At 46.2% G+C, this 112,522-nt stretch overlaps 15 protein-coding genes, 1 non-coding gene and 1 pseudogene across 25 annotated transcripts in view; 11 read left to right on the forward strand and 6 right to left on the reverse strand.

Moving 5' to 3' along the window:
* The first annotated feature begins 7,397 nt into the window (after positions 1-7,397).
* Positions 7,398-9,097, forward strand: LOC117850426 (uncharacterized). Its single transcript, XR_011897679.1, has 4 exons — positions 7,398-7,504; positions 8,014-8,148; positions 8,339-8,753; positions 8,912-9,097. It is a non-coding gene; the product is annotated as an uncharacterized protein (transcript).
* Positions 9,098-11,797: 2,700 nt separating this feature from the next.
* Positions 11,798-12,250, forward strand: LOC117848124 (extradiol ring-cleavage dioxygenase). The gene is made up of 2 exons (XM_034729453.2): positions 11,798-11,997; positions 12,085-12,250. Exons 1-2 carry the CDS (start codon positions 11,798-11,800, stop codon positions 12,248-12,250), a joined length of 366 nt encoding a protein of 121 aa, XP_034585344.2.
* A 1,642-nt stretch (positions 12,251-13,892) lies between these two features.
* LOC117848126 (putative B3 domain-containing protein Os03g0621600) lies at positions 13,893-19,413 on the forward strand. The gene is made up of 7 exons (XM_072292463.1): positions 13,893-13,949; positions 14,681-14,818; positions 16,242-16,473; positions 17,520-17,710; positions 17,850-18,096; positions 19,009-19,256; positions 19,384-19,413. Exons 1-7 carry the CDS (start codon positions 13,893-13,895, stop codon positions 19,411-19,413), a joined length of 1,143 nt encoding a protein of 380 aa, XP_072148564.1.
* A 2,448-nt stretch (positions 19,414-21,861) lies between these two features.
* Positions 21,862-24,272, forward strand: LOC117847330 (B3 domain-containing protein Os12g0592300). The gene is made up of 5 exons (XM_034728521.2): positions 21,862-21,991; positions 22,113-22,232; positions 22,760-23,186; positions 23,274-23,509; positions 23,679-24,272. Exons 1-5 carry the CDS (start codon positions 21,989-21,991, stop codon positions 23,952-23,954), a joined length of 1,062 nt encoding a protein of 353 aa, XP_034584412.1. The 5' UTR covers positions 21,862-21,988; the 3' UTR covers positions 23,955-24,272.
* A 6,670-nt stretch (positions 24,273-30,942) lies between these two features.
* On the reverse strand, positions 30,943-32,902 carry LOC117847163 (UDP-glycosyltransferase 88A1). Its single transcript, XM_034728328.2, has one exon. The coding sequence runs from the start codon at positions 32,533-32,535 to the stop codon at positions 31,093-31,095; it is 1,443 nt and encodes a 480-aa protein (XP_034584219.1). The 5' UTR covers positions 32,536-32,902; the 3' UTR covers positions 30,943-31,092.
* A 2,749-nt stretch (positions 32,903-35,651) lies between these two features.
* LOC117850798 (B3 domain-containing protein Os12g0592300) lies at positions 35,652-37,986 on the forward strand. Its single transcript, XM_072292327.1, has 4 exons — positions 35,652-35,774; positions 36,212-36,648; positions 36,854-37,079; positions 37,486-37,986. The coding sequence occupies exons 1-4, from the start codon at positions 35,652-35,654 to the stop codon at positions 37,759-37,761; spliced, it is 1,062 nt and encodes a 353-aa protein (XP_072148428.1). The 3' UTR covers positions 37,762-37,986.
* A 1,060-nt stretch (positions 37,987-39,046) lies between these two features.
* Positions 39,047-42,139, forward strand: LOC117850801 (B3 domain-containing protein LOC_Os12g40090). The gene is made up of 5 exons (XM_034732670.2): positions 39,047-39,310; positions 39,404-39,526; positions 40,262-40,694; positions 40,856-41,088; positions 41,544-42,139. The coding sequence occupies exons 1-5, from the start codon at positions 39,284-39,286 to the stop codon at positions 41,817-41,819; spliced, it is 1,092 nt and encodes a 363-aa protein (XP_034588561.1). The 5' UTR covers positions 39,047-39,283; the 3' UTR covers positions 41,820-42,139.
* A 146-nt stretch (positions 42,140-42,285) lies between these two features.
* Positions 42,286-45,281, forward strand: LOC117850800 (B3 domain-containing protein Os12g0592300). Its single transcript, XM_034732667.2, has 5 exons — positions 42,286-43,002; positions 43,133-43,252; positions 43,615-44,044; positions 44,199-44,437; positions 44,813-45,281. The coding sequence occupies exons 1-5, from the start codon at positions 42,973-42,975 to the stop codon at positions 45,086-45,088; spliced, it is 1,095 nt and encodes a 364-aa protein (XP_034588558.1). The 5' UTR covers positions 42,286-42,972; the 3' UTR covers positions 45,089-45,281.
* Positions 45,282-45,453: 172 nt separating this feature from the next.
* LOC117850802 (uncharacterized) lies at positions 45,454-48,149 on the reverse strand. 4 transcript variants are annotated; one of them, XR_011897916.1, is made up of 5 exons: positions 47,912-48,149; positions 47,664-47,770; positions 47,098-47,164; positions 46,632-46,711; positions 45,454-45,770 (listed from the first exon to the last, which is right to left on the reverse strand). XR_011897916.1 is itself a non-coding variant. In XM_034732671.2 (4 exons), the coding sequence occupies exons 1-3, from the start codon at positions 48,079-48,081 to the stop codon at positions 47,145-47,147; spliced, it is 297 nt and encodes a 98-aa protein (XP_034588562.1). In that variant the 5' UTR covers positions 48,082-48,149; the 3' UTR covers positions 45,454-45,770; positions 47,098-47,144. The 4 variants fall into 4 exon arrangements, 2 of the variants coding, with proteins under 2 accessions (XP_034588562.1, XP_034588564.1); XR_004639361.2 differs by lacking the exon at positions 47,098-47,164; XM_034732671.2 differs by lacking the exon at positions 46,632-46,711.
* Positions 48,150-52,517: 4,368 nt separating this feature from the next.
* LOC117848504 (uncharacterized) lies at positions 52,518-58,264 on the forward strand. The gene is made up of 6 exons (XM_034729935.2): positions 52,518-53,306; positions 53,850-53,926; positions 54,395-54,437; positions 54,717-54,846; positions 56,987-57,074; positions 57,666-58,264. The coding sequence occupies exons 1-6, from the start codon at positions 52,934-52,936 to the stop codon at positions 58,065-58,067; spliced, it is 1,113 nt and encodes a 370-aa protein (XP_034585826.1). The 5' UTR covers positions 52,518-52,933; the 3' UTR covers positions 58,068-58,264.
* A 983-nt stretch (positions 58,265-59,247) lies between these two features.
* On the reverse strand, positions 59,248-59,423 carry LOC117851076 (U2 spliceosomal RNA; annotated as a pseudogene).
* Positions 59,424-60,952: 1,529 nt separating this feature from the next.
* Positions 60,953-65,697, reverse strand: LOC117848503 (extra-large guanine nucleotide-binding protein 1). Its single transcript, XM_034729934.2, has 8 exons — positions 64,522-65,697; positions 63,588-63,725; positions 63,408-63,512; positions 63,153-63,329; positions 62,800-62,977; positions 62,373-62,620; positions 62,090-62,256; positions 60,953-61,798 (listed from the first exon to the last, which is right to left on the reverse strand). Exons 1-8 carry the CDS (start codon positions 65,677-65,679, stop codon positions 61,198-61,200), a joined length of 2,772 nt encoding a protein of 923 aa, XP_034585825.1. The 5' UTR covers positions 65,680-65,697; the 3' UTR covers positions 60,953-61,197.
* Positions 65,698-70,950: 5,253 nt separating this feature from the next.
* Positions 70,951-74,523, forward strand: LOC117850843 (uncharacterized). 3 transcript variants are annotated; one of them, XM_034732721.2, is made up of 8 exons: positions 70,951-71,055; positions 71,186-71,237; positions 73,050-73,187; positions 73,288-73,350; positions 73,454-73,501; positions 73,587-73,646; positions 73,961-74,018; positions 74,104-74,523. In XM_034732721.2, exons 3-8 carry the CDS (start codon positions 73,062-73,064, stop codon positions 74,172-74,174), a joined length of 426 nt encoding a protein of 141 aa, XP_034588612.1. In that variant the 5' UTR covers positions 70,951-71,055; positions 71,186-71,237; positions 73,050-73,061; the 3' UTR covers positions 74,175-74,523. The 3 variants fall into 3 exon arrangements, with proteins under 3 accessions (XP_034588612.1, XP_034588610.1, XP_034588613.1); XM_034732722.2 differs by having other exon boundaries at positions 71,004-71,086; XM_034732719.2 differs by having other exon boundaries at positions 70,995-71,237.
* Positions 74,524-87,144: 12,621 nt separating this feature from the next.
* LOC117849359 (protein ALP1-like) lies at positions 87,145-88,662 on the reverse strand. Its single transcript, XM_034730904.2, has one exon. It carries the CDS (start codon positions 88,504-88,506, stop codon positions 87,145-87,147), a length of 1,362 nt encoding a protein of 453 aa, XP_034586795.2. The 5' UTR covers positions 88,507-88,662.
* Positions 88,663-88,987: 325 nt separating this feature from the next.
* On the reverse strand, positions 88,988-90,074 carry LOC140222302 (uncharacterized). Its single transcript, XM_072292464.1, has 2 exons — positions 89,831-90,074; positions 88,988-89,731 (listed from the first exon to the last, which is right to left on the reverse strand). The coding sequence occupies exons 1-2, from the start codon at positions 90,041-90,043 to the stop codon at positions 88,988-88,990; spliced, it is 957 nt and encodes a 318-aa protein (XP_072148565.1). The 5' UTR covers positions 90,044-90,074.
* A 3,647-nt stretch (positions 90,075-93,721) lies between these two features.
* LOC117847803 (protein JINGUBANG) lies at positions 93,722-95,847 on the forward strand. The gene has a single exon (XM_034729089.2). It carries the CDS (start codon positions 93,894-93,896, stop codon positions 95,382-95,384), a length of 1,491 nt encoding a protein of 496 aa, XP_034584980.1. The 5' UTR covers positions 93,722-93,893; the 3' UTR covers positions 95,385-95,847.
* A 4,116-nt stretch (positions 95,848-99,963) lies between these two features.
* LOC117848660 (uncharacterized) overlaps positions 99,964-112,522 on the forward strand; it is a 17,585-nt gene continuing 5,026 nt past the window's right edge. For 2 of the 5 annotated variants that reach the window (XR_004638906.2, XM_034730151.2), the window contains exons 1-22: positions 99,964-100,426; positions 100,608-100,695; positions 100,824-103,048; positions 103,333-103,447; positions 103,718-104,509; positions 104,720-105,020; positions 105,096-105,574; positions 106,158-106,284; positions 106,366-106,490; positions 106,804-107,450; positions 107,563-107,680; positions 107,795-107,911; positions 108,171-108,265; positions 108,452-108,603; positions 108,782-108,837; positions 108,922-109,135; positions 109,933-110,352; positions 110,462-110,739; positions 110,873-110,958; positions 111,025-111,111; positions 111,722-111,983; positions 112,070-112,492. Coding sequence is in view for 4 of the 5 variants with exons in the window: in XM_034730151.2 (XP_034586042.1) it covers positions 100,146-100,426; positions 100,608-100,695; positions 100,824-103,048; positions 103,333-103,447; positions 103,718-104,509; positions 104,720-105,020; positions 105,096-105,574; positions 106,158-106,284; positions 106,366-106,490; positions 106,804-107,450; positions 107,563-107,680; positions 107,795-107,911; positions 108,171-108,265; positions 108,452-108,603; positions 108,782-108,837; positions 108,922-109,135; positions 109,933-110,352; positions 110,462-110,739; positions 110,873-110,958; positions 111,025-111,111; positions 111,722-111,983; positions 112,070-112,492 (7,488 nt within the window). In the remaining variant the exon portion in view is untranslated. Of the gene's footprint in view, positions 100,427-100,607; positions 100,696-100,823; positions 103,049-103,332; positions 103,448-103,717; positions 104,510-104,719; positions 105,021-105,095; positions 105,575-106,157; positions 106,285-106,365; positions 106,491-106,803; positions 107,451-107,562; positions 107,681-107,794; positions 107,912-108,170; positions 108,266-108,451; positions 108,604-108,781; positions 108,838-108,921; positions 109,136-109,932; positions 110,353-110,461; positions 110,740-110,872; positions 110,959-111,024; positions 111,112-111,721; positions 111,984-112,069; positions 112,493-112,522 lie in introns of those variants that run through there. The other 3 variants (XM_034730149.2, XM_034730150.2, XM_072292902.1) reach the window with 3 other exon arrangements.

Consider the following 112,522-nt stretch of genomic DNA (forward strand, 5'->3'; position numbering starts at 1 on the left):
GGCTGATTCTTATCTGATGAGGCATGGCCGATTCTCATGATCTCATCTGATTAGAGTTGTCATGCCTTCTCACTCAATTGGCAGCCAGAGATGCTGGAGAATCTCGTTCTCCCCAATGAGACCTTTAAAATTTACACGACAATTCTAGAATTATTTCAGTTGAGAAACCTACCTGATTAGGCCTGGCTGATTTGACCTGTGAGTGACTGCTCATACCTTGTTCCGTTCAGTCAATTTCACTGTCAGAGATGCTGTTAAAATCTCCCGGAGGATACTGAAGCAGCGCAATGCCATCGTCTTTACTTCGGCTATAAAAGGAGCTCAGTTTCAGTTCAGGTCTATTCCTCTCCTCTTCCCTGTCATTAATTCATCTTTTGTTCCAAGTGGGTTTTAATTCACATAAATGATTTTTTAATGTTAAATGCGTTTACTTAACTTTTGGCCTTTTGGGCATCCCCTTATTTCCGAGACCTTTGCCCTCTGCCATTGGTGAAACCAATGCTTTGGAGTTTCGAGTTGTGAGCTTGTGGCAACTGATATCTTTTGGAAACAAATCATGTTAGTTCCCCTTCTTCTTTCTGGGTCTCTTTCATTGTTTCTAGCGACCTCGTTTAATGTACACAATATTATGTTATACTAGTATTAAAAAAGGCCTAGTATACGAACATCCGACGGTCAAGATTAATTGTATACTACTAAAATTTTCTCACCTGTGGTATAGGTAGTATATATGAGTAGTATAGTTAGTATAAGGGTATCATGGTAAAAGAACACAAATGACATATTTTATTTTTAACACTAGCATAAAGTTTAAAAGATCATTCAGTTTAAAATATCACTTTTCACATGTAATAATTACTAAATCATCCATAATCATGAACATTTAAATCTTATATATACTATATGTAATAGTATTGTATATAGTAAAAGAGCTACAATTCATGTGTTATTTTCTTCTGGTGAGCAACTTTTGTTAGGATCTGAACTGTAACTCTCATAGAGAGGATGGCACTAGGAAGAGTTGGGGCAATTTTCTGGGTTTTCTTTCCACAATACCATGTCCAACCAAGGGTTGGGGATACATATTTATAGCTGGCCAAGCAGCCAACCAGCCAAGCATCAAGGCATATGCTAGTCTAAGATGCCTTTTGATGCTGTCCTATCTAGTCTAAGATGCCTAGGACTATCCTACCCTAAAAGTAGTCAACAAAAGTGGTGCTGCAGCAAGCATATGCTGCAGCCCCACTGTCCTCCTTCAGTCAACAAAGGACTAGCAGTATCTTCAGCAGCCCCACTGTCCTCCTCCAGTCAACAAGGAGGACAGCAGTCCCACTGTCCAGCAACCCCACAAGAAAGCGACTTATCCAGCATTCTCCCCCTAAGCCTTGTGCGTCGTCTTGTGGGAACGTTGGACCATCCCGGTCCGGGAACAGAGCTCAAGGAACTTGATCCTCCCAAGGGGCTTGGTGAGTAGGTCCGCAAGCTGATCCTTGGTGTTGATGTAGCTCGCCTTGATACTTCCTTCCTCCAAGCAGCCTCGGATGAAGTGGTACCTCACCCGGATGTGCTTGCTCCGCTCATGAAAAACGGGATTCTTTGCCAGGGCCAGAGCGGACTTGCTGTCCACCCTGAGCTCCACCGCTGTAGTGTCTCTGCCAAGGAGATCACCGAGCAGTCGGGCAAGCCAAAGCGCCTGAGTCGAAGCAGTGGAGGCCGCTATGTGCTCGGCCTCACAGCTGGACAGCGCCACCACCTGCTGCTTGACCGACTGCCAGCTAACGAGGCACTTGCCGAGGAAGAAGAGAATCCCGCTCGTGCTCTTGCTGGTGTCGATGTCGCCGGCGTGGTCGCTGTCGCTGTACCCGACGAAGTGTGCTGCCCCGGGACACCTCGGGTAGAAGAGACCGTGGTCGAGGGTCCCCGCCACGTAGCGGACGATCCTCTTCACGGCCTGGTGGTGCTCCATCGTCGGTCGCTGCATGAACCGACTGACGTAGCCGACGGAGAATGCCAAGTCCGGCCGTGTGTGGGCGAGATAGCGAAGGCTCCCCACAAGACGCCGGTACTGCGTAGCGTCTACTTCCTCCGTCGTGCTGTCGCGGCTCAGCTTCAGCCTCTCCTCCATCGGAGTGAGAGCTGGGTTGCAGTCGGTGAGCCCGGCTAGCTCCACGACGCGCTTGGCGTAGGCGGTCTGTCGAAGCGTGATCCCGGAATCATCCTGGTGCACCTCGATCCCCAGGTAGAAGGAGAGAGGCCCCAAGTCACTCATCTGGAAGGTGGCCTTCATTTCTTCCTTGAACGCCGCCACCTCCGCATCCTTGGTGCCGGTGATCACCAAGTCGTCGACGTAGACACCCACCAGCAGGGCATTTGCTCCATTGCCCCGCCGGTAGATGGCCGCCTCGTGCGGGCTTTGCTCGAAGCCCATCCCTTTGAGCGTGGAATCCAACTTGGCATTCCACGCCCTCGGAGCCTGCCGCAGGCCATAGAGGGCCTTGCGCAAGCGCAGCACCTTGCCCTCCTTGCCGGGGGTCGCAAAACCCGGCGGCTGGTGTACGTAGACCTCCTCCTTCAAGTCGCCGTTAAGAAACGCCGACTTAACGTCCATGTGATGAACGCGCCAGCCTTCCTGGGCGGCCAGCGCAAGGAGGAGTCGCACGGACTCCATCCGTGCCACGGGGGCGAAAGCATCGTCGAAGTCGATCCCCTCTTGCTGCACGAACCCGCGTGCCACCAAGCGAGCCTTGTGCTTGACGATGGCACCGGCTTCATCCCTCTTCAGCTTGAACACCCACTTAAGGGTGATCGCGCGGTGACCACGAGGGAGGTCAGCAAGCTCCCAGGTGCGGTTCTTCTCAACCGCGTCCATCTCCGACTGCATCGCAGCGCGCCATGCCGCGTGTCTCTCGGCCTCCGCGAAAGACCGAGGTTCGCCATCGTCGCATGCAAGGTGCAACTGTGCCTCCAGGTCGCGAGGCACCAGTCCCGGCACCGGCTGGTCGCCGAGGAGGTCTTCCATCGTACGGTACCGCAACTGCTCGCCGTCGTGGTACGCGTCGATGCGCTCCTCATCATGAGAGAGCGGAGTGGCGAACTCCACCGGGCTGTGCTCGACATGAGCTGGTGTTGGAGTAGACGTGCCCGGAGGAGTGGCCGTCGGTGCTGGAGTACGTGGCGTCGCCGGCTGTGGTGGTGCTGGCGAGAAGCTCGTCGCAGCTGAAGTCGCGGCTGGAGAGCGTGGCACTGCCGGAGTAGCAGGCGTCGGAGTCGGTGGAGGTTCGGGGACCGGGGTAGGCACGCTCGACGAAGAAGAGTTGCCTACTCCCCCAGCTCCCTCGAAGTGGACGTACTCGACAGTGAAGTCGTCGTACGTCGGAGTCGAACCGTCATCCACCGCCTTGTCCCACGCCCATCCTCGCCCTTCGTCGAACACAACATCGCGCGCTGTGCGCACACGCTGTGTCTCCGGGTCGAGAATGCGGTAGGCCTTCGAGCCCTCCGCGTAACCGATGAACACTCCTGGAGTACTCCTGTTGTCAAGCTTGCTGATGTGGCCAAGCTCCTTGGCAAACGCGAGGCAGCCGAAGACCCGTAGGTGGGACACCGCCGGCTTGCGCCCATGCCAAGCCTCGTATGGCGTCCTACCGTCGAGCGCCTTGGTGGGCGAGCGGTTGAGGATATAGACGGCCGTCACCACCGCCTCTCCCCAGAGAATAGCCGGCATCCCCCTCTGCTTGAGGAGGGCCCGAGTCATCCCCACAACCGTCTGGTTGCGCCGCTCAACGACGCCGTTCTGCTGCGGGCTGTACGGCGCGGAGTAGTGGCGCTGAATGCCCTCATCAGCGCAGTACGATGCGAACTCAGCCGCCGTGAATTCGCCGCCGTTGTCGGTGCGCAACACGCGCAGCTTGCGGCCACACTCCGCCTCCGCAGCAGCCTGCGTGCGCCTGATGGCGGTCGCAGCCTCCCCCTTGCTGCCGAGGATCATCACCCACATGTAGCGGGAGAGGTCGTCGACGAGCAGCAAGAAGTAGCGTCGTCCTCCGGGTGTGGCCGGTGTCACCGGGCCACACAAGTCCCCGTGCACGAGCTCGAGCCACTCCTTGGCTCGGAAGCTCGCCTGCTGGGGAAATGGGAGCCGCCTCTGCTTTGTCAACACACAGACATCGCAGAACTGCTCCACATGATCAAGACATGGTAGGCCTCGCACCATCTCCTTGGCACTGAGCCGCTTCAGGGCCTCGAAATGAAGGTGCCCGAAGCGCTCGTGCCACTGCCACGCCCTGTCGTCCCGACGAGCAGCAAGGCAGAAGGGTTGTGCCACCTGCACATTAAGGATGTAGAGGCAATTTGCACCTCTGGTTACCTTGGCAAGGAGGCGACGACGGCGGTCCCAAATCCTCATGACTCCGTCGTCGATCACCACGCGCGAGCCGTTCTCTTCCAGCTGTCCCAAGCTGATGATAGAGTTCCTCAGCGCGGGGATGTAGTACACTCCGGTGAGCAGCCTGTGCTCTCCAGACTCGGCGGTGAAGATGACGGAGCCGACGCCCTTGATCTCTATGCCGGAGGCATCCCCAAACTTGACGGTGCCTCGGATGCTAGAGTCAAGCTCGGTGAAGAACTCTCGCCGACCGGTCATGTGCTGGGTAGCGCCGGTGTCGAGGCACCACCCCTCTGTCCTATCGTTGCTGGAGCCGTCGCCGAGGAAGGCGTGTGCCCTCGGCTCATCAAGGTGGAGGAGAACCGCTGCGGCCGATGCCGCTGGAGTTAGCTCGATGCTTGCATGTGCCAGGAGCAGAGCTGGCTCCTCCTCCTCCGCTAGTGCGACGTGAGCCTGGCCGCGTCTTGGCTGTCGACAGTCCTTGGCCCAATGGCCAAACCTGCCACAGTTGCGGCACGTGTCGTCTCGTGGCGGCCTGTGCTCGCCGGCGGCACCACCCTGGGCGCCTCCTCGTGCACCGCCAGCACCACCCTGGGCGCCTCCTCGCGCACCGCCCTCGGCACCTCGTCGAGCCTTGGGCGCCTTGCGTGGCTTGCCACGCCTGCGGCCGCCTGTCGAGGAAGAAGGCTCCCCCTTCTTCCGATCACCCTGGCGGGCCTCCCATTGCTCCTGAGTGAAATGGAGCTTCCCGCCGATGATGACGGGCCCTGAGGGAGGCTGTGACTCGTCGCTGTCGACAACCTTGAGGCGACCTATCGCCTCCTCGATCGACATCCTGGAGAGGTCCAGTAGAGACTCGATCGAGCGAGCGATCTGCTTGTACTTCTCGGGTACGCAGCGGAGGAGCTTCTCGACAGCTCTCTCCTCGCCGTAGGTGTCGTCGCCGTACTGCACCATCTTCTGCAACAGAGTGTTGAGACGGAGAGCAAAGTCATCAACGTCCTCACCTGGCTTGAAGGCCAGGTTCTCCCACTCCTTGCGAAGTGCTTGCAGTGTGGACTTGCGGGCGCGATCGCTACCGATGCGTGCCGCAGCGACGGCGTCCCAAGCCTCCTTGGCAGTTCGCTTCTGGGAAAGCGAGAACTGCATCTCGGGCGGGACTGCAGCGATGAGGGCGTCCAGCGCCCGTCGATCCTCATCATAGTCGACGTCGCCGTACCGGACTGCCTCCCACATGTGCCGCACCTGGAGCCTCACCCTCATCACCGCGGCCCACTCGACGTAGTTGGTCTTGGTGAGGGTAGGCCACCCACCACCGGGGCCAACTTCCCTGACAACAGCATGGGCCCCGTGGCGGCCATGACGACGGTCCGGAGAGGGAGAGCCACGCTACCTGTAAGGGCCGCGCTCTCCGTCGACCCGGCCGCCGTGCCATCGATCGAACTCCATCTCCGCCTCCAGCTGGGCAGCCCTCTCCCGCAATCGCTGGACCTCCAGTGCGACGTCGATGTGCGGGTCGCCCTGGAAGTCGCGGTCACCATGTCCGCCAGGAACACGGTCGTCGCGCGCGCCCCCGCCTGGAGCGCCGCCGGCGCGTGCACGCCCGTCGAGGCTGCCGCCGCCGCGCCCGCGGGGGTGCTCGGCTGCCCACTGTGCCGCCCGCTCCTGCGCCGCCTCCCTTGCTTGCACGAGCTCTACGTCGGTACCGCCATCGGCAGAGGTAGCGCTGCTGATGCTACCGCCACGTAGAGTCTCGAGCTCCGCTGCCGCCGCACGTGCGGCATCTGCCGCCGCCGCCGCTTCCGCTTCCGCCCTTGCTGCAGCCAGCTCCGCCGCCGCCAGCCTCGACGCCCTTGCCGCCGCCGCAGCGGTCTCCGCCGCCACTCGGGTACGCTCCTCTGCCGCAGCGAGCTCGGCCTCCTGCCGACGTCGTGCGCTCGAGGCGACCGAGTGCTGAGACTGTCCTGCGGACATAGCGCGCTACCGGGGGGCTGCGTGGGGAAGAGGCTGCTTCCGACGAGCTGCCGCTCGTCTGCGTGGAGGGAGAGGAGTGAGCAGGGACAGCCGGTGCTTCTGCTACCGGCTGGGGACGAAAGGTGACTGGGGAGGGTTGTGAGCAGGAGATGTTCAAGCTACAGGATAGTACGGCTCTGATACCAGTTGTTAGGATCTGAACTGTAACTCTCATCGAGAGGATGGCACTAGGAAGAGTTGGGGCAATTTTCTGGGTTTTCTTTCCACAATACCATGTCCAACCAAGGGTTGGGGATACATATTTATAGCTGGCCAAGCAGCCAACCAGCCAAGCATCAAGGCATATGCTAGTCTAAGATGCCTTTTGATGCTGTCCTATCTAGTCTAAGATGCCTATGACTGTCCTACCCTAAAAGTAGTCAACAAAAGTGGTGCTGCAGCAAGCATATGCTGCAGCCCCACTGTCCTCCTTCAGTCAACAAAGGACTAGCAGTATCTTCAGCAGCCCCACTGTCCTCCTCCAATCAACAAGGAGGACAGCAGTCCCACTGTCCAGCAACCCCACAAGAAAGCCAAGACTTATCCAGCAACTTTTGGGCTCCTTCTTGTTACTGAGTCTTTTCCAATGCCAAAAATCATTACTGTTTTCTTTGGTCTTGTGAGTTTCTACATCTGAAAACTTCAAGACCCTGTAATATTTTGTTTTGGTATCTTTCATTTTCAGTTGTTGGCTGCTACACATGATATAGAAAAAAAATTCTAACTGATAGTATCCGTTTCTTATAACTTGCTAAAAGGAGCTGGCACACGCATTTGTCAGCACTCAGTAGATTCCTTGCAGCTTTTGGTTCTCAGTAGTCCAGAACACTAGATTCTCAATAAAAGTAACCATGCCATGCCTTTTCCTGCATCTATTTTCAGTGAAGCTATGATACCAACGTTGGTTAATGTGCTAAAGAGTGAAAACACAGCTTGATCCACAGGAACGCAGCAGGTACAAGATCCACACGTGTAAGCACTAGGCAGTGTGGCTTTTGGCTCACTTGAAGTGGTGCCTTACCCTACACCTACGCCGGGTGCTTGGCCGGCTGGTGTTGAGGCTGCTTCTCTGCAGAGCATCATCGACTTGTAGAGCTTCTTGCCAAGGTTAGTGGCCTCTTCCTTTTCTAGATCTTGGTAACACAATCAGAAATTGTCCTGATCCTTCTGGGTTTGCATTTTTTTTAATTTACTTAGTCTGGAAAATATACACGGAGTTGAGTGTTGTGAGACCTCGCAAGTCTGTCAGGGGTTCATAAGGATTTGATTTTGCTTCTGGGGACAAGGTTTACATTGCCCTAGGAACTGAATTCTTTTTTTAGTTTTTGTTCAGTCATAATGATGCTTGTTTATCTTTCGCTTTTGAGGGACAAAGTAGTAGCACCGGTCCCAGTATCACTAGATCCTAAAAATGTCTGGTGTTCTAGATACATTTGAAGTCACCATGCCATACCTGCAACATACTTGCTTGCCTATCATTATAGTTTGGAAAAAATATTGAAACCTTAGGATTATTTTTCTCATACTTGCATAGTCAGGGTGTGTATCACTGTATCAGTGACAGTGAGTGCATGGATTAGATTTGAAGTTCCCCTAACAGCTTCCTTACATGTTAGGATCGTTGGAGAGGTGATAGGATGAACAAACCTAGCACAGTATGCAAGGAGTGCATCGCACACCATTATTGGCACCACATGGATGACCAGAAGCGTTTCTTCAAGGTTATGATGGGTGATTTCAAAAACGGAGTGGTAAGACGTTCTCAATAACACCGGTCTTGTTATCTTGTATTAATGATGTAGAAAAGGAGATCAGAGTATCAGACTTTCGAAACACTTGTAGAGAAGAGACCATCTATGCTCATGGGTTTCGTGCAAAAGTTGTAACCATAGACCTGGTTCTTAGAAAATTGTAAAAGACCTAATTTGCAAACTCATGCAGACCATACCAAGAAAGTTTGTGGCCAACATCAGAGAGCATTTATCTGAAGAACTCAAACTAGAGGCGCCAGATGGCAAAACATATGCCGTTCAGGTTGCCACGGAGCAGAACGAGTTGGTCCTTCGGACTGGATGGCCAGATTTTGCCACTGCTTATGAGCTTAAATTTGGTGACTTGTTAGTGTTCAGAAACTGTAAGAACTCCCACTTCAAAGTCCGACTCTTCGATCCAAGTGGTTGTGAGAAAGAGCTGTCTTGTGTTCTGATGGACGGCGCTCCTTGTGTGCAAGAAAGGAAAGTTTCTCACGGTGATCATACACAGTCACCAACAGGCAAAAGGATGGAAATTGGTAGCCCAAGTGGCAGTAGAAAAACTTCCAAGATGAACCCAATAGACTCTCCTTCACAGAGAAGAGGTAAGAATTTGACGTATTTGATTTACATCACCTTGAAGAAATCCATCACCTGCAACCACCAGGTTATATATGTGCTTAGGATTTGGTTCCTTTAGATTTAGTTCTACGGGTATATTCTGAATTTGATGATCATGCTTGTGATTGGGGCTTCTCTGCAGGACATGTCCCTTCAGCAAGGACCAAGAGTCCTAGGCATGGAGTTGCTAAGCCTCCATACATCTTACCGCGATACACAACTCTGAATGATCAGCAGAAGAATGAAGTAGACAAGAAAGTTGGAGCTATTGAGTCCAAGATCCCCATTTATGTGGCCACTATGTGTAATAGCAATACTGCCCGCGCCTTTTTGGTGAGTCATCATTTATTTTGTTCAGTGTTAGAACTAAAAGGAAACTGACATTTCATTTTCCGAAAGTTTATTCCCCGCTGAGTTTAGTGGGAGCATGTGAATTTTATTGTGACTGAAATTACAGAGCAGAAATTTATTCAAAAAAAATTACAGAGCAGAAAAGAACTGCAGCCTGTTGCTTTGGTTGTGTTAGCAATTTAGCACTGAAAATTCTTTTGCATTTTTTCCCTATGCAATCAGGAATTCGCTATAGACTATGCAACAAAGTATCTTCCACGCGAGAACCAGACTATGAGGCTTCGCCGCCCGGGTCCCAGCAAGGACGATACATGGGAGGCTGTATTCCGGGTTAAGAACAGGAGGTACACCCTTGGTCGAGGCTGGAGGCACTTTGTGGATGACAACAAGCTGAAACCGGGCGACATCTGCCTCTTCAGCCTGATGAAAAACACGAAGAAGCTGACGATGGACGTCCACATTATCCGAAAGAGATCGATGTAGTTGTAGTTGATCTGCATCAGAGCTGTTCGTGCTGAACTGCTGATGTCTCAGTGTGTGAAAATGGCGGTGCTTTTGTGTTCGAAATGCTCATTCAGTGTGGTTAGCTTATCTCTACTATCCATCCTGACTCCTCACAAGAGATCACTGGAGTTTAATTTCTTAAGTTATCCAAATACAACCTCCAGAATGAAACTCTGAATGTGATGAACTTCGAATAATCTTATGCTGCCCCCAATATGTTGCTTATTTATGGCGAGTTTAGATGAGAATAATCTTGAATGGTATATATATTAGTCAACAATACAATTCAGTAGCGTTTGTGTACGTATAAGTATACTGTCAATGTTTGGATCCTAAAGTCGGTAGTGTGAAATGTTTTAGTAATGAAGTTACAGTGATGCAGAAGTACTTTCAGTGACGAACCTACCTATTCTTCCAAATGCTTTTTTGTACACCTCAACTCATAGAATTATCCAGTTTTGTTGAAAGCAAATACGAGTACAAGGCAAATCATAGTTGATGCCTATGACTGGTTTTGACCTGACATTTTATCATGCAGTTGGAGTACTTGCATCCATAGATGCTGGAAAATCTTAAATTTCATAGATGTTACTGTGGTTGAAATTCTTAAAATTGACCAAATTTGAACTAGCAGTTTGTCGTACCTGTTGCTTGTTGGGTATCGGGTCTGGGCTTCTTCTAACCCGTCAGCCGGCGGCCTGCTGCAGCACAACAGAGCCCTTCATGGGCCGGAGGCCTGCAAGCGGGCGTATCCCTCACTCAGTCGGCCCAGCCTCCGTGGCAATAACGGCATCGCGGCGGGCGAGCCCACTCGAGGGAGGTCGCCGCCTCGCCGCCGCCGGCCACCGGACGGTGATGCATGATGGCAGGAGGGGCAGCGGGCGCAACCGCCGGAAGGAAGGGAGAGGTGGGCGGCGATCCGGAGAGCCGTCGCCGAGCCCAGGGTAATCTCGCTACGCCCTGGCGGCAGGTCGATGGCAGTAAGAAATCCCTCGTTTTGCTCAGTCATCATCATCAGTGCCGGCAATACACCTTCACCGGACCGAACAAGATCGCCGATCTCTGGCGAAATCCTGGTAACCTCTTTGTTTTTGCGCCTTTTGCATCGTTTCTGCAGTTCATGCGGCCGCTGGACCGAGAGATAAAAGGACAAATCTATCGCTTCGCTCTTCCAGCTTTGATGCAGATTCTGGTGCTAAAATGGCAGAACTCCCGCTGGGTACTAGTGCATAGAGATCTCTCTAGATCTCTCTTGTTAACTTTGGTAGTTTTGTTTAATCACAAGTGATGGGTACTCGTGCTTAACTCATTTCTCATTTTTAACCTTGTAAAGCATCTTATTTCCACCCTCACCCCTTCCAAGTTGTGGGCTTAGGATTAACCATTGCCCCTATCTCAAGGGTAGTTTGGTCATGCAAAGATAGTGTTTGGTTCGTGCTAAGGTAAAGTAAGTGTAAAGGGAATCAGATTACAATGTATTTGACTGAAATGAGCGATTACCCTCTTTATTTGGTTGCACTTTGGTAACGTATGTGGTGTTATATCTGATTGTGGTGTATAGATAGATATTATTTAGATAAGGGATTAGATTACAGTGAACATGTGTAATGGAATTCGTTACCTTTAATAATCCGAATATGTTACATTTAAGACTCTGTTCGCTTCAGTTTATCAGTTGGCTTTTATCAGCCACCAAATAATATTTTTCTCTCATAACAAATCAGCCGTTTCAGCTTTTCAGTCGGGTTATAAGTCCAGCCCAACAGCCGGTAAGCCAATCAAACACCATGATCTTGGTTACTCGTGTCATGGTCAAAAGTACTAGCCAGTAAATGTGAACACTCATATCTGGCTACCTGACCCAATGTGAAATGTGAACACTCGTACTATTATAGCTACGTGACCCATGCATAGTATTATATTCTTTTTACCTGAAACAATGCCTGGCACTTGTGTCATGGCTGAAAAATATTGTAAATAACTTTTTTTGGTTCATATCTATGTAGGGAACTCATCTTTATCCAAGGAAATGCAAGTAGGCCTTATTATCTGGCTGATGTCAGGTGGCCTGTCCTATTTCTACGCCCAGGGCTTGTACTGCATCAGTTGATCAGTAGCATACTAGCTTCTGGCGGAAGCTTGGAGTTGCTTGGGGAAGAAAAACCCCAAATGCATGCCACTCCATTCTTGCGACGGCACGCCTACCACTACAACCTCGGCAACCCTCCGGGAGGAAGGCGTCCTCATCCTCGGCTCCGGCGGCAGCGACGCGCACAACCTGCGCAAGATTATTGGCCCGGCGGGCGCGCCGGCGCCGCAGTGGGCCGCCGAGTTCGACACATTTCTCAGCAAGAACTCGCTCCTCAACGGAAGGTAAGCCTGAACTGATCTGTGCTCAGAGCCAGGACGCCCTGCTGTTCCTGCTCCTGCCGATGCTGATGATCCGGTCGTCTTGGTCAGGTACGAGGAAGTGAGCCGGTACGAGGAGCTAGAAGGCGCCACACGGCCGGACAACTTGTACCCGCTGCACGCCGCCGGGGACGGCGCCAATGCGGAGCAGATCCATCAGAGCTGGACCAACGCCACGATCTCCTACGCTTCTTACAGGTCCACCAACAACAGCTGACGGCCGGCTTCTTACTGTTACTGAGTTGCATCTCGTGTTTCTAAAAGCCCAGTTCATCATGGCTATCCTCATATCTAGAACGTAACTAGTGCAGCATGTTTATGTGGATTTTTCAGTTTTTCTCGTCCACTATCCTGTGCCGCTCCACTATCCTGTGCTGCTTCAATAAAGTGGCAAAATTTATAATCAGATTTTGGTTTACTCGACTATCTGTGCCTCTATTTCATAAATCCTGTTTTGTGGAGCAAGTTAGAGTTGTTAGTGAAAGAATACAAAATTTGAGATTTTTTGGATACCCGCACAGGAAATTCTTTATGGGTTCTTACCTGATATATCTCCAATGTTTATGGTAGGAGATTTCAGAGGATGAGTTCAACAAGATGCAAGGAGTGCATTGTATATCATTATTGGAACCACATGGGTGATCACGAAAAGAGTTTTCTCAATGTTGTGATTGGTGGTTATGTGGTGAGGCCTTGTTATTTGCTGATACTGTGCACTAAGATATCTCTTCTGTAATTTCCTACATTTCTTTTCACCTACTGTATTTGGTCAAAACAACACAGCTAGAATGTCTAAGCAATTGAGTTTCTGCTGATATTGAGAACAGATATATTCTTTGTTTTCCAGTATTAATTGCCAGCACTGTCCCTGCTATAAAACAATAGCTTGAGGTGTGAAGATGAACTTGTTGATTTTCCTTTTTCAGTTTCACTGCAGAGTATAAGTTGTAGTTGCCAAACAAAATCCCCACGTTCTCTCTAAAAAGATGAAATCCATATTAGCGCAAATTTATGTACAGTTTCTCACATTTATTCAGATGGTTACAGTAATCGATCTTTTTATTTAACTAGGAGTGTTTTAATACCTGCAAATAAAATGGACTGGTTTATCTAATATGGCAGTTCTGTTTGGATGCTCTCTATTGCCTTTACAGGAGCTTTCTTTCTATTTTTTTTACAAAACACTATTTTGATTTATTACTGCAGGCTGTACCAAAAAAATTCGCAAACAATATCAAGGGGCAGATACCAGAATTTGTCAAGCTTGAAGTGCCAGATGGGAAATCATATGACATTCAGATTGCCAAGGAACATAATGAGTTAGTCTTCCGATCTGGTTGGGCGAAATTTGCCAGCATTATGAACTCGAGCAGTGTGACATGTTGGTGTTTAGATACAGTGGGAGCTCCCGCTTCAGAGTTCAAATCTTTGACCAAAGTGGTTGTGAGAAAGTTTTCCTGTGTTGTGATGAACATCACTCCCTCTGTCAAAGGAATGTTAGTAAAAATGTTGCAGTTGTAGCTCTAGTAATCTTTTTGCTCCAATTGGAAAAAAATAGTGTATTTAACTTCTCATATTTTCTGTGCCTGTGTAATGCTGTAAATAGGCTGAATGGACTGTTTTGTATTATTTACACATACTTGTCTGACTATTGCTGTAATCATATTTAGCTATTTATCATTGACTTTCATGTATCTACATGTGTGCACACATGCACATGTTTTTTTATTTGATTTTAAGTTTCTCTAAATTTTTTTTTCTCAAATAGCATTGTGAATGGCAGCTGTGGTCACCGGATGAGTACAAGTTCACAAAATACGATATGCAAAGATTGTGCTGCAAATCATTATTGGCACCAGATGGACAAGAGGCGTTTCTTCGTGGTTATGCTAGATGAGGATTTCAAAAGTGGACTGGTAAGACCTACCAATTATGCTTTTTTTCACCAAGAGATATCTTCGACAACTCTTCTTTTTCTTTTTTTTTTTGTAAAAATGAGTAACTGATCTAGCTGTTTGATGATCATTAGTTGTAGTTTTAAATCAATGAACTATCTCACAATGCGCAGGTGAATAGCAGCAATTCTCTATTGAGAAGGTAAAACTTGCATGCTGTTGGTTTTGTTTGTAGTGAATTTAGTAGCATATCCTGTAAAATAATATAAGAGAGATCACACAGGAGGAATTCTATACGCTTGCTTTTGAGAAGAATTGGGTTTTGAACTCAAGAACCACAACTTTGTCCTCTATCACTAGGCTATACACATGGTTTCTGGTTAAAAAAGGAAAACTTTTTTCGTGAATACGCAGGAGAGCTGCACGTTCACGAAAAAAGGAAAACTATATGGGTACAAAGACGAAGTGGTTTTCTAGAAAAAAAAAGACCAAACAAGTGGTTGCTGATTAACATCCCATTAGAGTCTCTGTTGTTTCCAATCCTTTTTCTTTCTTATGTTCATTTCACGATGTTTATTATGTTCCTGAGAACAAAATAAACGTTGATCGTATATAGCAGAGGTGTATTTCTGTTCCTGAGAAAAGGCAGTTGATCTTATATAGTAAACTAGTTATGCACAGCACTCTTGATTGCCATTACAATAACTGTTTTCTTAAGCAAATAAAAAGGTATCATTTGTTTATTCATGCAGATCATACCTAAAAAGTTTGTGAAGAATGTTGGAGGTCAGATATCTGAAAGAATAAAGCTCAAAGTGCGAGATGGTGAAACATATGACATTGAGGTGGCCAAGGAGCATAATGAGCTACTCCTTCAATCTGGATGGGCGGTATTTGCCAGTGCTTATGAACTGGAGTAAGGTGATACCTTGGTGTTTGGATACAATGGAGATTCCCATTTTGATGTTCAAATATTCAGTCCAAGTACCTGTGAGAAAGAGTTATCCTGTTTCCCGATTAACAGCATTCCTTGTGTCCAAGAACGTATGACATCTCATAACAGCCATTTGCAATCATCAGGAAGTGAAAGGTTGGCAAAAAAAACTCTAGTGGTAGCTCTACTCATCTTTTTGTTCCAGCAAGCAAAACATTCGTGACTTTACTTTCTAATATTTGTTATATATGTCTGCTTGTCGTTATAGTACCTAAAATTATTGAATTTTTTAGTACAATTTGCTTTCCTACCTAGCATTGTTTTATGTTCCCAAAAACCATTTCCCGCCTATGTTACACTTCACTTCCATGTGCTGTTGTGAGGTGTGAAGGTGAGCTTACAAAAGGATGCTTATGAATTTTGTTTTAATTTCTCTTTTTTTCAAGCAATTTAGGGGATAGGCAGCTCCCACCTACTATTATATTGACCCAAAAATGCCAAGAACAAGCATCCATACATAGAATTACAGCATACTAAGTAGAGATTACAAAGAAGAGAAAAACCTGCAAACATTAAAGTGCCTCTATAGACTTAACACCCTTACAACTCAAAAATACAAACCTAAACTAAGTATCTGACAATTTTATATCAATTAACATGGTATGAGTTGCTACAGGATGAACAAAGCTTGCACTACATGCAAGGATTGCATTGCAAATCATTATTGGCACCACATGGGTGATGCGGATAGGTGCTTCTTCAAGGTTATGTTGAGTGTGAGTAATTTCAAGGAGAAACTGATAAGATATTCTCTATTATACTATTCTTGTGAACCGGTATCTATTTTTATAGTTCTTTTATAGGGGAATTCCAATCTTGTCACCACTTTGACAACCATTATTGCAAGTTTGCCATTAGAAAACTGCAACTTTTTTGTATTATTAATTTTTCGGGTGGACAGAAATTTAGCTAGCAAGGTAGTGCTGATGCTGAATTTCAAAGTTGGCAATAAATTCTGGTTTTTCACAAATAATGTTGGCTATAATTAAATGATTAAACAATGCATGAATCATACCTGAATAACCAAACGTGTATATATTTGGAGGAGAAAATATAGCTCTTGGTTTTCAAGTATGATTAGTAGGTTAAAGATATTTTCTTAATTACGAAAATGAGTTATAAGCATGATTTTCAACTAGTGATAAGTATTTCTTTGGTGGCTTGCCGGTTGCTGGCACTTTTTTCCATTTTATTAGGTGTGCTCTGTTCCTGACTTTGACACTACCATTGTCTACAAAACTAGTTGTGCATAGCGCTCTTGATTACATGAGAGCTGTCTTATGTAAAGAAAAGTCCTCATTTGGTTATGTTTCATGCAGACCATTCCGAAAAGGTTTGCAAACAATATCGGAGGGCAGATCCCTGAAGAAGTCCAACTAGAAGTTCCAAATGGTAAAAATTATAATGTTAAGGTTGCCAGGGAACAAGATGCTTTGGTTATGGGATCTGGATGGGCAAATTTTGCCAGTGTCTATGATCTTAAACAGGAGGACTTCTTGGTGTTCACCTATTGTGGAAAATCCCATTTTAAAGTTTGTATCTTTGATCCAAGTAATTGTGAGAAATATTTCTCCTGTGTTGTGATGGACGATACTTACGAGCAAGATAGGAGCATTTCTAATGATAATACACCGACTTCATTTCATATGCAATCACCAACGAGCAAAAGATCAGTGGAACATTGCCATGCTAGCTCTAGACACACGAGGAAAACTTCAAAGAAGAAACCAACAGATTCTCCTTCATAGAAATCAGGTAAACAACTTTATTGTGAGCACTGCTTAGTGCTTACACTACCTTTGTGCACTAACTTTTCGTCGTTATCATTATGTAGCTGAAGATGACGACATTAAGGAACCCCTCAATTCAGTTGTTTTCCAGAAGTCTTGATTAGTCTTTCCAATGGGTTGCAACATGACAAGTGAGCAAAAGAGAAAAATTGATGCCCTTGAGCAGAAAATTAGACCTCAAATTCCATTGTACATCACAGCCATGGACATGACAAGTGTCTTTTGGATTTCTGGTGAGTTATAAATTTATCCCGTGCAGTCCGAACTCAGGAGGATCTGTCTTCCGTTGTTCCTCTCTTTTTTTTGACACAGTTCCATTTGCTGATTTGACTGGCTGAATTGACTTGCCGAAAGTTTTCAGTTCAATTAGGATCATCTGCTCTTTGTGCACACCGAGTCTTCAGTCTTTGTTTGTCATATAATGCAGTTCTTAAATCATTTGTAACAGGCCATCTCTAAGGATTATGTAGTCAAACACCTTTTAGGCAAAAATGGGACCATCACACTTTCTCATGTTGATGGTAGCAAGACATGGGCAATCACTTTGGGTATTAGTACTGTTGGTTGGTATGCTCTTTCTACTGGTTGGTTGGACTTCATTCAGGACAATGGGTTGAGAGAAGGCGACATCTGCATATTCGAACCATCAAAGAGCAAAGGAAGAGTCACATTGACCTTTCATCCTCTTGAAATCTGCAGCAAAAAGGCACCAGGTTCATATCTAGAGCATTTGGAATATTTTTAGAATTTGGTTGTGGAGCACATCCTGACTTTGATGACCATGTTTGTGACTGGGTTTCTCTGCAGGATATGCCCCTTCCTCCAGAAGTCCTATGCATGGAGTTACTAAGCTTGCATACATTATACCACGATTTACCATTCTAAGCGATAAGCAAAAGTGTAAAATAGAAGATAAAGTTCGAGCTATTCGGTCTCCATATGATCTTTTTGTACTCATCGTGAAGACTAGCAACGTTATTGGAAAGTCGAGCAGTATGGTGAGTCATCAGTGCTCTGTTCAATGTAAAAAAATAAAAAATATCATTCATCTGCAAGAAATTTGGAGTCCTTGGATTGCTTCAACTTGTTCCTTTGATTATACTATAATGGAACCTCACATTTTCTGCATGCAACCAGGGATTCTGTTCAGAGTATGCAAAAAAGTACCTCCAAGGTGGGTATGACTCTATCATCCTTTTGCATCCCAATAAGACCGATATATGGGAAGCTGAAATCGAGATCAATAACAACAGGCGTAGGATTGGTCGAGGCTGGTGGCAATTTGTCAGTGACAACGAACTGAAAGTAGGCGATATCTGCCTCTTTCAGCTGATGGAAACCAAGAAGCTTACAATGACTGTCCACATCATTCGGAAACAGGAATGTACTTGATCGATGTCATCACTTTTCTTGATGATGCATTTGTAAAATGGAATTGCTTTTGTGTTGGAAATGCTGGTTACATAATCACCAATCAGAAACTTTGAATGTACCCAACTTTCAAGAACCCAATGCGCCATTTGGCTTTAGGAATAAGATGGCGATGGACCATCCACTAGCAGCTCCAAACCTATTCCACTTGTTTATTCCATCAAGGATGGGGTGATCCTGATATATTAATTGAATATGTAGTTTATTCGGATTGGGTGACAGAATTATTATCACTTAATTTTCTGACAGTTCAACATAGCAATGAAAAAAGGTCATAGGATTTGAAGATCAGGGTAACTTATTCTTCGCTAGTTTTTGAAGTTTTTTTCCCTTCAGGTCTACTGATTTCTGATATATCTTTGTGTTCGCTATATTTTTATGTGACAGTAAATTTGAACAATGATCACAGACTCAATCCAGGATAAGAAAAAAGTGAGGTTCTGGGAGCATATATTCAGCCAATATTAAGTTGGTGTGAGTATTCTGTGCTTCATCAATTTCGTTTCTGGTTTTTTTTTTGTTCTGTGTTCTGCGTTTTCCCCACTTGGATGGAGGGTGACATGCTGGTGTACAGATACAGTGGGAACTCTCACTTAAAGTTCCTCATCTTTGATCCAAGTGGATGCGAGAAAGAATTCTTTTGCGTGATCATGAATCCCAGTTGCGGTGTCCAACGGAAGGGCATTCCTCATGAACGATCTCCGATGAGGAAAGGATTAGCGCGGCATCGAGCCGGTGAATTGAGCCACATCAGAGAAGCTTCAAAGATGACTCCAGCAGACTCACCTTCACTAAGATCAAATACTATTAAATTTGACAATTTGTGTTTAGATATACAGCTCTTCATTTTCATTATTTGTTTCAGCAAAATGTTCTGACTTTATAATTGGCATTGCATCAGCTGAAGAAATGCAATATTCAGAGGACACTCTGAACCCCATGGATTCAGGTGGCCTACAAACATCCACGGAGTCGTGCGCTGTCTTGGCAAAGGAGTGCAACCTGACTAGTATGCGGAAGGCGAAACTCGACATGTTTCAGAAGAATATTAGGCCTGGTGTTCCACTGTATGTCACAAACATGGACAAGACCAATCTGCCTGATGAATATATGGTATGTTTTCAGTATGTGTTTGTTGAACCAATTGTTGGTTGACGTAACAGAGTTGTAGCTTCTGTTACTCAATGTCAAGAGTTCAGCTATTTGTTACAAATTTGTTTCAAAATTGTTGAAACATCAGCATTCTGAATTGTCAGATAATTTGGTTTAACCACCCGGGCCATTCGCGAGAGGTCATTTGCAAGGATTATTCTGACGAGTACCTCAACATGAAGACCAAACCATCACGCTGTGTCACCGGAGCAGAAGAAAAGAGTCGCGGAGGAAATCCGGGAAATCCATGCTGAAACCCACGTGTTTGTGTGATGGCAAAGGAGGTCCGGGGGCCTCGTGCTAGCCCGCGGCCGCCGCCGGACGTCGGGCGGAGACGGTGAGGCCACTCAATCCACCGCCGCCTCCGTGCTCGATTCCACGCCGCCGCGGCGACGCTTCTCAGCCCTCGCCCACGGCCGCGTGACAGCCCGCCGTCAACTCTCCGCGTCTCCTGTACAAGCATCGAAACTGAAAGGGGGAGTGGAGGGCGGAAGGGCGGTGGCGGCCGCCGTCGGTTGACGGCGGCGGCGGCGGCGGACGGGCGAGCGCGGGAGGAGCCAGTCCGGTACAGGGTGCATTCTGCAAATAACAGGGGGTGTTTTGCAAATATTTGGATCGCGATCCGAAATAGGGGGTGTTTTGTAAACTAGGGGCTACTTTGTAAGTATTAGGGGGCTATGTGAAAATACCCTCCGCTGGGGCATCCGGCGAGGAACCTCACCACCCTCCTCCTTTCAGCCGCGGCACGGCTGGCGGTGGCACGTGGCCATGGCGCCGCTGAGCGGCCCCGGGCTCGACAGCGACGCCACGAGCACGCCATACCCAGCCACCGGCGGGAAAACGTAGACGCGGTCGCTAAGCACGCAGCAAGAGGCGGCGCTCGCGGCCGGCGACGCCGGCCACACGTCGAGCTGCGCACGGAATGCGGCCTCGGATTGAGACCGCGGTACAGGGAGCATATGGAGAGGCGGGACAGCGCGGCCGCCGAAGCCCAGGCGGTCGTTGAGGCCGCCGAAGCGGGAGCCCTCCGGGATGGCGTAGTAGGCAGCGCCGGTGGTGTTGGTGGGGAGAAGGTTGGCGAGGAGGAGTGGCATCGTACAGAAGCCGTCGACGCGGGTGCGGAGGATGGAGGCGTAGGTGAAATTGCCCCGGGACTCGCGGTCGCGGATGAGGTCCAGGCACCAGCCGGAACTACTGCAGCAGGTCCTGCCTGCACCGGAACATTTTGCAGGGGGATGGCAAGCAGAGCTTAGTGGCAAACTGGCAATGAGAGCATGGTATGTGATGTATGTGTCCACTCCAGCACTATTTCTTCAGTTCAGTAATTTAGTTGTTTCAGTGCCTGAATCAAAGATACCTAAGGGGGTGTTTGGATACGAGGTGTTAAACTTTAACAGTGTCACATCGGATGTTCAGATGCTAATTAGGAGAACTAAATATGAGCTAATTATAAAACTAATTGCAGAACCCTGTGCTAATGCGCGAGACGAATCTATTAAGTCTAATTAATCCATCATTAGCAAATGGTTACTGTAGCACCACATTGTCAACTCATGGACTAATTAAGCTTAATAGATTCGTCTCGCGGATTACACTCCATCTGTGCAATTAGTTTTGTAATTAGCCTATGTTTAATACTCCTAATTAGCATCCAAACATCCGATGTGACGGGTGTTAAACTTTAACACCTTGTTGCCAAACAGGCCCTAAGACTAAGAGCACACCAATCCATCAGCAATGATCTGATTCACGTTGCTCGAAAAAAAAGAATGCAGTGTGCTTCAACAAGGGCTTCGCCGTGGAGCACCTCCCCCGGGCGGCTGCAGCGGCCCGGCGTGGGCTGCAGCTGGGAGGCGGAGCTGCAGGTCAGGAACCGGGGGCAAGGTGCGCCAGCTCCGCCGCGGGCGGAAGCAGTTCGTCGACGACAACACGCTGCGCAGGGCCGACCTGTGCCTGTTCCAGCCGCTCGCCGGCGGCGGCGAGCTCGCCATGAACGTCCACATCCTTCGCGGACACTGATCGCAGCGGTTGCAGCAACAAAAAAAAAGCAAGAAAGAAAGAAAGAAAGAAAAAAGAAGAAGACAGAGTTGAATCATGACATGACTGTTACGTCCGGTTTCGTGCAGTGGTTGGTGTCTGATGTGTCCTTGCGATCGAGTTCGCTGCGTGCGTGCGTGCAAGAGATACTGCGATGAAGGCACGAGGCTTGACGAAACACTCCTTGTGTGACTGCCATGTGTCATGGTGAAAAAGATCCAACTTGGGCAGTTCAAACCATTTTAACCTCTGTTCCATTGACAGTTCAACAATGGTAATCATCTCTAACAGCACAGTTCTTGAAACTGACGGAACGATGCTGCAATTCAATTCACCCACCTGTTCAGTGACAGAGGAAATGAACTTGTTCACCGCTTCACTCCATTTACCGTCATCAGCTTTAATTTTTACCACTCCCCGAGGGTGGATCTGGACCTACCATCTTGTGAACCTACAGCGCTGGCCCCGCATCTCAGTGACTGTAGTGTACCAACATTTGGTGCACAAGTAGCATTCTCTGAGATTCTAGGTGAAATCTCAATAAAAGCTTTGTAACTACTCCTCTCACCCTCATCACTCTCTCATCGTTGATATCTAGAAGAGGAGACCCGCTTCGCCTCGGAAGCTCAGATTCTCCCAGAGAATGCTACAAGATCATGGTGAAGATCTCTCTCTCTCTCTCTCTCTCTCTCTCTCTCTCTCTCTCTCTCTCTCTCTCTCTGCATATGATCCTGTGAACTATTTGTGCTGTGACAGTGTTGTGTGATTCAATTTTCGCAGATGGTTGACAAGAGGTGTGAGAGCTGCAGGAAGTGGCAGGAACACTACTACTGGGAGCACATGGATGTAACCAAGATCCGCTTCTTCAAGCTCATGACAGGAGATTTTGCCAAGGGCATTGTAAGTGTCTGGCACTCGATTACCCTGTACCCTTCCAAGTGAACAGTAGTACTTGATTTGTGTTCACAGATAGATGTCATTTTAGAAAACTTACAGTTAAACATTTACAGATGCAGCCACCTATTCTTTTTTATCTTTAACTATAACTAGCATATAGGGCTAACAACAAAAAAAAAGCAATAGTAGAAGTCTAGTAAAACAGAATGAGCGCATCTTAGTTATACAAGCTGTGTCATGTAGCGTTAACTCTCGTTATTAATTTGTTCTAATCCTCTGTGGCAAAGAAGATATGCTACTGAAAGAAAGTGAAGCAAAAAAGAGAGTGAAAGGCACACATTTTGATTTATTTTAAATTTACTCTTATACAACTGAATGTGCATTTCATGTCAATATAGGATGGTCTTAATCAGATGCCCACTTGCCAAGTTTCATTTTCTTCTAAAAGTAGCAGTTATTTGCCTTACTAGTTGATCAAGAAAAATATTTGCCTTAATTCTGCAGTGACGACTTTTTTTTTTCTTTGTCAGAGCATACCAGATAAGTTTGCAAAGAATCTCAATGGGATCGGGTGTATTGACCTGAAAGCACCCAGCGGTGAAACATGGAACATCGGCTTAGAGAAGCATGCCGATGAGCTGTTCCTCATGTCTAGATGGGAGGATTTCGTCAAGGCTCATGTACTGAAGGAGAATGACCTCCTTATCTTCACATACAGTGGCAACTCTTCCTTTGATGTCCTGATCTTTGAAGCGAGCGGCTGCGAGAAGGTTTCTTCTCTATTTGGCAACAGAACTGCTCCTGATCTGCACAAACATTTTGACTATATGGCTGATAGGGGTAAACAAGCTGAGCATTATGCCCTGACTGATTCTAAGGAGACTACTGCACCGTCTCAGCTGGCTGGGTTCCCTCATCATGCCTCTACTTCGAAGAAATCCGGTGGTAGGAATCCAAGTAAGTAGAGTGACTACAAGTTTTGTGTCTCCATTGACCATTTTCACATATATAATCTGACAGACATTATGTACATTTTCTTCACAGGGCAACTGCCTGAATCTCCAAACAGCAGCAACAATCATGTCAAGTGCGATGACATTCGAGAAGAGGATAGTGATGAAGAATATGCCAAATCCAAGTACTGCTACACAAGGATCGCTGAACGGCTAAGCGATGAGGAAAAGGAGGAAATAATCAGCTTGGCTTCAATCCGATCGGACAATCCTGCATTTGTGACCGTTCTGCAGATGAGCCATGTTCGACGCAAGAACAACTTTCTGGTGCGTATATTTTGGTGCATTTGTATACATTATGGACTGCGGTGGTATCACTACTACTCTGTACATCATAATTAGTTAATTACCTGAATTTTACTGCTTTATTATCTGAAATACCTTTGACCCTACATCTGGGAGCAACTCTGACACAATTGACATTTTTTTCCCACAGATCTTCCCCAATCGGTTTGTTGCTGATCACTTTGACAGTAGACTGCATGAGATCACGCTTGTCAGGCCGAATAGGAAAGACAAGTGGTGCGTCAAGTACTACTACGCGCGCAGCGCACAAGGTGTCCGGAACTACACCTTCTCCAAGTTTGTTCAGGAAAACAGGCTTCGCGAGGGCGACATCTGCGCCTTCGAGCTGATGAAAGGCTCGAGGAGGGTGACCATGACCGTCCATGCCATCAGGAAGGTCCACGGCCGGTTTGTTCTCGTGGGCTGAAAGGTTGTTGTTTGCTGAACTGTGTATCCTCCTGGGAGGTGCACTTGTACAGGTGTGGTTTTCTGTAGCATGTCGTAGTATGTAGAAGTGCCTAGTAGCGATGCCTTGCATCCAATGCAAGTGCACATTTTGTGTCCTGTAAAATGTTAAAACTGCTGGATGCAGCAAGGTGCATTTCAACGGTACAAGAAGCTGCCTCTAGCTAAGAACAGATCAGGTGCTCCGGGTGCATCTAGCGAGTCTGCGATGCGTCCGACAGACGCACCGGAGCATTTTGTCTGCTCCTTCAATGGTTGTAGTCATGGTTTAAGTTGACCATCCTGTCTTTCTTTTCTGAAAGCAATTCGTTCAGTCTAACAATGGTTTTATATACCTGTCAACAGAAGCCGTACGTGCGTCTGACCATGGCGCGCCTACCTAAAGCCGTGCGTCTGCCGTTGCCAGGTTGTAGCAGCCGGCCTTGAAGACGTCCATGGCGCGGCTGAAGAGGCACACCAGGGCGTCGATGCCTCCGTCACCGGAGGAAGAGGGTTCCATGAGCACGAGGCCCTCCTCCGGCAGGTAGCCGAGCGTTGCCTACCAGGCTGTGCATGGTCCTCGCCGGCGCCAGCTCCTCGGCCTCCGCTGCCCCGGAGCTCGCGAAATCGATGAAGGGACCGGAAGTAGAGGCCGTCCATGCCGGACACTAGCGCCGGGGCATGCCGCAGCGGCATGGACACGAGCTCCCCCGCGGCGGCGGCCGGCCGCGCCCAGAGCGAGCACGACGTTGCCGTTACACCTTCCGGTACCGGCGGGTGGTGCATGCGCTGGCGAGAGGACGTCCCTGACCGCAACGCCGGCGGTCGGAGCCCTCGCCGCCGCCGCCGATTCCGGCCAACGCATTGTGCAAACGAGGCTCCCCTGATTTGCATCGCGACTATTAATCGCGATCCAACTTTTTGCAAATAGGCCCCTCCATCGGATTCCAGGAGAATTCCACGGTGGACTGAAGCAGGGGAGGCCGGCGCGGCGCGCGGCGACGGCGGGCGGAGACGGCCGAATGGCGGCGTCGGAGTTCTCCCTCACGCCATGCTCCTCGCACCTGACCTGAAGGCTTGGTAGCGAACTCGATGGGCGAGGAGGTTCCCGGTTCCGGGCTTCCGGCGGCAATCGCCGCGCTTCCGTCGTGGAGGTCCTGCCGGCGGGCGGCCGGCTGAGCTGCGGCACATGGTGCTTGGGCGCGGCTCCTGGAAGTGTCTAGCAGACGATTTCGAGTTCGTGGCACGAAATTCAGGATCCATTGAAGACAAGCCCTGACCAACATCATCAGGTGTCTGTCTGACAGCCCAGGGAGACGGTAGCCATCAGCGATTCAGCGTTGATGAAAGCAGAGCTCTGAGCTACTTCACCGTATTTTCTTGAATTCCCTGACGATTATACCCGGTTCGTAGTTTTCAAGGGTAGCTACCATATTGCCACTCCAAGGTTATACGGTAGTTGTTCTGAAGGGCTGTTCGATCACTTGGTGAATTTCAGATTGTGGATTTGCAGAACGTTCAGAATTCAGGGTTCCTTGCCGGTTCGTTTAAAAAAGAATTCAGGTCTTGCTGATAGGAACCCTCGATGTTCTGGTAGAAATTCAGCCATTCAGAATGAGAGAGAGAGAGAGCACCCTGAATGTTGGATCCTATGTCTTGGCCTGTTATTCTGAACCCTGAAGACTTGATGTCTTGGCGAATATTCAGATTGCGAATTTGCGGGATGTTCAGAATTGGGTGTGGATATTCAGCGTTGATGAATGGCTAATGTGGCTACTAGAACAAACTGTGACCTGTGTGATGTATGGGGATGTCTGTAAAGCAAATGGTGTCTTCTTTCCAGGGGCAGTTTCTACTGTTTTCAGAGGGAACCACGAGTAGACAGGGTGGAATTAGCTGCGGTGATATGCATTACCGTGGCTTTGGCCCAACTTCCTGGTGTTCCTACACAGTTGAGAACCATGCATCACATTGTGCCTGCACAACAGAGTTAGAGCAATTCAAATGTAACTCCTGCTTCAGCCCCTATCTTTATATTTGGGACAGAGGTATTAAGTGTTCCTAAAAATCATACCAGCACTCTTTTTAAGTGTTCCTAAAAATCATATTAGGTATTAGGAGTCTAGAACCATGCATGATGCGTGTCATTTATTACTTTATTTCCTTGCTCGCATCCATGCATGTGTAATGTGTTCCCAGTAATGTAGTTCTCCTGCCACTCACTGCAGCTCTCACAGCCCTTCCCAACCATCTGCCAAAATCCAATCGCACAACACACTATCACAGACCTGTGAAATACCACAAAACCAAAGTCGACCTCGTATCATGATTGCCATGTAAGCTTTTTGACAATTTGAATGTTTTCTTGCCCGCTCATACTGTGTGCTAGGCAGCTGTTGCCACTGAATTGTTGTGTTTCTTTACAAAATCAGGTGCAAAACAACAATGAGTTTGCAGTATTACATTTAAACATTAAAGTCTCAAGTACTACCAAGCAAGTTGGCGTAGGATAATACATCAAAGTCTAAATATGAACCGAATGCTCAAAAGGCCTGAAACAATCCTCCTCGAAACAGTCACACGAGTGCACTACTAAAGGCAGTTACATTTTTTCACACGAGTGCTTAGTAATCAGTCAAGACGCACCCGTCGCCCAACTGGTCCATCTGGAAACACATAAAATTCGACTTTAACATTTGGTTGACTCATGCTGCGGACCTTCTCGACCAAAGCTGCTATCCAGTTGCATCAGATAGTTGATGACCAACTTTTTCAGGACTCTTGCATTGCATCTGGATAGCAGCTCCACAAATTCGAATTCTTCATGAAAAACCTTTGTAGGAACTGATTTCTACCTCATCAAGTGAACCGAGATCAATGCCATCAATCCTGCGACTCTCTTCCGAACAACAAGGGCAAGATGATGGGCATGTGTCGTTCTGGAAATGAGAAGAGGCAATATTGATGTAGTAGTGGATAATATATATAAAGAAATCGAGTTTGCTTATCTCCGATGTTTAGATGACTCTAAATCATGCACAGATTCATACAAGGACTGTACACCCCGCACCTCCCTTTTTAGCTAAAATGAACCCAAACTAGAGAGGTCAAAGAATAAAAAGCTACTAGCTAGGGCATGAATCTTCACATTGCTCAAACGGTTTATATAGCATAATGGAATTTCCAATACAGTGATTAAATGAATTCATAACCTCATCACCATGCCTCAAGAAAAAAGAGGAGACTCTGAAATCTCATATAAACAATGAACGTCGCAATCAATCAAATTAAACCACATTGACTGACTAAAGTTAAAAGAGATTCCTAGTTTCCTACAGAAGGTAAAAAAAGCTTAGAGATTACCGATGGACCATTAGGAATATGAATCAAGTGCAAGGAAAAAACTTCCTCGTACTGTTGCAACTCCTAGACCTCAAGAGATGCAGAATGACCGGCACCAAGCCATGGCGATTCTGCAATAAGGATACAGTCAAGGTCTTACACTTGATCAGCTTTTTTATATCATTCGAGAAGATCTGATACCCCGCTATTCCCTGTCATGAGTAGACATGCACAGTCACAATGTAATCAATTGGCTATCAGAAAAACAGTTCCTTCTGAGGAAATTCGTTTTGACACCAACACAACGCACCTGCGGAATGCATAAGCGTGTGCTCAACACGTCAACTTCATCGAACCGGCGCATCACGTATGCCGATTACTAGCTCCCGGATGCGACAGCCGACATCATGGAAACGGTGCTTATGACCATCGTAGGCACCGCCGTGCCAAACTAACTTGGAAAGCTTTGGGGCGGAGATGTGAGCCTGAACGGATTGATATAGAGTCAGCTCCTCCAGTCCTGGGGCGACTACCTCTAGGCGATGCATGTTCGTGACGCGGAGACACAGAAAGCGCAGCGAGTCCGGGCGAATGGTGATGTCGGTGACGGCAACCAGCTCGACGAAGAGGCTCAGGTTGCTCAGGCGCGGGCACTGCGTGCACACAAGGTTAGAGAGCTCGCCGCCATCCATGGTGCCGCAGTGTATCAGTAGCTCCGTCAGCGCCGAGAACGAGCCGGCCGGCGGGAGCCGGAGCCGCCACGCCGCTTCGAGGATGAGCGTGATCTTCCTCGCCCCGCCACACGCGGGGAGCTCGAGCTCCGCCTCTTCGACGTGGACCTGCGGCGTGGTGGGGCAGAGGGAGAAGGAGAGGAGAGGAGGGAGAAGTGTGGTGGAGCTTACAAGGGCAAAATCATTTTTTCACAGGACATTTAACGGTTCACAGATGAAAAATATAACAGAGTGTCACGTAAGAAATCTATCTATTATTATTAACGCAAGTAGCGTCTCTGCTGATTTTTTTCGTCCGTTGTCCGGCTCCCGTCCGTTTCCCACGATTTCTGCGTCCCACCCGTCCCCTCCATGCTTCTCTATTAACGCGCCCCGCGATTCCGCCACGAAAAAATTAAAGACGCGAGCGGCGAATCCCACCCGAAATCCCCGAGCTCGCTCGCCAATCCGATCCGCCCTGTTGCCGGCGGATTATCCTCTTCCAGTCCGCCGCCAAGCCTTCCGTGACCCGGCCACCCACGCCCCCGCCCGCCGTGGTGCCGGCCGTCCGTGCTGACGCCGCCGGCGATCTCCGTCGTCTCGAAGCTGACGATTCCGCCGACCGTCCGTGTCCCATCCTTCTCCTCTTCCAGTCCGCCGCCAGCCCTTCCGTGACCCGACCGCCCGCGCCCCCACCCGCCGTAGTGCTGGCCGTCCGCGCTGGCGCCGCCGGCGATCTCTACTTGCGCTCGAACGGCGACGTAAACTAGCGCACGGGACACCGCGGCGGCTGGCGAGCACGTGCGAGGCGCGGGCAGGTAATGGCATCTCTCAAGACCGGTGAGTTCCTCGCTCGCCTGTTGGATTTGGGGGTTATCGTTTTCTAGAGTTTGCAGATGATGCTGAATGGGAGAGGAGGGATGCTGCAGACTCCGTTTGGGAAGCTGTTCAATCGGAACGCCGCATGTTCATGTGCACGCACACCCAAGTTATTCATCGGTGGTAAATCCTTTCGACCTTTCCCATATGATTTCTTGAAGTGGATCGCTTTCTGTGGTCAGATTTAGAGAGATAGCATTATCGCACCTGATCAAATTCTTCCTTTTTAATTTCCAATGGGAAGGATGTTAAGTGGTGTGATGGGTTCAATTTGGGGTGTGCTGATGTTGATTATTGCCTTTTATTTCTTGTAATTGTATAATAAAGTGCAGGTCTTTGTTACGATACAAATGAAACAACTCTCAAGGATGCTTTCTCTCAACATGGCGATGTTATTGCAGGAGCTCTGCTTGATGCCTAGAATTAAGTGTGCGCGTTTTTATACACTGAAGTTGCGGTACTCTGCTCCTGAGCGGTATCAACCTGTTGCAGTGTGACCTTCTATTGATGTGAATTCTAATGTTCGTGGTCAGATTTGTTTCCTGCTGATGTAGTAGAGACTTGTGTAACTGTGGGTCAACTTTGATGATTGAATGTCGGGCAACCGATTGCTTTTCTGGCCCTTTGCTTTCAATAGTAATGGACTAGACCAGTCCCTTAGGTTTTGGTGGGAATATCAGTTCAGATTCAATTCCCCCAACAGAAACAAAGGGGTTGAATGGCCTAATTCCCATCCATGTATGCAAGTTTGCTTCTCTCCTTTTTTTTTTTACAATTGTTTTGCTTACCTAAAAAATGTGACCATGATTGCTCTGCTTCTTGGTTTCAGTTTCTTTTGAGAATTGGTCATCATGGGGTGGGAGCTCACTGAGGTCCCTGGCAACCCGACGACCTCCCTCCAGGACTCCACAGGTATTCCAATCGGTTTAATTGCCCTAGCCTGCAATTGAATTTTATTGCTATTTGATTTTGTTTTTCTTGTTGCTTTGCATACCAGTTGATGTGGTGGCTGCCAACATTGAACCAAAGCTAACCAACGCTCTCATTAGGTAAAGGACTTTTCATCCCTGTTCTTTTAGTTTGGATTCAAACTTATCAGTGGTCTGTACTGTTTTGGGAGTTATTGTTTAGTTAAGAAATTCAGGAAATAATAGTTGGAGGGCTTTGCGTTGGGTTAAGCAATGGGTGTCTAGAAAAGCCAATATTACATCTGGAATTTCTACTCTTCTGCATAGGAACATATTGTTGTCTTTGATTTTCAGTTATGTTGCATCCACCTGATATGAAATTCAAACCCCCAATGTTTCTGTTTAGTTCTCTCTTCAATAAGAAAATCAACACCATGCTACATCTTTCTCTCTCCGAGTTGCAACGCGTTCCTGGTTGTGTTTGGCTTTAGCTTGACCAATTAGTGTGATAAACATTCCAAGTAATTTTTTTACTGGTCACAGGCAGTTGAGCACGATATGTCCTTTGGAGAATCTGAGGCATGTAAAGTGGGTTCGTCGATGTACTGAATGCAGTAGAATATGCAAATTCTCTCAATTTTTATTTTCTGTTGGCTTTCTGAGCACACTACTCATGGAAGACATGTCACTAGCTTTCTGAAAACACATGTTCTAAAAGTCATGCCATAGCTCTAGAAATACTCCTAAGTGTCAGATACAGAATGATATTTAGCAGAGTTTGCTTCAGTAGTGTCCGTAGAAGAGTAGTCTAAATATTTACAATATACACTCATTTCTGAATATTCTGCATCAGTTTGAATTAAAATGCACAAGACATTCTCAGGAGCCTCTTCAGGATTCAGAAGTGGCGTGCTGGCCAGCTGCTGCAACACATTCTACACTGGATTTAGATGTACAAATATTCTTTTGTTCCAATCAGATGTTCAGATTCAATGGCAACACGATAAAAAAGTTACACAACATGATAAAAAATGTGGTGCGCTACACACACGATCAAAATATCGCGCGCTAAGCAACGTCATTTCGCCGTAGCAACGCACGGGCCTCTTGCTAGTAAAAGTTAAACTCGATGTCAAATAGAAAATAAAAATTTTCTGAAGATCAAGAAAGTAACGAGTAAAAACATTCAATCATCCTCTTCTCCGCGTACAGCGGCCAGCACAGCAGCTATATATGCTCGAGGAACTCTCCATGTGTTATTTATAACCAAAGTAAAATAAATTCAAACATTAACGGAGGCTAAGTCCTTGAGGAACTCAAGAAAAGCCGCCTGCGACGTGCCCCCATCCGCGAGCGCCTCGGCCGCTCTGTCCCTCGCCGCCGCCGCGCGGTCCCTGAGCGCCCGCGCGCCGTCGTCGGAGCCCTCCATCACCCACCTCACCTTCGCTTCCACCTCCTCGGCCTTCACCACGTCCCCGGCGCGGCTCGTCCTCCTCATCTCCACCCCGAGCCGCATCTCCTCCACGATGAACACCTTGTTCAGCCCCTGCTCCGCGGCCAGCGGCCAGCACAGCAGCGGCACCCCCGCCGTGACGCCCTCCAGCGTCGAGTTCCACCCGCAGTGCGTCAGGAACGCCCCGGTCGCGCGGTGGCGCAGCACATCCACCTGCGGCGCCCAGGACCCGACGACGAGGCCCCTGTCCCTGGTTCGCTCCCGGAACCCTGCCGGGAGGAGCGCGTCGAGGTCGTCGGCTGGCTCCGGCACCGGCGATCCGCCGGCGCCGGGAGGGCTGCGCACGACCCAGAGGAACCTCTGCCCGGAGCTCTCCAGGCCGGCGGCGATCTCCGCGAGCTGGTGCTTCGGCGGCGCGCCCGTGCTCCCGAAGCAGAGGAACACGACGCTGCGGTCCGGCTGCGCGTCCATCCATTCGAGGCACTCGTGCTCCTTCTCGCCGCCGCCGGGCGAGACGAGCGGCCCGACGCAGTAGACCGGCGGCGTGGGGCGGCCGGGGACGCACAGCCCGTCCCTGAGCGCGCGCACGGCACGCGGCTCGAGTGCCTCGAAGGAGTTGACGAGAATCCCGCGGGCCTCCGGCACCCGGGAGGCCAGGCGGAGGGCGGCCTCGCACATGGCGCCGTCGTCGGCGAGCACCGGCGGCAGCTCCGACGCCCTGAGCGGCGGCACGCCCGCGAACGGCAGCACGGCGTCGCCGAGGTCCGCGAAGCGTTTGCCCTCGCGGGCACGCGTGCCGGGCAGGGCGAGGAAGACGGCGAGGGCGGCAGCGCCCGTGGCGAAGAAGAAGTAGGCGGGGAGGCCGAGGTCCGCGGCGACGTCGAGCGCGTGGGCGCAGAACATGTCGAGCACGACCGCGCGGACGGGGCGCGACGCCGAGGACGACAGCGAGCGCAGGAGGTCGCGGAGCGGCGCGTTCGTGGCGCGGAGGAACCGGATCAACCCGACCACGGGGTGCTCGGCGTCGCCGGAGCTGGGACCGGAGGCCGGCGGGGGCGAGGGGAGGACGTGGAAGGCGACGGACGTGTGGGAGGCCCTGGCGCGCGCGACCGTGTCGGCGAAGCTGGGGTCCTTGAACGGCGACTCAACGAGCACGACGGCGACGTCGACCGCGCCGCCGCCGTGGCGGAGGAGACCCTTGGACAGCTCGAGCATCGGCGAGAGGTGGCCGACGCCGAGGCCCGGGTACAGCACCACCGTCTTCCCCTCCATCGCTCCGTCTTCCCCTCCATCCTTGGGCTTTTCGTTCGGCTGGACTTATAAGCCAGCTGAAGAGTGATTTGTTGTGAGAGAAAAATACAGTTTAGTGATTGATAAGCCGGCTGATAAGTTGAAGTGAACAGAGCCAGTGCCCTAGCATTTATGGTTCTTCAGAAGTGACAACGGAGTTTACGGTGGCTGTTTGGTGGCCTAGTGCACTAGCATTTATGGTTCTTCAGAAGTGACAACGCAGTTTATGGTGGCTGTTTGGTGCGTGTTTCTGACGAACGTGAGAATCTGACGTGGAATTACCGACAGGGAATGGTTGAGTTCTTGGTGGTGGTGCCTGGTGGGGGGGACAGGGGAGATGATGATGATAGATTGATAGGAAAGGGATGAAGTGGGGGAGATTAGAGAGCACGACGAACATTTGGCACGGAGGAGGAAGAAGGGGATGATGATTTACACGCGTGGGAAAAATGGGCTGGACGGTTCTGTCGGTAACATGGTTGGTATGGATCGGAAAAGGAAAAGGAAGCCTCGACGTGGGCCACCAAAGTGTATGTCGGGCCGTTTCAATTAGAAAGGCCCTGCCTGGCCCAAAGCCTAACCACCGTCACTGCCCGACCTCCGGCGCCGCTCCTCCGCTCCTCGTCGGCGTTGCTGAAGCGATTCGTCCCCCACCACGCAAACCCTAACCCCCAAATCCAAGTGCCCTCCAATGCCTGATCGATCTGGACCCCAAGGATCCGATCCCCTGCCTCCGCCGCATATGGGCGAGGCCCGCCGCCGCTCCGGCGAGGACCTCATCAGCGGCCTTCCCGACGAGGTGCTGCACGCCATCCTTGTCCGCCTCCGCTCCGCCCGCGCCGCCGCGCGCACGAGCGTGCTCTCGCGCCGCTGGCGCCGCGTCTGGCCCCACATGCCCGAGCTCCTCCTCGACCGCGGAACCGAAGCGGCCCCGCCGGCCTCGTTCCTGGACGCCGTCGACGGCGCCCTCGCCGGCTGCCTGGCCCCGACCCTCGAGCGCCTCAGCATCTCCTCCCTGCCCGCCGGGCGCGACCTCACCGTCCTCAAAAAGTTGGTCATCAACTGTAAGATGTCCACTATTCCTCCAGAAACCAAGGAGGTATGCGAGAAGGTCCGTGGCATGTATGGATCAAATGTTGAAGTTGAATTGTATACGGTTCCTGATAGACCAGATGGGAGACGGGAGCGTTTCTACTGATTACGTTTTTTCAATGAAAAATACTCCCTCCGTCCGGAAAAGATTGCAATTCTAGCACAGTGTCATAGTTTTTATCTTAAATTTGATCAATTATAGATAAAAAAGTATCGATACTGATGATATCAAATAAATACCATTAGGTTAATTATAAAATGTATTTTTATAATAAATTAATTTGGAGTCATAAATATGAATAGTATTCACTAGAAATGTGGTCAAACATGAACTACTTTTGATGGTACGCAACCCGTAGTTGCATTCTTTCCCGGACAGAGGGAGTATAATGCAATGGTCTCTACTAGTTTCTGCACTTGTGTGACTGTTTGGGGTAAGATTGTTTCAGGCCTTTTCAGGATTCATCTCATATTAAGTGTTTAAATGTAATGCTGTTGTGGCTGCACTCTCTGATCTTCTGTATTTTAGTGCTGTCGGTATTTTAGAGACTGTATGCTTGTTATGGTCAACCTCACATGGTTGATTATACTCGAACGAGAACATAAAAAATGGCCACAATGGTCAGGCTGTTCGCTTGGACGATATGTGCATTTTATGACCAAATGTCAGGAGTTGCTGCACCACCTGAATACTGTGAAACTCTGAAATTAACTTGAAAGAGAGATCAAGTCATGATTCTGGGGGTGGTTGGATACGAGGTGCTAAACTTTAACAGTGTCACATCGGATGTTCGGATGCTAATTAGGAGGACTAAACATGAGCTAATTATAAAACTAATTACAGAACCTGCGCTAATTCGCGAGACGAATCTATTAAGCCTAATTAATCCATCATTAGCAAATGGTTACTGTAGCACCACATTGTCAAATCATGGACTAATTAGGCTTAATAGATTCGTCTCGCGAATTATACTCCATCTGTGCAATTAATTTTGTAATTAGCCTATGTTTAATACTCCTAATTAGCATCCAAACATCCGATGTGACAGGTGTTAAACTTTAACCGGGTGTTCCCAAACACCCCATATCCAACAGAGATGATGCCAATCAGCTGTGCTTCCTTAAACTCAACTCATTTGCTCGTTCCTTCAGACAGAAACCTTGTTTGGCTTCTCATCATACTCTTAAGAATAAAACAATTACTATCATACCCCCCGCGATACTGCTTAGCAGAGGTGTTGTTGCATTTCAGCCGTCAGGTTCCCTTTCCATTGAACGGTGGAGAAAGTTGCATTGTCCAGGACCAAAAGAAAAACACCTCATTATAATATGCGTCTATACCAGAAGATTATGAAATGATGTGGGTCCACCGTACATTTCATGCTTTTATTCAGAGGAACTGTACATTTCTTGCTGACGTATCTTATAATCTCCATACGTGTATATATACGGTGTTGCGAGTTCTTGAAATCGACGGATTTCCTGCAAGATGCTGCAAGAAATCGAACAGAAAATTGTTGTTTTCAGTTCACAAACACTTCACAGGCAAACGCAAGGAGATAAAGCTTGTCCACTGCTTCACTCAACTTACTGACAGGGAATTATCAAAAAAAAAAACTGAATGACAGGGAACGTTAATTCTTGCCACTCCGATCGAGATGACAGCATGAGACGAACGCCGTCCATGTGGACCTGCCACCGTTGACCCCACTTCTCAGTGACTCAGGTCCATGAACGTCTGGTCCAGCAGTTTCCGTACTGAACTTGCAGGTGAAACCTCATCAAAACTTTGCAACTACACCTGTCATCTTCATCAAAACACACACACGCTCTCGTTAACATCCAGGAGAGGTGACCTGCTTCACCTCGGAAGCTCAGACTACTCGATCTCTCAGAGAATGCAACAGGAGCATGGTCAGGAAAACTCTCTCCCTCGATTTATCTCTGCATATGAATCCTGTGAAATGTTTGTACTCTGACAGCGTTTTGTGATTGGATTTTGGCAGATGGTTGCAGAGAAGAGGTGTGAGAGGTGCAGGAAGTGGCAAGAACACTACTACCGGGAGCACATGGATGTTACCAAGATCCGCTTCTTCAAGCTCATGACCGGAGATTTCGCCAAGGGCATTGTAAGTGTCGGCGGTCCACACTATCCTGTCAAGTGATTGCCTGCATTGTGTTCTTACATATGTTATTTCAGAAAGGATACAGGAAAACTTTTGCAGATTTGACCAAAATGTTCAGATTTTTCATGTGAAAACTATACCAGAACATTTTGCGTTGCAAGTACTTCTCTTACACTTCTTTTTCCCAGCGATTCTATAACACGTTGAAGTGCTGATGTGTTAATGAGAGGAGTCGCAAGCAAAAAAGGGAGTAGAGGGGGGCACACAATTGGTTCTAGCATTAATTATGAATCTTATGCGCTGATGTATTAAGAGTTATAAAAAAAATAAACTATGGTCTTAATTCCACTGGCATAGTTCTAGCTAATTCTGAGAATTCTTACATTACAGTATCATCCTTGATCATGTGAGGGATTAATCCTCAAAATTGTCCATTTTAGAGCATACCGGTGAAGTTTGTGAGGAATTTCAATGGGCAGATCACTGAAGTGGTTGAACTGAAAGCGGCAAGTGGTGAAACATGGCACGTCGGTGTAGACAAGATTGCCGATGAGCTTCTCCTCACGTCAGGATGGGAGGATTTTGTCAAGGTTCGTGAATTGCAGGAGAATGACGTCCTGCTGTTCACTTGCAGTGGCAACTCTTCCTTTGATGTCCTAATCTTTGAAGCGAGTGGCTGCGAGAAACTGTCTTCCCTGTTTGATCACAAAACTGGTCCTTATAGAATGCACAAACATTTGAATGATATAGCGGGTCGACATGCTGAACAATATATAACTGATTCCGAGGATACTGTTGTGCCATCGCAGCTGGTTGGCTCCACACACAAGGCTTCTACTGCAAAGAAACATAATTGCAAAGGTAAACCAAGTAAGTAAAATCATTGCAAGTTTCCAGTTTGAGACTAGCAGACTAGCAATTGATACTTGAGATCTGTTAATATACATTCTCATATAGGATTTTTTTCCCATCCAGCTAATTAGAAGAAATTAAATTCTGCACATCAATGATGTTTCTGCTTGGTCATTTTCAATGTATAAGCTGATATACATGGTGTGCACATTTTTTGCAGGGAAAGAGCCTCAATCCCTAAACAGCAGTAGTTTCCATGTTAAGCATGAAGCAATTGAGGAAGAGGAGAGTAATGACAGCTATGCTGACTCCAAGTTGTACTACTCAAGGAATGCCAATCAGGTTACAGAGGAGGAAAAGGAGAAGATTCTCAGTTTGGCCTCCATCCAACCACAAAATCCTGCATTTGTGGCTGTTCTGCGGAGGAACCATCGTCAACGTAGGAACAACTTTCTGGTGAGTTATTCATAAGTGAAATTATTTACCTACATAAAATTCTTGACTTGTGAAAGTTAAGGCCCATGTAATATTTGCCATTGGATGATCTGTTCATTTGTTCATAGGAATTAGAGAGAACTTTTTTTCCGTGAAATATAGTAGCTGCTATTTGTCTGAAGCAGGATTCTCCATGTATATACTCTGTATATCACATGGACTGATGTATTCATTTACACAGAATTTGTAGCTATCATCGTCTTACTATATCAGAATTTGTACGCAGAATTTGTAGCATCATTGTATTACACAGAATACTATACAATGATGCTACAAATTCCGTGTAATACTAATACGTATCACTACAAATTATGCAGTCCAATAGATTTGCTACAAATTCTTACATGGCCGCAACGTTCATATGCAGACTGTCCCCAGTAGATTTGCTGCAGATCATCTTCATGAAAGACCACAAGAGATCATACTTTGTAGGCCGAGAAGAAAGGACAGGTGGTTCGTCAGATACTATTACACGAGCTACATCCGGGGCTTCCAAAACCTGCAGTTTTTCAAGTTTGTGCACGACAACAAGCTTCGCGAGGAAGACACCTGCGTCTTCGAGCTGATGAAAGGAGCAAAGAGGGTGACAATGACAGTCCATGTCATCAGGAAGGTTGGCGACCGGTTTGACCTGGTGGGCTAAGTTCTTGATTCTTTGTAGAGTCGGCATGTAGGATGGACTTGTACATACAGGTGTAGTTTCTGAAGCATGTACTATGTAGAAGTGGCACTGGAAACTGAAGCTGAAAGTGCCTAGTGTGACGCCTTGCATGGAATGCAGCAGGTGCACTTTTGTTTCCTGTAAGGTAACCTCTTGAAGCAGTTTGACCGTGTGGGTACTAGGACAAGGTTTGATCTGTGTATGCAAAATATTTCCAAGGAAATGGTGCCCTAAGATAGTGACTTCTGCTTTCAAGTTTGTGCAGTGCTATTGTTTATCCTCTCTAGTGTTCCATTGTTCAGAGGAAGCTCTGTTTTTCCAGCAGACATGGTTAAATCCCTTGCTGTTTGCGGCATCTGTTTTCACTGCATGTGTAGTACTCTGAAAGTTCTCAAACCGTGACCTGGTATGATCTGAAACCGTGACGTACAGCTAAGCTGGCAGGTTCCATCCGAGGCTAGTTTTCCCCAAAATTCCAACTTTGTCACTATGCAAAACTCCATCACACAAACTTGCGGTACATGCATGGAGTACTAAATGTAGACGAAATTAGTTACTAAATGTAGACGAAATCAAAAACTAATTGTACAGTTTTGTTGTACTTTGCGAGACAAATCTTTTGAGCCTAATTAGTCAATATTTGGGCAATAATTCACAAATACAAACGAAATGCTACAGTTGCACATTTGTGGCAAAATGCCAATTTTACTACTTCCAAATTGGGAACTAAACAAGATCTGAGTTTACGGAACTTGATGCACGGATTATCTATCTTCCGGAAGATAGATAGGGACGTGAACTTCCAGTCCAACACCGACCCATCCTCCCATTTCTTCCCCGGGCAGCTCCCACCCCCGCCCACCTCCCGCCCCTCCGGCAAGCTTCTACCCCGGCGGCGGCGCGTCACGAGCGAGGCAGCGGCGCACGAAGAAGAAGAAGGCGAGGTGCGTGAGGAAGATGAAGATCGTGCGGTCAGCGGTGGCTGCACGAATCTCCAACATCGGAAGATCAAAGGCCTTCCCATCTTCCGGGTACATAGATAAGATAAGATCCATGTATTCTCTCCACAGACCTCGCCCGTGGGTTATGGTATGGGCCAAGGCCCATTGGCCGCAAGGATGTGTCTTAGCCTGTGAATAAAAATCAAAATTTGTTGTTTTATATTTTTTTATAAAAAATAGTGAAAATATTTACCACTTTAAAAATCCTGCAAGCAACCGAACTGATGAATGCTGTGATCACTGTTCAGCTCGCAACCCAACAGAGGAGACAAATTTTCACCGCTCGGCTTCACACTCCACCTGTCTGCTTTTACCGCTCTCCAAGATGAGGCAAACACTCTGCCCCGGTTAAGGGTGAACCATCCACGGTGGGGCCACATCACAGCGACCTAGGTCTACGAACACCTGCTCCACCAGCATGTGTTGCACTCAAAAAATCTTTCTGCTGTATACATCACCCTCATCAGGCACAGAGCTTCACCTCGGAAGCTCAGGCCGGCAGGATGCAGCAAGAAAATGGCCAAGCTTCAGTAAAACTCTCTCTCTCTCTCTCTCTCTGCATCTGATCCTCTGAAGCATTTTGTGTTGTGACTCTGTTGCGTTGTGTGATTGGATTTTGGCAGATGGTTGTAGAGAAGGGGTGTGAGAGCTGCAGGAAGTGGCAAGAGCACTACTACTGGGAGCACATGGATGTCACCAAGATCCGCTTCTTCAAGCTCATGACCGGAGACTTCTCCAAGGGCATTGTAAGTGTCCACAGCCCACTACTCTGTTCATTTTCTCGACCAATATTCCACTGCTATGTCAAGTGGACATTACCTTCTTTTTCTAAAATAATGTTCTCTAAAACATGTGGTTAAATTTTTACAAATTTTGGTAAACCAGTACATAAAAAGCCGTGTGCATTTGTCATGTCTAAATGGTAACTAGTAGTAGATTCGCCATCGCAAATATTTATTTTATTAATTTAATTTTCTCTGTAACTTTATGGAATGAGGGTATACATTTATCACACAAGCTGTGCTTCTTCTAGCTCTTAAAGTTTATGAGGTGAGCACTACTGTCTACTGAGATATCCCTGTAAATGGAGATATGTTACTGAAAGGAGCTTAAGAAGTAAAAGGAGTAATAGACACAAACATTGCTTTAAATCTCATGTATATGGACCTAAATATTAGTCTTACCTAGGAGCACTTATTATATGGAAAATAGATTGTAAGTAATATAAATTTGATGTTAATTTATGTCCACCAGCCAGCTTTCAGTTAGTTTTTCACTTTCTCTTTTTAAATAAAGTACTGCAGGACGACAAGAGGGGTTTTTTCAGCTATTTTTCAAGATATCTCTGTTGTTTTTTCCGGGGTCAAGATGACTACTGTTAGTTGACTATAAAGCAAAATTTGCCGGAGCTACTACGTTATTATCATCTGAAAATTAACTATATGAGCAATGATTGGTCAATTTTATGTTTTCATCTTCAGAGCATACCAGATAAGTTTGCAAAGAATTTCAAGGGGCAGATCAGTAGAGGATTTGAACTGAAAGCGCCCTCTGGAGAAACATGGCACATGAGTGTAGAAAAGCGTGGAGATGAACTGTTCCTCATGTCAGGATGGGAGGATTTTGTCAAGGCTCATGAACTGCAGGAGAACGACCTCCTGCTTTTCACGTGTTGTGGCAACTCTTCCTTTCAGGTCCTAGTCTTTGAAGCAAGTGGCTGTGAGAAAGCGTCTTCTCTGTTTGGCAGCAGAATTAGTCCTGATATGTGCAAGCATGTCAACGATATCGCGGGTCAACATGGTGAGCAGCATTTCTCTGTGAGTGATTCTGAGGACACTACTACACCGTCACAGCATATTGGATCCTATCAAAATGCCTCTTCTTCAAAGAAATCGTGTGGGAAGACTAAACCAAGTGAGTAGAAGCACTACAATTCTGCCGTGCAATCCTAGGCTTGTTTTGATTGTTTTGAATAATTAGTACATAGGCATGTCTTAAATATTAATATATGTTGGTGTCGATGATTTTCAATATATATATAAGCTCATATGCATAATGTACCTGTTTCTTGTAAGGTGAATCTGAATATCCAAACACTAGCAACTTTGTTGCCAAGCATCCAGCAATTGGTGAAGAGGATAGTGATGACGAATATGCTAAATCTAACTGCTACTACTCGATGTTTGCCAATCGACTAAGAGACGATATAAAGGAGGAGATAATAGGTTTGGCTTCCATCCAACTGAACAATCCTGCATTTGTGACTGTTCTGATGAAAAAGCATGTTCAACGCAGAAACAATGCTTTGGTGAGTTTATTTGTTTAACTAGTGTAAATAAATGATTGTATACAATTCGTTCAACTTAAGCGTATCTCGTGTGCAGTCTGTTTTAGGTAGAAGGTTTTGAATTGTTGATAGGAACTACAATGAAGCTTTCCCCTTTTCGAGTGGTAGCTGTTATGGTGACAATTTACTGACCGGCACAGCTTTTCTGAAACTACCAAAACCAAATGGTAGCTATTTGTGGAGCTTGTATCCTGCCAATCTAACTGTATATCTCAAGGATTAAATATCAACAACCTTAACATAGTGCTTATAAGGAAAACTTAACTCACAGTAAATGTGTGTCTATTTTTTAGTTTAATTTATGGATAGTGGCATCTTCATCCACACTAAAATTCTCTGAATTTCCTTGATGCCATGTTATAAGATCATACTCTCTGTCCGAGTACAGTGCTGAAATGACTTATTTGTATGTGCAGATCATCCCCAGTAGATTTGCTGCTGACCATCTCGAGGAAAGAGCACATGATATCATATTTCGTAGGCCAAACAGGAAAGAGAAGTGGCTCGTCAGCTACTACTACTCGCACTACATGCGATCCTTCCGGAACTTGGCATTTTTCAAGTTTGTGCACGACAACAAGCTCCGCGAGGGTGACATCTGCGTCTTCGAGCTGATGAAAGGCAAAAGGAGGGTGACGATGACCATCCATGTCATCAGAAACGCGAATGGCCGGTTTATTCTGGTGGGATAAGTTGTGTTGTATCCTCCCAAAAGAGTTGGCATGTAGAATAGCACTTGCACCAGTGTAGTTTCTGCAGTATGTACTATGTAGGAGTAGCACTGGAAACTTAAGTGGAAATGCCTAGCAATGCCTTGCTTGTAGCAAGTGCACTTTTTGTATCACTGTGTTAGGATCACTGTACATTTCGGGCCTGCGTACTGGGCTTGTGTTCGTGTTGGGCCTGCGTGCCTATCTCTTGTTGGGCTCAGCCCGTGTATTATCCTATCTACATATACCTGGAGAGGGAGAGGGGGATGTATGAAGTGTTCATCTTCCTCCTCAAGCAAGCATACCTCTGTTGTCCAATTCTGTTATCCTGTTCTCCAATTCTTGCTTCCTGCCTTTGATTCCTTGCTTCCCTTCTATCCCTGCTACCCTGCTGCTAACATCCTGTAAGGTAACTTATCGATGCAGCAGTATGGCTGCTAGAACAAGGTGTGGCCTGTGTAAAGTAAATGTTTCTAAGCAAATGGTACCTAAGGTGGTGGCTTGTGCAGTTGTGCTTTTGTGCCTTGTTCAGTTCTCCCTTCTGGTGAAAGTTATTGTACTCTGTTCAGAAGTGTTGTTCCACATGTAGTTCCTATGTTCAGTGGAATTTGGACTTTGGAGCATGATCTCTTCAGTGCCGCTGTGTAAAAAAAGGAATATAAGTCTGAACATCGAACAGCCTCTTGTCAGTCAAGTATCTGAAATTACACTGATTTTGCTTATTCTTGTTCGAAACAATAATATCGTGAGACAACCTAGTTGTTGAAATAATTGTGTGCTGACAGCAGCTAAACCAGATGTCTTATTTTCCCCGTAAGTATCAGCAAAAGGAAAATAAAGTTTTGTTCACTGCTCACCCCACTTACTGCCAACTTTATCTTCCCCCAAGAATGAGGCAAACGAGAAACAACATCCTAGTGTTCGTCGCCCAAAACAATGAAAAGGAAGAACCCTAGTGCATCAGGTACCGTGACCCCACTTGTGAGTGACCAATGTCCATGAACAGAGTTGGTCTACCGTCTACCAGCCTCCAACCAAGCATATGTCCAATCTCACAGTAACTACTGACTAGTAACAACTCCTCTCACCCTCATCAAAACACTCACTCGTTAACATCGAGGTGAACAGAGCAACTATGCCTATCAGAGAATGCAGGATGAGCAAGGTAAGAACTCTCTCCACCTTCATCTCCTTCCATCCATCATTTAATTTGAAATGATTTGCGAGAAATATATTTCCAGAGAAACTTTGCAAGATTTGTGCTGTGACAATGCTCTGTGTTTGCATTATTGCAGATGGTTCAGCAGGGGTGTGAGAGCTGCAGGAAGTGGCAAGAACACTGCTACCTGGAGCACATGGGTGCAAGCAAGGTCCGTTTCTTCAAGTTCATGACCGGAGATTTTGCGCAGGGCATTGTGAGTATCCATTGTCCTGGCAAATTGTTAGATGCTCTCATGTTCATGTTGTGCGTTATTTAACTGTGCTTGAGCAAATTTGGAGAACATGTGCTGGTTTTGTTGCTGGATACGTGTCACAAAAGGAAAATAAGCAATAGGACACACTTGCTTAAGTCATACCCTCTAAGGATGAGTCTATAGAAACTTCTTTTTCATGACAGTTATCTTTGCATTAGTCACTGACTCTATTTTCTGAGATCATTTGAGTAACTAACTGGACATGCACTTCTTTATTTTAGACACATAATCAAGCCATTGAGACCATATTTTTCTAAGGTAACCAAATTGTATGACACACCTGTCTCCTGTTTTTATCTTAGAGCATTCCAGAGAAGTTTGTGAGCAATCTAAATGGGCAGATCACCAAAGGGTTAAACCTGAAAGCACCCAGCGGCGAAACATGGCTCATCGAGGTTGCCGAGAATGGCGATGAGTTGTTCTTCATGTCAGGATGGGATGATTTCGCCAGAGCACATGAGTTACAAGAGAACGACCTCCTCATCTTCACATGCAGTGGCAACTACTCCTTTGACGTCCAGATCTTCGACGCCAGTGGCTGCGAGAAAGTGCCTTGTTTCTTCACCAGTAAAAAGGGTCCTTGTACGCACAAACACTCAGATGGCATAGTGGATCAACAAGCTGAGCACTGCATTTTAAGTGATTCTGATGATTTGAGAATGCCGATGCGCCTCATTGGATCCCCAAACAAGGCATCTACTTCAAAGAAGAAGAGTGGCAAGACTAAACCAAGTAAGTAACAAAATTGTGGTATCCTGATAGGCAGTTGTTTTAAGGTTTGACAGCACTGGGTTAAAGCTGTATGCATTCAGTTATTACATTCATTATACAGCTTTCATCTGTGCAATCGATAATCTGTTTTACTCTGCCACATTTTTTTTGGCAGGGAAAGAGCCTGAATCTCCAAATAGCAACTACCATATCAAGCAAGAGCTGATAAGCGATGAAGAGCAGAGTGACGACAGGCTTGTCGATTCCAACTACTACTACTACTCAAGGTCTGCCAGCAACCTAACTGGTGATGAACGTGATCAAATATTCAGTTTGGCGTTGATTCGACCAGGCAATCCAGCATTTGTGGCTGTCCTGCAGAAGACCCATATTGGCCACAAGAACAACTTGCTGGTCAGTTCATGTATTCAACTACCAGGATTGCAACAAAAATTGTTGCACGGATTTTTGTTCCATCTTTACTGATTTGCACCTCCATGCAAAATCATGTGCAGTGTATCTCTTGGATTTGATAGGAAATACGGTTTTCTTTGGTCAACACGCATTTGCTTAGGTAGTTCAGTGATTGATTAGGTTCCATCGGACCATCGCAAACCTAACTGGTTACTTCCAATTGCATAATATTTTTTTTGAGAGGTTTACATAATCAGTAGTTGGCATTGTGAGCTTTGTAGCTGGTGCCTGACTGCAATTTGTTATTACATTTGTTTTTGTTCTATCGTTAACTATGAAGTCAGTGCTGAACCTGTTGGTGTCTTTGCAATGCAGATCGTCCACCATGGATTTGCTGCAGACCACCTTGAGGGAAGATCCCATGACATCCTGCTCCTGAGACCAAACAGGAAAAAGAAGTGGTATGTCAGGTACTACCATGCAAGCCGTGCCAGAGGCTTCAACTGCTGCCGCTGGATCAAGTTCGTCGGTGACAACAGGCTGCGCAAGGACCACATCTGCATCTTCGAGCTGATGAAAGGAGCGAGGAGGACGACGATGGTCGTCCATGTCCTGAGGAAGGTTGATGGAAGGTTTGTGCTGGTGGCCTAAGTTCTTGTATCCCCCTACCCTCCTAGTTCTGTATCATGTGTAGTATTGTACTGTATTCAACTTGCTATGCTGTGCTGTATCATGTGTAATGCTATACTGTATGTGCCAAACTGAACTCCAAGCAAGCACCGGTACCCTGCCATCTATGGCAGTGTGACGTTTGAATGTCTCTAAGAAAATGGTGCCGTAACAATTTTCATGTCTAATTTGTTATTCATGAGCAATTCTGGAGACACATTCCAGAGGGCAACAGACTGTAAGCAATATGAGACAGGCAAATCAACTGTCGGACAGAATGCAGATCACAGATTTGCACCCTCAACGATGAATGCATGTAAGTAGAAACTACAAATGACAATGCGAAGTAAGCAAAGACCTCATGCAAGGGTACAAAAGCGGTAACACTATCACTTAACTCAGGTCAACTAAAATTTGACACCCAAAGAATCTCAGCAGACGGTAATAATGGTATCACATACCATCAAAAAGAAAAGATAGGTCCATGGGCACACGCCATGCCGTGTAGCATAAAATTTATTTCAGTCTATTCTAACTTAGGCTGGAAAGGCATTGCTGGGTGAAGTCTTCTAACTTTGCAGTAGATGAAATGCCAGAATAGCTTTCCAAAGACACATCTTTTATCCTTTCAAAAGGATGGAATCTACACAACAGCTTCAAGTACCTGCAACATAGCACCTTATGGTAAGTTAAGGCTTCGGAAATTTCAATTTACTGTGATATGAGATAGCAAGAACTGCAAATTGAAAAATCAGAAAACTTCAGGGCTCGGAAATACAAAAAAATGGAACATAAATGCACAAAAACACTGATCAGGGCACACAGGAAGTGATTGAACAAGAGGTTGTTACTCCACATTTGAGCAATCAAGACAAAGTACCGCACTGGCAGAAACAGTACTAACCCCAAATAAACTGCAAGTGAAAATAAATGAATTAAAAACAATTGAAAGTATTGGAACTATGTCCGGCATTCGGCACCAGCAATGGACCTTCTGATTGGTGCTGCTAGGTGATCAAAAGTGTAAACATGGAGCAGCATAAAAGACTGAATACACTCTTCTTAACACTTGAAACTCTCCTCGCAACAAAAAAAAACACTTGAAACTCTGGAAGCACAGGAACAATTGCATTTTCGATGGAGCTGTTCCTAGTTTCGGGGCAACATGAATGGAGGAAGGAAGCCTGTTGCAAGCTTAGGAGATATGCAGCTTCAGAAGCTACTGGCTGAAAGTTAGGCCTGATTTGATCTTGTTTTGGTCATGGCTATTTGGTACCATGGCTATAGGCCAGTGAGTATTTCTTTTCTTTTATACTGATAATCTTTCTGGCAGGAAATGCTTGCAAACAAAAAGCAACAGATATCCAACAAAGAATGGGACATTAAACATAGGTTTCATGACTATTATATGGGATTGACACAGCAGGATGCTTCTGATTTGTCATTAAATCTGAAATGTTTCACAGTGAATAGGCCCAGTTCTGTCAAAATTTTGGCTTAGGGTGAATGAGAAAAGCAGGATTACCAAAAGAGTACATGCTTCAAATCAGCACCTTTGGCAGGCTCTACAATGGCCTCCCTTGCATCACCCATCTTTTCCATTTCCTAACAAAGCCCAACCGTACCCTCAATCAACTAAAGTTTCAAAATTGTGTAAACATGTTTCTCTAGGTAGTGTATTCAAGTAAAAACAGTAAGCAACAGTTGTACATCGTAGCCAATTTAGTTCAAGTTAGCATAAAAACAAACACTAAATGCCAGATATATATAGATAAATCTACATCTGTATAGGCTTTTCATGCTTCAGAATACTGGTAAAAAGAACACAAAGAATCATAACACGAGCAAGGCATCCCAGCAATAGTGCTCTAACAGACACAGCAGCACTCAAATGTACTTTCTTTTTCCAAAACAACTCCTAAACTTGCAACTAGTCAAATATACTTGTGTAATTGAGGATTCAATGGGAGAAGGGGGAAAGGGGGACCTACATCATTCTAGGACGCAAGGTCCCCATCAAGTTGTGCAGCCTCCAACATCAACCATCTTTCCCACTCCCTATAAAATCCCAATTTTAATCTCCTTAAATCAGTTCCACTCGACTTTATTATAAGAGTAGGAAAAAAGGACATGTTGCAATAACCCCTAATTGCTCCCCTGCATTGCTTGAAATTCCACTTTGACAGTAATAGCTAAGAGTTTCTATTAGATACTGTGGTTTTACAATCCTAATTCCTATCATTCAAACATCATGCAATGAACAACCTAACTAGACTCACTTAAACTAAAACCACATTCCATTCCGAAGCCACATGTTTCAAACAATGAAACAATTCAATGGCTAAATGCATCTACAGCATGCATCGATTTGCCCAAGTGAATTTCCCAGGCCATCTGCAGAAACAAAAATTCAGGGCGGCATCTACCTAAGTGGTATGAAAGATGCGGTCTTCAGTGTCAGATTATGCAATGCAAGTGAGAATAGATGATGCAACAGCACAACTACTAACATAGATGGCATAAGGGATCTTAATAAGTGCGGCGGAAGAAGGCTTACCCTGTGAGAGCTCGCAGCACGCCCGCGCGCTGGCACCCGGGTGCGCCGTGAGGCGCGCCATCACCGCCGCCACCGTCACCGGGGATCCCATCAACGCCGCCAGAGGCCTGCGCACACGAAACCACACGACGATCCCATCTACCGGGTCAGATCACCGGCCTAGTGCTCCATTCGAACGGCTCTACCTCTACGGCTCTACGGGGGGGGGGGGGGGGGGGGGGGGGGGCGGGGAGCATTTGATCGCTTACCGCGCGGACGGGAGCGGGGCGGAGGAGGTGGTGAAGGCGGACGGGACGCGGCGGCGCGGGGCCGCGAACGGGGGCGGGGCGCGGAGTCGCGCGGCCGCGGCCGCTGGTGCGGCGGCCGGGCGGCGCACGGCGCCGAGGACGGCCCGGGTGGCGGGGCCTCGCCACGCCATGGCTAGGGTTTCGGAGGAGGGGGAATGGGAGGAGGAGGAGGAGGAGGTGGAGGTGGGGGAATGGGGGGAGATGGTGGCGGCGGTGAGGGTATAGGGTTTTATTTATTAGCCTTGTAGATAGAGGAAGGGGATCGTGGGCCGGATTCTGCAACAGTTGGGCCTGTCATTAGTAACTATCTAATGGGCTTTAGTTCTTTGCAGAACTTGCTGGGTCTTGACGGTCTCACAAAGACGTTCGTGTTTATCTTTGCGTTGCCGTGATCGAGATTCTTGGGCTTCTGGGAAACAAGATGAACCCCTGATTTCAAAGGAAATAATCTCCTATTACTGCTAACTACGGGGATCTAGTTACTGCAGCAATCTTACTCCCCTTTCCTAATTTCTAGGGTTGTTGAACCAAAAGTGCTAGGATAAGGTCATATTGCCGATTTACCCCCAGATGATTATATTTATAGGAATCTTATGAAGATTATCAGTACAACTTTTATCGCAATTTTGGGGTGGTTTTGAAAATTGAAGTGAAAGGGTTTCTTTTCCCTATGAAATTTCTAGGTCCTATAGTTGGAGGCATGTGAAATTTACTATATATAAATAGTTCAACGTCTATACATATCAAATAAAATATACTTGACTAGTGCAACAAGACCAGCTAACCTCTCCTATAAGCATGTCTAATGTTAGTTACCCAAGAAAAGTGACCCCAGGTGTATGCTAGAGAGAGGTAGAGCCAGAAGCCTCCAATTGTGCAGCTGTGAGGCAATCCACGTCCATCCAAAACATCAAAAAGTGACAATTCATCACCACCAGCAAGGGTCCAAAAGCATGCCTCCAAGCAAGATGGAGCATCCTGTCTGGTGACATTGCATGCTCCCAAAGGATTAACTTGTTCATGGCTAGCAACTTCACTACTGGCAGTATATTGCCTCCATTTGCTATCCTGCTGTGAAGCTTAGCATCCAATTAATCTCTCTCATCCTTTCACTCTCTATGAATTCCAACTTTGCATGTCCCACCAGACCTGGGGGTTGGCACATCTCTTTCTTCTTTTATTCCTTGTATATATGCAAGAGACCAAAAGCCCCAGCTAGCTCTAGGATAGAGTGGCCTTTTCAATCAAACCAACATTATTATACACCAAATTCATAGTGCATCTCAGAACTTGTCCCCTAGCTAGCTACTCCCCATGCTCAACTCCCAATTGTTGGATTTGTTTGTTTCTTCCTCCCAAATTTTACAGAAGCAACAAAAAACCTAGCATGGCACTGCAGTTTTTATTAAATATATTGCTCATACACCTCCGATCATTAAAAAATATATATGTATATTCTTTTCCTAAACACACCAAATATAAGTCTCTCAACAAATTAACAGCACTTTTTATTTGTCCTCCATGCATGCCCCAGTTAAATGTACCTTATTATTAATCGATGCAGTGAACTTGCCACTTAATCTAAACTCTACCAATAATTTATGACCACAGGGGTAGGGTCATCATTTAATTTGTATCCCCCTCCTTAATTCTTATGCACAAGTTCAAATAATGGGCTTATAGATCGATGCGATCAGATGGAGCACTTGATATTCTGAAATAAAGCAATAGCCAAAACATCGATAATGGCACGATTAATCTTTTAGAACTTTAGCAACAACTATACCTCATGAGTCATTGATACATATTAATGATACATGTATAAATGTAGATTTTTTTTAAAAAAAGTAACTACAATCAATTTGCAAGTGTGTGGGTGCAATTTTGTCAAAGAGTGTGTCAATGGCCCATTCAGGAGACCATTCCACATGTCCTAGCAATGTAACTGATGTTGGGTGGATCATATATAGCCAAGCATATATATATATATATATTAAATCCCTCCATTATTCAATCATGTGGAATATTATATTCCTCTCTAAATCATTGCATGCTCCTGTCCCACAAAATGCAATCACAGTTAGCGCGCGAGCTAAAATATATTCCAAATGGCATCACTGTCGTACTCGGAAGAATGAGATCTAGAAAGATACTGTCGGCAAATTCATTCCTTGAAAGGTAGCTATCTGGGTTTGCTTCCTTATCACTGCCGGAAACTCGAATTTTTCATGACGGATAAAAGCCGTCGGCCACAAGTATTAAAAATCCGTCAGGAAAATTCATGCTGGTGTGACACCGTCAGCCAAATTAGGCTGGCATGTAGCCAAGGAATCAAGGATAGTAGTACTGTGTGCTAAGAATAACCGGGAAGAAACAGTAGTATAATAATGAACACATTTAATTTTAGTGCACACCTCATGGTGATGTTCTTCCTAGCTACACCTAAAATGGAAAAAGAAAACTCGAAGTGGAGTAGTGCCTTCCACTCAAGGTCGTAGTCAGAAGATGCCGAAGCATTCAGCTGAGCTGCTGAAGGGAGTTTAGCCAGAGAGGAATGAGTGAGAGGGAGAAAGTTGTTCCAATGAGTTAGAGAGAGGGAGGGAGGGAGGGAGGGATGGGGGGAGAGAGAGAGAGAAGCAACCACTTTTGCCATCATGACATGCAGCCATGCAGGACGACTATGTCCCAAGAAAGTTGAACTCCCATGCTCGTTTGCAGGGCTGCACAGGCTATGCTGTCATTTATTTTTTTTGTGCATCAAAATTTATCCAACTTTTTATAGGTATAGGCACAAGATCAAATCACACTGTTTTAGGTTGTTGCACAATGCTTTCTTGTAGCATTTTTCCCTTCTGCTGCTATTTAACTACGTACATGAATGGTAGAAGTAGATACATGCTTAAGTGAGTGAACTCAATGATCAAGTAGGAAAAGTAGAGTTCTGAACAAGTTAAGGTTACCGATGCATCGATCAGCTCAAGCACCTGCAAATTCCAAGTACTCCACACAGCAATCCATGGACAGACGTGCCCGGCCGTCTCCGATCTCCACGGGCGATGTTTCTTCTCGTTGTTGTTGTGCCCTTTCATGTTCGTTCGTTCGTTGGATCTTCTCGGTTCCTGCACCAACCCCTTTTTCTGGCTCAATAATTTACCTCTCACGTCAAAGCCCACTTCGATCCCTAGCTCTCCTGCCGTCTCAGACAGCTCCCACTGTGTGCAATAGATTGACACGCCCCCAAGTCCCATCTCTGATCCAACTGCTCTGCATTGCAGTTGCAGGCTAGCAGTTGCTGCTGCTAGCATGCAGGTTGTAAAAACTCGCGTCCATGCAGCTCATCAATTCCACTTTACTGGTAGCAGTCTACTACTGTCTGTTGGAGCGCTACTCCATGCTCTGCATGTCAGGCAGCTCGATCAGCATGAATGTATTTGAAAAAATAGATTTAGATCAATCTGCGAGGAGCTAGGTGATTTTTCATTAAGAAGAATAAATATGCACTCAAATTTAAGCCAGAAGGGATTTGAACCTAGATGGTTAGAGTGCATTACCACACCTCCCACTCTAACCAGTTGAGCTAGGATCACTTCCTAGCATGAATGTATTTGTCTGCTACAGTTTTGATTAGGGCACAAATTAGTGATGCAGCTATGTGTTACTATATGGTTGTTGGGTAGATTGATGGAGATCTAGAATATGAAAGAACTTCGCTTCTTTCCCTTTTTCATTCTTAATTTGCACGTATTATGCTAGCCTTTTGGTCGATCACAACAATCAGTTGATTATTGCAACACTACTCAAGTACTCCCTTCGTCTCATAATAAGTGCATTTTTAGAGTTCAAAATTTGTTTCAAAATAAGTGCACATTTAGGAATGGGACTACCTAACTCTAGTTGTATTTTTCAACTCTCTCCTCCCAAAGTGAAATGATTACATCTTTATAAGAGTATATATGTAATTTTTTAATAATATTGATCTCTCCACCTAAATTCTAGAAGTGTATTTATTTTGGGACGGAGGGAGTACCTATGTCTCTATGTTACTTGCTTGCAGAACAATGCAAGTCCAGTGTCTCTGAAGGTTAGTTCAGCTGCCAAACAAGATGAACCCAATCCACATCTCGAAAGCAACTCGAGAGGTTTTACTCCACAAGGGAAACAATATCGGCAAGAACATTCTACTGCCTGATTTTCTTGATCTGCCAAGAACCTTACGATAAAATGTCGGTAATTTACTTGTACTTTTATTTCAACGCATGTATAACATTGGAACACAAACAAATTCATGATTCATATTTCATAGTATAGCATCAGGACCTCTGTAAAAAAAATCAAGACCATTTAACCTTCATTGCTGACGGTGCGAGGCCAAACGGGAAATGAATACTGCACAGTGAGACGCATGGCGCTCAGCCGCTCGCAGTCAGATCGATCCGTTAGAGCGTGTCACACTCCAACCGCTCTCTGTCTCCCCTTTCCCATTCCAGGCAACCTGATGAGCCCCATCCTACTACCTCTCCCCCTTCTCTCTCTAGGCATTATTCCTCTGATTTCTTTAACTGCACATCTCTCCCTCTTCTTTCTCTCTCATCATTTTATTCCCCTACCTGGGAGGTTTGGACGACACTGCCAAATGCCAATCCCATCTCTCTCTCTCTCTCTCTCTCTCTCTCTCTCTCTCTCTCTCCCACCCTCTCTCTCTCTCCCTCCCTCTCTCTCTCACCATCCCTGCCTTTACAGTACTACTAGTAGGATACAGCATCATCTTCTCTCTCTATCTCCTATACATGTAGCCTCTCCCTCTTCTCTTCACCTCTATCTCTCCACACCAGGCCAGTCACACACGCTCGTACTCATGACCTAATCACTCACTCAATTCAGCGACCTCTTTTCAGCAGCTTTTCTTCCTCCTTGGAACAGCCAACAAGTCGAGCTCGATCGAGCTCGTCGTGTCTGCAACAAGATCCATTCCACTCCTGCGCGATGAGCACCACGACTAGCAGGGTGACGGCGACGACAGCAACTCCTGATCTCTCCCTCCACATCAGCCCTCCGTCGCCAGCAGCGGCCGCCGGCGAGATGCAGGCGGCGGAGCCGAGGCTGCTGCTAGGGCTCGAGCTCGACACGGCGGCGCCGGCGGCGGCGAAGACGGACGACGCGGCGGCGCAGCGGCACGGCGGCGTCCATCAGGTTCAGCAGCGGCTGCACCAGCCGAACCAGACGGCGCACGGGCTCAAGAAGAGCTCGGGCGGCGGCGGCGGCGGGAGGAGGAGCGCCAGGGCTCCGCGGATGCGGTGGACCACCGCGCTGCACGCGCACTTCGTGCACGCCGTCGAGCTCCTCGGCGGCCATGAGAGTATGTTCAAGTAGAGCACAACTAACACGGGTGCCCATGCATATGTACTTGAATTCTTTGATGGGATTGTTGATCTTGCCTTTGCTGCTAATTTTCTTGAATTTACGTTGTTCACGATTTGTCGGTGCTTAAAAACTGTTCTTGATGTTTTTTTTCCGAAAAAAGGTTAACAAATGTACTTTTGATATTTCTACCTATATTTTTCTACTTTGAGTTTCTCCGGCGATGATCGAATTGCTAATGATAATTCAGGGATCAAGCTTTTATTTTCTTCGAGCTACGTCTATGTTTAGGGATTTAAAGGGCAATTTTGTAGCATAAGTTAGCTCTTCTAATAATATTTTCTTACATTTCTGTTCCGAGAAGGTTTCATCGCGATTGATCTTTAATTATGTACATACCTTCCAACTCATTCGTAATAAAATATACTACTATGCAATTAACACATGGTTTATGCAAGCTGAGTTTATTCTATTTGATTCTTCCTCTATGCATTCTCTTGATACTGAAACTTCCTTGATTTGTTTTTGCCGCATCTTCTAGGAGCAACACCAAAGTCAGTATTGGAAATGATGAACGTGAAGGATCTTACACTTGCCCATGTCAAGAGCCACCTGCAGGCAAGGCTTCTCTCTTTTATTACCAGCATTTATAACATGTCTATCCACACCAACACTTTCACTGATAGTAAGTAGTCTCTGATTACCCAATTAGGCAAAATTTAAAAGATGCGTGACATATCCTATTTGAGATATACCTTAGATTCTTGTTGCTAGCTGATATCAAGTACTCCATCGGTCCCAAATTACTATTCATTTTGAGTTTTCTAGGTACATAGCCTATGGCATGTATGCACCTAGATATATATTATCTCTAGATACATAGTAAAGTTTATGTATTTAGAAAAGTCAAAACGAATAGTACTTTGGGTCAGAGGGATTACCTGATGTCCTTTTTTTTCCTCTAACTGATTTAAATATACATGGCTAATTAATTATATTCATTACACATGCTCCAAGACTAAACCATATGGCACATAGGGAGTAAACATGCCAATCTTAACACATGTGTATCTTTCTTTCCTGCAGATGTACAGAACAGTGAAGGGCACAGACAGATCATGCATTGCAGGTAAAAACTAACACACACACACACACACACATATTGCCTAGATCCTCATGTCCTGGCACTGCCCATGGCCATGGAGTTGTTGATCTATTCAAGGTCATGTCACAAACAGTGGTAAATTATTGGCATGCTGCATGGGATGTGCACCCACTGAAGAAGTCCCACAAAGCACAGCCATAGATCTCACTTTGTGCCATAGCACTGTATGTGATCCATACATGTGTGTGTGTGCATGTAGTTTGCAATGTGATGAGACACATGCATGTATCATGTGTTTTGCAGGCCATGGCCAGGCCAGAGACATGGTCTTTCTGAGAAGAAGAGGTAGTGCTGGTGAAGTGGATGGCTTTGATGTCTTCAACAACTATGCAGTCAACACCACCACTATCTTCAACAACAACACTCCTTCTAGGTTTGCACACTCCATTTCTTAATTCTTATCAGACTATACTCTATTCTAGTACCGACAATCGGTAAAGTATAAATAGGGTCTGTATGCGAGTATTTGGAGGGTTTTTTCATTGTTAATTTGTGTCTGCATGTCTGCATTCAGCAACGAACTCTGCATTTGGAGGGTTCATGTGGACGTTCTGTGTGAGTGCATTCAAGTCACTGTGATCTTCATTACATTTTTTACGTACTTATGCATATGGATGCATGCCCTTGTGTGATATGGAAACTAGTAAAGTGTGATGGCGGCAGGATCTAGATGAATTATTTGACTGCATTATCTTAGTCGATCGATGGCGGTCGGTTTTTGGACTGTATATGATCCAGGGTTCTAGCTGTGTCCTCTAGACTAAGGTCTTAGAATTTTTAACGGTGCATACAAACATCCATAAACTTAGAAAAGTCAAAAGGATCTATAATTTAGGACGGATGGAGTAGTATTTACCAGCTTCTAAGTCCAAGGAAATAAAGGGTAATTAAGAACAAGCATCATGTAGCCTCACGTGTTTTACGATTCACAAAAACAAGGGAACATCCTTTACAAAAAGAGACATTCCTCATCCTTTAAGCTAGCTAGCTTCTCCCTAATTTTATTCCATGAAAAATTCAATCATGCCACAAATTCCTATGTTCCAAATAGGCCCTTAAGAATATATGCTAAAAGTATGTGCTTGGATATATATATATATATATATATATATATATATATATATATATATATATATATATATATATGATTATCTTGCCTTTTCTTTTGAACGGACGGATATACATGATTATATATCTTACAGAAAATTCCTATAAAAATTGAAACCAGGAAGTTTTGATCCATCTCTCTGACAAGTGCTAAGTAATTAAACTGAATTGCAGCAGCCAAATTAAAAGCATGACAGTTTGCCGTGCGTGCATGCTTCTCTGATCCCTATGCAGCCGTGCGCAGCCTTTGGCCAGCTGCGGCCTCTCGGTCGATCATGACCTCCTTTTCAGCTTGAAATGAAAATCCCCATCACATTTTGTCATCGACCTCACTCATCATCAGCATCTCTCTCTCTCACTCTCTCTATTCCTTTTACTTCGGTAGCATCTATGTGAGGAAAAGCACGCATGCCTAGGCAGCTGGTGTGAGTGGCGTTTCCTACTTGTGGTCTGAAACAATACCTTCCTCCTAGCATGTTGCATCCGTTTTCAACATGCCCCTCATTTCAAACTCTGGTGCAGTAGAGAGAGAGAGAGAGCATGGGAGCAGCATAAAAATTGTAGGCTGTGTGAGTGAACCAAAACAACATCAGATAAAATTGTAGCAGCTAGCTCACCCACGAGGCCCGGGGGGACACACAAGCTGGAAGAAAAGGCAGCAAGAGGTTTGTGGCATGCATGCGGACACTGTAGTGGCAGTGCATGCAGTTCAGGAAGGGTCATGATGCACAGGAAGACTCTCTCCTTCCTCCCGGGCCTAACCCTGCAACAGTGCCAGTGTTCCTCTGCACGCGTCCATGCTTGATGCCTCTTGATCGAGAAGGCCCCCCTCCCATCCCTCACTGCTGCTGCATGCTATAGCATCAGATCGAGATCAGTGTTGGTAGCAGCAAGCTAGCTCCTATAGTAGTGTGTTGTTGTTGTAGCTGGCTCTGCTGCTAGCTGATCAGGCAGGCATTCAGGTAGAGATGGATCGACATGTTTCAGAGATCAGATCCATGCATGCATACCGATGAATTGTCGTCCCTCTGCTGGCGGTGGCCGGCCCTACCGGCGTTGCGCCGGTGGCGGTGGAATCTCGCGTGCGACGGGCACTAGACGACAAGGGCGACTCCATCGGCCTTGACCGCGGCGGCAAAAGCTAGCAAGCCCTGCCGCCCCCGCCCTTGAATGGACAAGCCACTTGGCAGCGCCACCGCCGCAGGGACTGGTCGATGGATGGATGCGTTCCAGGATTCAGATGCGTGTCCCCGGCCGGCCGGCCGGCCCCAACACAGCTAGATGCCCTTCCAATCTTAGGGTTTAGGAGTAAACTTTTTCAAAGCATCCATGTTTTAATTTTGTTATTACCGATACCGGCCTTGTTAGTTAACATCATAAAAGCGATAATTTTTTTCTTGCTGCAGCGATGAACTGGCGCTGCAGCCATGGCCATGCCGCCTGCGGCCTGCAGCTGACCGCCTCTTGATGACGACGGCGACGGAGCAAAGCCAGGTAGTGCTAATACTCTCTCCACTTGCATTGGCAGCATCTTAAAAACAAATTGCAAAGCAAGGGATTTATTCGGATCACGACTGCATGCACACCATTCAATCCCTGTGCATGCCCGATAGATGGATCATGGATCTATTGATCGGAGGCGGTGTACGGTTTTATTCAGATCAGGTGCTGCAAGTGCAAGTGATTCAATGCCGGCGCTGCATGCATTTATCTGTCCTCTTCGTCGTCGTCCTTCTTGGAGGCAAAGAGGACATCTTGAATGTTGCTACTAGTTATATACTCCAAGTACAAATTAACCTCTTTATCTAGAACCATGTCAAAGTACAAACCTAATTAGTACAAGTAGCACTAACTTAATTAGAAGCTTGAATAATCTCTAGCCAACCTATGTTATAGTAATCCACAAATATAAGTTGTTTTTATTTTAGGTTTGTATCCAGCTCCAGCACCAAAACTTTTTAGGTTTGACGACCTTCAATGTAACTAAAAACCCACACAGATTTTAAATGCAAGATTTGTGATATTCACTTGAAACTATATTCATTATAAAAAGTAATTTCATAATTCATAATAATATGCACGCAGGGATTGAAGGTAGGAGGACAAGATAATAATCACGGACAAGGTGCCGTTGCTCTTCACCATCTCGCGGGGGCGGAGGCTCGGGAGAAAGTATCATCACCCCAGGCGCCAACACCCCGCGACTACGCAGGAAGCGGCGGCTTCCACCGGCCGTCGCCGAACAACACGAGCAGCAGCGGCGACGACACGGTGTCGAGCTCGGAGTGGCCGCCGCTCCAGCAGGATTACGGCAACGACGGTGGCATGATGACCGTCAGGGTGGTGGCGAGTCATGCCCCGCCGCCGAGCCTGGAGATGAGCCTGGGGAGGCAGGGGTGGCAGGTGGAGCATCAGCGCGTCGGCGTCGAGTTCGAGTCGTCGTCGCCGCCGGCGGCCAACGAGCTAACCCTGCTCAAGTGCTTATGAAACGATGAAGTACCCCCGCATTGTTTCTTGCTAATTAACTGGCTTGTAAGCCTAATCTTCCGATCGATCAAACCAAAGCCCGTGCTAATCTTATCTTCGTCGTCTTTTTTTTAGACCATATATGTAATGTAACCACACAATGGAGCCACGGCTCTATTGGGCTTTTTACTAGTTGGCCCACGCATAGATGTCTCAAACATGGGCTCGTGACTGTTTTTTTTTTTCAAAAGAAATGCAATTTTTTCTAAATCAAAGATAATGCGTGTCTCCAGTATCAAATACTAATCCAAATCCAAAGGAGATGAAAGCATCAAACAGATACTATACTTTCCCTTGGCTAAAAGGCCACGAGATGCATGCACGAGTAAAAGGCCACGGGTTTTTTCTTTTTTGTTTTGTTTGTGAATCCGAGGGATATAGCGGGCCACGTCGTCGGTTTGCGAACTCGACGAGTCACGGGGTCTAGGCCGTTCAGAGGGATCGTGGCCCAGCAGGAACCGGAGGCCCTTGTACTCGGCCCAAAGAAGAACTTCGACACGACGAAACAGCCCATCCACAGGTCGGTATTGCGATCATCGTGGAACGAACAACAACAGCATACCAGAAGGAACACCGTCACCATGGCTGCCAAGTTCTTGCCCCTGTAAACGTACAAATAACAAATGCTGGCTTGGTCCTGCTTGTACTGCTTGTAGCCAAAATAAACTAAAACTAACAGCCAAACGATACGGTTTTTTCAGCTTCTTATAATCGTTATAATCGTGTTTCTCCTTACCACTTTCATTTGTACACGTACCGAGTATCAAACCCACTTTTCAGACGTGTTTCTCCCTACCACTTCCATGTGTATCAAACCCACTTTTCAGGGAGCGCTTTTTCTATGTTTGTATAGATTATTTGAGAAGCGCTTCTCCCCACCGTTGTACCAAACAGGGCAACATAGTAACAGGTAGCATAGTGGTTGTAGTGAGAATTCAACCAAATAAGTGTAACTACTTTCAATACTTGAAAAAAAAAACGAGAGAAAAAAAAAGAGCACGCACCAATGCAAACATGATCGTACTTTTTCCTGGAAAATAAAGTTAACTTTCGGTTTTTGTTGAGGCTTTGAGAAGAAGCTTATCTTTGTTTTTTGAATGGAATTGAATTGAATCAAACAAAACAATAAAACTAGCTTTGGTTGGGCTGCGCCAGGCCCAAACTATAGTGCAACGCCAGGGCGACGCTTGAGAGCCCAGGCAGCAAGCTACCATATAGCATATATCAAATAATAATATTAAACTAATAAATAATAATATTAAACTGATAAGAACAGATATTACACTTGGCGGCCCAATACCGGCTGGTCCGAGCGGAGGCCCGTAGAATTGGCCCAACAACTCGAGACGAAACCGATCCCCAGCCATCCATCTGTCTCGCTGTCCGGCCGGCCGTGTCAGAGATGCTTCGAGAAGAAGACGACGGCGGCGGCGGCCGAAACGAGGAGGAGGAGGAATACCACGGGCGCGCACGGTGGCTGGAGATTACTCACTGCTCCGGTTATTAAGGTTAGCTTCAGCACCTCCGCGTCAAAGCATGTCTCCATCGCGACGGCGACGGCGGAGCTGGAAGGTTCATCATCTTCCTCAGTCACACTGCCACGTCGTCGTCGCGCGTCGCGATAAGAGCGACGACGAATACGACGACCGCGGCACGCGTTTTGCCAGTGCCGGGCTGGCAGCTGGGTGATCGAGCCGGCCCGGTTCCGGCTTCCGGTCGATCGACGGCGACACCGGCGAGGCAAGCGAAACCGCGGGCTCGGCGTGGCTGGCGGGGCGCGCCGGCCGTTTCGCTGCCGCTGTCGTGGCCGGCCATCGACGCCGACATCTAGAAGCCTGATCCGTTCGGCTCGGCTGGGCCTGGCGCGCTATATAACGGCAGGGCCAGGGCCCAAGCTACTCACTCACTCACTCATCATCCAGACCAACTGACCAAGTGTCCTTTTTTCCGGAGCCCCACCAGCCGAATTCAGCTCAGATCATCAGTACCCCGCCCGATCTCCATGTCTTCGACGGCGGCGCCCAGCCTGGCCAACCTGTGGCTCGGCGTCGGCGAGCTCGCCGCGGCGGTGCAGGGGACGTGGCAGGCGGCGGCGGCCGGCCACGGCGGCCCGCGGCAGCGGCAGAGGAAGCTCGGAGGAGAGAAGACGACGACCTCGGCGGTGCAGGGAGCCGCCGCGGCCGGGGACGGGGACGTCGGGAGGTGCGGCGGCGCCATGTCCGACACCACGCTCTACCTGCTGCTAGACCGGTTCTCGCCCAGCTGAGCTGGCGGCCGGGTCCCCACGCTGGCCGCCGCCGTCCGCGCCCGCGTTCCGGCGACCCCGGCCGGTCGTGACCATCTGTACAGGCGAAATAATTGCCCGCGATGGTTGTTGTAAATGTTTGTGGCTTGTGAATTGTGGCTTGTGGTTGTTCGCTTCCCCCCATTTCTTGCGCTCCATGTGCAACGCTGTTCAACGAACAATGACCAGAGGCATGGACATTTTCGTAGCACTGGCCGCGCACGCGGAGCAACGAGTGCTGTCGACAATTGCCTAAAACGCAACTCGAATGTTAACGGGAACCCCAAAAATTGTTTACAAAAAACCTTCATCCACGCAAATCGGAATCTGAAACCAGTGCTAAATTTTGAGGAACAATCTGCATCCACCGACAACTGCTTGGTGATGTCATGTTTCATCCAACATCTTTTTTCTGAATATTTCATAACCATTTGTGTAATTTTCAAATGGTGGCATCCAAGATGTGTTCGCACTCGCACAGGTTATTCTCTAGAGCAATTGAAGATGATGCGTCTCAACGACGGAGGATGCATCTCCAGCAAAAACATCTCAGCAATGGGACTTGCGCCAGCCAAATGCATCAAATCAAATGCAAGCAACTTGTAATACAATTTACAAGAATCGGAATGGGCCGGTCTTCTCGCACCTCATCATTCTACTTGCGAAACAACTAACAGCCATACAAAAGCCGATGATCAGCTACGAACAAAAGGAATGGGAGTACAACTCTAAGAAAGGGGCTGGAGGAAATGCACAGATATTTACAACTCTTCTCTGCACACACCGAAAGGTGTGTGGGGGATCAGGTCAATGGGTGAAGGAGCTTGGCTCCTCGCTGTAAACAGTCTCACTCGCGCCGAACACGGGCTTCTCTTCCTCCCACTTGATGATCTCCCGGCCATAGCGGATCGCCGACCGGATCGACTCCTGGTCCAGCGTGTTCACATACGACACGTAGAGCTTCCGCCCGGTGAGGGAGTCGAACAGCCTCTTGAACTTCGTCGCCATGTAGTGTGCAGCCATCTGGGGCAGCGTCGAGCTGGTCTGGCTGCCGCTGCGGGTGCTCCTGCTGCTGCCGTTGAGCAGGCTGCTGCTGATCAGGGGAGTGAAGTCGTCGAACCAATGGCATGAGGTTAGCGGGGAGCTGCTAATCTTCTGCTCTAGGAGATCAAACTTGGTGAGGAGTAGGAGGAAACCCATTTGCTCAAACGTTGGATGAAGGGCGATGCTCTCAAATAGCTGTCTGCTCTCTATCATCTTGTTGACAATGGTACCATTGGCATCCTCATAGTACTCATCATAGTCACTAGCAGCAACACAGAAGATAACAAGCCTCACATCATCAAACATTTGCAGCCATTTGCAGTTCTCATGCAAACCTCTGCTGTTTATTCTGATTAGCTGGTACCTGAAAACAAATGGAAAGGTTGCTTTATTTTATTAGAGCTATCGCGATTCCTGACAGAAGTCAGGATTTGAAATCTAGAATATAAGGTTTAATAAGCATGCATGTGAGTTTTCATCCTAAGTGACTCTACATGAAACTGCACCATGCCCATACATTAAAAAAAAGAGTTTATTCACGTTTAAGAGGGGTCTAGTCTAGATAACACCGAGTGACAATATAATCATGAATCTGTAGAAAGAGTAATACAGCACTATAGCATACTACAATTGCCTTCAGAGTGACAGAACTGACCTTAGCAAGGTGTCCTGTGGATCAGGCTCGTCAGCACCTTGTCCACCCAAAGACATATGTGGGAAAGAGAATTCTGTTGATGCTAGCCCATCCGAGGATGTAATCCCATCAGCATACAGTATATCCATATCAGAGAGCTCATATTCTGTTCGAGAAATATCAACAGCCTGGCCATTCCAAACAAGGTTGAAGAATGAGCAATCACGATTTGCACTATCCAGATCACCACTTAAAACAATTCTATATAACCAAAGAAAAAAGGATTGCCATTTGCAGATAATACCTTGTCAAGAAAATAATTGGCAGCAGGTGGAAGGAATGGCAGTTCACTTCTTCGTTTATATGTGGCTTGAATAGCACGATCTTTCCATAGTTCCTCAACAAGTGGTGCATATTCACGACTAGCTGCAGGGAAGATGTCTTCAAGATTACCTAAAGCCATTGCCTTAAGAATCCAATCAGAGAATGCTTTCAAGCGTGGAATAAGGGAGTATTCAGTAACTTCATCACAGGACCCAGATTCACCACAGCCTGCAGAGAACATACAGAAACTCACTTGTATCAGGCAGAGTTGCAAACATAGAAATGTTTCCTTTTGTCGTCCGAGAAAAAAAAATGTTTCCTTTAGTTGCATTGCTTTACAAAAAGGAAAAAAATTGGAGTTTCCTGAAACTCTCGAGTGTATTAAAGCTGCAACAAATTGGTCATACCAGAGCTAGAAGTGTCACGCTGACTGTTTCTTCTTCTATCAGCTAAATCTTCATCTTCAAACCGCTCACGGCCTTCAAGTAATATACCAAGGTAGTTGTATATGTTGCTTTGTATGATAAGTTTCAGATCTTCACGCTCATCCGCAGAAAATGGTTTGTTCTTGTACAAGAACTTGGCCTGATATATTCAATAGATTCAATATGAATTGCCACACCAACATTGTAAATTCGTGGGGTGCAGAACACTAAACATTATTTATGTGCAAAGCATATCTCAGATGGTAATCTTACTGCAGCTGATAAACTTATACATCCATGCACGTTAATTTAGCAGATGTACATAAACATTGTACCTGTTTGAGTATGGTGCTTGCCCCTGACCCAACCAACAAAAGCTTCTGGACTGTCCTTTGCTCCAGGTAGTCAGGAATGGGTCGATTTACCATGTGAACAGCTTCTCCACCACATTGATTAGCGGCTTTGTTAGGTGTTGGCAATGACAGGACAGGACTAAGAAGCTTCACTATAGGCTGGTGAGAAAGTTAGTTTCAAAGTTAGTTAGTTTCCCTCAAAAAAAATACAAGGCTTCTACATAAGAAGAACATTACCTTATCCCAGATCTTCCCTTTAACAGTTTTTTGGCCTTCCTCTTGGTAAGTCCCATCAGCATTCACCCAAAAATGAGGTTTCCCAGCACATTGTACTCCAGCCAACTAATATCAAACATTTTTCTTAAAAAAAACAAACAGCATATCTCAAGATGAGGCAGTTAGCATATGATTCCAAACCTTAAGCATTTGCAGTTCAGATTTTGTAATCTCTCGTCCATTAATCAATATCCCGGTGTTTCCATTGCTTGCTTTTTGATCTAGCGAACCTCCAACATTGAGATTAGCGCTGATTATGCAATGGGGCTTGTGTCCCTCCTAAAACATTTTCAACAAGAAGTTTCTTGTCAGATTTGTCAAGGACAAATTATCACAGGATTTGTAAGAAGAGTCAAGCAAAATTCATAATGCAGCAACTTGATTATTAACGAGATTGTGAAATGGCACAAGAAGGGCAAAAAAGTCACGATTATAATCATTTTTTTACCAAATTCACAAGCCTACCCAAACCTGGAAACAGAGACCAAAACCGTGTTGTATATATCATGACTAAATCTCAGTTAACGTGTCCAAAAAGATTGTGTCTAACAACTCCACTTGTAATATCACAGACATGCCAACCTTGATGTGCAACCTTGTGCAGAACCAAAAATATCAGATTCTCCTGATTTAGACAGCACACTATCCACTATGATTCATAGGACAATGAGATCATTCGGACCATGATATAACACCCAACTAAGCTGATTCATCAGACAGAGCCCCATCAAAGTCAAACTAAATATTCCAGCATATCCATTCAACAGTACTACACATCCAAAGTTTCAGAGTAGGCACCATGATTCCAACTCATAATATAAATCTATTGAACTGGGCTACAATCAATGACATAAGCTGTCCTGCAAAGAGTTTACCAAACATAATACCTAAAAAAAGAAGCAATCCACACTTCATATCTCCACATTGCAGGCGTAATGTCCCTATTTCTACTATTAAGACTAACAAAATTGACACGAATCACAACCAATTCAGTTACAGTACTTATTGCATCACAAACAGCTAGTAGATGTTTCGGATGAGCAAAGGAAAATTCAGATCCCCACAAGTCACCTACCTTCCCCCAGAAGCCGGACACCTTGTCGTACCAATAGAACCCAGGCCGGAGCCTGGACGGCGGGCACGGGCACCCCTGCAGCACCACGAGCTCCTCCGGCGACAGCCTTGACCCGTTGACGTACACGTCGTCCGCCCGCAGCTGGTTCGCCACGCACTCCCGCTCGCTCCTCATGACCAGCTCCACCTCCGCCGCGCTGAGGAGCCGCCGGAGCACGCGCGAGCCTCGCCCCAGCGCGTCCCGTCTGGACTCGGCCACGGGCCGGCCGATGCAGTCCAGGCACTTGCGCCCCTCCGGCATGGAGCCCATCGCCCGGAGCACGCACCCCGCGCAGTACCGCGCCCCGCAGGCGAGGCACGACTCCTTGTCGCGGCCCCAGAAGCCGCCCCCCTTCCCGCACCTGTAGCAGCCGCGGGACCTGCCGCCCCTCCAGTGCGCCGGGGAGAGGGAGCCGCTCGACTGGCCGGCAGCAGCGCGGGGCCGGGCCTCCCCTGCGGTGGCATCGTCGTCCTCCTCCTCATCCTCATCCTCGTACTCGCCCTCGTCGTCAGAGGATTGGAGGAGTGAGCCGCTGGTCTCGGCAAAGGTGACCGCGGTCTGGTGGCGGGGCTTCGGCGGCAGCGCCTGGGGCCCGCCGTCGCCGTCGCCGGCGCCCTCGTCGTCGGTGGGGGAGGATGGGAGCTCGGCGGAGTGGTGCGCCGCGGCGTGGTGGTTCTCGATGACGGAGGTGGGGGAGTCCACCACCGCTCCCCCCGCAGCGGGGGCGGGGGCGGCGGAGCGTGGCGCGGGGTGGGCGTGCCCGTGGATAGCGGAGCAGAAGGAGGACGGGGTGAGCGGGCGGACGACGGGGAGCGGGGACGAGGAGGCGGAGGGGGAGGCCGGCGGCGAGGAGGAGAGCGCGGCGAGCGGGATGCGGGAGAGGTCGAGCGGGATGGCGCGCGGGAGCGAGTAGGGGAGCGGCGGGCCGTCGTACTCCGCCGCGAAGGAGTAGTCGGTGGCCCCGGCCCCGGCGCCGGCGGCGGCGGCCATGGCCGGAGACGGCTGCAGCGGCGGGGAGGAGACGGCTAGGGTTCCGGGAGAGGCATGGGGGTGGGAAACCCTAGGCGGGGAGGGGAAAGCAGAGCAGGGGAGGGGAGGAGTAGCTGCTTTTTGGAGCATGCGCGAGGGAGGAGACGAGACGAGACGAAAGCGAGGGGAGAGGGACAGAGGTGGTGGTAGAGAAGGCAACGGCTTTTGGCCCTGAGCCGGGTCCATGGACCGGTAGACCCAACTGCTGCGGCTAAAAATGGAGTCTTTTCCGTTTCTTATCCAACAAGCTCAGGTTTTTATTGGTGAAGGGAAAATCTTGTTATTATGCATAGATTAGGAGTTGTTTATATGACATGTCTAATGAGTCAACAAGAAACTGCAACCAAGCTACACATAGAGAAAACGACAAGTGAACCAATCATAAAGCCATGACATTTAAGTTCGAGATAGATTTTTACGAATGTGCTTCGATTTCCTCTCTACCTCATCAGCTATATAACCTGGTAGTGGTAGGTGGTGTGATAAGAATATCATCGGTTATGATAGTGACGGAGGACAAGATTGATTTATGATATGTATTTAAGGGTAGATATGTTTGGAAGGCTAATAGCTGGGTAAAATCGTCGTTGACCATGGGGATCAAGGCGACAATAAGGTACAAATTGTTGACGAGTCACAACAAAAAGGATGGAGATTGATTGAACAGAAACTACAACCGTACCTTCACCTCACAATTAGTGATGAGATTCGTGTCATACTCCTCATGCTTCATTTCCAGCAAGGTATAAGATTTGGATATTTCTAGCATTTGATCCATGCAAGCACGTTGAGTGAGGTTGTCGGCGTTCGATTGTGTTGGACTATAGAAAGGTAGTTAGGCAATGGATTTTTCTCCTAAGCTGGGTCCATGGACCGGTAGACCAACAACTGCGACTAGAAATAGTTTTTTTTTTCTGTTTCTTCTCCACCAAGCTCATGTTTTTATTGGTGAAGGGAGATATGGTTGAGGGCCAATAGTTGGGCTACAATTGTCGTTGACCATATGGATGGAGGTGACAACGTGGCACAAATTTACCGGTCGTGACAAGGAGATGGAGATTGGTTGACCACTAGACCAAATTTACCGGTCACGACAAGGAGATGGAGATTGGTTGACCACTAGACCATAAAACTATGACCGTACCCACCCTTACCTCATGTTTGGTGATGAGATTCGTGCTATACTCCTCATGCTTCATTATTTCCAACAAGGTCTATGGTTTTGAGATCTCTAGCACTCGCTCCATGAAGGGATGACGAGAGAGGTCGTTGGCTCGCTGGCGGTGAAAAGGATGGCGAGGCGGTAGGGATACCGCCTACCGCAGTGATGGTGGACGGTTGATTGGACGGTACTAACAAAAGGGGATCTTACTCTAGTATTGGAGCTGACTAGGAAGATGTATATACCGGAAAGATGAGAGTTGTGGAAAGATGGCCCAACTTAGACTAGTGTATTTTTTGCCTTGGCCTGGCCCGATTATTAGCATGCTATTGGTGTTGGGCCTAGGCGAAGGAACACAAGCTCGAAAAAACGATCCGACCCCGATAATTGATTTTATTTATGTCTTGACTAAGAAAGAAAGGGAAGCCCATGCCCACTTCAAACCAGTCCAGAGTTATCCTTGGGATGGCAGTGGGTACGAATTCTAAGCCCAAAATCAACCCAATTTTTTCCCGTCCTAGCCAAGCTTTGCTCAAGCCTAGCCCAGCAAGAAGGGCAACTACTTGTGAGAAGGTACGCTACGACATGTCATGGCCGGTGGGAGTTTGTTGCTGCCAAGGATGGCGATAGCGAGGCAGTGGGATGGTGGAATGCGATATGGAGATGGGTGTCGAGCGGTAGCGGTGGAGAGTTGATGTGAACAAGATTGAGTGCAATGATGGAAGATAGAAGGGAGTTAGAGTTGTAGATGGGAAGGGGGAATACAGGGCATCAGATGTTGATCCAGTGGTCCAAAATGCTCAAATCTATTCACATCCAAAATAGAAGGGTTCTCATGGACAATTGCTTTGCATTATACGACTCGTTCACCCATTTGCTTGCTTCTCTACAAGTCATGTAACTATGCGACTTTAACGTGGAAAAGTGAAGACATTGGATTCTTGTGTCGTGTTAAGTTTTCTAATCACATTCTAGATAGATTAAGCTCTAACCACATAGATGGTCAAATTGCATAAATTTTAACACATACCTGCTTGGTTTTGTGACGGTGTGCTATATGGTGAATATTGAATGCACTTATCGCCATATTAAAGCCATAATATTACGAAAAAAAATATATTCCGTAGGTTTGTAGATCTGTGATTATTGTTTGTAAATTCGCTCGAAACATAGAATCATTTAATTTGTATAGTATTGGTTCCCTAAAAGAATCCTCTCAATTCTGTTTTTTTTTTGGTAAAAATTGGTCCATCTTGATTGTTGTTGGTGAGTCCAGCCAGCAAGCCCCCGCCGGTCATGGTTTGAACACACTGAAATTCACCTTGATGATGAAGCATTTTAAAACCGATAACCGCATCCTTTGCTGGGCTTTTTGGTTCAGCCAGCCGGCGCTTTTCCGCTTTTCAGCCTCGAAATGGAGCCCCGGCGTTTTAAAACCGCCCCGAAAAAGCGGCTGGGCGCTGCGGTGCACGATCTCGTGATCCGTTCCCGTGCCCCCGCACCCCGCCCGTGGACCGCGTCCACCCAACAGTACTCCAGCAAGCCAGTGCCAGCGAGACTGGAGGCCGGAACGGGAGAGAGCCGAGCTGCCGCCGGCCGAGCCGAGCCGAGCCGAGCCACGCCCTCCACCGCGATCCGGTCGCCCCCGCCCCCGACCCCGACTCCGGGCACGCGAGCGGAACAGAGCCCCGGTACGGAAGGAATTGACCGGTGGGGCCCGCACCCGGCGAATCGAATCTACCCCCCCGTGGGCCCCGCGTGGGACCAGCAGCGGCCCTGGACCGGACGCGTGAACGACGGGTGGGCCATCCTGGCGGTGGGGCCGGGCACCGGCGCGGAGCAGCAGCGCAGGCACAGCACGCCGCGCGCACGGGATTTTTTTTTTTTGCCCTTTTCCCCTTCTCTTTTTTCTCCTGCGCTGGCTGGCTCGTGGCTGCTTGTCACTGGACGTGGGGACCGGAGCGGACCAGATGCGGGTTGGTGGCCGGCGCGTGCAGGAGGCTGGGGCGTGGTCCCGCCGCCGTGGCCTCTCCTCTGCTGCGCTCCTCCTTCTAGACGTGCGCGGTCTCGGTGAGACTGTGTGAGGGGGCGGGCGGTGGGACCCGCGGACCGCGTGGCAAGTCACGGGGGTGAGGGAGGACGAACAGGAGATGGACGGCTGGACTTGGAACCGGACCGGAACGGGGGAATGGGACGGCGACGGACCGAGACCGAGAGGGATGTCTGTCTCGTGGGCCCGGGCGGTGAGGGGCCACACGCTGGCCGAGGGCCCATCCCGATCGTTTCCTCTTATGTGTGGGCTTCTGTGCCTTGGGCCACCTTGTTTGTGTGTGTGGTGGGCCAAGTTCATCGGTTCCTCTTCCTTTTTTTTTCCCTCTCTCTCTCTCTCTCTCTCATCAAAATGCTCGTTCGATTTCTCTGCAGCCTCGCGCGCGGTAGAAACGTTTCGACACGTATCCTTAACACACAGTGCTCGACACGTTTCGGTTTATGGCTGGGTCATGCGTGCGTGTAACTTTTGAAGGAACAATGAACGGGGTCGATCTCACGTCTTTGTGTTTTTTTTATCGTAAAAAAAAAAGATGTTCGACCACCATGCACAAAGCTGGTAAAGCAAAGGGAAACGAGGAGATGCTGCTGCAGTGGTCAATCAGCTGCGCCTGCAAATGTCAAACGCACGGTGGTTAATCCTACCCTCCTTTTCCTCACGACCTCACCTGAAAACGCTGACCGGCGACTGCAGACGCCAAAAGGAAGGTAACCGCGGGTGCGAAGCAACACCGTCAGATAGATGATCACCTGCAGATGAAATGAAACCTGTGGTGAAAAAGGGATAAAAGTCCAGGTCGTTCAGGATAACGATGATCGCTCTGGTAATGGTTTGCACGATCCATGACAAAACACCTCGAGTCCTTGACATTTGACAGGGATGGTGATCCTGTAGGCCGGGTTGTTCAAGTTTGCATTTCTCAAGTCCCGGCTGCCGGCCTGGCCATTTCGGGTCTGTTCGTTTCAGCTTATAAGTCAGCTGAAAAGCTGAAACGGCTGATTTGTTGTGAAAGGAAAATACTGTTTGGTGGCTGATAAGCCGGCTGAATAAGCTGAAGCGAACAAGCCGTTGGTTTTCTTCTTGCCAGCGCAACAACACAAAAGCGTAGGAATCCATTTCGGTTTCTGACAACGTTAGTCGTCAGTTTCAGATTACTGCTGAAAAGCTCAACAAATTAGAAGCCAGCTGGGTTGCAGGGAGGAAGGTGGGAAATCTGTGGAGACGGATCGGTAGAGATGCCGCCTGAGAGCAGGTCCAACGCGGGTGCTCCACTGATGGCTTTGTCAGGCCAGGTAGGCTCGGATGCCAGCGTGGCTAAAAATTGGGTGCCCTGCAGCCCTGTTTGCATGCGAATTGACTGGTGAGGTGAGAGGTGGGGTTAGGAAGTGAAAAATAAGATGGCGAGACTTGAGACCTCAAACAGCTAAACCTACGTGTCACGCACCTTTTTATATGAAGCCATCGCTGTTGTATGCTTATGTTGTATGTACAGTGGCATGCTTGTACGGCAACTGTGCGAGATACATGTACATGCACATCAGGACATGCACTACTCATTGCAGCAAGGAACGTACGGCAGCTTATACATGCACGTTTTTAAAGCTAAGATTTTATCATCACTATAAAATTGTTAAACAGATTAACAGTAAATCTAATATATATCACATTTAAGATTTTAGTTTTAAATATTGTAAAAAATACTAAGTAAATAATAAAATGTAGATGCTTAGATTAGTCTAGCTTTCTATTTAAATTTGGGAGGATTTTTTTTTTGTAAATTTTGAGTTTCCCTTACTTTTGATATTCTGGACTTAACATGAAATGCAAAGTGTAAAATAAATGGACAAATCCCATGTATGCCTGCTTTTACTCCATATCTGAAAAAGAATATTTGTGTGGTTTGCTGCGTTTCGGATCGGTATCCAACGTGACCAAAACTATTCGCAACGGTCTATCTCGTATTCTCATATGAAATGAATCCAAGATATTGCGAGCTCTATAGTATAGAAATAATAACAGAGCGAAACCTTGCTGCATACCTGGGCCGACACAAAATAATAACAGAGCAAAACCTTGCTGCATACCTGGGCCGACACGGATTGAGCCATCTGTTCTGACACGGCCCAGTTCATAGCATAGCAGGCCCACTGCGCGACGCAGCGGAATAACCTCGCTGCGCGTCGCTCGCTCTCTCCACTTACCTGTCGTCCCCACCTCCCTGCGTAGCCACAACGCGATACGGCGACGACCGGCGGTGAGTCGACGGCAACCGGAGACGGGCTGACGTTGAGCTCCTCTTCTTTCTGTCTCACCAGATCTCCACCTCCCGATTCCTTGTTGATTCTTTCCCCTCCCGTGAACCGTACGTGTTGGTGCTGCACCAGGTCTCGGATCTTCCCCTTCCGCCTTGCGGATCCGGCCCGGCGGCGGCGAGAGGTGAGCTCATCCTTTCCTTCCCCTTCTCCCTCGTTTATCTCTTCCCCTCTCGCAATCTGTGTGGCGCTGCTTATGGAGCAAAAGGGGACGATGTGCATATTGCTCATCCATAAAACTATTATGGCACCTCTTTGCTGGACGTTTGTTTTGCCATTCAAAATTGTTCATATGAAGCACACAGTAAAAAAGATAACATTTTCTGAAGACGTTCGCGATGACAATATGCAGCAAGGCATGAGCGTTCTAAAAGCAAATGAACCGGTCAACAATATACTTTGTGCTAGATCCGCTGACAATTTTGTTGTTGGAATATCAAATGCTTTCGACTTAAGACTCTGCATTTAATATATGTCAAACCAAACGATCTGATAACATAAAAGCTGCATACTTTGATGCATGAAGTGGTCTATCTAATGGCCAACTCTTGCTGTAGTTGAATTGCCATTAAATCCTTAGCAAAGTGGTACTTTTCTGTCTCTTTCTATAGCAAAACCTAATGCCAGTACCCAGTATGATAAGAAAGTAATGCCAATTGATCGATGCCCAACGATAATACGTTTCTCCTAAAGATTATTCTGAAAGGTAACGTGATCCTGATGACTTGTTATGAAAAAGGGGATGATGTTTGTATTGCATAGCTGTCCTTGCACCTCTGTGTCGTTGGGCATTTATTTTCTGACTCGAAATCATTAAGATAAAGGACACAGGAAAAAAGGTACCATTTTCTTTAAGCGTTTGCGATGAAAATATGCAGCAAGGCGTGAATGTCTTGAAGCAAATGGATCTTTTAACTGTATCCTTCCTTCCTGCTTGACTCCCTGAGAATTTTATTTTTGCAATATCAAATGCTTGGCTTAGTTTCTGGATTTAATGTTTCAAACCAAACAATCTGATAACATAAACCTTGCTTATTTTGATACATAAAATGGTCTATCTGCTGGCCAAGTCTCGCTGTAATGGAGTTGGCATTAAATCCGTAGCAAAATGATATTTTTCTGTCTCTTTCTAGCGCAAAGTCTTGTGCCAGTATGATAAGAGTAACGATAATTGATCAATACCCAACAATAAATACGTTACTCCTAAAAATTATTCTGAAAGGTGTTTCTAAGCGAATTAATTTTTTCAAACCAACTATGGCCAAGTGTGTTTCTGAATATAATTTGCTCGGTTCGTTTGGCTACTGGAAGCCCTGCCAGTGCACCACAACAGAGTTTATGGTAACTAATGAAGGGAGAGCTAAAGGATATCAGTCATATTTAGGAACAGTTTAGATAAAATGCAGTATCTTTGGTAATGGTAAATATTCAATGTTTATTGTTGTCTGATCTGCTCGTAACTTTCTGTCAACAACAGACCTGACCTTACGAAACATAGCTGGATGGGGATCTTTAGGGATGAGATTGTTGTTGATATCAAGCATGTTTTGGGTCCCTATCCTACTGTGGTGCCATTCAGTTGCTCAAACATTGGTCTTGTATTAATCAATCTGTCGAAGGCAGTTTAGTTGTTGGAAATGTTGAATGCATTCTCCTAACTGAATTTGGGATGATGGAAAATCAATGTTTACGTCGCACATAGTTGTCATTACCCCATACTTTATGTTGATTTTTTTATGCCCTCCTGCTATGCCATTAAGGAAAATAAGTGCCTATATATTGTTTCTTTGTGAGAATATGAGCGCTCATTTGTATTCTGGAATTATTTGCCATACATCTGCGCATATGTTAGCTAGTGTACATCATAAATTATTCTGATTGGCTGATTGCTATCATGAGTATGAACTAATCATGGACTTGAACTCTTCTCTCACAGCTCAAGTTTACGATGTCTGGGATGGCATCTGATGATGTAACTGCCCAAGTGAGGGTTGAAGGAGATGTTTCAGATCAGAAGGTTGAAGACGTTCAGGGCCAGAATGAAATGGATGGGATGCCCTCGCGACAAGAGGAGGCACTGTCTTTTCTTATCACCATTTTCCTTTTGTTTCTGGGTATAGTATTCGTGCACTTGTGTTGTTTCTCTTCTAACTGCTACTTATCCGTATTTGCAGGAGGCAGCAATTAAGAAAAAGTATGGAGGAATATTGCCCAGAAAGACTCCACTTATATCTAAGGTCAATAACATTGCCTTACTATACATTGTTTCTTTGCTATTTAAATTGTGTAATATTATCATATATAAAAAGGTGACTATTTGATATTGAAATACCTTTTCAGGACCATGAGCGTGCTTACTTTGATTCCGCTGATTGGGCTCTAGGAAAGGTAATAGAGAGTCCTTCCAACCCCCACTCTGATATTAAGTATTTTAAAAAAATGTGAAATATCTTCTCTTCATTTGTTCTTTCAGCAAGGTGGTGTTCCCAACAAGCCTAAAGGTCCTCTTGAAGCACTTCGACCAAAGCTTCAGGTACCAGCTTTTGCCTGACTCATAATAGTCTAGCATGTGGTGTGCGGTTGTATAATTCCCAGGCTTTTTTGATTGTGAAATAGGTGCAAATCCATATAATCTATGTTATAGCATATTACTTTTACCAAAGCTGGTACGGGAGGCAGTCTAGATGCATTTAGTATATTATTCGATACCTTGTAGGCTTGACTCCACACCATAATCCTGTAGCAAGTATAGCATACAGTAATTATGCGTCCTACTTGCATTGCTATATGTGTCATGCCAATTTAATTTCTTGACTTGAATGTTTTCCCCATCTATTCTACTTTCAGCCTACTCAACAAAATGCCCGTGCCCGTCGAACTTCTTATGCATCTGCGGACAGCGATGGTACTCCTTTCTTGTACTAGCGAATCATTAGTCTTTTGATATCCGTACTTGATTCGTACCTAGGATCATTGCTTTTCCCTTGCAGAGACTCTGAACTTGTCTGCTGAGGATCTGGGCCAGCAAGGAGAACCTGTCGAGGACAAGAACAAGGAATGAGTACGCCGGTTGGCAGTGCGCCTTTTATACAGAAGATGCCATTTGCTGTCCTCATGCTTGCCTTGTGATAATAATAAGTAACGCGGATCTGTATAATAATACTGGTGAGGTTGAGATGTGCAGTCGAAATGGATGTGCGAATGTGGTGTATGTAGTATACGCGGCTACATTCAGCATTTCAGCTGTTCGGCCTTTCGGATGCCTGGAACAGCTAGGAATGAGCTTGTGGTGATGATGGTGAGTCCTGGACGTGTATGCCAAACACATGCGAATTGGATGGTTGATACTCTCTCTGAACTGGAGTCACTACTTATAATAAAGTCACCGAGATCCTTCGTTTTAGATGTTACATATGTTGCAATGTGAGTTTGTGCGAGCGTGTGTATGAGCGTCCGTGTCGAAATCGTCCTTGCAATGTCAATGCCAAAACTCCTTGGCGCTCCAACCTCGCACCTAATAAAATTGACTTGAGGCGTGAAAATCTGTAGTGTTTGGTGAAAGTTAATGGAGTAATTTGCTTGCCCACACGGGTTATCCTGTGGGCTGGGTTGTTGGGGCCATTAACCTCCTTTTGATTAACTTCTTCTAGTGGAAAATGCCAGCTCCTTTAAACTCTTGCAAGAGTGAAAGAGAAGGAAGAAGGATCAATGGGTAACGTGATTGCCGTAGTGTGAGCAGGCTTTGTCAGTGCCAGATTCGGACACCGTTTTGTTCACGGATCTGGAAATATTTCAGATCGGTTGGTACGCAGAAACTACTACCAACAACGCCAGCGCTAGCTGTAAACGTGACACAAGCTGATATTTCAGATCCTATCCGGGTCCAAGTTCAGACTTTAGAGTTCAGAGAGACACGAGAACAAGTTCATTTTTCAGAAAAGACACAAGAACAAGTTTCCATCTCCAAACTCCAATCAGTGATTAATTGGACAGGAATGCGATTTCTTCCCATGCGAGTTGATTGTTAGGTAAGATAATAATGTGGACAGATAACTCTATCCGGCTGTGTGACAAGTTCTCTCCCAAGCAGAGCTTGAACTGAAGAAAACACTGACAGAAATCAACGATCTCGTCTGCCGGCAGGTTCAGCATTCGATTGGGTTGCATGGAAAACGATGTGATCCGTAGCCGCCGTTGACGTTAGCGTGCAGGATCGATCGGTTGGTTTCCTCTGCACATCACGTACGTGTGGTTCCTGAAGCGCCAAGAAGATCAGCGTTTGCTGCTGCAGACCGCCGTCGGCCTGCCTCTGATGATATTTCATCTGCAGCATTAACTTCTGGCATCTCCTTTTCTCAATAAGCTTGCAATGTAGGTGAGGTCTCCTGCAGACGGATGGCGAGTTCCATCCAATCAAACGATTTGGCTGCACCCAACAAGAATTCTCAGAGACACCAAGGATCCAAAGATTAAGCACGGATGGATGGATCATCAGTAGCCATCCTTGGTCAGGACTCAGGACCATGCCAAACACATGCATATTATAAGATTGGTTATAAGTTGTTTCTTTCAGGTTGCTGCTGAAGGAAAACGCCACAAATTGAAAGTCTGGCTGCTGCAGTTTGTTAAGAGGCGACTTCTGTGGAGAAGGAAGGAACGGATCGATGCAGTGACATCCATGTGAGGCAACTGTTCCTGCTACTGCAGGATGATGATGAACACTTGAAAAGGAGTTTTGGGCCAAGCCATTTTGTCGTGGGTTCGTGATTGCTGATACTGACATGCATGCGTGATGTAAGAGCTGGTTTTCATTGTCATGCTGTCAGCATTAGCTGTACAAAGATACTGGCACTCATGTCTACTGTTAAACCGCTCCTAATTGTCAGCAAGAACGGCCGGCAGCATTGCATTGCGTGGGTGTCAGCTTCAGTTTCTCCTGTTAATGAATTGACAGGCGCGTGTTCGCACTTGAGACGCAACAATGACAAGTTCGCTGCTCCAAAACTCCAATCAGTTTTAACCATAGGTGACCTGAAAGGCAAATCTTTACACATGTCTCCAGGATTAGCAGATCAGAAAAACAATGTCAGAAACGAACGATCTCGCCTGCCAGCAGATTCAGCATTCGATTGACCAACCGAGGGCGTCGATCGAAAACGATGCGTATGCCAAGAAGGTCAGCGTTTGCTGCCGCGGATCGGCCGGCCTCTCTGATGAAACCTTCAATCTTCATCTCAACAGCAAGCATTATCTTGCAGCATCTCGATCGATCGTTTCCTGGATGATTAAGCTAGCAATGTAGGTGAGCTCACCTGCAGACAGACAGCGAGTTCCATCCAATCAAACGATCTGTCTTGCACTCAAACAAGAAATCCCGCAAGTGCATTGGGGAGCATTTCATCAGTAGCGGCTGCAAGAATTCAAGGTCAGGAAGTGGACATGCACCTACTACTATATATGCAGCTTAATCTCCCAGATGGACATGATGAGAGATCGATGATGTTGCTGCTAATATGGCTGGTAACAATGATTTGGGGAGCATTTCATGATCATCATAGGTTACGGTCAATGACATATAAGGCCGTTAAATAACGACGACGATGTGCATGCATCGTATCTGGTTTTTATCCAAAATCTTTCTACTCGCGCCGTACCTGTGGACTATTTGGAACGTATTTGCTTCGAACTTGAATACACATCGCCGTACGTTGTGCCGCGTGTTGTTTGATCATCAACCCTGTGGGAAGTGAACACTTGTATAGTACGACGTGTACGAATACCGGTTTAGACGATAGCAAACCACGTATGTATACACGCGTGCACCGACCGAACCGTACCATACGAGACGAGCACGAAATTCTCGCTCCATGCATGTGCATGCGACAGTCGGCAAGTTCTCACGAGCTAGCTTAGCACCTAGCAGCCGCCGGGCGAGAAAATTGGATTCATACAGTACATGTACGACGCTCGATATGCACACTACTGCTCGTGTATGTTATCAGCACGTAGGCCAGCTAAGTACGCGATCGATCAAGTATATTGCTACACGTTAACAGTCTCATAGAGCATCTTATGCAATGATACGTAGGAATTTTGATGGTGTGGAGGAGAGAGAGCGGGGAGAGAGAAAGATCATGAGCTAAATTTTAAGACTACGAGACAACTCAACAACCATCGTACGATTAGTTGTTGCCATGCAACTCATAATATTTCTTTTTTCATATGCACAAATTAAGAAATTATATAAGGTAGATAACTTAAAAGATAACCCATTGTACGGGTTGTCTATTGAGTCGTCTCAAGATTAGGTGTCAATGCATGAGACCGCCTATTAGACGACACCAATGTACTTGCCATAATGGGTTGAAACTCAGCCCGAACCTGCCCCAGCCCGCAATAAATTAACTCATTCACCCACCCTGTGCCTGCTCCATAATTCTATTATCTAAAGCTAACCCAACCCGCCCCACCAATTGATATAACCCATGAGTTTGGTGCATGAACCTATAAATTTATATAAACCTCGTGTTCACATCTTAAAAGTTTAGAGAAATCGACTGAATTTTTTTGCAGATGAATTAGTTTGACAGTTCGCTACATTGTGCAAAGTAGTGCGGCTGGACTTATATATGAGCCCCGCGTCAAGAGCCGAACCCTAAAACTAAAACCTCGCGCTCACACCTTAAAATTTTAGAGAAATTATCCGAAACTTGTTGCAGTTGAATTGGTTTGACTGTCCACTACTTTGTGCAAAGTAGTGCGGCAAGGAAGGAAGAAGACGGACTCCTACTAAGATTCCTCTGTAATCCTACTAGGACTCGTACCATTTAATCATATCAGGACTACTACCTTGTAACCGACTAGTAATCCCGTCCTATAAGTCCATAAAAGAGGGTAGGGGTCCCTAGATTGGTAGGCGAAGATTTCATAGAACCACAACAGAGGATCAAATCCTCAACACCAAACAACACCCAAGTGCAGGGCGCAATATATAATACCCCAAACAGAACGTAGGGTATTATACTACTCTAGCAACCCAAACCTGTATAAATCTATGTCTTGTGTCCTCACTTTTACCATCAAGTTTTAGATTGGCGATCCCCCACCAACCAATCTACTACCTCGGGATACCCTCGGTAGGTTGCCGGGTATAAAACACCGACACCCGCGTCAAGAGCTGGACCTTAACGCTAAAACATTTTTATCGCATTCATACTTTAAAATTTTAGAGAAATTGATCGAAATTTGCTGAAGATGAATCAGTTTAACAGTCCGCTACCTTGTGCAAGTTACTAACTAAATCTACATATGGATCCCACGTCAAGAGCCGAAACCTGAAAGTTAAACCATGAGTTAAACACATGCAAACTCAGACAAAAACAAAATCACCCAACCCGCTCCAACCCACATTTGTAATATACCCGACCTGCCCCAACCCATTAAATACTATAACCTATTTTAACCCATTCAAACACACCCTGCGTCGCAACCCGCCCCATAAAATCCATTTTAACCCGCCCCACTAGCAGGCCTATCAGCATGCTCAAATAATAGCGAAATGAACATATAGTATACAATGAGTAACATATATATTTAGTATAAAAGTATTATGGAATAAAATAGAAATACCGTCACTGTAAATTGTAATGTTTTTCTAATATTAGCATGAAGTCTATAAAACCATTTCGTTAAATTTGGAATCTTATTATATACAATACAATATTTTTTACGAGAAGTATACAATATAATAATTACTAAATTATGTGTAATAATGGACAATAAAACCTTCCTATACTATACACCACCAAGCAGTTCCTATACTATTCACCACTCTATACACCACCAAGAAGCAGTGGTACAAGGTATAGTAAAAAAGCTCAAAGTAAGTCACGTACCTTTGAGGGTCGAAAGAACATATCTAGCCCAGAGGAAATCCACCCGGACCCAACTTAACCCGGCAAAGATGGCGGAGCTTCCGGCGGACCGGCCGACCGGCGTGTTGAAAGGAGCGAGAAAGACCGGGGATCGAGGAGGAGGAAGCATCTGACGGCCGGTGGCCCCACGTCACAGCGTGAAGCGAGCGACGGAGAGGGGCCGGTTAGAGCCTTTCCGATGCTTTAGCTTAGAGTTAGCTGAATCTATACTTTTGAACGGTGAGAAAGGTAGAGACGTTTGTAGAAGATAGTCTCGAACGTTTCTCGTATCACCGTACTCAATGCTACCTTCTCTTCTTTATATTTAATTTCTTAGATCTAGTGCTACCCTGGAAGACGCCCTTACTATACCTGACACTTTGGTGACGCAAGTGAATAAGGATCATCATTAGAAAACTCAATCATCAGTACTTTGCCCCCTGTCGTGGCGCCAACAGTCGCAACACTATCTGCTGCTTCCATTGCTTCCTTAATTGGCGACGGATCCCAAATCATACGGCAGGCAGTATACATCACGCACTCTAACCTTTTTTTTTTTCGCGAGGAGCACACTAGCATGTTTTTTTTTTTTTTTTTTTGATAAAGCACTAGCAGGTTGATGGCGTGCAGCTAGCTGACGCGCTTAGCAACCCTGCTACCCAGCAGGACAGCAAGCAATAAGAAAAACATGTCATTTTATTGTAGCTAGCTGTAGCTTCGACGGCTTCGGCGCCGGTCGCGGGCTAGGAGGAGGACACGTGTGGACCCTGCATATATGTGGGAACCATTTGAATAATTAAAGTTAATCCGTGCAGGGACGAGTAGTCGATGACGCTGCCAGCCGTTCAAAAAGCATCCATCAAATATACGAAAAGATTTGGCGCCTCGTTGGCACTGTATATAGCTGATTACAGTCAAACGGCTGCGTTAAATTAATCATCCTGTGTTGAGCGGGACACGCGTCAGTGGATCACATGCCGTCACGGACGCGCAGCACGACTCTAGTAGTGGTGAAGGACTGATCAGCTGAATAAACTAGCTATGAATAATAGGTAGGCTAAGAAAAACGCTACTCCTTCCGTTTCATTTTGATTTTTTTAAAATATATATACTAATTTTTTACTATATATATATGCATAGTATATATCTTCGTGTATATGAAAAAATTATGAATCTAGAAATATCAAAACGACTTGCAATTTAGGACGGATGGAGTGTAATGGTAATTCCCAATGATACGTCACCTCAGTGTATATATATCAGGAGACAACAACTAATAAAGACTCACCAAAAGGATAAATGATCAGCGTGCCACGTAAACTACTTACGCACTTTCTTCAATTCTGATCACTACTGCTGACAACGGCACAAATTAAAAGTCGTACGTGCGGCTGCAGCTGCAACTGCAACAGCTCTTTGTTAGGATGAGACAGCAGCTGACAAGGATTGATGCTGATGCATGCTGCCAGCCTAATGATCGAAAAGGAGTCTGGGCCAGGCCATGTACGTTATCGGCCGTGGATTATTTCGCAATTAGTGATGTACACTGACATGAATACATGATACACCTTGCTTGTTGTGGCAATTGTCAGCAATAACGGCAGCATAATGATTGGCCCGTGGATGGATACAGCCATCCAGGCATGTCGATCGTTATCGTGTATGCACACTGTCAAGAGCGCAGCCATCACGAATTCACGATATGGTTATGATGTATGTGTGTGTCAAAAAAAGGACAGCTCCTTAATATGGAAGATAGGCCCTTGAATTCGATAGCACCCATATTAAATAAAGAAAGTCATTTATAATTTTTCATGATCTTTATAAATAGATGAACCACATCTCAGGTATACGATGTCATCGTCGTTTGTTTCAGTTTTTTACTTTTGGCTTTTGCTTTTGAAAATTGGTTCCCGAGAAGAAGCAAAATGTGTAATTGTATCAGAAGTAAAAAAAAAAGGTTTGGAGATCTGTAGGATGTTGTTCTGAAAGGTATTATATGAATTACAAATTCCATTAATTCAAAAGCGAGTCCATAGTAATTACTGGTCAAAATCTTAACAAAACAATTTCCGCTTTGTAAGTGAAAAAACAGAGGGACAAGTAGGCATGCGTATACTTGTGTGCACCGCAACATACTCCATCCATTCTAAATTGTAAGTCGTTTTGGTATTCATAGATTCATAACTTTTACTATGTATCTAGATATAATTATATATCTAAGTGCGTATAAAAATAGAGAAATAACGACTTACAATTTAGGATAGAGAGAGTACACATCTGACTTAACTACAGATAACGTACATACGTGCAGGCGCACACCAACTTATACACTCTCGGGCAGCCACGTACAGATCAGCTAGCGTACGTGCACCGACCCATGCAATCGCGGCACCGTACCATACCAGACCAGCAGGAAAAATATTTGTTGCTTTATAAAAAGGAGTTCCCTTGTGTCCCCTGCTTTGGCGCCAAAATTATCTGCTGCTTGCCTGCTTCCGCGGAGACCGCGACGCGTCGTCACAGATAATGCAGATACGCACCGACTTGGCACGTCGACGTGTATATGCACGGCATGATTGGGCGGCTGATCTTCTTGTTAATGTCTCTAGTCTCATTTGATGCACTTGAGCTAGCTGGTGCTAGTTACTTGGTTGACTAGTACGTGTACAGCTCTTTTTTTTTTTGTCTGAGGGATCTGCTCCCTGCAAGGTGGCGAATCTCTCTCACCAGTACTCTGTATACTACATATAATAATAAAAAATCTTCATGGCTCCTTTAGCATCAATCGGGCAGGAAAAATCATAGCCCAATTAAATGACGTCACGAGGCCTAAGATTAATCCGTTCAAGTCAAAGCAAAGATTTGGCATGGCATTATCATTGATTCATAGTAGATGTTAGAAGCTAGATTGATATATAGGGTAAGGATATATAATGAACGACTTGATGGTCTGGCATCTACTAGTAATTATGGATGAGTCAAGTACATACTGCACATAACAGGTGTGCCTGTATCGGTTAAAGTTTAGAGGTAAACCGGCAATAAGGAGCAAGTGCCATTTGCATTCCATCTCACTGCATTTAGGGGGTGTTTCGATACGAGATTTAGGGGGTGTTTCGATACGAGATGCTAAATTTTAGCAAGGCTGCATCGGATGTTCGGATACTAGTTAGGAGGACTAAACATGAGCTAATTACAAAACTAATTGTAGAACGTTTGGGCTGATTCGCGAGACGAATCTATTAAGGGTAATTAATCCATCACTAGCAAATGGTTACTGTAGCACCACATTGTCAAATCATGAACTAATTAGGCTTAGGTCATGTTTGGATACACAATGCTAAACTTTAGCACCCTCAAATGGAGTGCTAAAGTTTAGCACTTGGGGTTGTTTGTATACAGTGCTAAAGTTTAGCACATTGGGTATTACCCTCATTTATGACTGGCTTGGGGAAAAGTGGAGAGGAGAGAGGGGGGGTAGCAGGGGAAAAATGGGCTTGGGACCACTTTTAGCACCCATTAGCACCTTTTAGCACCCCTTGGGTGTGCTAAAGAAAATAGGGATGCTAAACTTTAGCACACCCCTTTTATCACCCTTGTTTGGGAGCCCAAGTGCTAAAAGGTGCTAAAAAGTGGGGTGCTAAAGTTTAGCACCCCCTCTCCAAACAGGGCTTTAATAGATTCATCTCGTGAATTAGACTCCATCTGTGCAATTAGTTTTGTAGTTAGACTCTATTTAATACTCCTAATTAGTATCTAAACATCCGATATGATATGTGCTAAAGTTTAGTAGGGGGAGCCAAATAGGCTTGCGGGGGCACATGGCCCCATCTCACACAAGCCGGCGGGATTTTTTAGACCTAGTAGTTAGGTGATAGAGTCATTGGGTTGTGCCTCGCGGGACGCGAGGGGTCATGTTGAGTGAGTGATGATTGTCTAGGTATTTGCGTACATGCATGCTTTTAGGGACGGAGGAAGGTATTTATTGTAGATGGTATTCATTTTGACTAGTTTAGTAGCATTTTTGGGATGGAGGGAGTATATTGATTCATCATCTGATTTACTAAACTAGTGATTGTGTATCATCAAATAAATAAGTAGAGATATGTAACATGCCAACAGATAGCCTCTCTTCCCTCTTGCAGCGATTATTATTATGGGCACATGTGTGCAATAGCTCGTGTGTTTCATGTACAACAGTTTGTTTACACATAAAAAAAGTGGGTGAGGTAAAGCCAACTGGAGGAGTAGGCAGCATTAGCATTGCATATCACACACTTTGATCATTGATCCCAAGGTAAGGATAGGGAGCATGGCCCCCTAGTCCCAATGCACTGCCCGCCCAACTACAAGATCTTTTTTTCCTGAGAACATCATGTTCATCGGTCATAAACCGTTATCTGATCTGCTAGCTACAAATAGGAAAAACCGTGCGTATAAAAATAGTGTTCATACATGCTTTTGATTGAGCAAAATTAGAGCTTCTAGGCTTTTTTTACCAAGTCTCTTGTGGCCGGTCTAAAAGAATAGAACATTGAACCATCTTTTTTTTCTTTTCTCCACTGGACTAGAAATAAAAGATATATAAACAAATTAGGCTAATGTACCAAAAGAAAAATCCCACGATAAAAATAACATACACAGGAAAGGATATGTATTGTATATCTTAAGGCACCAAAATGGAACACCTTTCGGGTGACATCGGGTCTGAAAAAGGGGAAATGAGCACGCAATAGTCATTGGTGCAGGTCCAATTTCGCTCCTGCAATACGATGTGATGTACTCGTCTTGCTGGCGATCCGACGACCCACAACGTCGATAAATAAGCATGATTTCAACCGGTTGACAATGAACAATTGTGATTTGAACGGGATAGAGTATTAACAATTTCTTACATATAAAAGAGAAGGCTAGGTAAGGCAACTGGAGGAGTCGTAGGAGGCTAAGCACAGTTAGCGTTGCATTGCATCTGACACACTGTGGTCATTGATCCTAGGCCAAGGATAGAGGGGGCATGTATGTTCCCACCAAACAAACCCTACCCCACCAGAAGACCCTCCTTTTTTCCGGAGAACATCACGCCGTAGAGAAGTTTTCTTTTATGTGAATTTAGATACGATGTTTGAAAAAATAAAGCGATACATGCCTTGAATTTTCATGTCATCGATCTCGAATGAGCTAGATGCTGACAACTGGGTTGTACTACATCCAACATGTCTTTTTGTTTTATTCCAAATTTTTTTCCGGATATGATTTTCTGAAATTTGGATACGTAGGACTATCATTTTCTCTACTTGACTACTTCTCTGATGCATATTCATAATATTCTTTTTTGAGCATGCCGTTCGATATAGGATTGGAAGGTGAACTTTATTTTGAATTCAAACGAATTTGAAATCATCTGAATTTATATGTGGTAGCGGTGCACAAAAGATTTCGTCGACCGGTCACCCACCTGTGAAACTCACGGCGTTCTTCAATATAACCTTGACTCCCTTGGCCCCTCGGCCGTCGCGAGTCGCCGTCGCCGTGATGCGTGACGCCTGGCCCTGGCTGGGGATCGATGGCGCGCATCCGGCGAGCGGCGCGCACGACAGCGACGAGCGACGGCCGATCTTTCGGCGTCACGGATGCACGGACAAGGAACGGAGGAAGCACCACGCGGCCGCGTGCGTGCATGCACACGGATAAGGAGCGGAGGAAGCAGAGGGGGCCTCCCCGCGAGCCGCCGCAGACGTACCGATCGGCCGCGCCGGCCGGCGATCGCCGACCCACCATCCGCCGCCGTCCGCCCGCGCCCCCTCGCGTTGCGTAGTACGTGGTCGTCCGGATCCACTGGGAACCTGCGATCGGAGCGGACGACCTCGGCCCCAGGGCACCTGAGACGCGCGGGCAACAGCCAGCACGTTCCTTGCGTATTTGGCAGCATGCGCCCCGTAGCCGTAGGTGTACGTACGTGCGCGGCACGGCAGGCGTACGCGTCCGGCTGGTGCTACACGTCCACGTACGCACGCTTCTCGTCGGTAGAAGCAAAAATCGAATGTAACCGGCCGTGCGTGCGTGGGTTATTGGCTTCGTTCTCAGAGCTCCACCACTGTCCACTCCAGGTAAGGATCGGCGGTTAGTTCGACGGCGACGGCTGAGCCAGTGACTGTGGCCACGGTTCGCGCCACGAGCCACACACGTCCTCTTCGAACGTTGTACTTGCAAAATGTACTCAAATTTAACCTAACAAATTTAAAAATCGAACTATAATAATATATAATTTTAAATTAAAAATAGACAGTATTGAGTTGGATGCGAAAAAGACGTAAGAAGCATGATCCACTACCACCGTATCTACGTGGGCAGGCGCGCCGCGCACACGACGGCCGCGGTTACCGGAGGCGCTGCATCGCGAGAGGAAAGAAACTGACGCCGGCCTCGCCACGGCACCCGCGCCCCCGGCCGTTGGCGTCTCGTCCGCGCGTCGCGTCACGCACGGGGAGGGGCCCGGCCGGGCGGCCGGGCCCCCCCGTCCGTCAGCTTGGGGAGACGTGAAAAGCGCACGCACGTGTGACGTGTCGAGCCGGGCCGCGCCTGATGGGTTGGGTTGGTTGGAGCGCGCGGGCCCATCCACTGGTCGGTCGTTTCCGACCGGGGAAATGGCCGATCGCGTATGGGGTTTGCCTCAGTCTACCGGGCTACGGCCTACGGCTAGGCAGCGGCGTTGCATTTGCATCACAAAGTCATGGCCGCACATGGAGGACCGGGACAGGTGGCGCCGAGTTAACGGTGTGCATGCATTGCATGCTACCAACACGCCCTGTGCCTGTTTGTCCCAGTCCCAAAGAGCCCGATGCCCAGCGTTGCCACTTTTGGCGCCGCTCACCTGGTCGACCCACCACAATCTCTGTCGGGTGCGATCACTGGTCAGTGGTCACGGGAAGAAAAGTGGTACGAGGCCGCCACCAGTGGGCGCGCACGATATGGTGCCTCGGCCACCAACAAAATTGACTTAAAAAAACTCACCGGAAGTTTAGCTATTACTAAAGTTTGTTTAGCAAGTGCTAAATTTTAGTTCATCTAAAGTTTAAAGTTTAGTACTTCCCTAACACTCCTGTTTGGAAATATGGCTAAATAATAGAGATAAAGTTCATGAAAAATCCTTTTTACCCTCTTATCTTCTCACCTACTCTTTTCTCTCTCGTTTTTATCTTTTTACAAACCATTAGTATCCACTAGCTCCTCCCCACCAGCTAATGCTTTTGCATTTTTTGAGTGGGGTAAAATTTAGCTCTCCGAATAGTCCTTCTGTTTGGATGGACTAATGTATATATGAGGATCATATTAGTATTTTGAAGATTTTTATAATAATGACGATGGTAACTGGCGCGGCAGGGACAGGTGGCACGCGGCCGTCGATCTATCAGATTGCTCGTGCACGCACACGCATCACGGGGGATGCAGAGGCCGCGGCGAGCTACAGTGCAGCGCCCCCACCATGTGAGTCCGGGATGATACGTACTGTACGCGCACTAGATCACGCGATCCATCTCTCTCCTCTCTTTTTTCCCCTCTTGTCAGACGCGCGCGACAGCATGCACATGCTCCAATTCGCAGTGGTTCCTTCCAGAAGCTCTCTCGACCTCGCGAGTCCCAGTGCCAATAAAGTACACACGTGCTGATGTTCATGGCCTATGTCACTATGTGCATGCTATATGCTTGTCTCGGAGTACGTGGCATTCCGTGTGTATATGTCCGCCACGTCGGTCGCTGAGAACTGAGAAGGCCTAAGGCTAGTCCCAGTGCAAGGTTTCATGACACTGTTTCCAAGGATGCCACATCATCCCATGAGGTGTGCTCTTGTGAATGAAACAGGGAGTCCCAGTGCACAGTTTCAATACACAGTTTCATAGGCTGTCCTCAGCATTTATTAGTTGCATGCGGTTGTGATCAAGTGTTCCATGTGATTATGTAGCCACTTGTATTTGTTACTTGAAATATATTACACATGAAGGATCTAGCAACATAGTGAAATTTAAATATCAACCAAAAATATTTAAAAATAACTTGTATCATACGAGATAAATTGGATCACATATATTAAATAAATTACATATATTGTAACCGAACTCAAGATATGTTTGGGCGGGCCCTTGACCTTCGCCAGATATGCTCAATCAAATCTTTCTTAAGTTGTTTATGGGTTGAGGTATCTTGAATATCAGCATCATTCTCTAGTATTCTGTCAAACGAGACGTAATCTTCAGGGGAGAATGCTGGTGCTTCAACAGTCGTTGTACTTGGAGTTTCATTCAAATCAAGATTCTCTTCAATATTCTCTTCTGTTTTTTCATCTTCAACTATCATATTGTGAAGTATGATGCACGCTCGGATAACTTTCTCAAGTTCTCCTCGATCATATAGACGAGCTGGTCGCTTCAAAATGCAAAATCGACGTCGCAAGACACCGAAAGCTCGTTCAATATCCTTTCTCTTGGATTCTTGTTCCTGTGCAAATAACTTGTCCTTCTCGGTGATGGGCAAGGATATTGACTTCACAAACACAGCCCATTCAGGGTATATTCCATCAGCAAGATAATAACCGGTGTTATACTGATTTCCGTTGACCATGTAGTGCACCCGAGGAGCATGCCCCTTTAGCTCGTCAATAAATAGAGTCGACTGATTTAGAACATTGATATCATTATTAGAACCAGCAACTCCAAAGAACGCATGCCAAATCCAAAGATCATGAGAAGCTACAGCCTCAAGTATTATGGTTGGAACTTTTTGATCGCCCCGAGTAAATTGGCCCTTCCATGCATTGGGACATCTTTCCCAATGCCAATGCATACAGTCAATACTCCCGAACATGCCAGGAAAACCTCGACTCTCACCAATTTTAAGCAAACGCTCAGCATCTTCCATAGTAGGGCGCCTCAAATAGTGTCCACCAAAAATTTCGATAACACCTTGGACAAACATCTTCATCGCCTCTAATGCAGTACTTTCTCCAAGTTTTAAATATTCATCTAGATGATCTGCAGCACTACCATTAGCCAATTGACGAATTGCCGCTGTGCATTTCTGCAGTGGTGTTAGGCCTTGACGATTAAGAGCATCCACCTTTGTAGTGAAATAATCGGACCACTTGCCTAACTCATCAACGATGCGTAGAAAGAGTGGCCTAGACATACGAAATCTCCGTCGAAAAAAATTTGCTGGGTACAGAGGGTTATCTGAGAAATAATCATCAACCAAATGCTGATGGTACTGCTCCCTTGGCCTTCTGATGTACTTCCTCGGACCACTTCGAGGATCATATGCGGCTTCTTGGAGATCTTCTAAACTTGACTTAAGAAATTGAGTTACCTCATCGATGACATCATCAATAATTTCCTCCTCGGCGAGGAAGTCATCCCAATCATCAGAGAGGTTGCTTGTTGGGTCTGGAGAGTGGTCGGCAGAGAAAGAATCATCCTGTTGCTCCATATATAAAGTGGCACAAATGTACTACGTTGGTGTACCATCAGGGCTGCATATATAGATAGCAGCTCTGCTGCCGTTTCATACCTATCAGTCCAGTTCAGCATTCACACTAGCTGTCGTTTCATACCTATCATTTCAGTTCATCATTCACACTATCAATTCAACCATCAATTCAGCATTCACACTATCAGTTCAGCATTCACACTAGCATACACACATACAGCCATCAGTTCAGCATTCACATAAATCATGCATTCACACTATAAACAGCACTCATTCACACTGAATAAAAACAACATTGGTACTGATATTCAGAAATCACAACAGTTTAAAAACAGCATTGGTCACAGATTAAAGACTCCCATGGTTGCTGCATAAATCACCACATTAACAGATTGCTCAATAACAAAATAAAAAATAGGGACACACAAGTATTAGTTAGAACAGTAGCATTGGTCACATATTGATCAAGAACAAAAACACTTCACACTTCATTGTCACTGAAAAGTTTCTTCTCCATCATCGCCAGTGTCTTCTCTCTTCTAGCCTTTGATTCTTCTGTCATCTGACTAGTATCTTGGTGAAGCAATGAATCATAAACTTGAAGCATTTTTGCTTCCTTTTCCTCTTGTGCTGCCTTCAGTCTCATCCTTGAGATTTCAAGATGTGCCTCTGTTGTCTTCGCACGCTCTTGAGTAACCGCAACTATCTTGTCTATATTACCTCCTAAGATTGCAAATCCTTCAATCACCTCTTCCGTCTTGCGCTTGCTATTGCGTCTTCCGCTTGCCTTGGCTGCATCTCTCCCAATTGGACGCTCGGTCTGTATGTCATCATCAATATCAATGGGAGGTTGTGATTCATTCTTTTCTTTCTCCAATTGGGCAACATGTGCACACCATTTAGGTTCATTCTTGAGAGTCCTCCACCAATGGATCAAAGTGAAAGGCTTCTTGTATCGTTCTGTATACAATGCAAGTGCCTCATCCATCATCTGATCATCAGATGCCCCACTTTTGTGAACTCTATTGACCTTAGTCCAACATCCATTGAAGTCAGCGATAACTGTCTTCAAGCGTGACCAATGAATCTTCAGTTGATTTGTGTCCCTTTCACGACCTGGTGCTGCGTTCTTGTTGAACTCTTCAGCGATATCATTCCAAAAACTATTGTATTTCTTGTCATTCGCTCTTATTGGGTCATTAGAATTGTTCAGCCACGCACTCGCCTACAACAAGAAATCAGAACTAATTATGAAAAGGAACTTCTCTTTGTTGTCCTACTCGCCTACAACAAGCAATTAGAACGGTAAGAATGAGACTATTACCAATCGAACTTCCTCTTCATGCGACCAATGCCTTCTCTTTGCTGTCCTACTTGTCTCGACACCGGAGTCACCATCAATGTCAATGGAGACTTGAGGTGTGGATTGTTCTTGTGCCGGTGGTGGCGGTGACGGAGAAATTGGTACAAAGTTATTAGTAAGCCCAACGAGATGGAAATTGTGGTCCGGTGCAGCAAATGGTGGTTGTTGTAACATATTTGCATAACCTGCCCTGAAATATAAATACACGAAGGATCAGAGACATACTTCTTTTGTTTTCAGATAATCCAATAAATACAAGTCAGCATTCCTTTGCTAAACAACTAAATTTTTCCATAAGGCTAATTGACAAGATGGTTCTTTCAGAATAGCACAATGATGCATCACAATGCAGGAGAAAAACAAACAAGCTATATGATGCATCACAATGCAGGAGAAAAACAGTAGTACATCCCAATTAACATGGAAGCAAGAGAGGATATTTTCTCATTCCAAGTGTTCATCACTAAGTTCGAAATGTGGCAGGTGAAGCATCCGAGAACTGTCTCAGACATTTGCTGAATATATGCTCTGTCGTAACAAGGAGAGAGGTTCAAATCATTTGCAACAAAGTTCACTTTAATGGATAAACCACTCCATGTCCTTGCGAGTAGTGTTGTTTCAACCAAACTATAGCTTTTGCTTCTTTCCCTACCACTTTAAGTTTTCATGTTAATTCTGTAAAAGTTTATCTAAATTGGATTAACCAAATGATTGAATAAAACTATAGCTAGATAATTTTTCATCTAGGTAAACAATGCTGGCTTACTAGAGCACAAGCGTCAGACTACAGCAGAAGGGTAAGTGATATCATGCTCCATTGTTGTTTCCGTTGGCTATTTGCAACCAGCCTATACATTTATATATCCTATGAATTACTTAGCCTGATAATTTGAAGTTGTACAATCTACTATTTGGAAGAGCTGCAAGATGCTGGACTGTTGTACACTTTTATCACTGAAAGTGAATTAGCTCTATAAGTTCTGAACAGCTTTGTACAAAAGCCACTTTTTTAATTCCTGTGATGTGATAATATAATGTCAGTCTTCATCCTTCTTATGTGTTAAAATCTTCAGTTCAGCCTAATAGTAGTTGATTAATCTAACCCTCTGGGGGAGTTGGTTAATTAATCGATTATATAATGTGCGGCGGACCAGATCACGGGGAAGGCCCTGATGCTTGACGAGATCATCAGCTACGTACAGTCACTGCAGCACCAGGACGAGATCTACAAGATCTTACCAGGGATTTCTGAATCCGGGAGTGAATCCTGGAGGAGGCGGCGGCTGCCCAGCAGCAGGAGGCAGCGGCTGCCCAGCAGCACGCGGTGGCGGCGGCCCAAAAGGAATCGGCGGCTGCTGCCCAGCAGCAGGAGGCGGCGACGGCCTAGAAGGAATCGACGGCGGCGCTGGTGATGGCGGCGGCGGCTCCTTCCGCTTCCTCTTCTCCCGAGTTGCCATCGTTGGTACGGCGAGAGGCGCTGGCACGGGCGGGAGCGCGCAGGAGGCGCGGGAGCGCGCGGGCAGGAGCGCGCCGGCGGAGGATTTTCTTCGGTGACGCACCGGATCCGGCGGAGGAAACGAAGACGCCTCAGTGCGGTGTCGTGCGCGTACCGAGGGGCTTGAGTGCCTGGGTAACGGTGCGTACCTCGTTTCATCTGGATGAAACTGGTACCATCTCTCTCCTCTTCAATTTCTTGCCACATCATCACAAAAGCTGACGTGGCAGGCAATTAATGTGCATGAAACTCCTATGAAACTCTGCACTGGGACTAGCCTAACTTTGCTCATGCTATCTCGCAGGAATAATCAATGCACGGCCTAATTTCAGTTCAACCTGTCACCTGTGTGTGGCCCTGCACTAATCCAAATCTAATTTCCCTGCATGGCACAGATACTAGCTGGAGCTGGGTGTATCTCGCAAAGTTGATTCTGCCTTCGGCCGCTTGGGTTACAAACCAGCGAGCGACGACCTGCGCGCTGCTGGCCCCACCACTGTCTTGGCTTCGTGGCCCGCGCTGCGAGCGGCCGGACAGAAGAGCGGCCCGCCGGCCCTGCTGCGCGCGAGCAGGTGCGTGTTTTTTTTTTCTTTTCAATTTTTTTTCATAGCACTTTTGTACAGTGTAAATAGTGTATATGCGTATAAGTTATGTATATAAAGTATTTAATAATATTTTCTAAAAGTTGTGACAAATGTTACATATATAAGTTATGTTATGTATATCATAAAAAGTTTAAGTCGTTAGGAAAAAATTATGTGCATAGGCTACAACTTCCAAAAAAGAAAACTAGGTATTATCTTTTGCAGTATCGTACTCAGAAATTGTACATATAAGTTATACTTGCTATTAAAATTTTCTAAAAAATATTTCTTATTACGAAGTTATGCATCGTAACTATGTGTATAAGTTATGATATTTTTGAGATGGAATTTCAAAATGGAAAGTTCGGAAAGTGGAATAGGCTGTCAGGATTTTGAGCGCGGGCAACCCTCCCGGCGAGCGCGCGCTGATTAGCGTGCCCCGGTGTATCTGCATCACAGTTCCTATAGTTCCATCCGAATCTGTTTCAAATACGAGCCGACGTGGCACTATTATTACCGACCGACGGACCTGCTGATCATCCGTGACGTGGTGTACGCAACTGCACGCATCGCCATCCCCGAAACAGGCGGTGGTCCTCCACGGTTCCGTTCGCACGTACGGGCATGCCGAAACGTAGTATACGCGAGATCGCCGCCGTTGCTGTGCCGTGTGACCCCAACGTGTTGCCCCCGTGACGACGGCGGGCGTCACATGTTCCCCGTTCGCAATTAGCCTGACACCGATAAAATTAATTATTGGCCAATTATTAGCGTATCCATCCGCGCCTGCACTGCACGTACGCGTCCCCGTCTCCCAGGTCGAGACGTGACGTGGCACCAGCGTCTTCACATCTACGGAACGGATGTCAAATCCGTACGTGCACCCAGAAGATTCAAGTAAACTCGCCGGACCGCATCGAGATTTACCAGAGTGTGCACGGAATAAACGTAGATCGCCATCTTCTAGCTACCTAGTGGATCAATTCGCACATGATCGAAATAAAATCCGGTCAAAATGCTCGCCGCGCTGCGCATTCGTGTTTGACCCGGCCCAGGGCCGCCCGGCCGCAGGCGCAGGTCAAACCCGCCAGGCAGGCAGGTTTCCCTCCGCTAGCCGCCGCCGCCTCCGCCTGCCGGTTTCCCTCCGCGGGCTTGGGCCTTGGTGGTGGCCAGGCTTCGCTCGCTTCGCCAAATTATTAACCGCGCGCACGTGTGCTTACGCTAGTAGTACGCGTACCTTCTCGATCATCCCCGGCTTAATTTCTAGTGGCCTCCGCCTAATTAGCGTCACCTCCTTGCGCTGTAATTAAGCCCGGCGTTGACACTGCGTGCGTAGTGTGAGTTTTTTTAGTCAACGAAAGCGGTAAAAGGCAAAACGAATCCGTGACGGGAAATTTCCGAGCGTGCATATTTAATTTCTACCACTTTAGTATATTTCGCGGCGCGTGACATGTGGCCGTGTACGGCGTATGGTAGCGTGCTCGCCGCAGACCCGTAAGCTAGGCCCACCGGCCGGTTGAGTCGAGTACGTCGAGTGCACTGCGCACCTCACCACTACTGCTCGGCTCGCAAGGCGGCAATCATTGTACTGACCGTCATCGCGTCCCGCCACGCGTCCCACTTACCCCCCCATCGGACCGCGCACATACGCTTTCCCGCCAAGGCAGCAGCCGCCAGCCGGGCCCATGGCGCCGAGCGGCCGCAGCCGTCCACCTGTCACAACGGCCTCCCCGGAGACCGTACAACCGCCCCCGGCCTTCTATTTATACCCCTCCCCCACCTGGCCACCTCCCGATCACCGCTCAGCTAACCCGTTGGAAAATCATCACAGAATCGCGAGCGCAGCTCACAAGACAGACGACCTCGCTTCTTCTCTTCTCCCTGCCGGCAGCCTCTCCTATTCTTCTTGCTTCGACTGTTCCTGCGACTCCAGACTGCGGCGGCCATGGGGAACCACAAGAAGCTGCTGCAGTTCCTGCGCCCGGACCCGGCGGTCGCGGCGGCGCCCAAGCCGCCGCCGCCGTCGTCGTCCGATGACGATGACGACGACTACGCGTGCTCCACGCCGACCACCCCGACCACCGGCGCCACCACGCCCACGACCGCGACGACCAACTCCGCGCCCTCGTCGCCGTTCGCCATGTCCCCCTGGACGCAGCTCCCGGGGCTCGGCTTCGGCGCCGGCGATGGCGACCACCACGGCGCCGCCGGCGACACAACCAGGACCGGGCTCCTCGGCTCGCTCGTCAAGGCGGACGGCCACGTGTACTCGCTCGCCGCGGCGGGGGACCTCCTGTACACGGGCACGGACTCCCGCAACGTCCGGGTCTGGCGCGACCGCCGCGAGCTGGGCGGGTTCCGCTCCTCCAGCGGCCTCGTCAAGGCCATCGTCGTCGCCGCCGACGGCCGGATCTACACGGGCCACCAGGACGGCAAGGTCCGCGTGTGGCGGCGGGCCTCCTCGCCGCCGGAGGACCCCGCGGCCGCCGCGCACCACCGCCGCGTGGGGTCCCTCCCGCGGCTCCGCGACGTCCTCAAAAGCTCCCTCCTCCCGTCCCAGTACGTCGAGACGCGCCGGCGCCGCGCGGCGCTCTGGATGCGGCACTTCGACGCCGTCTCGTCGCTCTGCATCGACGCCGCGGCGGGGCTCATCTACTCGGGCTCCTGGGACCGGACCTTCAAGGTGTGGCGGGTCTCCGACTCCAAGTGCCTGGAGTCGGTGATCGCCCACAGCGACGCCGTGAACGCGGTGGCGGCGGCGGGGTTCGACGCGCTGGTCTTCACGGGATCCGCCGACGGCACGGTCAAGGTGTGGCGGCGGGGGAGCCGGGGGAGGAAGGGCCGCGACACGTGGCACGCCATGGAGCGAGTGCTGCGGGAGGGGGACAGCGCGGTGACGGCCATCGCCGTGTCCGTCGAGGCGCGCGTCGTGTACGTCGGGTCGTCGGACGGCGCCGTCACGCACTGGCAGTGGCGGCGCGGGGCAGCCCCCGGGGCCGCCCCGCGGAACGGCGGCGCGCTGCGGGGCCACAAGATGGCCGTGCTGTGCCTCGCCGTGGCCGGCCGCGTCGTCGTCAGCGGCTCCGCCGACCGGACCATCTCCGTGTGGCGCCGCGAGGAGGGCGCCGACCACGCGCGCCTCGCCGTGCTCAGGGGACACACGGGCCCCGTCAAGTGCGTCGCCATGGACGAGGAGGAGGAGGAGGACGGCGCCGCGGGCGCGCCCCGCCGGTGGGTCGTGTACAGCGGCAGCCTCGACGGGTCCGTCAAGGTGTGGCGCGTGTCGGAATCGGACGGCGGCGCGCACGAGGACGCGATGACCCCCGCGCGGACGCCGGCCGCCGCGCGCGCGTGGAAGGGCGCCTCGCCGTCGCCGCTGCGCGCGTGGACGCCGTACGCGGCGACGCCGGAGCCGAAGCACATGGGCGCGGCGTGAAGCGACGACAAATGCCGCCGCTCGCGGCGCGGCACCGGGCGTGCGCACCGGAGTAGAATAGGCTAGGAAGGCTGGCTGTAGGTACACGAGGGTGTACGTACGTAGAAATCGATTTTTCATACGCCGTATCTACGTATATGGCGCAGCGTGTATTTTTTTTATAATCTGGTTGGTAGTATTTCTCCAGCTGGTGGGACCGTGACGTGGACGCCTTGGCGTGTGTGGTCGCGATTTGGTCGGTGACTACCAGCGCGGCCCGTGGGCCCGGAGGAGGAAGGTGTGAGAAGGGGTGGAAGCTCCCAAGCAACCCTGCTGGCGCGGAACAAGTTGGGAACTTGGGAGATGTGAACGTTTTTTGTGTGGTTTTTGACCTTTTTTCTTCCGTTTGCGAGAAAAAGATGTACAGATTGTTTTTGCTTGCGAGCAAAGGAAAGATGGAAAAATGGTGGTTGTTTTGCTCTCATTTCATCGTCATGAGTCGGTTGCACATTTGCATCTTCTAGTTTCCGCACAAGTCTCTCTTGTGTCACCGATTTTGCAAGCTTGGAAAAAAAAATAACATGCATGTACTTTACGCGACAAATAAAGGGCATGTTCGCTTCAGCTTATAAGCTGGCTGAAAAGCTGAAACGACTGATTTGTTGTGAGAGAAAAATACTGTTTGGTGGCTGATAAGCTGAAGCGAATAGGCTGAAACTTGTAAAGGTGGTTACACATATATAGCAGTGGTACCAAATCAATAAGTACGAGGGGAAAAAAAAGCATAAGCGATCGATGAACCATCTCATTCGAACGGATAAAAACAATTAACTGATCGAACTCTTGTTCGTGACGTAATGTGCGCGTGCGGTACAGACGGTCCAGTTTATCGCACACTGCTATCCCGTTCATTCTTTTCTCTAGGCTGCGAGTACCTTTCTTTCGGCATCGATGGAGGGCGACTAGCTAGGCAATGGAGTTCCGTGCGCGCGAAGCAATTCGTCTGGATTTCAGAAGTCTACCTGGAGCAGTGGAGTCTGCCTGCTGGAATCGCCCACCGGCCAAGGGATACACGGCCTTGCAAGGTCCATTGGGAAATTCTTCGGAGTTTTCTTTGGCTGTGCTTGTGTGGAGTATTTCTCGACCATTTTCCGCCGCCCGCATCCGTATACTACGCGTATTTACATTTTTAATACACACGCAGCTCGTATACACTAGCTTTATACACGCGCAAGTGCTAGTGTTTTATTTTTTTTATTTATTTTTGGTTTTGGCCGCTGCACATTTGACATTTTACAAGGAACACAACGCGAGGAAAAAATGGTCGTGTATGCGAACAGCCCTGCTCATTGCTAGCGCGCGCATGATTACATTTCAAATTGACCCGTCGGATGAAAAAGAAAAGGACTGGATTTCGTAAGCGAAAAGTTCTTTCTTGTCGCTTGCTGGTAATCCATTCGACACCAGCTCCGCCGCTACGATCCTTTGGATTGGATCCCGTTGAAAAACAGAGGGAGAGAGAGAGAGGATGATCGAGGAAATCAAATCGGAAACTTTCGTTTGACCGCGCCGCGCGAGAGATTCAGAAGATCATTTGCCCTTCCTGGCTGCTGCTGCTGCTGCTAGTAGCTGCCAAGATCTCGCCGGAGTCAAAGGCAGACCGGGCGGAGTGCCAGCCGGACCATCCAAACAAAGCCCGGCCTGTGTTCACACTAGACCTCTTCTTCTTCTTGGGTTTCTTCCGCCGCCTGATTTCGTCCGCCGGAAACCCAAGAGATGCCAAACCGCTTTCCACATCTGGCAATTTCACATTTGGTCTGGTCTGGTCGGATAAGACAGAGGGCAAGAACTCAAGAAGTTCCGTTTGGTGTATGGTCTTTCTTTTTGGCCGGAAGGATCGGACTTCCTGGTCTTGGGTTTGGAATCGAGCTTGGAAGAATTACGTACCAAGACGTTCACAGCAGGCAGGGAGGATAAGACGGTGAAGTTACCTTAGCTGGCGTTTATCTGCTGAGTCACTCCTGGTCCTGGAGCAAGACGTTCGTCAAAACTGCCATCTTATCCGGCAAGAAGCAAAGCAGCCGGGAATGCTTTGTTCAGTTGTTCTCCAGGAGAAGCGCCGAAGAAACGAAATGATTGTCTGTTTATCCGAAGCGATGCCTTTTTTTTTGTTGTTGTTGAAATACTGAAGCGATGCCTTGTGTGATTCTCATTGCAGCAGCGTTTGGGCGTTGCGGTCATCAACAGATGTCTCAATGTCTGTGTCTCGTGGGACTTTGAAAGTGTCGGGCTTTCAAACAGTTGGGGGTTTAGGAACAGAGAAGGTTCCGGCCCAGCCTTTTGGACAAAGTGGCCCAACCATGAAGCGTGCCGAAACCAAACATTTGGTCGGGCGGGGGCTTCCCGAGGATTTTGGCACCAAGGCCCAGAATCTCTGCCGTAACCAAATTTTAGACCGCGCATTTCGGACAAAAAACAGAGCGCACCAGCTTCTTTTGGGCTTGTTTAGTTGCCCAATTTTGGGGTGTCAAAATTACTGTAGCAACACTGCAGCGTTTCATTTGTATTTATGAATTATTGTTCAAATATTGACTAATTAGGCTCGAAAGATTCGTCTCGCAAAGTACAACAAAACTGTGCAATTAGTTTTTGATTTCGTCTACATTCAGTACTCCATGCATGTACCGCAAGTTTGATGTAATGGGGAATCTTCTTTTTGCATAGTGTCAAAGTTGGGATTTTGGAGTGAACTAAACATAGTCTTGGTTGGTAGCCTCGTTTCGATTGATGGTCGTCAATTTTTAGCGCGTTGGCTATTCCTTTTTCTTGTATACTCGTATAGCCATAGGGACAAATGGGATGTTTGGTTCGAAGGATCACTCCATTCCAGATGAGGTGGTGCATCATGAGTCCATTCCTCAAATTTGTTGGAATAACCCCATTCCTAGTACTAGTACTTCTTATTAGCCTAAGAGCAATGAAGTGAAGATACATCAATTCATTTCATTCCACGAACAAAAAACTCGTTTGCTTCAGCTTCAAATGGTCGCGCCTACCTATACAAAGTATGTAGTATTGAATTAAAAAGTGGTAGCAACAACCAGCGGCAGCTATATCTGAAACGAACACATGGAACCAAGAAAAATGAGGAGTGAGAAGATGATGAACTACCTCATTTCTCAAACCAAACACTATAGAAATGTTTGAAAAAAAATTGGTTGAGGATGTATGGATGATGCAGAAAACGAACACAACCTTCCATTGAGGATCATACATTAGTATTATAGCAAATGTGCCCGTGCGATTGCACGGAAAGAAAAAAATTCATATGTTTGCAAATATCTTATACTGCTATAGTATTTTTAAAATTGGACATGTATTAACTTATATATTGCATTGCGCCGTACATTACAACAACCATATATAATAATGTTAGTTTGACCACGACAAATCAACTCAAACAAGCACAACACACCAGCTCGGTTGGACAACAACTTCCGGCTGTGCGAGCACCTAGAGGAATGCTTCTACTGGGACCTGGTGCAGCACGCCGGCCGGAGAGCCGGCCGTCATTCAACTGCTCCAAGGTCTAATCATAGCTTTCCTCGGTATCTCAAACCTTGCCACACTTTTGATGATCAAAGTTAAATATTTTTAGATGATATCGCTCGCTCGTGCATGTTCAGATGAACAAGAGATTAAGCTATCTATAGTTTGAATTAGGTCGTCTAGTGTTATTCGAATAATTATTCGTCATCCATATAGTTGCATTGGATGTACAACTCTAGAAAAGATCTTGGTCTGATTTTGGTGTCCAGCCGCTACTGCTGCCGCCTCTAGATTGCCTGACATCCAAACGGTGGCATCTGCGTTCGTTTCATGGCGAACCTCACGGGCAGGAAAGCTCTCGCAGCCGGCGGAGCTCCTGAGCCCGCTCGTTTTGCACGCACTACTGCCGCTCGCCCTGCCCGTGAACAGGAGCAGGCTGGACCTCGGGTCAATTGTAGTAAAGTTTGGGGACCTTTTTGCAAAATTATCAAGAGGACTGCAGGTTGATTACGAAAAAATTAAGGGACTTTTTTGCCAAACAACTACGACGGTTGGAAAAAACAACCGCACTTTAATATTAGGTAGAGATTAGGGTGATGGCGTGGCGGATTAAGCTTCGAATCTAACTTTCACCCTTCTTTTGAGCGCGTGAGTCATCTTATAAAAATGTCTAAGAATATACTATCGTTACTTGCATCTTTCTTTTTTGAGGTCTTGCCTTTATTTTAAGTTAAGTTTATCTAACTTGATCAAATTTATATAAAAAATATATTATTATTTACAATACCTAATAAATATACTTTCAATTATCTTATGTGGATTTTAATGAAACAAATTTTGGTGTGAAACTTGATCGCTATGAGAAATCTTGCATTTTGGAAGAAGGAACTATAAAAATGTAAGAGGCTGAAGAGAGATTTCTTTTTCAATCTTTTAAGACTGTTATTTTGATTCCCCCTCTAACTGCAGCATCGCTCCATTGCATCAGCAGTTCAAGTTGCCGCTATATTCACTAATCGTTATCCCCTTTTTGTCCCCGTTAACCAAACAGCCCAGCCCAGCGTCCTCCCGTCTCCGCTCTCCGGCTCTCCCCCCGCGCCGCCGGCACCCCTCAACCTCAACCGCTGCAATCCGGAGTGCCCTCCCCACCTCCCCGCGCTTGCATAACCCACCCGCCCGCCACCACCCAAAACCCATGGAGCCCTAGCGGAGCAAGCCTGACCCTCGTCTCCGATGGTCCTCGCGGATTACCTGCGCGCGCGGCTGCTGGCCGCGCTGCGGCCGTGGCTGGCGGCGGACCCGGCGGAGCTGCGGGTGGAGCCGGGCCTCTTCGCCCGCTCCCGCGCCGTCGCGCGCGGGGTCGAGCTCGACCCCGCCGCGCTCAACGCCGCCGCGGGCGCGGGCGCCACGTTCGACCGCGCGGCCGCCGCCGAGGTCGAACTCGCCGCCTCGCCCTGGGCCGCCCCCGCGATCGACGCCGTCGTGCGCGGCATCGACGTCGCGCTCACCCTCAGGTAACCCCCGCAATCCGACGCTCGTACTGATGGAACAGTAGTTGCGCCACCATCGTGCTGAATAACTACGGCATTGTGCTATCATGGAGAGTGTTTCGTATCGAATTGTTGTCAAATATAGATGGCCATGGCCTACAGCCTTACATAAGTGGGTGACACAATTTTCGTGTCTATTTCGAAGGGACCCTGCGCCGAAGAAACAGCGGCCGGACTACAAGGAATGGCTGTCCAAGGAGAAGAAGAGAGTGCTCGCATCACTGGATCCTCAGGTACGCCACTTCCGACTCTTTCTGTTCATGTTTCTTCACCCAATGTGCTTGCCATCTCACGCATTGAGCTTGCATTTTCTAGTTATGTTAAACACTGATCAAAATCTGCATGTCGTGCCACTTGCCAGGGCGAGATGTTGCATGAGATGATTGAAGGTGTGGTTAACTCCCTGGGGGATAAGTTTGCCTCAGTGTTTGCCACTGTGCTTCTGAACTGCAGCCAGGTGCGGCTTCACGATGTCACGATACGAGTACGGTACCTTGACGACTCCCATGTTTTGGTGTTGAGGACGACTGACTTACGGTTTGGCCCTGAGCTTGTTTTCCGCAGCTCTCTGTTCAGAGGACTAGTTGGCTCTTTTATCCCATCCAGGAAGAAGAATAGCCTGCTTGTTAGATGTTCTGAGTTTGAGTTTCTAATGAAGGAGAATGATTCGGTAGACTGCAGTGCATCTTTCACCGGCATATCTGCTTCGGTTAGATTGGATAATCTGCAACTTGCTGGTTTTGGCATTCATGTTGACAAAGCGTGCTGGGAAATTTCACCTAAATTTGCCCCTTCACTGATGGTGATTTTGGATATTACAAGCCAGAAGGAAAAGTTTGTGGTTAGGAATGGCAGAGAGCTTTGGAAAATCGCTGCACAAAAGCTTGGCAGCTCAGTAGTCCGTCGAAGATTTTCTTTAGGCAAATCTGTAAGCTGTGCTACTTTCTGGCGGCGCTATGTTCATGCTTACGTACTGTTGCTGGCATTAGTAGGGTATCCCTCTGACAAGATTATAGCGAGGAACTGTGGTAGGGGATCAAGGAGCAGGAAACTCTGGAGTACTGTTAAGGATCAATGGGAAACTGTTATCAATTTAGAGGAGAAAATCCCTGCAGAAGCTATTGCCAGGGCGCGGTGTGCTGCACGTTCAAAATTAACTGTGTCACAGCAACCAAGCAAGCAAGAGTCATCAAAAGCACTTCTTGTTTCTTCTTTGCTGAAAATCCTCACACCCTTTTTATATTTATGGAGGTTTCTTGTGTTCATATGGATGTCAGTGTGGGCAACTGTGGGCCCTGGAAACAAAGCATCATATGCACATATTTTTCCTGTCTCTACTCATGATGTAGACACGGAGCTTCAGCTCAGTGTACACCTTGGGGAACTCTCTGTAACCTTGTTACCTGTTACTGATCGATTCACTGATACAAAAAGATCAGACAAAAGAAACAAGACTTATCAGATTGATTTACCTGTGAATATTGTAATGAGGTCATCATGCTTACTTTACTCAGCTGGTTGCACCACACAATCATTGTTTTTAGTTGTTGGGGAACTGACGGCATGCCTTTCCGGTGTCCCAAAGTTGCTACAAGCAGACAATAGTAACAGTCCCAGGAGGAGTCCATCTTTTAGAACAGCAGAGTTCACCGAAGACGCTGACTCTAGGATACTCCTCTGGAGTGACTCAGCTAGCATGGACCTGTTGTCCCGGCAACAAGCCAATGGATCTTTCTACTATAATGATGATTTGCCCACTGACCTTATAAAGAGTAATATGGATGAGTTATGGTCAACTTGGATGACAATTAGCAATTTATACAATGAATCGGGTGTGATTCATCATGAAAAACCTTCTGTTATTTTTGAATTCAAATATTTTCTCATTGATCCTTACAAAGGTATAAGTGGTTTTCGGCAATGTAGATTCACAGTTGGGAGATTAAACCTTGATTTGGATTATTTATGTGCTTCATCAACGTATCTGCTATACAGACAGTTCATGCACCACAAACAGCTGAAAGAACTAACTGTAAGATCAGCTGACCTTTCGAACAGTGCTGGCACCTATGTAGCACCTACCAGTGGACTTGTTGACAAATTGAGATCATATGATCATGGAATGAAGGTTGCAATGTTGGGTGTGATTCCAGAAAATACTCTTCAAATTGTAGCACTGGCTGCTGGTCCAAGGATAAGGTTATTCTTCGATAAATATAATACATTGCAAAATAGCAAAGATGTATACAACCCCTTGCTTTCGCAGATGAATAGCAGGTCCATAGTTTTCAGTCTAGCATATGTGGAATGTGCTCTCTGGCCAGCATCCCTAGCTTCTCCAACTCTTATGAGTGCTAAGTCACATGCCAAAGAATCACATAGCACATTTATTAGTGTGAAGGAGGCCCAAGAACATCACCAACTACAAACAGAAAGGAGCGCAAGGAATGTTTATCCAGGGTATATCGTGCTGGATGGATGGTTCGTCTTTGCTGGTTTAACTCTTCTGATAGATAATCCAGAGGCAAATCAGCAGTGTCACATTTTTGGACCGATGACAGCCAATTTCCAGATTTCAACAAGCAGGTAGCATTGTCCAACACACTGCATTTTCATGGACGTTTGGCTCTAAAAATATTTTTGTTCAGTACGTTACCTAAACTATATTTCCGGTCTGCTATTTGTTATGAGTAGTTAAGTCCGAAAGGTTACCTATGGCATATAAACCAAAAAGCTTTGGTAAGCGAAGCAACTTGTAATTTTAGATTAAAATTGTTCATTCTACCTGCTGTGTCCTCAATTTGCATATGATTCGAGTGCATTTTGTTAAAAAGTTTGTAAGTTAGCAATTCTTTTATTTCACCTTTCAGGAAGTATTTCTATTCCTTCTTTGGGGTGAGCGACATTATCTCAGTTAAATTAGGAGCAAGAATTGCTGGATGCATAGGTTTCTTCTGCATGGATGAACTCCTCATTGTTTGCCAGGTATGCACATTGGTTTATGTCAGTTTTCTTGAACATTATTAAATCATTTGTTGATTATATTTATCTGTACTTTGTGAGGGTTTTGAGACACAGTCATAGAAGAGCCGGATAATGCATGATTTAGATTGGCTTACAGTAGATGAAATTTCATCCTAAACCATCCGTAGCATATATTTTATTATTTTTTTATTATTTTTGAATCAAGTAGAATATAATATGTGCTTTAACTAACTTTACATTACTCTTATGTTGGTTATCAACACTTTGCAGCTTATTGGAAGCATGCATCTGGAGGTATTGAAGTCTGACCTAGGCAACATTAAGTATTCTGAAGATTTTATTGGAAGACTAGCATCGTTTTATAAAAACGATATTCAGGGGAGTATAATGGAGCTTGTTGAACATATTGCCCAAGAAGACAAAGTAGATCCTCATGTAGAACTCAGTGTTGAAATGCAACTTGATTTGGAGTCAGCATACATCATCTTTAGTGCTTCACGTGATGTACTTTTCACAAATCCTGCTGAGTTTATCAACAGTTTCATAAACTACATCAGCAGCTCACCTGTATTTGGGGGCATAGCAACACAGGAATTACTTGATGTATTAGCTCCAGGTGTTGGGATCTGCATCAGAAGTTCTTCTATGAAACTGTTGCTCAATGGACAATGCACAGACTTCCTTGTTAGCCTATCTGGAATTCAGGGTGTGGTGTTAGAGAATCCAGGTGAAATGGGTATTTTTAATGATATACATCAGCACGGAGACATATCAAATGGCTCACTACATAGCGAGAACCAGTTCATTATATCAGAGTGCGTCTTTAATATTAGTGTTGGCCCCATGAATGCCAACTTGATTGACGAGAAACTGCAAGATGAATCTAGAAGTTGTTGCATTTCTTATTTAGGAATTTGGTATTCAATTAAAATAGAATTTACAGAGGTTTATGTTGGAGACTACAGCATACACAGTTACCTATCTGAATTAAGTCAACGCAACAAACATAAAATCTCTCTGTTGATCCATGATGATCTTCAGGTTGTCAAATGCAAAATCCAGGTGCACCACTCTTCTTGAAGCCTTTTCTGCTAATTCTGCTAGACAAACATGATTTTTTATTAGCTATATTGACATTATAGTTGCATGCTTTTAATTGCCATGAATTTTCCAGATATGAAGCATTTAGTTTGTTTCTTAATTGTTCCTAATTGGAACCCCTTTTTTATTGTCCTGCTTTTAAGGCATATTCTTTATAACTGCAATTGACAGGGTGGTTTGATCTTTCTGGAAACAGTTTCTTTAGCTAAGCTAGTTTTGTGTTGCAAAGTTTACTTTTGGCTGCTTGTGAATCTCCCACTGCGGGCAACGTCAAACTTAGTCAAAGATTCGGTAACTCCAATCTCTGCAGGAGGGAACTATATTGTTACCACCAGAGATAGTGAGAGGGAGGCAGCAGCTGTGCCTTTAGGTACTAATGTACAAAGTGAGGGATCCCAATTGAATGCCATCAAATGCCTCGATATTGAATTATGTTGTTTGTCCCTAACTCTTGTTGTCGCGGATAAATCAGGTAACAGTCCTATCTGTTCATCCTTGGTTCAATTTTGCTGCCAATAGATAAATTATCATTATTTCCTGCATTTAGGTACACATCAGGGATTAACTTTTGAAGTTGATGCAAGTCTTCAACAAATAAATCTTGGCATGGAGTTTTTGTTCGAAGTGAAGCGTCTTTCGATCTCCACTATTAGTAGTATTTGCAAGAATGCCAATGAACAATTAAGAGATGTACCAGCACCTCGTTTTCGATCCAGCAAGGCTGCTGATCTTTCACCTCAGTCTGAAATTCAAGAGTATCTCCCATTTGTAGAGGCAGACAATATGGATACTTATGATCATGATGCTCCTTCAAGCTCAACTTCTGCACTGCGAAGTTCAACAGACAACACTTCACTAGATTTTTCATCACATGAAAATCAAATCCTGAAGCATTTCTCTTCTTATCTCAAGATCGAGAGAAAAAAATTTGATGGCGACTCCAGTTTGGTACATTTGACTGGTGATTGGTCTGGAAGTGGATCTGTTTCTGGTTTGGAGGTGACAATGTCACTCTCAAACATTGAGGTGATCCCTCTCCCTCAATCTTTCTCTCTTCTGGACTTATTATGCTTTGTCTGTAATTAATGGGTGACTAGCAGTTGTGAAAACAAATTAGAAATACAAGAAGAGTGATGAGAACTAGCATCATTTAACACCACGTTCTAGATTCTGGATCAAATTTTTTAAATTGTTCTTTCATCTCCGTGTTCAGAATTGGAGCTTACATGGCACATTTATGCCTGCATATTACTACTATTTTCATCATTAGTACTTGGACAATGTCTTATGCTAAAACCCTTGTTTTCAGCTAGGCACAGTTTGCCCTCCTCTAACCATGATACCAAGAGTTTTTTTTTTTGTTTTTTGGGGGTAAAGAATGAATCTTTTTGCCAGCATGTGCCATTTGCATCCTCTTCTGTGACAAGCACTTACTTTTGGAGAAATGAACTGAGAAAATATCTTGTTAGGAGTATGGAAATGCATCCATCACAGTACATGAGTACAAAATACAAAACATTTGGTCATGGCTATCCAAATTAGATTTGGACCAAGTCTACTGCAAATTTTCTTCTATGAAATGACCAATGAGTAAAGGTTCTATCTGCAGATGGTCTCATCATTACTTGCTCCTTTTTATGGGATAATGAGTTCTGGCTCAACTCAGAAGGAAATACCGTCTGGTGGCATCACTCACCAAGCACAGCTAGATAATATGGATTATACTATACCAGATGGTAATTCTGCTTAATGATAGATGCATGCATCTTATAGATCTAAAATTGACTCTGCTAATCTATGTATTACTGCCTTAACAGGAGCAATTGTTGCTATAAGGGATCTTAATCAACAGATGTATGTATCAGTCAAAAACACTGGAAATACCTACCAAGTGGTTGGCGCATACCATTATTCCCTTGCTGGTGAACATGCATTATTTAAGGTTATAACTTGATACCTGTACACTGGAATTAATTTCTCTATCTAAGGTTATATCTTGATACCTATATACTGGAATTAGTTTCTCACTATTAATCATAATAATCTACTCCCTATGTCCCAAATTACTATTCGTTTTGGCTTTTTTAGGTACATAGCTTTTGATATGCACCTATATATACTATATCTAGATACATAGCAAAAGTGATGTATCTGGACAAGTCAAAACAAATAGTAATTTGGGACGGAGGGAGTACAAGGGATGCTGCACCTATGTGCCTAATTATTTAAAAAGACTAGTTCACCCTTTTTTTCAGGTGAAACACCATAAGAGATGGAGATCCAACATACAGTGCATTTCTCTTTTGTCTTTATGTGCAAAGAATGATGAAGGCAAAGAGCTGGCCCTTAGTTTCTCCAAAGGATCAGATTTTGTGGAAGTTTCTTCTTATGTTGACAAGCCTTGTTCAATTTGGAGCACACTTCCTTTCAGAACTGATAATTTTGATGACGATGGTGATGATGGAAAATCTTACAAGGTTATACCAAGAAGTTCATACCATCTTGTCAACAAGAAATACAATTATGGCATTGCATTTGTTGATGGCTTGCTAGAGTTTGTGAAAAAGCCAGGAAATCCATTTAAAGTGCAGATTTTCGATGAATCTATTGTTCCCCACATGAGTTTGGATAATAACACTTATTTAGATGTGGAAGATGACGTTCCTTTTTCTGTAAGGGATAGATTGGCGAGTGGCGCAAGTTCTCAACATGTAATCATCAATGTTGACAAAATTGTTTTTACCATCACTCATGAAGTGTTTGATACTGATAATGTTTTCCCTCTTGTCCAAACCTGCATAAGTGATATCCGTGTTGTTACACAAATATTCCCATCCAAAATCAGGATTCTAAGTTCATTTAAAGTCTCGGGGCAGTACTTCGATGCACGGAGAAATCTGTGGTCAGTAATCTATAATCCTTGTTTTCCTGTCTAATAGTGTTTTGTTGGTTTCTTGCAAACTGGTGAGGAGATTTGATATTGAGTTGCTGCTATCTGATAATCTGACACACAGGGAGGACCTTATCTCTCCTATCGCCTCCTATACATTCTTTCGATCTAGGTTCTTTACCCCAGATCCAGTTACTAAGTATGGAAAGATGCCCATCCGTTTCTTCTTTCACTTAAAGCAGGTGCGATGCTTTAGTAATATGCTCGTTTCAATTACACACAAAAATTTAGCTGTAATAGTTTAATCTCACCTTCATTCTTTTCTTTTGACAGAAGGCTCATCTTCCTTCTTGCAGGTTGATATATTTATTAATGAGCTTTCAGTTGACATCCTTCTATATTTGGTTGGGAAGTTAGACTTGATGGGTCCATATGCTGTGAGAAGCTCAGCTATCTTTCCTAACTCCTGCAAGGTTTAAATTAAAACTTCTATTTATATTATTCAACATTCTAGCATAATTGATTTTCATTTTGGATACATGAATATGAATTACATTGTTATGTTACCTTTCTAATGATATGGCTGATAGCTTTGCGACTCTATTTTGCCATATTCTACACCTTGCTTTATATGTGCTGTGTTGCATATTGCATATATACTTTTGATTTTTTTTCTGTCTTTTCACTATTGCCTCTTTCTGAGGTGGAACATACTACCCATTGCTTCTGCAGATAGAGAATGGCTCAAGGCTGGCACTTGTGTGCCAATTTAAAGATACTGGGGATGCAATCGTTCCTGGACAACAGTCAATTTCAGTTTTCTTGAGGTCTGTTTATTTTGTTGGTTACCTAGATCATTCTCGACATCTTAGGAAAGGATATGTTTGTACATTATCATCAATGGACAATGGATAGCCTCTGACTAATTCAGTTCTCTGGATGTCCATCCTTCTCTTGCACTTTTATATTCTAATACTGTTATGGTTGACACTCCATGTTTATACATCCGCCAGGCACTTCACATTTGATGATAATATTTCACATGATCAAGATGTGGTTTCTATTTGCTTATTCAAAGAAGGGGTATTTTCAACTATTCCAATCAGCATTTCCCTCCATGAATCTGGTATTTTCGCATGGAGGACCCGCGTGTCACCTGTCAAAGGTATTTCTTTCAGCAAATATTTATCCATCGAAATAACAGTATCAGTTTTGTGATTAATGTTTTGAAAGTGTTCTTGTTCTTAATTATGTGTTGCTTGATTTAAAGAATGTTTTGGTTTGAACTACTTTTCCATTACCGAATGTTTTTGGTTTGAACTACTTTTCCATTACCTCTGTAGACCTGAGAAGCTTTTCTGGACCATTTGTTGTGGTCAAGGTGTCCCGGAATTCTGAGGTAGGAAAGCAAATGCTTTTGTAATTACATGTAATTATCTTATTCTGATTGTGGGTTCTAATAGTTAATGTTGACTAAATACAGGAAGGCTTATCTCTTTCAGTTCAACCTTTGTTAAGGGTCTATAATAAGAGTGACTTCCCCATTGAGCTTCGGTTTCAGAGGCCAAACAAAACTAATGAAGAGGCCGCATTTGTCACAGTTAGAAGTGGAGACATGGTTGATGAATCTACTGGAGTATTTGACGCCATGGATTTATCTGGTGGATCGAAAAGAGCATTGATGTCTCTAGCTCTTGGCAAGTAACCATACCTTAGCTTGGCATGATGTTCTCATTTTGCATGATGATTTAGCTCCTAATTCATTGCGTGGCGAGGGATGGAAAATTGTTGGAAAAAAGGGGTAGGAAAGGTCCTCCATAGCACCATAGTATACACAACCTTAGTTTCCTTTGGGTATTCATCTTCCCAGTTTGGTGTCTATTCAGACACTATCTTCCATCCACCCTTCAAAAGATGGCTGTGCAGGCGTGCAGCAGTGTTTTTACTCTTGTTAGCAATAGAATTATTTACCTTGGCAGTGATGGTAACTAGAAATGATTTGGTTTGCGTTAGCGTAGTGTTAATCCTGCATACCATTCTTACCACAGACATCCTCTATGTGCAGCTTGTGCAAGAAAGAGTTTCCATACTGAATGCCTCCATGGGTAGGTTATTAGGTACTATTCACCTTGCACACAATTACATGTTGTGAAGCCTAACAAATAAGCAAATTTTACTTGCATTTGTGAAGCCTAACTGCTTGTAAACTTTTATGTGTTCCGTAACCCATGTGTGTGTGTATATATATGAGTGTTATTGCTGTATCAATTGAATAGGCAAGCAGTGCTCAAATATTCAAATATCGACAACTCATGCAGTCTATGTCCAAATCGTAAACTAAGTTCAGATATTGTCATTCCATATACATATGATGTACAATGTGGCTCATGCTCCTTGTGGTTGCACATCCAAGTGTGTATGAGCCTAAAATGGCAAGTATGATGTAGTAATTATGAATTCCGTACTTATCTGACAGCTGTTCAATCCATTTCAGGAAAATTTATGTTGTCAATTAGACCTGAGATTTCGGAATATTCTGAAAATATTAGCCAGCCAACTTCAGTGAACTGGTCAGAGGACATAACTGGTGAAAAAGCTATCCGGATATCTGGGGTTATAGAAAAGCTTAATTATAACCTAAGAAAAGCATTCAATGTTGATTCCATGAAGTCTTCTTTCAGCACGTTGAGTTGCCCACTTTTTGCCAATGGCCATCATGTTACAGATCTTCATTTTTTAATTCATACCCTGGGTAGAGATGTGCCCGTGCAGCCTACAAATGGAACTCGTCTATCTGAAAGAAGTGCACCAGTAACTTTACAGGTCCAGAGAGAAATTTTTATATACCCAACTGTACAAGTGCATAATTTCTTGCAAACAGACATACAAGTAGTTCTGACAGATTGCCAACAGGGTAAGTTCTTATCTATGAACATTTAGTTGTGGCAAAGTGAATGTTCCTATTGAAGGAAGCCAAAACAAAAGATGATATGTTTGACTTATTTGTTTCTACTATAATACAGGAAATGTCATAGAAGATAACTTTGGCAGCATTGGCAAGCAGGCAACGATTACAAGTGGTTCAAGTGCTTATTTCTATGTGAATCCTGCCCTATTTAATTTCTCAGTCACATTGATTTCATATGGTTCGAAGTCTATGGCAGTTAGTAGTAGTGACTGGGTTAAGAGGATGCGAAAGCAGACAAGTGGAGCTCAGTATCTTGACATGCTGCTAGAATTTGTTCCTGGGAACTTTCATTCTTCTTTAAGATTATTACGTCAAGATAAAGGCCTGCTGGAGGTAGGATAATGACTTTGATGTTGTTTTCTTCTCAGTTTTCCATTGATATCTTATGAAACTGCATGCTTTTGGGAATTAAGAAGTCTGAATATATCAAATGATCTACCTGATAGTCAATCTATTTATTGTGCAGGTTGCTCTATTCACAAGATACACTCTACATAATATCAGTGACTACCCCTTACAATGCACACCTTCCCATCAAAAACCACTGCCTGCGTATGTAAATTGAGTATTAGGTAAGCATTCATACATGGTTTACTCATGAAATCTGAAATGTTGCAGGTCGGAATCTGGAATGAACAATATCAATCTTCCTCCCCGACATGGTTGTGTTTTGCCCTCAATGTCAATGAACTCCTGGTTTATAAAGTAAGCAATCACATCGAGCTTTGTTCTCTCTTCATTGAAAATGGCTCTTGATTCAACACAGCAGAGCTAGTTAGTTTGTGCAAAATTTCATTCAGCCACTGTCTTATCCATACAGTTTGCTTTTTGCAAATAGTCAATCTGTTATGGTTGTGAACTCTTTGTTCCTACCCTCAGCTAGTGCCTTCTCTCTAGCTACCCTGGCAGTACACTTGCCTGACCATAAAACAATTATTTCAGCACTGTAGATAATGTTTGGTATATTGCCAATTTGCCACCTTCTGTGCTATCATAATCATATGGCTGGTTAGGGGTTCCTGCCAGAAAGTTCATAAACAGCATCTATGGCTTGTCTATTCAATGTCTTACAACTTATAGGCATGCATTTTTTAATCTTTTATTCTTATTTAAGATGTGGGCCATTCAATTCAACTTTTGTTGATTGAGCAACATTCCCACATTGTCTATGATTAGTCTGTTCATGGAAAATGAAAGAATGTTAAAGTCAGGAAAACATGTTTCGTGTTAGCATAAAGCAGTGCAGTATTCTTCCCTGGCACCAAGTCTGCAAAACATGTTTAACTATGAAACATGACAAGCTTATATATGGCAGGTCAAGCAAATTACGAATAAGCCTACATAGTGAGAAAGGATCAGAAGCTATTATTGATTTGGAAGCATTGTCTGGCTTCACTGAATTTTTCATAGAGATCCAAGACAATATAGCGCCTCATCGTATGGCAGCTTTTGGAGTGTCATTGCAACCTGTTATGTATAACTTGCCCGTGCCATCACAAGTTGTACTAATAGTTCCAAGATATGTTGTTTCAAACGAGTCTGGTGCTGCAATTGCTGTTCGCCAGTGTTTTGTTGAGGTGTGTCACTTTTTCTCTAACATGTATTGATACATTCGTTAACTGCCCTCGCCTGATGCTAATGGTTTTGGTTACCAATTTTGTAGCATGAGATAGATGGATTGACAGTTGAAGCTAAACAGCGGGCTACCTTACAGACATGGAAACCTGGAAAAAAGCGAGAAATAAACTACTTTGATTTATTTGTTAAGAAGCACAGAGATGTGTTTGAGGATTCTCGCATTTTCATCCAGTTCTGTCCAAAAGAACCTGGATTCAGTTGGTCTGGACCAATCTGTGTTTCATCAATTGGCCGTTTTTTCTTGAAATTTAGAAGATCGGATGGCATGTTGACAGATGGTATTAAAAGAGACCCCATAAATGATGGGAAGCTGAAACTGTTTGCTTCTGTTGATGTTGTTCAAGAGACTACTTCTTTTGTCTTACACTTCACTAAACCACCGAAGGTTACTCTGCCATACCGAATAGAAAATTACTTGAATGAAGCATCTATCATGTATTTCCAGAAGGTGCCAATCTTTTTTATGGTTCTATCATTC

Source organism: Setaria viridis, chromosome 3 (assembly GCF_005286985.2).
Source record: "Setaria viridis chromosome 3, Setaria_viridis_v4.0, whole genome shotgun sequence".
NCBI classification, from domain to species: domain Eukaryota; kingdom Viridiplantae; phylum Streptophyta; class Magnoliopsida; order Poales; family Poaceae; genus Setaria; species Setaria viridis.

Excerpts from the sequence above, each read along its gene's own strand:
- LOC117848124 (XM_034729453.2), top strand. The coding sequence starts at position 11,798 with ATGCCACTCCATTCTTGCGACGGCACGCCTACCACTACAACCTCGGCA. Across the intron at positions 11,998-12,084 it reads AACTCGCTCCTCAACGGAAG|GTACGAGGAAGTGAGCCGGT; the intron begins GTAAGCCTGAAC and ends CGTCTTGGTCAG.
- LOC117849359 (XM_034730904.2), bottom strand. The coding sequence starts at position 88,506 with ATGGAGCAACAGGATGATTCTTTCTCTGCCGACCACTCTCCAGACCCA.
- LOC117847803 (XM_034729089.2), top strand. The coding sequence starts at position 93,894 with ATGGGGAACCACAAGAAGCTGCTGCAGTTCCTGCGCCCGGACCCGGCG.
- LOC117848126 (XM_072292463.1), top strand. The coding sequence starts at position 13,893 with ATGGACAAGAGGCGTTTCTTCGTGGTTATGCTAGATGAGGATTTCAAA. Across the intron at positions 16,474-17,519 it reads AGTTTGTATCTTTGATCCAA|GATATGCCCCTTCCTCCAGA; the intron begins GTAATTGTGAGA and ends GTTTCTCTGCAG. Across the intron at positions 17,711-17,849 it reads TTGGAAAGTCGAGCAGTATG|GGATTCTGTTCAGAGTATGC; the intron begins GTGAGTCATCAG and ends GCATGCAACCAG.
- LOC140222302 (XM_072292464.1), bottom strand. The coding sequence starts at position 90,043 with ATGTTACAACAACCACCATTTGCTGCACCGGACCACAATTTCCATCTC. Across the intron at positions 89,732-89,830 it reads ATGAAGAGGAAGTTCGATTG|GCGAGTGCGTGGCTGAACAA; the intron begins GTAATAGTCTCA and ends TTCTTGTTGTAG.
- LOC117847330 (XM_034728521.2), top strand. Across the intron at positions 22,233-22,759 it reads GAGATTTTGCCAAGGGCATT|AGCATACCAGATAAGTTTGC; the intron begins GTAAGTGTCTGG and ends TTTCTTTGTCAG. Across the intron at positions 23,510-23,678 it reads GACGCAAGAACAACTTTCTG|ATCTTCCCCAATCGGTTTGT; the intron begins GTGCGTATATTT and ends TTTTTCCCACAG.
- LOC117850801 (XM_034732670.2), top strand. The coding sequence starts at position 39,284 with ATGCAGCAAGAAAATGGCCAAGCTTCA. Across the intron at positions 39,527-40,261 it reads GAGACTTCTCCAAGGGCATT|AGCATACCAGATAAGTTTGC; the intron begins GTAAGTGTCCAC and ends TTTCATCTTCAG. Across the intron at positions 41,089-41,543 it reads AACGCAGAAACAATGCTTTG|ATCATCCCCAGTAGATTTGC; the intron begins GTGAGTTTATTT and ends TTGTATGTGCAG.
- LOC117850800 (XM_034732667.2), top strand. The coding sequence starts at position 42,973 with ATGCCTATCAGAGAATGCAGGATGAGCAAG. Across the intron at positions 43,253-43,614 it reads GAGATTTTGCGCAGGGCATT|AGCATTCCAGAGAAGTTTGT; the intron begins GTGAGTATCCAT and ends TTTTTATCTTAG. Across the intron at positions 44,438-44,812 it reads GCCACAAGAACAACTTGCTG|ATCGTCCACCATGGATTTGC; the intron begins GTCAGTTCATGT and ends TTTGCAATGCAG.
- LOC117850843 (XM_034732721.2), top strand. The coding sequence starts at position 73,062 with ATGTCTGGGATGGCATCTGATGATGTAACTGCCCAAGTGAGGGTTGAA. Across the intron at positions 73,351-73,453 it reads AGACTCCACTTATATCTAAG|GACCATGAGCGTGCTTACTT; the intron begins GTCAATAACATT and ends ATACCTTTTCAG. Across the intron at positions 73,647-73,960 it reads CACTTCGACCAAAGCTTCAG|CCTACTCAACAAAATGCCCG; the intron begins GTACCAGCTTTT and ends TTCTACTTTCAG.
- LOC117848504 (XM_034729935.2), top strand. The coding sequence starts at position 52,934 with ATGAGCACCACGACTAGCAGGGTGACGGCGACGACAGCAACTCCTGAT. Across the intron at positions 54,847-56,986 it reads AACAACAACACTCCTTCTAG|CGATGAACTGGCGCTGCAGC; the intron begins GTTTGCACACTC and ends TTCTTGCTGCAG. Across the intron at positions 57,075-57,665 it reads CGGCGACGGAGCAAAGCCAG|GGATTGAAGGTAGGAGGACA; the intron begins GTAGTGCTAATA and ends ATATGCACGCAG.
- LOC117850798 (XM_072292327.1), top strand. The coding sequence starts at position 35,652 with ATGGTTGCAGAGAAGAGGTGTGAGAGGTGCAGGAAGTGGCAAGAACAC. Across the intron at positions 35,775-36,211 it reads GAGATTTCGCCAAGGGCATT|AGCATACCGGTGAAGTTTGT; the intron begins GTAAGTGTCGGC and ends TGTCCATTTTAG. Across the intron at positions 37,080-37,485 it reads AACGTAGGAACAACTTTCTG|ACTGTCCCCAGTAGATTTGC; the intron begins GTGAGTTATTCA and ends GTTCATATGCAG.
- LOC117848503 (XM_034729934.2), bottom strand. The coding sequence starts at position 65,679 with ATGCTCCAAAAAGCAGCTACTCCTCCCCTCCCCTGCTCTGCTTTCCCC. Across the intron at positions 62,978-63,152 it reads CAAGCACCATACTCAAACAG|GCCAAGTTCTTGTACAAGAA; the intron begins GTACAATGTTTA and ends TGAATATATCAG. Across the intron at positions 62,257-62,372 it reads CCAATTATTTTCTTGACAAG|GCTGTTGATATTTCTCGAAC; the intron begins GTATTATCTGCA and ends TGGAATGGCCAG.
- LOC117850802 (XM_034732671.2), bottom strand. The coding sequence starts at position 48,081 with ATGGCGTGGCGAGGCCCCGCCACCCGGGCCGTCCTCGGCGCCGTGCGC. Across the intron at positions 47,771-47,911 it reads GCCCCGCTCCCGTCCGCGCG|GCCTCTGGCGGCGTTGATGG; the intron begins GTAAGCGATCAA and ends TCGTGTGCGCAG. Across the intron at positions 47,165-47,663 it reads GTGCTGCGAGCTCTCACAGG|GGAGTGGGAAAGATGGTTGA; the intron begins GTAAGCCTTCTT and ends GGGATTTTATAG.
- LOC117847163 (XM_034728328.2), bottom strand. The coding sequence starts at position 32,535 with ATGGAGGGGAAGACGGTGGTGCTGTACCCGGGCCTCGGCGTCGGCCAC.